The 144,179-nt window shown below is 37.3% G+C and overlaps 4 protein-coding genes and 1 long non-coding RNA gene across 10 annotated transcripts in view; 3 read left to right on the top strand and 2 right to left on the bottom strand.

Annotated features, from left to right (window-relative positions):
- Positions 1 to 30,872: 30,872 nt before the first annotated feature.
- GPR83 (G protein-coupled receptor 83) lies at positions 30,873 to 53,310 on the bottom strand. Its single transcript, XM_039882028.1, has 5 exons — positions 52,081 to 53,310; positions 42,952 to 43,896; positions 38,658 to 38,783; positions 36,267 to 36,400; positions 30,873 to 33,673 (listed from the first exon to the last, which is right to left on the bottom strand). Exons 2-5 carry the CDS (start codon positions 43,333 to 43,335, stop codon positions 33,046 to 33,048), a joined length of 1,272 nt encoding a protein of 423 aa, XP_039737962.1. The 5' UTR covers positions 43,336 to 43,896; positions 52,081 to 53,310; the 3' UTR covers positions 30,873 to 33,045.
- On the top strand, positions 43,966 to 47,293 carry LOC120618120 (uncharacterized). Its single transcript, XR_005657148.1, has 3 exons — positions 43,966 to 44,121; positions 44,224 to 44,387; positions 46,558 to 47,293. It is a non-coding gene; the product is annotated as an uncharacterized LOC120618120 (long non-coding RNA).
- Positions 53,311 to 55,489: 2,179 nt separating the features above from the next.
- Positions 55,490 to 112,572, bottom strand: MRE11 (MRE11 double strand break repair nuclease). Of its 3 annotated transcripts, none has more exons than XM_039882021.1 (20): positions 112,440 to 112,572; positions 111,584 to 111,699; positions 109,759 to 109,891; positions 105,275 to 105,435; positions 102,480 to 102,567; positions 101,578 to 101,719; positions 99,017 to 99,131; positions 96,660 to 96,845; positions 95,576 to 95,747; positions 94,120 to 94,200; positions 92,079 to 92,205; positions 89,573 to 89,673; positions 88,195 to 88,368; positions 84,465 to 84,527; positions 76,662 to 76,881; positions 75,675 to 75,758; positions 67,775 to 67,833; positions 67,444 to 67,511; positions 61,437 to 61,518; positions 55,490 to 59,059 (listed from the first exon to the last, which is right to left on the bottom strand). In XM_039882021.1, the coding sequence occupies exons 2-20, from the start codon at positions 111,601 to 111,603 to the stop codon at positions 59,003 to 59,005; spliced, it is 2,133 nt and encodes a 710-aa protein (XP_039737955.1). In that variant the 5' UTR covers positions 111,604 to 111,699; positions 112,440 to 112,572; the 3' UTR covers positions 55,490 to 59,002. The 3 variants fall into 3 exon arrangements, with proteins under 3 accessions (XP_039737955.1, XP_039737957.1, XP_039737956.1); XM_039882023.1 differs by having other exon boundaries at positions 75,675 to 75,755; XM_039882022.1 differs by lacking the exon at positions 112,440 to 112,572 and adding an exon at positions 112,235 to 112,393.
- Positions 112,573 to 112,618: 46 nt separating this feature from the next.
- On the top strand, positions 112,619 to 119,634 carry ANKRD49 (ankyrin repeat domain 49). 4 transcript variants are annotated; one of them, XM_039882024.1, is made up of 3 exons: positions 112,619 to 112,770; positions 115,472 to 115,826; positions 117,097 to 119,634. In XM_039882024.1, the coding sequence occupies exons 2-3, from the start codon at positions 115,569 to 115,571 to the stop codon at positions 117,556 to 117,558; spliced, it is 720 nt and encodes a 239-aa protein (XP_039737958.1). In that variant the 5' UTR covers positions 112,619 to 112,770; positions 115,472 to 115,568; the 3' UTR covers positions 117,559 to 119,634. The 4 variants fall into 4 exon arrangements, with proteins under 4 accessions (XP_039737958.1, XP_039737960.1, XP_039737959.1 ...); XM_039882026.1 differs by having other exon boundaries at positions 112,738 to 112,822; XM_039882025.1 differs by having other exon boundaries at positions 112,769 to 112,885.
- Positions 119,635 to 130,611: 10,977 nt separating this feature from the next.
- CUNH11orf97 (chromosome unknown C11orf97 homolog) overlaps positions 130,612 to 144,179 on the top strand; it is a 19,315-nt gene continuing 5,747 nt past the window's right edge. Inside the window, exons 1-3 of the mRNA XM_039882019.1 lie at positions 130,612 to 130,901; positions 135,658 to 135,762; positions 143,860 to 143,985. Coding sequence (XP_039737953.1) covers positions 130,676 to 130,901; positions 135,658 to 135,762; positions 143,860 to 143,985 — 457 coding nt within the window. The 5' untranslated portion in view covers positions 130,612 to 130,675. The remainder of the gene's footprint in view (positions 130,902 to 135,657; positions 135,763 to 143,859; positions 143,986 to 144,179) is intronic.

The raw sequence follows: 144,179 nt of genomic DNA, 5'->3' as shown, positions 1-144,179 counted from the left end.
TTGTTGAGTCTGACTTATGCATAGAAGGCTGGCTTTCTGGGTTGATTACTGCAAATAATGGGTTAGAACTCTATTTTTATGTACAACTGGACATTGTCAATTTGTATATACAGTCTCTCAAGACTGAGTTGGCAGTAAAGACCCTTCGCATGCTAGAATAAGGATGGTTCTCTCTGAGGTGCCAAAATCAGGTACTTCAATGTGTGTGAAACTTCAGCACTATCCAACATTATTTTTTTTTTTATCAAATATCTCTTCTAAGTTCCCCCTTCAAAGTTCCCCCTAAGCATGTGTAGACTTTCCCTCTCTGTCCCCCAGGACTGCCAACTCTGAGCCCAGAGCTCTCAGAGGTTCTGCCCAGCAGATCAGCTCTGACTTCCACTGCAGCTGCCTCCTCCACTTCCTCTGGCCACCTCTCTTCCCTGTGGTGTGCTTCTATGTGCTTTCCATCTTCTAAATATCTGTTGAAACCTCCTGGTCCCTGGTGGTTTCCTTCACATTATTTTAGTAAAGGAACGCTTAGAAATAAATATTTTAGTGGGATACCAGTTACTTCTTTTACTTTCTGTAACCAGCAGCTGCAGATTTTAAAAAGATCTCATTGTTTAAAGAGCAGATTAAACAATTGGGCCAAACTGAAGACACAGAGGCTGAGGACAACATGTAGAATGAATTTGGGGGAGAGAAATGACATAGAAATGCAGGTGATAGAAACCTAATTGCAAGTAATGCTATAGGAAGAATTAAGTCAGGTTACAAGAGAGACAGTGGACTAGAAAGGGGCAGATTCAGAAACTATTAGCAAGGTAGAACCCATAGAAATGTGGACCGTATTTTTTATACAGTGAAAATAACAGTAAGTTCTCACTTAACATCGTCAGTGGGTTCTTGGACACTGTGACTTTAAGAAAAATGGTGTATAAGGCCAGAAAAAGCCTAAGGGGTCCTCTGGTGAAGTCCAATCCACCCATTACACAGATGCGTGGAGTGAGATAAACTAAGGCTAAAGATAAAATGTCTTGGCCAAGGTAGAGCTAGAACTTGGAGGCTGTTCTCCAGATACACTAGAGGTCTAATTGATATAAATAAATCATTAGGCTAATTAATATAAAGAAAAGTTCCTATGGCATACTTCTGGTCACAAAAACTTAAGCAAACTTCTAAAGACCCCAAATACTTCTAATATTAAACATTGAAATAAATGTGAACTATGCATCCATTTAAGAAAGATTTAGAAGAACAAGTAAAATCATTATTTTCCAAATCAGTTATTCCAGGTCAGGCTCATGGATGGTCAGAGTCTGTTCTGGCAGTTCAGGGCATGAGGTGGGAACTCACCCTGCACAGGGCCACACACACTGAGACTGAGACAATGTAGAAACACCAACTCACATCATGTACATCTTTGGGATGTGGGAGGAAACCAGAGTCCCCAGAGAAAACTCATGCATGCACATGGGGAGAATGTGCAAGCTTTATACAGACAGTGGCTCTGGCAGGTATCGATTTTTTTTCTCATCGATGTTGTAAGCAAATGTTGAACAAAATGTTACTTGAAGACCTGCTGTAGGTATAAAATAAAATGTAGCAGGGAGAAAACTATAATAAAGGGAACAACCTTGGATGCCTCAACTCTGAAGCTCCCATTTGTAAGAGGAACTTTCCCCGGCTCACACTGTACTAGGTCTTGAGTGGGAGGGGATATGACAGAGGGCATTCCTTCTACAGGATGCAACCCAGTCACTTTTCCACTATGGAAACACCAAACCCTATTCAAGTCCTTCCTCAGAGAATGCTGGGAAGTCCTGGGTAGCAGGTGAAAAACAAAAACAAAATGGCTCTCTTTCGTATGCATCCCTTGCTTATGACCTCTTTCTGAGTCACTTTCCTCAGTAAGACCCCTTACCTGAGGGCAGAAGCCACGGGCAGCCTGCACTAGGATCTTGTTCTCAGACCACCTCGGCTCCCATTCCTCCTTCACCATGTCCCTGTCCACTCCTGTCCCCACCCCATCCCCACTGACCCCTTCCCCCAAAATGATTGCTTCCTGAGTTACTTCCCACAGTCCTATTGCTTTTGATGTAGGGGACCCAGTTTTGGAGATTATTCTGGTGTCCAGGGCTGGTGTCTTTCACATGGGATCTTACTCCCCAGCTCCCACCCTTGAAAGAGCTTGAATGTCTAGCCTCTGCTTGCATCTCAAGGGAGCAGTATTCCTCCCAACAAAACCAATCACTCATTTCTCATTTTCCATCCTTCCCTCTATTATGCTTATCCATCCTCAGATTTACCCTTCCACAGAATCAGAAATCGGAAACCACTTTTAGTAGTGCTTTTGCCACAAATTAACCAAACAGAAAAGCCTGGAGGAAGAAAGAGGACCTCTGAGGGAGGAGGAACTGATGACAGGCTTGGAGATGCTGGTGGGATGTCAGCATGGAGATGTCCATCAAATGACTGACTTGGGGCACATGAGAAAGGTCAGAGCTAGAAAAAAGAATTTTAGAATCACTTTCCTGGAAGTGTTATTTGGAGCTGTGGAAGTAGGTGAGTTTTCCAAGAAAAATGTGAAGAGGAAAATGGAAAGCTTACGAAGTCTTTAACTTACCTACAGTAAGGAGATAACAGGGGAAATAGAGTCGGTGAAGAGACAGAGAAGCAGAAGCTAGGGTAGAAAAGAAAAGAACTGTATCTCAGAGGGGCAATGTCGAATTCTGAGTCGCCATTTACATATTAATTAATTCATAAATAACTGTTGAGTTCTTACTCTATGCTAAACACTGCTGGTCCTGGGGACTGAAGAATTGAATATATAAATGAACAATGACTAGACTATATGTAAAAAATAGAAATCTGTCCCATAACCTATAACAACCAGCCCAGGAATCCAAACTACTATCTGCAGTAACCAGTTCAAGAAATCAAACTGCTATCTATATTAATCAGTACACAAAGGCAAACAACCCCTCTAACAATCGGCCTGAAATGGCCAGGACTTGATTAAATTACTGACAGCTTCTGTATTGTTGGCCTCTGTTTCCAGTTTAGGACCAAATGGAGAAAATAAAATATGCATCTCTAACAAATTTCATACAATGTCTCATTTCTAGTTATCCTGTCTACAGCTTCCACATGCTAACAGCCTCTTATCAGGGCATACCTGAGGCCTTCTCTTTTATCCACTCTTGTGCCTTCCTTTGAGTCTGCCAAAATTCAAGTGATGGTGGCTGACTCCCTTGCAAGTTCTGAATAAATAGCCTTTGCTTGTTCTCATTTGGTTGGTCTTCATTTATTTCCACAGATATGATAATGAGTGAAGCAAATATGGCTCCCATCCTCAGGGAGCTCTTATAGGAATAAGGGATACAGTAAAAATATGAGTAAACAATAAAAAAATAGCTACAAATGAGACAGTTCTTAGGAGGGAAATGGAAGGTGGCTAATTTAGATGAGATAAATATTTTCAAAAAGTAGGCAGTTCAAAGGACCATTTCAAGTATTGGGGAGCATGTTTCTGGATAAATGAAAAGTGCTAGTTCAGGTAAAATCAAAAGAGGGCAGAAGAGCTGAGGAATGAATTCAAGGTCAGTGGGTGATCTAGGGTATGAACACAAAGAGTAACCTTGGCAATGAAGTAGGATACTTTTTCCCTTGAGACAAGAGGAAAAGAAAGAAAATATGAAAAGGTCATTTTAAAATTAAAATACTTCAAATATAAACCATTGACTCAATTAACATTAAGCCTTTGCCACCTCCTGGGAGTTTGGGAGCCCAAGCCACTGGCCTAGTGGGAGCATTCTGCCCAAGTGTGGGTCCTGGACAGCTGCTCCTCATCCCTGCTTTTACAAATGCACTGCCCAGGCAGCTTGTCTGTCCTGAGCCATATGGTTAGTGTAAACTTTCCAAGGATCAAAACTCACCAAAGGGTGAGATTCAAAAAACTAAGACAGGATTATTTTCAGTGTCAGGAGAATTCATGAATAGATAGGCTAAGAGTTGGCACCAGCGATGAAAAAGCGAACATTTTAAATTCATCTTGGCTTCTTCTGAGCTCTGTATCCGTCTACAAAGACAGTGGCTTTGGATCCCAATCCCAGAACAGCCACTGATTGTGAAGTGGTAGGGTCAGGTCCTCTGACTCCAGCTTCACAGAACTTACCAGCCTCTGATTACTTCGATTCAAGCTCTGGAAGGAAGGAGCAATATTCCCTGGAATGGATCCTGGTGGCTTAGCATATAGCTCCAGGAAGGCAGATCACAGATGGGAACAAAGAAAGACAGCCAGACCAAGCCATTTCTTACCAATAGCTAAGTTTAGAGTTTATCTTCTGAGGACATAAGTCAAATGTGTTTTGTTTGTTTGTTTGTTTTTTGTTTGTTTGTTTTTTGCCTCCAGGAGCATCAAAATAACCAGAGTGAGACACTAAACTCTATATGCTGCTATGTTTTCATTATTAAGTAAGAAGTATAATGTCACCCAGTTCTTAACGCATTTTCTAGTCTTGATTCCTAAGGTGAAAGGAGTAAGAAGTACAATTGGTAGTTACAAAATAGTCACAAGGATGTAAAGTACAGCATAGGGAATATAGTCAATAATATTGTAATAATGATGTATGGTGCCAGGTGGGTATTAGACTAATCAGGGTGATCATTTTGTAAATTATATAAATATCTAACCACTATGCTGTACACCTGAAACTAGTGTAAAATAATACTGAATGTCAACTCTAATTGAAAAATAAAAATTAAAAAAATAAAAAATACATTAAGCAAAACTGATGGAACTTCAAGAAGCAGACAAATTTATACTCTTAGTCAGAGATGTCAATCCCTTGCCTCAATGATTGGTACAACATGTAGACAGAAAATCAATAAAGATATAAAAGACTTGAACAACCCAATTAATCAACTTAACCGAATTGACATTTCTAGAACACTCCACCCAGGAAAAGAAGAATATATACTTTTCAAGTCGACACAGAATATTTACCAATATAGACCATATTCTGGGCCACAAGTCAAGTCTTGATATATTTAAAAGGATTCAAGTCATACTAGGTTTATTCTTAAACTATAACAGAATTAAATTGGAAACCAATAAAAAATGATCTCTGAATATTTCCCAAATATTTGGAAACTAAATATAGCACTTTTAAATAATGGATAAAAGAATAAGTTAAAGGGAAATTAGATATTATTTTTAACTGAATGAATAAAACATAATATATCAAAAGTTCATGAGATACTGCTAAAGCTGTATATAGGGGGATATTCATAATACCAAATGCCTGTATTAGAAAAGAAGAAAAGTCTCAAATCAGTGACTTTAGCTTCCACTTTAAGAAATTGTTTTTTTTTTTAAGATAAAACTGAACCCAAAATAAGCAGAAAAAAGGAGGCAATAAAGATAAGGGGAGAGATCAATGAAATAGAAAACAGATAAACAATAAAGAAAATCAATGAAATTAAAAGCATTCTCTTTTAGATGATCAATAAAATTGTTAAATATCTAGTCAGATTGATCTGGAAAAGAATTAAGAAGATACAAATTGCCAATATCAGGAATGAGAGATGGAACATCACTCCGGAGTCTACAGATATTAAAAAGATACTGAAGGAATAATATAAGTGCCTTTATGCCAATAAATTCAACAACTTGATGACATGGACAAATTCCTTGAAAGACACAAACTGCCAAAACTCAAGAAGAAATAGATAATCTGAATAGCCCTATAACAAAGAAATAAATCTGCAATTAAAAAACATTCCCACAAAGAAAACTCTAGGTCCAAATGGTTTTACGGAAAAATTACACCAAACATTTAAAGCAGAAATAATGCCAACTCTACCCAAATTCTTTCAGAAACTTGAAGAAGGAATATTTTCAAACATATCCATTTTAATTTCATTTAATAATTTATCATGTATAATTTTAATCACTACCCTTTCATTAACACCTAACATGCATCAAAAAGATTACTTGGAGATAACAGAGCTCTGAAAGAAATAAAGAAAGTTTGGTTTTGATGAAGGAGAAAAACTGGAAATTAGATCCTGCTACAAAAGTGAGAAGAGGATGCTTGTAAGGGAGACCCAGTCTCTCTCCAGAGGCTCTCAGAGAGACGCAGTGGCAAGAAACATTTTATATGTTTCACTGAGGCTGTACTAACATATCCGGAGCACTACTGAAGAAAGATTATAGCCAATAGCCGTGTTTCATTTGACATCATAGTCTATCACAGAATCCATATGCTGGAAATTTCCGAGTATAATATTTCTTCTCAACCCTACAACCACCCTCTGTTTCAGAACACTGTCAAGTACAGTACATCTCTGCCCAGGCTCTACATTTTTTTCACCAGCCAGGAGTGGCAGGAGATGGGATAAGGGAAGGCAAAGAAAATATGAAAAGATTCAGATCAGATGCAGTCACTATTGTAATCCATGTAGCATGTCTCTGCTTTTTCTCTCCCGTAGATGATGTCTCTAATTGCCTTCCAGAAGAGACAAACAGGCAGAGAGGGGAACTCATCTTACTAATGTCTCTATCTGGGCCATCATCATTCTAAGGGTGTATCCTCATCACTTTGTGGTTTGTAATGAAGTTGTTTCATGTGCCTAGTGAATGAGCTCTGGTGATCACTCTATTCCTGTTTTCCTACCTTCTCTTTATTGGAATTTGATAAGGAGTTATGCCAGTCTCCACTGCCAAAAGCCTCATGAGGTTTGAGAGGAGTGATGAAAAAAATAAATTGTCTGCCCATGATCCAGCTTTGGTTCTTTGAACAATGAATTAAAGCCTTATCGTCTGGATCTTCAAAAAATATACCATTTCCTAACTCCTTTCCTTCTCTTTTCTTCTCATAGTCCTCTCTCTTTTAAGCCTCAAATACCCCTATCTGACCCCACTCTTCAGAATAATCAATCCCTAATACCCTTGTTGGACATTAGAATTCCATAGGTACAAGCATTTGATGACTGTCAATGGCTTCATCTGGTTCACCAGAATTGTCAGATGAACTCCAGTCTTATGATTTTCTGGCTCTGATAGGCAGTAGGGAGTGGGGAGAGGGAGCTTTGGGAGTGAAATGTTGGGAGGATAGAAGAAGAGTTGGGGAAGGGTAAGTTTTCTACTCTGACCTGTAGCAGTTTTTTTTTTTTTTTTTTTGCGGGGGGCGGGGGGTGGTGCCCTCAAAGGTATCTGAAATGGAATCTATTTTGCCACCATAAAGGAGTTATTTCCCTCTTCAGACTTTCCTATTTCCAACACGGGAAATTAGAGAAGTACAAATTCCTTCTTTTGGACTGTTTTCTCAGAAAACAGTAATCCAGGCTATAGACACCATCTTTCAACTCTTGTTACAATCTAGAGCTTCCTCTCACTGTCTGACGATGAGGGCTTCATAATTTCATTCTAAAGCCAAGTTTCTCTTTTGAGCACTCGAGTATGGAAGAAAGGGGAGTTTTAGTTCATTGCACCAACACTCCCCCATCTAATTTGAATAAATTAAAAGATCCATTCAACAAGCCCACAGTGAATGCTAATATATAGAGTGGAGAAGAGGAAGATGACAGGTTATTAGCCACTTAGGTCACTGCTCCTACTCTTTCTGCAGGGACATCTAGAACAGGTTGGCCTTACAGGTGTCCAGTAGGAGGCTTCAGAACACGTATAAGTGGAACAAAATGAACAAAGATCACCTAAATGAGAACAAACAGAAGCTATTTAAGAGCTTGCTATCAAAAGGGAATGAACCACCATCACTTGCCATTTGGCAGATTCGAAGGCAAGCAAGGAGTAAGAAAGCATTATAGTAAAAAAAAAAAAAAAAGAAGTGGAATAATTTCAGAATCTCAGAGATGCTCGGATTGAAGTTTATTGTCATGGGGAGGCTAGAAGCCAGATAATTGAAGTGGAACACCTTAGGTAATTGAAGTGGAACACCTTAGGTAATTAATTTAGGGAAGCATATTTGGCTTTTCAGGCTTGGTCCTGAGGTGAAAGTATGGGCAAAAAATAAAGAAGCTGTCAGTCATTGACCAAGTCCTGACCAGTCTGGGACAATTGCTGCAGAGGTTGTAATTGAGCTGGCGGGACTGGTTACTTCAGAGCTCTATTGTAATCAATGGTCTGGCCCTTGTCTGTGTGTGTATTCAGTCTCCCTGTGCTTAAGCACGATGCTTGGTCTGCCCCTTCTGCAGGCTTTGTGTTCCCAGGTCCCAAACCTCCATGGAAGATTCCTATCATCAAGTTTGTATTAGTTATCTATAGCTGCGTACCAAATTACCTCCAAAATTTAGTGACTTAAAACAACATTTATTATCACACAGTTTCTATGGGTCAGGTCAAATTTAACATTTGTCACTTTTACTGCCATCCCTCCCTGCTTCCAGCAAGAAATTGCTTCCATGGAGGCCAACTGCCTTTGCTTTGTCTCTGTGCTCCAGTTCTTTACTCATCTTGGGCTGCTGCAGATAGGATGAGGAGGAAAAGGGGAAAGGAAAGGAAAAATAAGGAGAAAATACTTATTGACCACTCACATATGTCAAGAGTGTCCTAAATGTTTTCTATGTGTTATCTCATAAATTTCCTCTCTAGCCTGCTTCTGGTTCGGCACCATCCCCCACCCCCAACCAGGCAGTGACCTCAAGTGGGCCCCACCTACTCTGAATCCATATGATGTGGGAGGTCTTTTGGAGTCTTATGGGGCCTGCACTGTGCTCACTCCCACTAGTGCAATACTATTACTTATAAATAACTTCTAGACTATGGGCTAGGTGACCTATGTACTTTTGCTAGTTCCTGGGCCTTCCTTTTTTAGCTGTAAAATCTGAGAGCAGAGAAGAGAACATTGTGTTGAGTTTATAGAATCTTGGATTTTCTACTTTTCAGATGGCCACAAACCACTTGGGAACAGGCTATGCAAAGTCTCAAGTTCATCTTAGGGAAGAGAACTTTCACAAAAATTGTACTTATCAGATCCTTCCCATTATTATAGAATCTTCTGCAACATTCTATCAAGAACACCCCTTCCCTGATCCCACCATGAACACAGCTCCCTTCTCATTGCAAACCCAGTGAATTTTGATGATTGGCTGCTTGAGGGTTTCCTTGCTCCTTTCCACAGCATTCTAGAACTTCTTGACATTCAGAAAACTCCTTTGCTTCTCCAACAATCCCAACTTCCAGGCACCTACCACAGTACATTAAATTCAACCTCTCCAACATAGAAACAATTTCCTATCAAAAGGGCCATAAAACACTGCAGATAAGAGGAAACGCAGATGTAGCAAATGAAGGTAATTACATAAACAACGTTAAGAGTTGTTTGGCCTTGGGAAAAATGTGACTCATCGGATTTACAAAATTACTTGTTAGAATACAGAACAGAGCGGAGAGTAAGCCTATTCTAAATCATTTAATTTTTTTAGGGCAGTATAAACCTATGTGCTAGGAAATAAACTTCTGTAAAGATTAACTCTCACCCTTCACAACATCAGTCTACATTAACAAATGCATTATCATTCCCCTTTTGTGAATGAGATTGCCAAGTCTGGGAGCTCAATCAAGGTTACAGCGGCGTAAATGGCAGAGCCTGGATTCCAACTATTCTGAGTGCAAAAAGGATAAATGTGCTTATGCACCTTGAGCTCTTCTCCTCTCCCAGTGCTGTGCGTTCCTGAAGGGCGTGACTATATTGAACAATTATTTGGGCACCTCACACAGTGTTTTATACATTATCAGTCTTCAATAAGAATTTAGAACTCTAGACCTGTAGGAACCTTGTATCAGTTAGGAGTGAGTTCAAATGCATATAACAGAAAATTCAACTAACATGGGCTCAGAGAAATAGGGGCTTGTTTTGCTCACATGGAGGTAGGTCACTGGCAGAGTGGGGAGAAATGATTCAGAAGCCAGGGTTAACAATGCCTCCTCAGCCATACAGAAAGTTGGTGACTCACTTGCACTGTCTACTGAACTTCTAATCAATCTTCCAAACCCGACTGTGCTATAAGAAAGACTATGTCTCATCTTTGTCCAGGATTCCTGGCATGGAGCTCCTAAAGGCCTTGGAATTTCCTGAGCCTTAGTAATGTTTTTTTATACTAATGAGGTGACTTAGGCTGGCCCCCTAGGATGGGGCTGAACACCAGAAACTCCAATTATATGATTAGAGTTGGAACTTTGGGCCAGCACAACCTCCTCCAGGAGGAGGGAGCTGGAGATTACACATGGTCTGATGTAATCAATCATGTCTACATAATGAAACCTCAATAAAAACTCTGAACCCCGAGGTTCAATGGAGCTTCACGGTTGGTGAACATATCAATATACTGGAAGGATGATACAGCCTGACTCCATGGAGAGGGCAAAGAAGCCCTGCACCCCTCCCATATCTCATCCTCTGTGTATCCTTTATATAAGGCTGTCACCATAAGTATAGTGCCCTCTTGACTTCAGTGAGTCCTTCTAGTGAATCATCTCACCTGAGTGAGTTGTGGGGCCCTTAAATTTGTTGCCAGTTAGATGTGCAGGAGCCTGGGGACTCCTAGGACTTGTGGCTGACATGTGAAGTGAGGGCAGTCTCATAGAGCAGGGATCCCCAACCTTTTTGGCACCAGGGACCAGTGCTCCTATGAGAATTTAATGCATGGTGATCTGAGGTGGAGCTGAGTCAGTGATGCTAGCGCTGAGGAGCGACTGAAAATACAGATGAAGCTTCACTCACTCACCCACCGCTCACCTCCTGCTGGTTCCTAACAGGCCACAGACTGGTTCTGGTCCGTGGCCTGGGGTTCCTAACAGGCCACAGACTGGTACTGGTCCATGGCCTGGGGTTCGGGGACCCCTATCATAGAGAAGTGTGCCCTGACCTATGGGGTCTGTGCTAACTTTGAGTAGTTAGTTTCAGAACTGAATCACAGTATACCCAGTTGGTGTTAGATAAGTGGAGTGGAAAACAACTCAGATTCACTCCCTCTTGGATGCCTTTCCTTCTCCAAATAAAATAAATCTTTCCTCCTTTGTACTACCTTAAAATATGCTGGATTTATCACACTGATTAATGATATATTTATTTATTTTTAAATTTCTTCTAAATAGATTATTAGCTCCTAGAAGAAAAAGATTCTAATCGATTTTACATGTGTTCCCACAGTACTTGGCAAATATAGGTGCGCAAATATAGGTGCCCAGTCCATATTTAACGAAATAAAGGGTAAATGGGTGAGTGTGTAACCCCTTTACATAGTGCTCACGTCTCTCCGCCCTTGGTTTCCAACCTCATGCCTTCTTTCTGCTTCACTTTTTCTTGCGCAGACCAGGGTAATTTCTCCATATAAATGCCACTGTACCACAGCTGCTCCTTGCTTTCTGCTGAAAAACAGAGGCTGCTCGCTGCACAGGAGTTTAATTTGTCTGTGTCTCTGAGCCCTGTGACCTAATGAGAAATGACTGGTAGTACGTGACTAGCTGAAGAGCAGAATGAATCTACAGGTTCTGAGCATCTCTCAAGCACTGTTCCCTGCTCAATTTTCCTGATGTTCCCTGACACCCTAAAAGTGGAATGACACTATTTATAATGAAATCTGGTAGCATAAGGAGTAAATGCCACAACTGAAACATCTGGGCACAATAAGAAATTATTAAAAAATTATTTCCTAATTATGCAGAAACCTCCTCACTCCATCTTTGGTGCTCTTCTGCTCACTTGCCATGTTTGATTTGGCACATATCTCTCCACGAAGCTCAGAGTCTCCTCCTTGACCCATATCACCGGGAGAAGGCAGAGCATGAGCCTAGATATTCCTCAGTCCCTTCCAAACCCTGTCTGGATGTTTCTACTTCAGCCTCTTCAAGGCTTTGGGAGGGAAGAATAGGTTGGAAGGATGCTAGTTCATTATCTCTCATTCTCTCTCTCTCTCTCTCCCCATCCTCCCTCCTTCCCTCCCTCCTTTCCATCTTCCCGGCACCATAGGGGTTTTCTTCTCCCTTTTTATGGGTGGAAGGAGTTCCCTTTTATGTCATATTTTCCTTCTTTCTTGCTCTGTGGTGTGGACTTCTTCTAGGTAGTGTTTATACCCCTTTCTCTGAGGCAGTAAGTCTCATGGCCTGATCTTAATGTCTTAAGTACTGTTGGGGACTGGGGACAGGTGCGAGGGTAAGATCTCTAAGATTAGAAACACAGGATAGATCTTTGGAAACATGGCAGAGTGAGGGATGTCCCCAGATCTCTCTTCTTGAAATAAGAATAAGCTGAACATCTAAAACTCAACAAAAAATACCCAAACTGCACACCAGCACATCTGAGCGTGGGATCTGCACATAAGAGCTACCACAGGTCAGAACCCCGGGTGTCGGGTGGTGGAGCAGGAGAAATAAAGAAGCTACCTCTCGCAGCCGCTAGAGCTCCCTGCAGGAGGAGGGGAAAGGGAGAAGGAATGGTGAGATCTGTAGCGAGTTCCCCAAACAGCCCTGCCTGCGAAAGCTTCAGGGCCCAGTCATCAGGGAAGAAAGCAGAGAAGTGAGACGGGACCGCAGAGGAACAACAGTTGACTTTTGCTGGCTTGGTTGCAAAACCAAGGCTGAGCTGCAGCCCCCAACCCCCAACCCAGAGGGCCCCTCCTCCCATACCCTCTGAGACCGATCACTGCGAAGCCCCAGAGGAATCTGAGCAAACACTGCTGAGACTGTCACTGACACTGACAGGGACTGAAACTGAGGGTAGTGAGCATGATTAAATATCTATAAGAAAATTTTTAAAGCGTTATTAAGATTTTATATAAAGCAAGGATTCAAGAGCCTTAGATGCCACCTACTTGAAATCAAAAGAAAAGCACCTTCTTTGCAACAGGCTGAAGAGAGACTTTTATATAATAAATCTTCTTTCTGGAAAAACAGTAGAATACACTTCCATTAATGCCCAGGCGGAGAAATAGTCCATTAAAAACCATGAACAACCAAGGTATCAAGGCATCTCAGAAATAAAGAGAAAAATCTCCAGAAAATAAGCTTACAGACATAGAAATATGCAATTTAAATGACAGAGAATTCAGGATGATACTTCTGAAAAAACTCTATGAGATCCAAAACAACTCAAATCAGCAATTTCAGGAATTGAAAAAACAACTAGATGAGCAGAGCAAGAAGACTGAACCAAAAAGAACCAAATGGAACTTCTGGAGATAAAGAACACACTGCAAGAGTTGAAAAATGTAATAGCAAGCTTGGGAAATAGAGTTAACCAAATGGAGGAAAGTATCAGTGATATCAAAGACAGAAATCTAGAAATAAATCAGGAGGAAGAGAGAAACCGAAGAATGAAAAACAATGAAAGAGAAATTCAAGAACTAGCTGATACCATCAGAAGAAGAAACATAAGAATAATGGGCATTATCAAAGGTGAGGAAAAGGAATAGGGATTAGAAAGCATTTTCAGACAAATAGTTGACGAGAATTTCCCAAATCTAAGGAATGAGCTGGAGCTTGGAATTCAAGAAGTCAACAGAACATTCAATTATCTCAACCCAAAAAGGCCTTCACCAAGTCACATTGTATTAAAATTATCAAAAATCAATGACAAAGACAGAATTCTCAAGGAAGCCAAGGAGAAAAAAAATGGTAACTTATAAAGGTAAACCCATTAGATTATCCTCGGACTTCTCAGTGCAAATCTTACAAGCCAGAAAGCAATAGAATCAAATATTTAAATTATTAAGTGAAAGGAACTACCAGCCTAGAATAATGTATACAGCTAAGCTCTCCTTTAGATATGAAGGAGAAGTTAAGACTTTTCCAGATTATAAAAATTGAGGGAATTCTCAACTACGAGGCCCACACTACAGGAAATACTGAAAGGAGTCAGTTCACCTAAAACAAAATGACCAAAAAAAAAAAACATAATTAGGAGTAAAGTAACTGTTAGGCAAATAGAAGCAGAGGAGTGCAACTCTTACAAAGAACAGGACATTATAAGCTTACATAATAAGAAGAGAATTGTTATAACAAGAGAGTAATGAACATTCAGCATACATAGGAACAGATTGAGATAACAATGACTGAAAAGGGGAGAATTCAAAGATCCAGATTCACAAAGGGGAATGGAGATAAGGCACATGCAGAAGAAAATGGACAACCATGTATATATAACTATCTTTTACTATTCATAATGGTAACCACATGCCAAAGATTCAGAACCATTGTATATAACATAAAACAAGAAGGACCAAAGGGAAAACCCACAAAAGCTAACCAAAATAAAGAAAAATAACACAAGGACAAGGAAGCAATGGAAACACTGAGGTACCAGAAAGCAAAAGATAAAATGGCTATAAGAAGACCTCATATTTCAATAATCACCCTAAATTTAAATGGACTGAACTCACCGATAAAAAGGCACGGAGTTGCAGATTGGATCAAAAAACAAAACCTGACCATATGCTGCCTCCAGGAGACACATCTCAGCTCCAAAGACAAATATAGACTCAGAGTGAAAGGGTGGAAAATGACATTTCAAGCAAATGGCATTCAGAGAAAAGCAAGAGTAGCGGTACTAATATGAGACGAAATAGACTTCAAAATAAAAAAGGTAAAGAAAGATACTGAGGGACATTTCATAATGATAAAGGAAATCATGCACCAAAAAGACATAACACTTATTGATGTCTATGCTCTCAGTCAGGGAGCCCTGAAATATGTAAAGCAATTACTAACAGAACTAAAGGGAGAAACAGACCAGAACACTATCACAGTACGAGACCTAAATACCCCACTGTCAGATATGGACAGGTTATTCAAACAGAAAATTAATAAGGAAATAACATCCTTAGATGAAACATTAGACGAACTGGACATAATTGACATTTACAGAGCCTTCCAACCCCAAACAGCTGCTTATGCATTCTTCTCTAGTGTATATGGAACATTCTCAAGAATTGACCACATACTGGGACACAGAGATAGCTTCAACAAATATAAGAGGATTGAAATCATACCAGCCATATTCTATGATCATAATGCTTTGAAATTAGAGATCAACTGCAGAAAGAAATCAGGAAGAACCAAAAATAAATGGAGATTAAACAACATGCTTCTGAAGAATAACTGGATCAGAAAAGAAATAAAAAGAGAGATCAAGAGATACATAGAAACGAATGATAATGATAATACAACATATCAAAACTTTTGGGACACAGCAAAAGCGGTCATAAGAGAAAAGTTCATATCATTACAAGCCTACCTCCAAAAACAAGAACGAGCCCAAATAAACAACCTAATGCTTCGACTTAAAAAATTAGAAAAGGAAGAACAAAGTCAACAGAAGGAAAAAAATAATCAAAATTAGAGCAGAAGTAAATGAAATTGAAAACTAAAAAAATCAATAGAAAAAATAAATGCAACAAAGAGCTGGTTCTTTGAGAACATTAATAAAATTGACAAACCCCTGGTTAGACTCACTAAAGGAAAAAGAGAAAGGACACAAATAAACAAAATCAGGGATGAAAGAGGGGAAATTATGACTGACATCACAGAAATAGAAAGGATCATACAAGAACACTATGAAAAAGTATATAACACCAAATTTAATAACCTAGAAGAAATGGACCAGTACTTAGAAAAATAGAACTTTCCTAAACTGAATCAAGAAGAACTGGAAAATCTAAATAGATGGATCAGCAGTATGGAAATTGAAACAATCATCAAAAACCTACCCAAAAGTCCAGGACCAGATGTCTTATCCAATGAATTCTACTAAACATTCAAAGAAGATTTAATACCTATTCTCCTCAAGCTCTTCCAAAAAATCAAAGAGGAGGCAATACTTCCCGACTCATTTTATGATACCAGAACCTGGTAAAGATAACACAAAAAAGAAAACTACAGACTAATATCTCTCATGAACACAGGTGCAAAAATCCTAAATAAGATACTAGCGAACCAAATACAGCAACATATTAAAAAGATTATACACCACAATCAAGTGGGCTTCATCCCAGAGGCACAGGGATGGTTCAACATGCACAAATCGGCTCATGTGATACACCACATAAATTAAAAAATAAGAATTATATGATCATATCAACAGATGCAGAAAAAGCCTTCGACAAGATACAACACCATTTATGATCAAAACACTTAACAAAATCGGTATAGAAGGAAAGTACCTTAACAGAATAAAGGCCATCTATGACAAACCCTCAGCCAACATTATACTTAATGGTGAAAAACTAAAAACCTTCCCTCTAAGATCAGGAACGAGGCAAGGCTGTCCACTATTGCCACTCTTATTCAACATAACATTGGAAGTCCTAGCGAAGTGCAGACAAGAGAAAGATATAAAAGGCATCCAAATAGGAAATGAAGAAGTCAGACTCTCACTATTTGCAGATAACATGATTCTCTATGTAGAAAACCCTACAGACTCCACAAGAACGCTACTAGAAACAATAGGCAAATACAGTAAAGTCTCTGGATACAAAACCAATGTTCAAAAATCCATAGTGTCCCTATACTCTAATAATGAAGTGTCAGAAAAAGAAATGGAAAAAATTATTCCTTTTGCAATTACAACAAAAAGAATAAAATACCTATGAATAAACCTAACGAAACATGTGAAGGACTTACATAATGAAAACTACAAGACCCTATTAAAAGAAATCGAAGAAGATACAAAGAAATGGAAAGATATTCCTTGTGCTTGGATTGGAAGAATCAACATAGTTAAAATGACCATATTACCTAAAGCATTGTACAGATTTAATGTAATCCCCATCAACATCTCATTGGCATTTTTTAAAGAAATAGAAAAAAAACCATCAGATTTGTATGGAAGCACAAAAGACCCCGAATTGCCAAAGCCATCCTGAGAAAAAAGAACGAGGCTAGTGGCATCACTCTGCCCAACTTCAAATTATACTACAAAGTGACAGTAATCAAAACGGCATGGTATTGGCAAAACAGATACGTGGACCAGTGAAACAGAATCAAGAGTCCAGAAGTAAACCAGTATTTATATGGGCAAATAATTTTCAACAAAGAAGCCAAAAACATACAGTGAAAAAAGGAAAGCCTCTTCAATAAGTGATGCTGGGAAAACTGGAAAGCCACCTGCAAAAGAATGAAACTAGACTGTTGTCTATCACCACACACCAAAATTAACTCAAAATGGATTAAGGACCTGAATATAAGACCTGAAACAATAAAATACATAGAAGAAAATATAAGAATGAAACTCAAGGACCTCGGATTTAAAGAGGATTTTATGAATTTGACCTCTAAAGCAAGGGAAGTAAAAGCTAAAATAAGTGAATGGGACTACATCAAACTAAAAAGCTTCTGTTCAGCAAAAGAAACCGTCAACAAAGTAAAGAAACGACCATCCGAATGAGAAAATATATTTGCAAGCAACACCTCTGATAAGGGTCTAATATCCAAAATATACAAAGAACTTATACGACGCAATAACAAAAAAACAAATGATCCAATCAAAAAATGGGCAGAGAACCTGAAGAGACACTTCTCCCTAGAGGACATACAAATGGCCAACAAATGTATGAAAAGATGCTCAACATCGCTAGCTATTAGGGAAATGCAAATCAAAACCACAATGAGATACCATCTCACATCTGTTAGAATAGCTATAATCAACAGGACCAGTAATAACAAATGTTGGAGAGAATGTGGAGAAAAAGGAACACTTATACACTGCTGGTACGACTGCAAATTGGTACAGCCACTATGGAAAACAGTATGGAGGTTCCTCAAAAAACTAAGAATTGATCTACCATGTGATCCAGCAACCCCTCTACTGAGTATTTATCCCAAAGACTTGAAAACCCATATCCGAAAAGATATGTGCACACCGATGTTCATAGCAGCACTATTCACAGTGGCCAGGACATGGAAGCAACCAAAGTTTCTTACGATAGGTGACTGGTTAAAGAAGCCATGGTACATATATACAATGGACTATTACTCAGTCATAAGAAGAGATGAAATACTGCCATTTGCAACAACATGGATGGACCTTGAGATGATTATGCTGAGCGAAATAAGCCAGACAGAAAAAGTTGAAAATCAGATAACATTACTTATATGTGGGATATAAGCCTAAAAGCAACAAATGAGCGGGACAAACAAACAGAGGCTCATGGACATGGACTATAGGCTAGTTGTTACCAGAGAACTGTAGACTAGTGGTTACTAGTGGGGTGGGGGAGGAGGGGAGAGGTAGATGGGGTAAAGGGGGTCAAATATAGGGTTTAGGGGGAAGGTGAAGTGGGTAAAGGGGATCGAATATATGGTAGCTGAAGGAAACTAGACTTTGGGTGGTAAAAATACAATAGAATATACAGATGTCAAATGATAATATACATGTGAAAATTATATAATTGTATTAACCAATGTTACCCCAATAAACTTAATTTAAAAAGAATAGAAAAAGAAACACAGCAGTATTTGTAAAATATTACCTGTGTTACACTGACAATTAACCAATACTTATTCCTAATTACTCTGTGCTAGGTACTTGAGAGAAGTATAACTAAAAGGTAAGACAACTTCTTCCCGCAGGCTGCAAAGAAGTTAATAGGAAAGACAAGCAAAAAAGCAATTACGATACAAAGAGCTGAGGGAAGATCAGGGTTTTTGTGCTTTCACAGAAGAGGGGCTCCTAACCCAGAGTTGTGCAAGTGTCTCCTTGAACTCTGTGACACCTCACTTGCCTCACCCTAAGTGAAAGCTCTGATTGAAGCTATGAACTCATGCATCGATAAACTGATTGTTTACGTGTTATCTGAGGTATTCGCTTTTGCAAAAAAACCCCTCAAGCTGGAGGCTTAACTACTAAAAATGAGACTGTATGAAATCCTTATGTGCCCAGCACACAACAGCATGCATAAATATGCCCATGAGCACGACACAAAAGGAGCCCCACTCCTTTCTCCTGTGGGCAACCAGGTAGCTTTGACTGGGCAGGATGAGGTTCTCAGGAGAGGGTTGTAACAATACAGGAGAGAAAGATGCTTTTTCTTCTGATATGAGAGCAAGTTTATCAAGACTCGGTGGCTCCTCAGTGTGGGAGTAGCTTAGTTTTAAGAGCCAAGATAATGCTGAGGAAGGCAGTGCCCATCTATGTCCAAGGCAGCCTTGGAACAGAGTCTAAGCCTCCTGGTAACCACATAGACTCCAAGGCAATGGCCTTCAAACACATTGTCTCAAACCAATCACAACCCAAAAGAAAAGCCTCAGGAATGAGGACAAATGAGGGTAAAGAATGGGAATAATCAAGCCTCACAGGGTAGTTGTAAGAACTAAGTGAGAGAGTGAATGGAAGTCTTAGTAGCACAGCACCAGCCACGGTCTTTGCTCCATTGATGTTCATTTTATCCTTCCTTTCTGAGCTATGTGGGGAATTTTATAGATAATAACAAAGTCGCCATTTACTAAATGATTACAAGGTGTAAGCACATCACATACATTATTTAATTATTACAACCACTCCATTGTATGGATAATAAAATCAAAGTTCAGAGAAGTTCATTTAGTTGCCCAAGAGCACACATGGCTGAGATGGATTCATGCCCATTTGTCTAACCCTAATAGAGCCTTGACATTACACCCTGCTGTCCCTTCTGGCTTCAAGGTCACAGGATGAGACACATACCCAGCAAAGGACCCTTTGTCGATCCCTAATTCCCAGACAAGCACATCCAAGAAGAGAAATTTCTCAGCCTTCCCGAGGAAACAGTTCCATGTCTTAAAGCCTCACACTGGGACTGCTCTGAGAGCTTCTCTCTCCTCTGTCAAAATCTAATTGCTCCTTGCTGTAATTTCAACTAATTGCCTCTTATTTAATTTAGTCGGAAAGACTTAGAATAATTTGAAATTAAAGTGTTATTTCAAAATGCTTACATCATCACCCTTCATCAAAAACAGCTCCATTTTTCTTTGGACTCAACAGCAGCAGTGACTCATTTCTTACTTTCAAGAACATGCTCCAGCTAGTAAAAATAAAATTGGAGTGAGGGGACAGCAAAATAAAATTATTTACCACAAGAGACTAAGGCTCAAAAATCATTTTTCCTTGAACAGAATTCATTCAAAAAAAAAAAAATCTAGCATGCTTTCCAAGCTATTGGTCCCTTCCTTTGACTTTGTTTTTTTAAACTGCTACACTTTTTCTCATGCTGATGTTTGATCTACATATCCTCAGATATGCCTATTTATAGCACCATATGGTTCCAATGACAAATATTCACCAAATAATATATACCAAAGTATCATTATTTTACCTTCAAAAGAAGAAAAAACAAGCTGCTCAGGTCTTGCTGACACAAGACAGCAGATCCTTGACATTTTCCAGAGGGTATTCCCAGACTTTGATGAATCTTTCAGAATGAGATATGTGAAAATGTTTATGCTGGTACTTAATTGCCCTTCAAATTACATTTTAGTTAAAAGTCATGTGTTTCCTATACATGACTTCACAAACTAAGTTAATTAAGTTTTCCTTTTACACTTTTTTTTTGTTATTCATTAGTTTTAAAAATTGTTTTTTACTTTTCAGTTGCAGTTGACATACAATATTATGTTAGTTTCAAGTGTACAACATTGTGATTAGATATTTCTATAACTTACAAAGTGACCACCCCGATAAATCTAGTACCCATCTGACACCCTACATGGTTATTACAATATTATTAACTATATTCTTTATGCTGTACTTTATATCCCCAAGCCTGTTTTGTAACTACCAATTTGTACTTCTTAATCCTTTCCCTTTTTTTCACCCATGCCCCCAACCCCTCTGTCATCTGGCAACTATCAAAAAAGTCTCTGTATCTACGAGTTTGTTTGTTTTCTTTGCTCATTTATTTCGTTTTTTAGATTCCACACATATGTGAAATCATGTAGTATTTGCCTTTCTGTATCTGATTTATTTCACTTGGCATAATACTCTTTCGATCCATCCATGTTGTTGAGATGGCAAGATTTCATTCTTTTTGTGTCTGAGTAATAGTCCATTGTATATATGTATCACTTCTTCTTTATCCATTTATCTACTGATGGACTCTTCAATTGCTTCCATATCTTGGCTATTGTAAATAATGCTGCAATGTACACATGGATGCACATGTCTTTTTGAATTAATGTTTTTGGTTTCTTTGGATAAATACCCGGAAATGAAATTACTAGGTCCTTCTTTGTCTCTTGTTACAGTCTTTGTTTTAAGGTCTATTTTGTCTAGTGTAAGTATTGCTACCCTAGCTTATCTTTCATTTCCATTTTCATGAAATACCCTTTTCCATACCTTTACTTTCAGTCTGTGTGTATTCAGTCTGAAGTGAGTCTCTTGTAGACAGCATATGTAAGAGTCTTGTTTGCTTACTCGGTAAACCTTATCTTTTGATTGAAGCATTTAATCCACTTACATTTAAAGTAATTGTTGATAGATATGTAGTTATTGCCTTTTATTATTCATATTTTTATCTTTTTTTTCCTTCTTAAAGAAGGCCCTCTAACATTTCTCATAATAGTGGTTTGGTGATGACAAACTTCTTTAGCTTTTTTTTGTCTGGGAAACTCTTTATCTGTCCTTCAATTCTAAATGATATCTTTGCTGGATAACCTTGGTTTTCATCACTTCAAATATTTTGTGCCAGTCCCTTCTGGCCTGCAAAGTTTCTGTTGAGAAATTAGCTGACAGTCTTATGGGAGTGCACTTGTAGGTAAGTAAGTGCTTTTCTCTTCCTGCTTTTAAGAATTGCTTTTTGTCTTTAAACTTCGGCATTTTAATTATAATGTGGCTTGGTGTGGGCTTCTTTGGGTTCATCTTGTTTTGGACTCTGTGTTTCCTGGGCTTATATGTCTATTTCCTTCGCCCGATTAGGAGAGTTTTCTGTCATTAATTCTTGAAACAGGTTTTCAATTCTTTGTTTTCTCTCTTTTCTTCCTGGGACCTCTATGATGCAAATGTAGTTATACCTGATGTTGCCCCAGAGGCCCTTTAAATGATCCTCATATTTTTGGATTCTTTTTCTTGTTGCAATTCTAATTAGGTGTTTTCTGTTACCTTATCTTCCAAATGGCTAGTTCAGTCCTCTACTTCAGCTAATCTACTGTTGATTCCTTCTAATGTATTCTTCATTTTAGTTACTGTATTCTTCATCACTGACTGGTTCTTTTTATGTTTTCTATCTCCATTTTTACATTTCCTATCTCTTCATCAAAGTTCTCCCTGAGATAGTTGAGCATTGTTATAACCAGCGTTTTGAACTGCAATGTCTCCTGGTCTTGGTAGAATGGCCTTATGTAGTTGTTGTCCTGTGGGGCCCAGTGACACACTCTCCCTGGTCATCTGAGCTGGGTGCTAGGGTGTGTCTCTTGTGCGTGTTGTGTGTGCCCACCTGTTGTAGTTGAGCCTTGATTGCTGTTTGCATGTCAGTGAGAGAGACTGACCCTCAGGCTGATTGGATGTGAGGACTGGTCGTGACTACTGTGACTATCGTGGAGGAGCTAATGTGCAGGGCCTGACCCTATGGAGCAGGATTTGCTTTAATGGGCTTTGATGCCTGCTGAGTCAGCCCTTAGCGTATATTGTTTGTGGAGGTGGTTGAGTGGTGCTCTGGTGTGGTCTGAACCTGGCCATCAGGTGTGTTGGTTCTATGGCCTCTTGGGAGAAGCTCTGGTGCAGGCTAAGATTAGCTGCTGTCTTTGTCCTGCCCAAGACCACTTGGTATGAGCTACAAAGTGATCTGCAGATGGTTGCTACTTGTGCTGGCCTTAGAGGTGCCTAGTAGAGGCTAAGCTGCAACCTGAGGCCAGCTGCCACTAGTGCCAGGCTTAGGACTGCTTAGCAAGAGGTATGTGGCACAATGAGGCCAGATGCTACTTGTTTGGGGTTTGTGAACCTTTGAGAGGTTTTAGAAAAGTCCACAGCATGAGCCAAGACAGGCTGTTGTATAGAAAAGCCACTGGAAGAAGCTTAGGTGGGCCCACGAGTTGGGTGGGGCAGGGTCTCAAAGAAGCACAAGGGCAGGCAAACACTGTTAGCCAGGTTGATAGAGACTCAGATATGCTGGCTGCCTGTGGCTGCATGCTGGGTCAGAGGAGGGTTCAACAAAGGAAAAATAGCTTCTGCCAGGACTTCTGTCTGAAAGAATGCTGCCCCTTCAATCCTTGCCCTGAAGCCAGACAATTCATTTCCTCCAGGTATGCCCCTGGTACCTTTCAAGTTGCTGCCCCAGAGCAGGAGCTCAGAATAAGTGAGTCTGTCAGCAAGTCAGTATGTGCATGGGCCCTCTAAGAGGAATGCATGGGACTCCAGCAGCCCTCCATTTCATTTAGCCATAATCTCTGTTGGTTTTCACAAACAGAAGTCATGGGGACTTTTCTTCCTGGCACTGGAACCTGGGCTCAATAGCCCAGTGTGGGGACAGGACCCCTCACTCCTCCAGGGGACCTCCACAGCCGAGATAGCCCTCCTGATTCTCGACTGCCACATGCGGATGTGGGACCAGGCCATTCTGCATCTCTACCCCTCATACCTACCAGTCTTGAGATGGCTTCTGCATGTCCTTAGTTATAGGACTTCTGTTCAGCTAAACTTCAGGTGATTCTCAATGATGGTTTTTATGGAGTTTAGTTGTAATTTTGATGTGGTTGTGAATAGAAGTGAGCACAGAATTTACCTGTACTTCTATCTTGACCAGATGATCCTGTTATTCATTCTTCACTCAAGTTTTATCTTCTACTTAATAAACAAATCAGGGCTGACTGTGTGATAGCCTGCTGAAATGTGAAAGGGTTAAAGGATAATTAAAACCCGAAACTGGACAAAGGAAGTCTATACCTTAGGCCTACTTTCTGGAACCCCTAACTGCATTCTGTTAATCATAAAACTTGTAACAATGAGTTCATACGCTAACTGCCACTTTTAGCCTGTGTAACCCTGCCTGCTTGCATGGCATGAAAAATAATCAATTGTATATAAGCTGAAAATTACTGTTTGGCCCATGAGAATACTGGCTATTGCCCATGGGAACATAGGCAATCACCCATAGGAACATAACATTCTAACAACAAGCCTCTGTACTCCCCGCTTGCACACCTGACCAGTGGGTTGACAGGTAGTGAATAGGAGAGAAATAGACCTTTATGTTTAAGATAGAATGAAGAATGGGATATAGGGCTTAAAAACCTTGTATCTTGGCATTTCGGGGCTGCTCCTTTGGAAGGACAGCCGCCGGCTAATAAACTGCCTCTATAATCAAAGCACTCAGGTTGAGTCTGGTTATTCCGGTCACAACAACTGGACATTCACTGAAAGTGCCAAAAATCCCTTTTATCTTTTTTTTTCCCTATATGGATTGTTCTCTTCACAATAAAGACTTGAGTCCTTCCTAACACGTCCCTTTAATGTAACCTGAACTTCTAATCTCTGGTCAGTCACAATTATGTCCCCTTAGAAGTAAGTGTAGGAAGCTACTTTGGTCATTTTTCATGGTAAGTAATCAAAATAAGTGGTATAAATATAACAGAACAAGAAAGAGAAGTTTAAGCAAATTATTTATAATGATACTTGTTACAAACTGAATTGTCTCTCTCCACTCCCAAATTCCTATGTTGAAGCCCTAATCCCCAATCTGACTATATATGAATACAGGGCCCTTAGGGAGGTAATGGAGATTAAATGAAATCATAAGGGTGGGGCATTAATCCAATAGAACTGGTGTCCTTATATGAAAGAAAGAGACATCAGAGAACTTGCTCTCTCTCTCCACCCTCCAGGCCCCACCTCAGGTATACAGAAGAATGGCCATGTGAAGACATAGCAGGAAGGGGGCTGTCTGCAAGGCAGGAAGAAAGGCCTGATGGCACTTTAATCTTGGACTTGTAGCCTGCAGACCTGTCAGAAAACAAACATCTTGTTGTTTAATCTACCCAGTCTGTGGTATTTTGTTATGGCAGCCCTAGCACATCAATCAACACAATACCACTATAAACAGATTTTAAATGATTATTTAACCAAAAGTAGGAAGTGGTGAGGGTCTGGGAAAGAGTCCAAAAGAATTAAGGAAATGGGGGATTTATAAGTGAGCTAATTACTCATATTTTTTGGCAGGGAATCAATAGATATTGGAAAGAATTGATAATTCCAGTAAGGGGAATTTTAAATACATTATTTTAAGTTAGAGAGGTAACCATTTAGAAATGCTTTAGTTTCAATTAGTAGAAAATCTGACCACTGTGGATTGAAGAAGCTGAGTTGTGTCATCTTCCTACCCCCAACCCTATAAGAAGCCATGCAAGGGTAAGCAGATGCTGGCATCAGTTCGGAAATACCTATTGTCAGAGCCAACATCACTGCAATTCTCTTGGTCTTTTCATGGTTACAAGTTGGATGTTGCAGCTCTTGTCTTTAAGCCCTAATTCCAGACAGAAATAAGAAGGGAGAAGGGACAGCACCAGCAGACTAACATATTTTTAACCAGAATTGTAACATGATCACCCTTATCTACAAGAGAGGAAGGGATCAGAGTATTATATTAATCCTACCTACATGTCTGTCACTGAAATGGTTAAAAGTGACTGCCTTTAAAGTGAGGCAATGGGTAAGGATGGTTGATCCAGAGACTTTTATTTTGATTTTGAAGTTTTCCGTGTTCAATAATCTTTAAAATTTTAAATATAATATTGAAAAGTTTTGAAAAGTGAAAAAAATTTCATGCCTCAGGTTTGTAAATTACTACATGTCGTGGACCTCTGGGGTCCTTAGTGAATTGTTAAAGCCACGTATTTAAATCGATAACTACCAAGAATCTACTTGATGTAGGGCTTCCTGGCATAGCCCAGGGAGACTCTAAATTCATTTAGCATCCCCAAGAGTCTCATAGCTAGGTATTTAAGCCAATCTTTAGGTCCGCCTCCTCCTTGAGCTATCTACTTCAGGCCTCAAAGATGGTTGCTAGATAATTCTTGGCAAGACTCACAGAATAGTGGACAAAAGTATTATTAGGACTAGAAAGACTTGGGTCTGACATCCAGTACAAACTTTTTACAAACTGTGTGAACCTGAAGAAGTCACTTCAGCCTCACCTTTCTGAGTCTTGAGTTTCCTCACTTATAAAATAGAGTAACACCTCATAGTACAGTGCTTGCAGTGAGAATCCACTACTGTATTTCCAGCACTTAGAATGCCTGGATCAATAAATATTTGTTAAATATTTTCTGAATGTTTTCACTTATCCATAAAATTGCAACTTCCCTTGGAGTTCTCATAATGTCTGAAATGTGCACATCATTTTCGGTTTATAGGGACGCTTAAGTAAGCTTTTAATAAGTTGACTAAATTGCATACCATATCTCAAGTAGTTAATGCATAATAGAAGCTAGATTTTAAAAAATACTTTAAGAAATCCTTAAGTAAAGTTAATTATTGGGCTTTTCTTCAAAATGCATGACTGGATTGATGCAGGATGCTCCATGACTACCAAGCACATAGAAACATTTAAAACTAAGAAATGGAAAAATCCAAATTCCATAAACAAGGAGTAAACTAACAGCTAAACTGGTGAGCAGGAGTTGATATCGGAACTGCCCAAGGGGATGTCAGAATTGAATATACATTTTTGATGCTGAGGTTATATTGCCTTTGTGAATATGAAGCCCACATTCATGGCGATGGGGGACGAGGGGAGGTGATTGGGGCTGGAACTTCCTGCCTAAAGCTAGAAACCTATAAGTGCCTGTTTTATCAGATTGAATGGTGGAAGTGGAAATAGAATACTGACTGGACAGAGGAAGCGATATGGAAGCTTACCACCCATCCTGGACCATGGGTGGAAAACAGAGTTATCCACAAGGAATGAGAAAACTACGCCAGTTCTATACTTGGATGTAGGGCCATATTCACACTATTCATGGTGTATGGAAAGCCTGAGCTGAGAACCAACCTTAAAAGTCCATTCAAAGTGGTAATGGCAGAATAGCTTGGTCAGATTAATCTTTCTGTAGTAACAACTAAAAATCTGGAAAAATACCTTAAAACAATGATATTAAGGCACTGGAGAGGGACAAAAAGCATGTAGAAACTGTATGAATCCACTCTTAAAATATAACAATTACAACTGGTGTAATTTGAGACCTTGAAGTTTTTTGTCTATAGATATTCCTCAATATGCATGAAGCTCAGGTTAGCCAAAAGCCAGAGCCTACTCCTTGAGACAGCACAAGACACAGTTCAGGGCTTGTGGAATGACTGGAAAGTTACTGAAGAAATTGTGCAGAAAGGGTGAACCACAAAATCTTACTATAAACTGGGCTAAAATCCTTGGCAGACCACTAGACTATGTATGTGCTGGCCCCAGAGAGCCCAGCTGACAAACAGCAGGTAGAAGTTGAGGGCACTGAGAAGAGAATTCAGATGCTGCCTACAACAGGCAACATCAAGGTAAATTACCTGCTAGACCAAAACAAGAAAAACAAAACTCTCAGAGAAACATAAAATTCAGAGCCTCTTCAACATACTATCATACTACCCAGTACACAATCAATCAAAAATCACTGGATATGCAAAGAAACAGAAAAACGTGGCCCATACTCTGGAGAAAAATCAGGCAGAAAAAAACCAATTCTGAGAAGACCTAGATGTTGCAACTGGCAAACAAGAGACATATTTTACAGGAAAATACACTCATACTGAATAAACAGTTTGATAATCTTAGCAAAGAAACAGAAATTTAAAAACTAATCACGTAGGAGAAGGCCTATTTGAAATGTCTTCTGTAATGGTGGCTTAAAAAGTTCAGGCAATTGCTCTTGAAGATAAAAATTATAAAAAGGGGTCAAAAATACTTAAAACAACTTCTGCTCCACAAAAGATAATGTCAAGAAAATGAGCAGACAAGCCACAGACTTGGAGAAAATATTTGAAAAAGACGTATCAGATAAAGGGCTGTTATAAAATAAAAAAAAAAAAGACTCTTAAAACTCAACAGTAAAAAAACAAACAACCCAATTAAAAAATGGGCCAATGACTTCAACATATACCTCACCAAAGAAGATATACAGATGGCAAATAAACATATGAAAAGATGCTCCCCATCATTTGTCATCAGGGAAATGCTGATTTAAACAATGAGTTACCATTACATATCTACTAAAATGGCCAAGCTCTGGAACCAGTTGAGAATTTGAAACTGAAAATTACAGCATTTAACATCTATGCTCACCACTTCTATTCCCTATTGTACAGGAAAATCTAGTTAGTACAGTAAGAAAAAGATACATGTCGTGTATATATTAGAATGAAATAAAACTGTATTTACAGATGATATCATCATGTACATAGACAATCCTAAAGAAGCGACAAAAATAAATCTACTAGAATAAATTCCTGATTTAGCATGGTTGCAGGATGAGTTCAATATTAAAAAAAAAAAAAAGTTTTCTGTATCTTGGATCTCGAAGAAGGAATGAGAAGTCCCAAAGTGATGCCCTAGCAAATGCTTTTAGGGTCTGACAGAGATAAAGATCTTTAATAAAACAGAAATTTAGGTGAGAAAAAGTGCTTCAGCAAAACTTCATATAATAAGAGAAGAGATTCCATCTTTCCGCAGAAGCATACCAAGCCTCTGGCTGACAAAATTATTTTGAGTGTATAGGACTAAGAATGCATACAGAACTTTGAGGTGCAAAGCTAGATAGCTCCTCCTTTGCAGTGACTGTCTGGGTTGACCACCTGGACTCTGTCAAGGATAGAAACCTCTGATCTCCAGAATCTAGGATTGTTATATAAGGAGACGTTAAAGTTGGACTCTTCTGATTTCAGTTTCACTGAGGGACCAATTCTTTGGCTATCGATGGATGCCAAAGTGACAGTGATTAGAAGTGTGAGGTTCCACATTTAAAGCCTAACTAAGGAGCTTTCTTCAGAGTCTGATATGTGTCCCCTGGAGCCTGGGGACACTGTGGACAGGTGTCTCATTTGGGTGTAGAGGAGCCAAAGGAGACATGATGACCAAATATAATGTGGTATCCTGGATGGGATTCTGTTAACATCAGCACTTTGTTTCTCTCCATAAAGCAGCAGATAGCTTGTTCTCAGCAAGAGAGGCTACAAAACTTCAGAAAGGAGACTGAACCTCAGGGCTTTCTCACATTAGATACCTGTGTTGCTTTGTTTTGTTTTCAAAATGCATCCAGCATTGCATGTGTCTTATTTCTTCCTCCACTAACTACTCTTTAAAATGAGAGAGAATGGAAGGGCGGTGTGAGCTGGTGGTATACAGACTTGCCAAAGCAAGATACTGACAACCTGGTCCCACAGCACTAGGAGCATCTTTTACCATCTTTAAGCAACACTCATATTTCCCCCAGTGGATGCTCAAGTCCCCTGGTCTTCCCAGATTCCCCCTTAGGCCCAGATACTCTGGCCTGGCCCCCATTACCCTAGAGCAGCAGTCCCCAAACTTTTTGGCACCGGGGACCTGTGCTCCTATGAGAATCTAATGCCTGATGCTCTGAGGTGGCACTGAGTTGGTGATGCTAGAGCTGGGGAGTGGCTGCAAATACAGATGAAGCTTCCATGGATCATGAGCCTGCCACTCACCTCCTGCTGTGCCGCCAGGTTCCTAACGGCCACAGACTGGTACTGGTCCATATTCTGGGGGTTGGGAATCCCTGCACTAGAACCTGGGGCTTTCACAGCTGCTCAGAGGCCCTGGAGGCACATCACAACCAGCTTGGAACTGCGAGAGTTTACCTGAGTTCTGCCTATGCTATTTGCGTGCCCTGAGGCCTGGGCTGGCTGAGGTGCTGTTTCTTTTGCCTTGGCAACCTGCCATAGCCAGTCAAGCAGGGCACCAGCAATCTGAGAGTCACTTAGGGCTGGTTTGGAAGTCATTTCTCACCAGAACTAAGCTCACAAGGCAGCATGAGATCCTGATTGTAGTAGAACCAGGGACTTAATGACCACAGTGCTGCAGGGGACTCGGGGTATACCTGGTCACGCATTTCCCAAAGTACATAACTTAAGCATTGACTTTTAGGACTGTTAACAGATTCTACCCCCAAAAAGTATCTCATAATAAGGGAAATGTGTAAAACATCGGATTCAAAACGTATTGACACTTCTCTCTCTACATGTCTTCTTGGAACCTAATTGCCAAGAAGTAGCATTTTCCCAATTTTGCTGTGTGACTGTTAGCTGAGAAATAATAATGCCCTTGGAGAATTGCTGTAAGGGTGAATGAGATCATGAGCGCAGAAGCTTTCAGCAAATCTCAGTCCCTTTCTCCTCCTTCTTCGTTTTATTCTTTCGAATTTTCTACTAGGCTCAATAAATTACCCCTATATACAACCTTTTCTGAAATTATTTGAAATTGATTTCTGGATGGCATCAGGGTAATTATGTATGCAATGAGACTCTTTCCCAGCTCACCTGGTACTACTACAGTCAGGATCTCATGCTGCCTTGTGACAGGGGACCCCAGGCCCAAAGAGGCAGAAATCCTGGTAAACACAGGAATGCAGTGCCCACAGCACATGGCGAGTGGGAGACCCACTCTTGAGGCTTGAGTGGCAGCTTCGTCTCCTTCTGAATCACCAGGGAACAGATGGAGTCCCAGGTTAAAATACACAGCACAGATTCATAATCGCAAGAGGGGGCTTGGCAGCCAGCTCAGCAGAAGAAACTACAGACTAAGAGTCAGAGGTTTTCAACTGGCTATTTACCCTTCTCAGTGTTTGCACTTCTTCAGCTGTAAAACGCAAGTGTGTGGGCACTTGATCTCCACGCTCTTGTCATCTAATCCATATGGATCCCCATTTTAACAGTTACCAACTGCAGCCTAATCGCAAGTCCCAGAAGCACAGTCCACACATCTAAAATTATTTTATTGAGACTGGAGCGATGTACAATAAAGTACTCATCACAGCACATTGGAAAGACTCAAGTTTTACAAATTTCACATTCACAAATACAAATCCATGTTTGCTCTGAGGCACGCTGGGAACACGGGGAGGGGGACAGACAAGGGACTAGTGGGAGGCACAGAACTAATGGGCCATCAGGCAGCCCTCCTCAAAGAAGAGCCTTCTCTTTAACTCAACGGTCTTTCTAGATGCCCTCACAGAGGGGCAAAGTAAAGCTTTCCCCATGATTCTAGAGCAGGACAGAGTTTTTGTAGCCTTCTACCTGTTTCCTTTCTGGTTGACAGAATTTCTACAGCAGCCTTAAGATGAAACCACTAGTTACTTCTCCATACCACAGAGACAATAGGCACACACTTGGCTGGAAAAATCCATCTGGAGATCCCTATGGGCTCAGAAGGCTCTCTCTGGCCCATGAAAGTCACTTTTTTACCCACTCACTGTTCAGAAGATGATTTTCAAACTTTACAACTTGAAAAACTTCAAACATCCTCATAAATAGGGAGAATAGTATAATGTCCCATGGTTCATTATAGGGAAGTAAATGATATGACCAAGTTCAGTTTCATTTAACAGCCAAGAGATCTAAGTGAACTTTGGACAAGCCCCTTCTCTCCGAACTTCAGTTTCCCACTCAGCTCCACATCCATGCTTTGCTTTCAGAATCTATCTGGTGCTAGAAAGAAACTTAAAACCAGAGTGAGAGTAGCAATTGTTTACTGCTGGTGAATTAAGCTCTATTCTACTTAATGCGTCTTTCTCCTGGGTGACACAGTAAGTCACTCAGGACCAGATGGAAGGTGATAAAAATACAGTCTCTGGAATGAGATTTCTCTGGCATGTTGAAGCCTTAAGGACTATCACAAGGCTACAGGGTTCTGTGACGTGTGAGCCACCAGGGTGATGCTGACAGTGCAGAAGCCTTATTATTCAGACTGAATGCAGAGAATGAATGGCCTGCCTAGACAGCCTGGGATGGTGAGGTGTCCAACACAATGATTTCCAGCACGCCGGAAAGCCTGCTCCCTTATCTTCTGTAAAAGCGGAGCAGTTTTTTAACACCTCTTGTCCTGTGTGATTGCAGCAGAGAAGGAATTATGTCTCTGGGATGAGTTTTGTTCCCTGGCTCATCACGATGGCCTCCATCTCAAGAGAGGAGGCCTTTCCCACCACTCCTACAAGGTGAAGGCAGTTTGTCGGCTCTGTGAGTCTTCTCCTTGAGTTCCTCTCCCATTGCTTCTTCCAACTCTTCTAGTAGACACTATTCCTGGAAGAGGGGCTCAGAAGTTCTCTGCTATGCCCCCAATTCTTGCTTATCTCTACATGGAAAAGTGTAATTGAGAATGAAAAGCACGCACGTGCGCGTGTGCACATACACACACAAAGTAAAAAGTTGCTAATAATCCACAGCAATGTTAACAAAACTTATCACAAGTTGGTGGGAGAAGGAGGTGATTTTCTTCTTTGTGCTTTTCTAAATTTTCTAAAGTTTTATTAATAATTTCTCTTTGTTTAAGGAAACTCAGTAATTGTTCTTTAAGGAATCAAATTGGTCCTTTCTTGTCATATATCGGACCAGGCCACCACAGAATTATAGTTCCCTGTGGTCCAATGACTTCAGAAAACGAGACATAAAAACCTTCGTGCCAGCTCTGGCTCGCTAACCTTTCCACTGGTGAGAGCTCTGTGCATCTCAGTCAGCCACACCCAAAATATGACTCAGGTGTCCTTTATGGATGCTCAGTGGTGGGGAGGATCATAAGGCGGATGCCTGATGGTTGGAAGTGGCTGACTGACTCAGCTCCTGTCTGGGCTGAAGTTGTCCTGTTCTCTGGCTCAGGGAACCAGGGTGATATGCTTCACGGCATTTCTTAGAGATTCACAAGTATGCGTCTAGCTGGTAGGGGCCTTTTAGCTTTCACATCAAATGCGGCTCAAAGGCTGGGCAGTTTCCTAGGAACTCAAGAGTCTTACGGCTTCTGCAGGAACTTGTTTCCAGCACGGTGAAGGTCATGTATGAATTGACAGGCCCTTTTCCAGGCTCCATCCTCAGGCCCTTTCTCAATCGTACCTAGGAACAGAGACCTCCCCCTGCCTCTTCCCACACTCCTCTAACTCATCACCACAATGGGCTCCACGGATGACAGGTCTGTCTTCCCAGACTGGAGTTGGGCGGAAGGCAGAAGGTTGTTGGTTAGTGGAGCCCTGCTGCAGCCATTGTCCTTCTCTGTCCAAGCCATCCGGAAGGAAGGGACTGGGGAGGGTGGCCGTTCCTCCTGAGGCTTGGGCGGCCTCTGGCACATGCTTAGTAATGCCTTCAGCTCGACCCTGAAGTTCTCATTAAGCCAGCAATAGATGAAGGGGTTGTAGCAGGTGCTGCTCATGGCAAACCAATGGAAGGCAAAGTAGAGGGCATTGCTGGTGTGGATGACCTTGCTGGAGAGAAGGAGGACATAGCAGTTGAGAGGAAACCAGCAGAGGGCAAAGAGGACCACGACCAACATCAGCATCTTGATGGTCTTCTTCTTCTTGCGCCGCAGGGCCAGGTACTGCTCCGTGGTCACGTCGCCAATTGTGTTGCACAACCACAGCTTTTTGGCCACACGCGCGTAGGCCACAGAGATAATGAGGAGGGGTAGGATGTAAAGCAGGATGAAGGTAGCCAAGTCCAGGTACTTCCAGAAGAGGTCAGCTGGCTCAGGGAAGTCTGGCAGGCATAGGGAGCGGACAACGTCCTCACTGGGGGCAAGTGAGAGAGACAGAGATACAGAGACAGAGAGAAGGAGGGTGTGCAATTAGTCTGGCAAGGCCTCACCTCAAGAAGCACTGGCCTCTCCCTCCACTGGGTTCATTGTCTGTGATAGCACTTTTGAAGCTGCAGCCTAATTATCTGATTACATTGCTGTTTCTCCTACTAGGGTGGGATTCTATAAAGATAAGGAATATACCTGGATCTCTCTGTGTCCTCTTAAACTTGTATTATTCCTAGTCCATAATAGAGACCTAACAAATATCTGTTCAATGAATAAACGCAACACTAGTGTTCTTGGCCTTATAATTAACTCTTCCTGGGAGCACAATGTATTCAGGAAAACCTGGAGAGGGGAACCAAGGAATGGGACAAAGATATGATGGCTCCTGAGAATGTGAGTGGCAACGCCTGAACTCACATACTTTCAGCCGTTTATAACAGGTATTTATTTTCTATGCAATGTACCCAGTCCTCTTCAAGCTTTTTAGGGATATCCATGTGTGTTGGAACCCCTCGAGTTGGTGTGCTGACTTAAAAATATGCAGATTACGACCTGCTGAACAAAGAGACATAAGCCACCCATACCTGGCTGGAAGGAGTATCCGGGCTTCCACTCCGGGCAAGTGAAAGCCCCAGGGGCCATTTTGAAAGTGCCAGTTCAAGACATTCCCATAAAGGAAGCAGAGATTTATTACTTATAAATCCCCGATCAGGGTCACAGCGAGCCCGTGAAGGGCAGTGAGCGAGCAAGAGACAGAGGGCAGGGAGGCAAGCACCTATTATTTGTAAGGTGGTTGGGGCATCGGTCACAGACTTTTCGCGGGCTCAACTCTAAGGGATCATTTTAAAAGATGCCCCAGGAAAAGCAAGGCAGAAACTTGTAGCAGGAATTGTAAACCCAGGCCCTTATTTATCTAAATGTCCAGACTCAGTGTGAGTAGGGTTGTCAGACCGTAAAATGCACAGATAGAACTCAAAATGGCAGTTTTCCCATCGCCATGTGGATTCTTGCTCTTTTTATATGTGCTGGTGGTCATCACTAGCAAAAGAGAGAACTCTCTGCTTTTGTCACAGAAAAAAAAAAAAAATAGCCCTAAATGTGTGAAGGCAGATAGGGAGTCTGAGATCTGCTGGATCTGCGATTATGATTCATTCCAATATCTTAGAAGTGGGGAGGGAGCCTTTAAAATGGGTTGAAATCAGCTGTCAGAGCTCGTTTTCTTGACAAGGAGTGTGTGTGTTTGTTTCGGATGGGGCAGCACATGGCTACCGCAGGACACACTAGCTGTACTGTACATCCCCTATGTCCTTTCTGACCCCCTTTGCAGATCTGGAGCACCAGGCCTCCAGTTTCTGCCTGCCCCAAAAGAAACAGCTGTAACATGACCTTATAGGACAACCCCTGGGGCTGCTAAAGACAATTCCTAGGAGCCTGCCAAGAGCCAGAAGTGGCTGAGAGGTTCCCTTTTCCCCAGGGAGCCTGGAATATGAAAGCCCAGCTCCCATCGCCTCAAGGCTTGCAAACTCTGTGTTATCAATTTGCTCCAGAGCGCCCCCACGTGGAGCACCCTGCAGCTTCTCCCCAAATCACACCCTCTCTTGGCCTCTTCCATTTGCTGTCCTGCCTCACCACTCCCTTACCCATTACTCCTGGGAGTGCTTTCTTAAAAATCACTGGCACCTGTACCTTCCTTTGTCTCGGGGCCTGTTTCTAAAGAACTTCACTTAAAACAACTATGAACTGATGAAAACCTCATTCATTCAGTAAACTGAACTGTGGGCTTGTTATGTGGAGACAGTAATTCAGGTGCAAGGGACACCAAGGTAGCAAAATCAAAAATGGGGCCAGCTCTCTCCAACCTTACAGTGTGGTGGGGGAGATCACCTTTATGAACTACTGGCATGCACAAGTGCTTAAATTTGAAAAAAAGAAAAACAAACAAAAACCTGAGTGCCTTGAAAGAAATTCTCATTCTGTGAGAGTCTAACAAAAAAATCTGAATGGGAGGTTGGGGGAAGTAGAGCATCCTACCTCAGACACATAGATACATGCATGCTCTGTTTGTAGGCTGTGTCAGAGAATTTAAAGAACACCGTTTTAAACAAGGCCTGGGTGATGGGAGACCACCTAGGAAGACCAGGTGCTATAGGCATAAAAAATTAAAAAATAAAAATAAAGGATTGTAAGCTGACAAGGTCCTTGGAATCTGTGAAGGGTTGCCTCACCTAAAAAAAATAAAAAATTAAAAAATAAAAATTAAGTAAACAAGGCCTGGTTGATTTGGAATCTCAGTCTGTGAGAGTACATGCCCTCAGTGACATAAAGTAATCAATGCTGCCTAAATCTTGCAGACAAACTGGACAGAGAATAAGGAAGAAGCTAAAGCTGTTGAAAAGAAGAGAAAAAGCAGGAAAAAAAAGCAGCAGATAGTCACAGACCTGAAAGCAACAGGATGGGGGAGAGGCACAGAAAATGGTTCAGTGCGGCAGATACTGCTCACTCTGAGATTCAGAGAGGACTCACATTCCTCTGTCAAGGTCCTCTGAGTCCCCACGCTGCTCCCCACTAGTTAATCTCACCTGTACTTGAAGGTAAATAGTTTCTGGCAGATAGCATGTGGGAGTGAGAAGAATGTAGCCATGGTCCAGATGACTGCGATGCAGATGACACCTTTTGTGATGGAGATCCGGGGTTTTAACGGATGCATAATGACCTAGAAAACAAGCAAACTTGACTTCTCTGGCTGAAGAAGTTTTGACGCAAATGAGAAATCCAGGCGATACAGCTCACTCATCACAATAAGACAGGTAGGTCCTATTTATAAAGTTAAGCACCCAGTAATCATCACTGAGCCCCTGAGATGCACCACCCCAAGACCACTCTCAGGGGTAGAAAGAAGGTGTCATCTGGACTCAGAGGCTCCAGGCAATTTAAATGCTTCTTGCAGGTCATACATTGCAGAACTAGGGTGCACTGAGAGGACAGCAAGGGGTGAAGGAGGAGGTCTGCTTCCTGACACCCACAGTGCACAGCAAGTCTGGCAGAGGAACAAGCCATGGCCAGCCTCCACCTTCGGATCTGATCTCAGGTCCTCATGATTCTAGACCCCTTAGGTTACAAAGGGCTCTGAGAGGGTCTGAGGATGACAGACATGGAGAGGAGACTCTCAACACTTATCACAGGAAGCTGTGCTCACATTTATTTGGGGGTTCATAACACTGTTCATGAAAGCCGTTACTAAAATTGCAATGGGGCCCAGCTTTCCTGTGCTTATGATAAAGCCACTGTTATGGATTTTGGGCTGAAAAGCATCTTGTATGCCAATCAATTCTGTTCTAAAGGTCTAAATACAGACTGAGGAATCTGACAGCATCCTCATTTTAAGATCAGAATCATTATTTCTCGAAAAAGGCAGTTTGGGATAGGTGAGTCCAAGGTCAGGGGAGAGGTCATAAATTGCTGCCATGGCATTAAGACACCATTCTAAGACACTGGACATTCTGGCTGTGTCCTCCCAAGTTCAGCTCCCAATGTTTTCAAGGTTTTCCAGGAGGAATGAATAGGTTTTAGAGGCTGCCCAGCACACCCCCACTCTGGACTTTACCTTCTTTGCCCCTCAGATTCCTTCACTGTTCAGATTGCTGAGGGGAGTGGAAGCCTGGGTCAGAGGCCCCAGACACCACTTAAAGACTCTGCTGGCTTTGGGTATATGTCACAGCAACATGGTAAATGTGGGCAAGACTTCTACCCTGTTCTTCAGACCCACATTTGGCCCAAGAGTCAACTCACAGTTAGCTGTGTTGAGTGGGGGTAAGCATAGGCCAGGTCAAAGTAATCCAGAGTCCCTGTTGTTAAATTAGAGGAGAAGGTTAAGAAAAAGCAGGAAATATTTTCATATCTTATGCCAAAGCATCTGCAATATGACTGCCAAAATGATGGCATTTCAGGGAAAAGAGATCTCAACGTTTGTCAAGTCCAATTCCCTATCAGATGCATTGATCTCCTCTAAAACATCCCTATCAGACCTTGCTTATATAAGGCTGGTGACACGAAACTCATTACCTTTCCTGGCAGCTTTGTGGTTCTATTAGATGCTTCTATTAGAAAATTCTTCCTCATACTGAGCTGCATCTTTGAAGCCTCCTATCCCTTGGTCTTTGTTGCTCATCTTGGAGCTACTCAGAATAAATTTTATCTCTCTTTATCTCAGTGGCTATTATGATATTAGCCTCGTAGGCACCCTCGAGTCTTCTCAGAGCAAGGTGGACTAGTGATCAGAGCATGTGCTTGGAGCCAGAGAGATCTTTGTCCAAATTCTAGCTCCATCATTACCAGGCATGTGATCTTGGGAAAGCTATGTATATACTTTTCTGAGCTTCCATTCCTTGATTCTGCACAGAACCAAGTCTACAACACAGATTCACTGAGTTAACATGAACAAGGTGCCTGCCATGGAGATGTCACCCTCAGGTCCTCTTCAGTTCCTTTCACCATATCCTCCTGTGTGCATCTGATGGTGCAGGACAGTGAATGAGGCCTTTCTGCCCCGCCCCAGTGCCTGCTCCTGCTACCTGGATGCCTTGGCTTTTTTTCCTCCTCAACAGCGTGGGCCAGGGAATACCCATCTCCCAGTCAGGAGCCTTGTCTTCGGCCTGTAACTATTTGCCACTCTCTTTTTACCTGTAATTTTCCAGGTTTGCTTTTCTACCCCTAAAACAAGCTCATTAGTTTCTGAGACAGAAAATGCTATCAGTGAGTCTTCACTGGGACGACAAACAGGGAATAATGTCTTATAGCACGTAGCACAAAGGGTTGAATAAGCCTAACCTACAGGTTCATACAGGTTCAACAAGAAGACAAATACACGCATTGAAAAATGGGCTAAAACACTGTCTTGAGGGCCCTCACAGCCCCTATGGAAAACAAAGCCAGAGAGGGAAAGACAGGGCTTTGGAAGTTGGTGCCCTCACCTGGTGGCGGTCCACAGCAATGGCTGTCAGCGTCAGCGCCGAGACATGCAGGGAGCAGTACTGGGCGAAGCGGCTGACGTGACACATGCCTTTCCCGAACACCCATGTGCTGTTCACAAAGCGGACCTGGAAACGAACCCACAGAGGTCACAAGACAGGCCTTGATCCTGACACCCCACCCCGACCCCCATTCTCTGAAGAGCCTCCCACAGAAGGCTTCTTCCAGCTCCTGCCTCCTTCCACTCTTCACTGCTGAATTGTGGGTCACACAGATTTTCTCTAGCATGACTCATTCTCAACCATTCAATTCAACAAAACCTGATTATGCTCCTGGAGCGAGGCTCTGTTAGGTGCCAGGAGAGCAAGGGAAGGACATGGGCTTTGAAGTTGGACTTTCCACCTCTACTAGCTTCTAGCCATGTGACCTTGGGCAAGGTATGTAACTTCTCTGAACCTGTTTCCTCATTTGCAAAAAAAAAAAAAAAGGGGGGGTGTATGCTTAAAAATCTCTACCTTGTAGGCTTATTGTAAGGATTGGGTGTTTAAATATCTCTAAAGGGTGGAACACAATGTCTGGCAGATTGCTAGAAAGATATTATTAGAAATAAATAGTAGCAATTTTTATAGTAATAGCAAAATTAATTCTTGGCCCATATGAGTTCAGAATAATGGAAGAGACACGTCTGAAAAGTCACAACATAGCATGTGGGCTGTGCTCACAAATGTTGGCTAAATAGGCCTTGCAATACATAGTCTGAGAAGGAGACCCCAGGGCCTGAAGAGGTGTAGGCAGAGGCAGGGGTGAGAGATGCAGTGGGGGAGAGAAGAAGACAAGCTTCTGGGACACTGTAGCCTTTAGGAGCAAGCCTAGGCCTCATCCCACATCATCAGGGCTATTTGCTTACTCAGTCAGTGCTTGAACAGCTCCTGTGAGTAATGTCCCATATCCGAGAAAGTTGAAGCATTGATTCTGATCAAGGTGCTTCCAGTTTGGGAAGAAGGGGATCAGGTATCTCGGATGCAAGGCAGACAGTATTCAGTGCCCTTCGGAAAGCCTAGACAAATGGCACTGGGGCCATGAGGTGGGGTGGGAGTGGGCAGAGGCAGAGAGAGATGACAGAGGAAAAATAGAGCAAGTCAGCCCAACAGAAAGAATATTGTGTAATGGTTTACAGTAGAGTATTTGCCACTTGTAGCTGTCACACCTTGGGCAAGGCACTTAGGCCCTATAAGCCTTACTTTCCTCATCTGTAAAATGGAGCTAATCTATTTCACATGGATTTTATGAAAATCAAACAAGAGATACCACAATTAAAGTAAGTACAACAGCGCCTAGTCCATAGCAAGTACTTATCATGGCTAACTACCATAATTACAACATATGAGACATCCGAGATGAGCTTTAGAGAACAGGTAGGATTTGCACATGTGAAGATAAGAACAAAGTACTTGGCAGTGAGTCAGAAATCTCAGGACCTGTTTGGGGAATAAGGACTGGAATGGTTTGGCTAGAGTATCTGGAAGAGTCATGAGGGACAAATCTGGCCAGATCATGAAACTGGGACAGAAGACCATGGACTTCATTCTCTTTGAAATAGGCAGGGAGGAGCCACATGAGGCTTCTGAGTAATCCAGTAACATTACAGAGCTGGCAGTCTTTAGCTACATCTACTTCTCACCTCTCATGCTCAGTGAATTACCAGAGCCAACCACTGGTACCTCTATATGGTTTTCAATATATTCCCTCTTCTTCAGTCTTAAGGCCATGGCCCTAGTGGAGTCTCCCATCATCTCTCACCTGGACCATTATAGCCTCCCGAAAGCGTTCCTTTACTCTTGTCCCCTTGTAACTCACAATGCTGACAGTATTTTTCTTAACCATATTGTCAACTTCATGGTGAGAATCATCATGGCCCTGAGGACAGAGCCAGATGCCTTATGAGTATCCAGGCCCATTCACAACGTGGCCCCAGCCTTCCTTCCCAGACCACCTCTGCTTCCCCTCTGCCTTGCCGGCTCCTTCCTGCTGCCACTCTTGCTTCCTCAACACACCATGAACTTTGATGCCCCTATCTTTGTTCTTCCAGGTCCCTCTGCCTGCATTGAGCATTCATCTCTACCTGGAAAATCCCCATGCATCCCGGCCCCTTTGAAATGTTAGGTTGTTTGTTAGGTCATGGGACTCTGGCAGGTCAGAATGAATAACTCCCTCCTCCAGGATCTACCACATTCTGTGTATGTCTCTGCCACGGGAACTGCAAATAATTGTTCACTTTTCTCTCAATGACCAGAGCCAGATTTTATGCTGATGGAGTGTGTAAAGAGGACAGCAAGGGAGACCAGGGAGGAAGGATATTGTCACCAACCAGCCTGAAGGTAGGAGGTCTTATCCAGTGGAGGAGCCTGGCTGAGGCCTTAGAAGACCCTCCCGCCAACGCTTTCACTCTCCCTGGTTAAACTGGAGCAGTTACATGGGTAAGGTTGAAGGCCAAGCTGCTCTGGAGCAACCTGGAAGGGGTGCTGGGTTCTCAGAACCTTGAAATCTCCTTTCTCACAGAAGAGCCTCCTTTCAGGGGAAGGGGCTGTCAGCTTTCAGTTGCAGCCTAGCCTGGGGTCCATGGCCTCCCTTCCCACACACCCTCATGTCTGTTGCAGGTCTATTCACGCACTCTGCTCTGGGCAGCAGCACAAGACCATGTGCTAGGACCCTCCAGTTCCCATCTTGGGTGGCTCAGGCCAACCCCAGCATTGTAGAATGGGAGAAGAGCCAGAGATGTACTCTCCTGTGCTTTGTGCAGCAGGGGGAAGAGTGTGTATGTGGTGTGGGTGGGGAGAGGGAGTTTTTAGAAGACCCTTTGTCCTTGGCTAGTGCCCAGAGGATCTTGAGTGGCCAGGATTCCTTTAGAGATAGGATGGAAGGGGGACAGGAAAAGCCCAAGGTTTGATGTAGTGGAAGCTTAACATGGGCCAAGAGTGCCCCCTGTCCATGGTTGGGTGGCTTTGTAGACAGACCTCTGGATTTGAGTCAGGAGGAGTAATTCTCATCCTGGCTCTGCCAATTACTAGCTAAGTGACCTTGGACAGGGATTGAATATCTCTGTGCCTTAGTTTCCTCATCTGCAAAATGTGAATAATGTTCTCATAAGTGAGGACAAGAGAAATAATATAATTTTAAGATAAAACAAAAACAAACAGAGAGACAATGAGAGCGAGAGATGACTAGATACTGCTTTGGAAATGACTCAGAAAACAATAAAGTTATTCCACAAATTGAAAAAATGTAATTCGTGCTAAAAAACATAAACTCTAGCTGTCATGCTTGCTCAGTCATAGCTCTCACGGTCTCAAATCATCCATGAGCAGCACACTCCCAAATCATGGAGGGACAGAAACGACACCACTAATGCCAAGTGGCCAGGGCTTCAGGGGTAGGCTCACCAGCTACCCGTATGCAAATGCCCCCAGCTTGCCCTAGCAAGGAGCCCAAGCCCACCTCACCTTCACCTCTCCCCCAACAAAGATTTCATGCACAGCCTCACTGTCAAAACACAGAAGAGAAATGCAGTTTAAATGAGTAGTCTAGGAAAATGCACTTAAGCTTCCATTAACATTTAGCAATTGGTACTTCCAGCTGTGGCACAAGGCAGCATCCCATGGCAGGGGAGGGTATTTAATGGGCTGCACTTTGGTGTGTGGGGAAGATGACCTAACAATCTCTGCTGACATTTCAAGCAGCTTTGATTTACTGCCCAATTATCATACTCAGTGACATTAAATAGGAAATGGTCATTCATTCACGACTGCTTGCAGACATTTGAATCATTGATCTCAATGCCACCAGCTACAGAACAAAAAATGAGATAGGAAGAAAGAGCCATAGGGAAAGGTAAGGAGAGAGATAGAGACGGGCAAACCAAGAGGCACAGAAAAACGGTCACAGAGAGGAAAAAAGATGAAGATGCACAGAGAGAGACAGAGAGAGACAGACTTCCAAAAGAGACACACAGAGAGAGACAAACAGAATGACAGAGAGACGGAGACTGACAAAAAGACTAAGAGCCAGAAAAACAGAGGAGAGTGTTGAGAAATAAGAAATGAGAGGGCAAGAGAGAAAAGAAACTAAGATGAAGACAGGAAGACAGGCAGAAAAGGAGACACAGAGACAGAAATGAGGAGGAGAGAAATAGTGGTGGTGGGAAGACAGAGAGGACAGAGAGGAGGACAGAGAGGAGAGAGAATTGAGAGCTAAGAGCCCGAGAAAGAGCAGGGAGCCGGCCCAGAGCCCCTTCCTTACCAAAGTGAATGGGGTGTTGAGCAGTGTGATCATTAGGTCTGCGACGGCCAGGTTGACGATGAAGAGGCTGGTGGCCGAGTGCATTCGCTGGTTCTTGAAGATGACATGACAGACCAGGACGTTGCCAAAGATCGAGAAGATGATGATGAAGGAGTAAGCCACGATGAGCAAGGCTTTCACCGTCGGGTTCTGGGACTCGGCCCCGTAGCGCCGCCGGCCCACAAAGTTCTGCCAGTCCGAGAAGGTGTAGTTGTTCCAGAAGAAGTGCGAGGCGTTGGGTGTGTCCAGGGCCGCCGCCAGGCCCCGCTCATCCTCCTGGCTCTCGGAGCGCTCCGCGGCTCGCACCAAGGGCAGGAGGACAAGCAGCACCCAGTGAGGGACCATAGTGCAGGAGCCACCGCGCCCGGGACCGTGCTGTCTGGACGTCCCCACCAGGTTGCGGGCGGGCGCGCGCGCGCGGGCGCGGAGAGGTGCGCGGGCTGTGCGGGGAGGGACCCCTGGGCCTCTCAGCGCCCCGGCCCGGCTCCCGCTCGCCGCCGGCCTCCCGCTTCGGATCCGCACGCTCGTGGCTCGTGCCGCACTTTTCTGTGCTTGCGCCCCCGGCTGCGAGCGAGCGCCTCCCCGGATTGGGCAGCGCGGCGTCTCTGGCGGCGACGGTGACGCGCCCCAGCTCCGCCAGCTCCGCGGCTGCTCCCCAACCCCCAGCGCGCTCCCACCCGAGGACTAAAACTCCTGCAGCGCGTCCAAGGCACGCTTGTCTGTTGGGTTCTGCTCAAGTCTCCTTGAAAAGGGAGCAGGAAGCCGCCTTGAGGGTGAGCCGGGATTGTGTGGGGGTGCACTGCCTGCTCCACGGGCTCCCTGGTCAGCGACTGGGATAAATTCCACTGGTTTCCGTCTGAGCTTCAGCCTGGGCATGGTTCCAGAATTGAGGTGGATCCCTGAGTCCTGACGGTTCCGGAATCAAGGTGAACAATGAAATAGATGTTAGTTTCTTCTAGCCCCTTTAGTGACCAGACTTCAGACGTGCTTCTTAAGTTTTCTTTTTTTTTTTTAATTATTATTATTTCTTTCCATTTATTCAGATTTAATGTGGGAAGCTTTGTTTTCCAAGGAAACTCTTAAAAGCAGGAAACTCTTCTGACAGGATCAAAGAATCCGAAGAGATAACTAGTATGTGCCCACTTTTCGGCTAACAGTTTTCCGCCATGGAAGTTTTTGAACCTGTAGTCAGAGACATTACCTACGTTTTTTGTCCCCTATTTTTTTTTCCAGGAAATCTTGATACAGCGCTCACCCCTTTCACTCCCAGTGTGAGGTCTCTCCCAGTTACCCCTGCCTGGCCACCCACCCACCTGATCCTGCGGAATCAAGATCGAATCCCAGCTTTATCATTTCCTGTGAAATCCCGGACACGTGGTTTAACTTTTTTGGCCTTGGTAAAGAGATTTCCTTTTTCTATATGTGGGGTTTTCAGAGACCCCTGTATGGATCTCCCACCACATTGCTCTCTGGTGCTGGGATGCAGTAATTGGTCGACTATATTAAATGCCCCATCATCCCTATTCTAATGGCAAACCCCATGTAGATTCTTTCTCTTGTCATCTTACCCTACAGAGCACTGCTGTTAGGTTGGGAATCTATCAAATGACTCAAGCCCAGCTACTGTCTGAGGTGTCCACTTGGCCCAGGGGAAAGCCGGCACATTTGTCACACCCAAACCCTGGAGAACAGGCACCTCCCACCAAAGTCTTCTTTTCCCCTGGGCCATAAGGGGAAACCCTAGCCACTTCTGACTTTGGAACTTTTCCAAAAAAGTTAGACATCCGCTTTTGTACGCTCTCAAACTCCAGGGACACAGGTCAGGCTCTACTATTAATCACCAGTTAGAAAATGGTTTAAGCGTCACCATAGTAAAATACAAGGTACAGTTATCCAGGTCAGAAGGAGTCAGGAAAGTCTTCTCAGAGGAAGTGACACTTCAGCTCAGTCCTAAAGGCCCAGCAAGAGACTGTTAGATTATGAAAGAGGAGACACGGGAAAGAAGATGGAGTACTCTGTAAGGAAGGAATCATGGTACATGCAAAGACATGAAGTGAGTATGACTATGGCACATTCAACAACTGCAGGAGTGTAAAGGATAGAGTGTGTTTTCCAAGACAATAAGTAGAGAGAGAGGCCTTGAGAGGTAGGCAGTGGCCTGAACAGCAAGGGCCCCACCAGTTTTGAAATCTTCATAAGGATTTGAATGATTTCCGGAGGGCAACAGGAATTCACAGAAGGGCTGTAAGTAGAGACTAACAAGATCAGATTTGCATTTGGGAAAGAATACTCTAGCAACTTAATGGAAAACAGGAGCTGGGGCTTGAGACAAGAGGTTTGAAGGCTGTTCAAGTGATGTAAGGGCAGAAGTGAGACCTGAATCAAGGTGCTGGCTATGGGAGGGCAGCCAGGTTGACAGATTGGAGGGAAGAATCAAGATTGCCAAGTTTGAAGTTTGAAGACACACACACACACACACACGTCGAAAGATCCTCCTTTGACCCCTCCTAGATATTTTGGCCTACTTCTCTCAGTTGTTTTATCAGCAAGTTCAAAAAAGTCCACTCTTGCCTCCAATTTTTCACCTTGCATTCCCTCTTTAAGCAGCTATGTCTAGGTAAAGAGGATGGTAAGCAAGTGCCCTTTACTTCTGCTAATGGACCTGGCAGATCTCACAGAATTATGTGATTAGAATAGGGGATTATGTGACTGATGCAAGGAGAAGGGACAGGGTGCCAGACAGCTTAAATAACAAATAGGTTTGTTGCTACGAGGGGGGCAGAAAGAAGATGCTATAAATATGTAACACGAGAGCTTAGATAGACTTGATGCTCCATCAAGATAACTTGGTGTCATCTGGGGGAGGCAAAGCTGGAATGTGATGCTAATTTAGAAAATAGAAAGCATGTACAGGCAGAAGAGGGCTAGTCAGCATCAAGCACAGAGGAAGATATCAAAGGTAAGTAGGTATAATCTAAACCATTTAACTAATGATTCGGCTTTGATTCCTTATTCACCATGCCCACCTGGCAAGTGTGAGGGCTAGGTGCCCGAAACTTTCTCTCTGAAAGATGAGGTTGTATTTTAGTTCTTAGCTTTCCAAAGAAGCAAATCCTGAGACTCTAGTGCAAGGGTTTATTTGGAGGTGAAGACACATACCAGGAGAGTGGAAAAGTGAGACAAAGAAGGGAAGGTGGCCAATAAAGAGTGTACTGTCAGGCCAGCTCCTACTGTAGGTGACGAGCTTAATCTTGCTGGGAAAGCCAGTGTAAAGCATACACAGTAGCTCTCCAAGCCAATGGGTGAGGGGGCTGGGATAGTTACACACTGTCTCCTGTCGATCACTGATTGAAGGCTGCTTCCCGGCGTATGATAATTCTCCTGCACTTCTGGCTTGCCAAGTAGGCAGCTTAAATGGGCTCCAGATGAAAGAGAAGCCACTTAGACAAAGAAAATACTGGTGCTGGCAGCTGAAAGTTGGATTGGTATGCTGAAGGGGTAGAGGGTACTGACAATATCCAAGATTAGACACAAAGTCTAGACTCATTTTCCCTTCCTCTTCCCCAGGCATTTGGCTCTCTGCTCAGCCAGGCCTAGGCCTCCTGGTTCCCAGCCCAACTACTGCCCCCAACTTATCCTGAACTGCTGGAACAACCCAGTGCTTAATGAAATAAGAACATCTCCTCTACTCCAAACTCCACACTAAGACTTTTAAAAGAAGTTATTAAAAGAAGATCTTTCCTCAGAGGCTTCACTGCTCCTGTAACATTACCATTGCTATGACTGAGGAGGTTTGGGAAGACTCCAAGATGCTCTCACAGAACGAAAAAGCTTCTTCTTTTGTGCGTTCTGAATAAAACCATGGACACTGTGTGTAGTCAGTATGTGCCAAATAGTAATTATATTTCTTTCTCTGATAAGTCACATGTAGTAAACATACCAGAGAGCAGAGTTCAGTGTTTAGCTCTTTCAAATGAACTTGAAACAAAAAGGAAAAATAGTAAACCACTTAACAAGTATTATAATAAAAATTAGACAAAGAATTGTAGAATAATAATATCAACACGGAGGTCTTAGAAAGAGGTGTTTCTGAGAGCCTCATCTTACCAATATTCCTGGTACCACAAGCGATTGCTCCTTTAACACCAATATTGTTTGCTGAAAAGGCCCTACTTGAGTTAAAGAACTCACCATACCCACAATCCTTTCTGGCACAGATCACAATGACAGACAGAGGGCAAGAAAGAGCAATCAGTACCATACCAGGCACACCACGTTAATTCAAAATTTATATTAATGGCAAAAGTTGGATGTCATCATACTTGAGTTAGAGATGAACCAAGTAGGCCTGAAATATAAAGTATGGCTGAAAATATTCCCCCAAAATAAAAACACAAAGTGTGTGGGGGCAGGTTATGCTAGGAATTGGTTTCCAAGTTCTAGTACACCAGAGCCATAGAGTAAAAAGATATATTTAGGATGAGTAAAAGAAAGTATGCCCAAGCTCCAACTTACAGTTTGTGGCTCTAAGGTGTTTTGCAATTTGTTTGAACTTACTCTACACTCTTACATAGAAAGTTTTATAAATGGTGGCTTGGTTCTTAGGCTAACTCATAACAGCCCATTTAACCCATAATATAGAAAAATGGTAGTGTTAGTTGTACCACAAGACTGTTAGTTAAGTGTTGGTGCTCTGGGGTATTATTCTCCATTATCTACTCCTTTTGAATTAAATGTCCCCCTGGAGGATCTTAGCCACTTCACTGGTTGAACTATCATTCGCCAATGATGCCAAGATCTGTATCTCTACTTACCACCTCTGTTGAACGCTCTAGATCAATATTATATATTCAACTGTTGATTAGACATTTTCATCTTATATCCTACTCTTCCCTCACTTTCTTACACTTGCTCCTTTTCTTGTTCATTTGTTCACGTAGTTCAAATTTTGGGGTTCTCTCATGGCCTCCCAACTTCATGATGCTATATATTTGAAGATGCTATTTCTCTGTCTAGAATCATCCTCTCTGTGGATGAAAACCTCTTCATTCTTTAAGACCCAGTTCGAGTGTTGTCTCTCCGGTAAAGACTTGCTCATCCCCTTGACTGCCACAACCCCAGAACAAGCAGTCACTGTCCCCAAATCTATTCATTTAAAAACACTCCCATAACGTGCAATCCATTCTCTGGGGTCGCACTTCCCTGTACTCTCACCGTTCATGACTTATCTATCTTTGTCACTAAATTGTCAGCTCTCCTAGGCCAGGAATGGTCTTATTCCTAATGTTACCTCCTGGAGTCCAGTACAGTACTCACACGGGAAATGGCAGTATTGTGGCTGAGACTTGGATTCAGACCACCCAGGGTACAAGTCTCGGTGCTGCTGAATACTCTTTTTTTCTATCTAGTAGGATCCTGGGACGTATCTAAGTTTTAATCACTTAAAATTACATAAACTTCCATCTTCTAAACTCAATGTAAAACCCACCTCTTGTGAAAACAACTATTTTCTGGTTCTGTTACTGGTTAAGCACTTAAAATGAGGAAAAACCAACCTTCTGTGAAAATAACTCTATTTTCCAGTTCCATTGCTGGTTAAGCACTTAAAATAAGGATTTTTTAATTAGATCTCTGAGGAAGCAAAGAAAAGAAGATACACTTGCTCTAGTGGGTAGGGCCATGGAATTAATGTTTCAAGGAGATTTTCTGTAATTCTTTAGGTTGAGTCATATTTCTTAGTACCAGCTCTAATTCTATGTTCTTAATTGCTATTGAGCTATTTTTTCCTACTTCTCTTTTATTTCTGCTGTGTGCTTTGTTTCAAATCAGACCCTCAGAAAGTGAAAGAGGGCAATTAAGCATGATGATATTTAAGCCATTTGATTAATACTGCATCTTATTGTGGGGGGAGGGGGAATGATGATCAGTGGTTTGTTTATTTATTTTTTTAATGATACCAAGTAAAAATTTTGTTAAAAAATATTTCTAGAAAGCATCACTGGATCTGCAACTCATTTTCATGGGATGTAAGCAATAGCGATCATTGATCTTATACTGTTTTGAAAAATGCTTAAGATTTTTTTTTTTAATTACCACTTGAGGCCATTAGTTTTGAGCGCCACACAAAAAGAGTTGTCTTTTCTCATATCAATTTTACATGGAATTCTATTTTATAAAGTTCATGTTCTGATAAAGACAAATTCTAGCAATTAGAGTTGAAATTTCAGTTGCAGGCAATGGAACAGAGGAAGCCTGTGGCGTGTGACATAGAATGATTATACCTCTCTGAGGAAAAAAACTACACAGTGCAGTAAACAAGTAGGACCTGATTGTAAAAGTCAGCTCTTGACCAAACTATTCCAAAAAATACCATTAAGGGCATCATAAAAGCCTGAAATTGAGGGCAGAGTAATAAAATCTAATTTAAATTCAGTGAGGAAAAAAACGGCACCATTTATAGTATACCTAGAAATTTAATTGCTAAATAAAAGATCTTAGCAGCCAGTGACTTCTGGCAAGCCTGTGGACTCCCAGCCAGGGTCTGATGGTTCGCCCTGAGCTGACCTCCAACACAGCCTTTTTAAAATATAACAACTATTTACATCAGCCTCTCTCATTGGACTGAACTTCTTTGAGTGCAGGCACTCTACTCTGTTTATCTTTTAAACCAAGCCTAGCATGATGTCTGGCACAGAGCAGGGTCTTACTAAATATTTAATGTATGACTTTGTGAAAACATAAAGTTTTTTTTAAAGACAAAAATTTCCAAAGCACCCACGGAACTAAAGCAGAGCAATTAATTTCACCATCGCTCCTTGACAATGGAACTCTCCCACACAGACACAACAGGCTGGTTCCTGTGGTTTAGACATATAGGGTATAAATCACAAAGCCAGCAGTTTCATTTCCTCTCTGCCAAATGATTTTCTCCTTACATGTAACCAAACTGTCACCTGGCTCAGCTGGCTAATCAGAACAGTGACCCATCTCTGACAGTGACAATAAAAGGGAACTGTTTCAGGTAAAGACTGACTATTCTCCTCTGTAAACAACTTTTTTTTTAAAGTATAAATAGTATTTGTAAAATAACAAAAAAGAACATAAATAGGAAAATAAAAATCACCACAATCCTGCTATTAACATTTTGGTGTGTTTCCTTTAAATCTGTTCACGAAATTGAAGTGAAATTTTATCAGTTTTGTGACCTACTTTATTCTGAGAACATTTTCCATGTTACTGCATTTTTCTCAAAAACATCCCATTTAATGGCTGCATATTTTGTCTCATGAAATACCATAGCATAACATATTCCTCAAATAATGCTTGTTAGAATCATATTTTTATATAAATATTTTCAGATTTTTTTCTTTGGACATATGATATAATTAACTTACACATATCCATTATCTAACTCCATTTCCCCTCCCCTGGTCCAGGTTATTTTGAAGCAAATTTTAGACACTGTATCATTATATCATTTAATCTTATATATATTTTTTATTTTTTGTCAAACATTCAGTCAGTTGTTCATAAATCTTTGACCATACTTCTGACTCTCTCCTTAGGACAGTGTCCAAAACATAGAATTCCAGGGAAAGGAGATGAAAATGTTTTAGGGCTGATAATAATTTTACCAGATCATTTGCAAAAAGGATATATCCATTTATACTCCCACTAGCAACCTGAGAGCACCTCTTTCACTGCACCCTAAACCACATCAAGTCATTTATTAGATTTTTTTGAAATGCATTGTAAAAGGTTTCTTTCGATGTATTTTAGGCTTTAAAAATTGCTTCACCCAGAAGCTAGTGGTGAGATCTTCAGAGTCAGCCAGAGCTAGGCTTCAATCTTCAGCCCATGAAGCCATGTGACTTGTAGAAGTCAGTCTCTGAACATCTGCTTCTTCATTCAGTACATAAAAATACCTACCTCAGAGAATTCTGTGGTGATTAGACGTAATAATGTTTATAATGTGCTTAGCACAATCCTGGCATACAAAAAGAGTTCAATAAATGGCATATTTCTTTCTTTTGGACTAAAAGTTCCATTAGGTGATATCTATTGTGCATGTTTTTTTTGTTTTGTTTTGTTTCGTTTGTGGCATTTGCTTAGTGCCTGATACATAACTGGTATTCAATATTGAATGAATGAAAATACTCCATTTTAATAGTTAAAAATGGTATGTCACTTAAAGTTTAATTCAATTGCTAAAAAAGTCCTAGGATTACTAGCTGTTTGCATTTTCTGTCTGTCATTTTTTCAATTCATGGCCACACAACAAGGCAGTTTGTAGGTTTTTACAAAGTCTTTAAATATGCCAACACTCTGTATTCAAAAAGTTCACATGCAGGAATTTATCTTAAAGAAACAAAGCAGATATACTCACATATATTTTTTCTTTATGTGTTTAGTACTTTTTTAGTTTCCTAGAATAATTTTTAAATCAGAAAAAAACTAATAAAGGTGATTTGGGGCCAAAAAACAAAAAAAAACAACCCCCAAACAGAAACACTTCCTGTAGAAAATCACCATTAAATAGGTTTTTGGTCGATGGACATATTAAATGTACTAAATCAATCCTGAGAATCCCAGCATAAGCCCATTCTCAGTCTATCATCTATTCCATTTACATTTTCAATATTCACAAGAACTCAGTCCATGGGTCACCCATATTTACTACTCATTATTTAATATGAACCCTTGAAGCATCTGAAACGTCTCTCACCAAGGGTAAGCCCTCCTCCTGGGTTTGCCCTGCCTGGGCCAGGCACCGACATTAGACCCAAATCACATTCTCCCTTGGATTCTGCCCTTCTTTTCTATATAGTCCCAATTCAAAGATGTGTTAGGATTTGAGGCTAATGTGTTTAGCTGTAAGTTAGGACATGCCTCAGTTACAGGAGGCAGCATGGTCATGAGAAAAGAATGAGATTTGGATTCAGAGAGAATTAGATTTATTTCTTAGTTCTATCATTTATTAGCTATGTGATCTTATGATTAAGCCTTACCTATTTTTAAAAAAAAGGGTAATAATGACTACTCTATTGTGTTGTCATGAGAATTAAATAATGATAATGTAGATATAGATACCTTGGCCTGGAATGGAATAGCAATTCAATAAACAGTTCTCTCCTTCGTTTTCCTCCTTTCTTCATTCCTTTCATAGCATCTGCTGCATTCATGAGAGGGGACCCCTGCAGAATACAAGAAAATGGCTGTGTCAGGGAACTGGAAGTGAAGGTAGAAGGAAAGCAGTGGGTGGAGAGACAGAAGGGGCTGGGTAGTGAGAATCAGAACTGGAAGAAAAGCCTGCATTGGTTGTTTTGTAGGCAAGGTCTCAACAGAGGAGGGAAAGACAGCACATGCTTTGAACAGGTTGGAGAAAGGGAAAGTGGGTGTGAGGCGGGGGCATAAAAAACAAACCTTATTACCCTTTCTTGATTGGGCTATGTCACTGATGGACAAAGGAATATTAAACCAAGTAAAGGAGGTCGATAACATTTCTGGTAGGAAAGATTCTAGCAAAGATAGGGTATCTTTCTAATCTCACAGAGCAAGATTTAGCTCTGGCATTCAAAATCAGTTTGTTCGACTATCAAAAGAAATATCTAGTCAAGCCTGGGAATAAAAATCAAGGTTTAAATGAAATCAACCGCAATTGACAATAATTAAGGATTATAACCAAACTGAAAGTAGAGAGTTATTTTTGTTAAAGCCTTGTATTAGGTCACATGCAGTATATATAAAATTTACTTGAGAATTTGCAGAGCCAAGAATTACCAAGACATTCTTGAAAAAGAAAAATAAAGAAGGAACACTTGTTCTGGTAGATAAAAAGGCTCATTATAAATCTACAGTAATTAATTCTAAATAAATAGAGCAAGTGAACAAAGAGCTCAGAAACAGGTGTGTGTGTGTGTGTGTGTGTGTGTGTAGTCTCTTAATAAATGACTATGATAGCTTTGCAAAGCAGGGGGAAAAGGACAGTCACTTCAACAAATGGTGCTGGGGCATGTTCATCTCCATATGGAAGAGAATGAAACAAACTTCCTATCTCACATGACACATAAAAATCAATTCCCAACTGGACTATAGAATTAAATGTGAAGGGCAAATCAGATAAGCTTTTGGAAGATAACACAGAAGAATTCTTTATGATTTTAGGATAGGGAATGGTTTTCTTAAACAAGACACAAAACATTAGCAATTAATCACCGATGAATTGGACTTCATTAAATTAAGAACTTCTGTTCAACAAGACACCGTTTACAGAATGAAAAGCAAGCCACAGACTGGAGATTTCACAGTACGTATATCCAATTGTATTTTATATATATGATATATATTACATGTTATACATTAATGTTACTTACCATATATAGTATATGATATGTAACATATATATCTATATATCTAGGATATATATATCTTCTAGAAACTATATATCCTAGATATATTCTAGATACTATATATCCACAAGAATGACTAAAATTAAAGAGACTGACAATACCAAGTATTGCAAAGATAGAGAGCACATAGGACTGTCTTATATTGCTGGTGGGAGCATAAATTGCTACAAGCAATGAAAAAGCATAAATTACAGATATATGCCACAACATAGATGTATCTCAGACATAATGTTGTGTGAAAGAAGTCATATACAAAAAGAGTATATAATAAAGTTGCTATTTGATTAATTTATAAAGCCTGAATGGAGAAGCGGAATTTTCAGAGCTATTTTTAGTTTTTTTTTTTAACTTCCATAACGTTACACCAAAGTATATAGAAAAAATTTTATGTTCTCTGTCTGCACTTTGCCACATTCTGATATATTAATATGGTAATGGAGGCCAGTGCACTTAGATAAGAAAAAAAAAATTAAAGGTGTAAGAATTAAAAAGAAGTAAAAATATTTATGCTGGTGGATCACATGAAATTACCTAGAAAATTCTAGAACATCAAAGATAAAATGAATTTAAACAATAGAATTCAGTAAGTTAGGATATAAAATTAATGCGCAAAAAGTTTTCATACATAAAAATAACAACCAGTTAAAAGATAAAATGGAAGAAAAAAATGCTAATCTCAATAGCAACGTATAAGACAAAAATACTTGATTTCATTTTAAGTGTTCAAAATCTCTACAAAGAACACATTAAAGCATTTCTGAAACACACAAAATAGATGAACAAATGTAAAGAAAACCCTTTGTTCTTGGATAGGACATTTCTTACAAGATGTCAGTTCTTCCTAATTTATAAACTTAATACGATCTCAATTAAAAATTCCAAAAAGCTTTTTCATTGCTGGAGCTAGGAAAGTGATACTGAAGTTCATTTGGAAAAACAAAAGAACAGCTAGGAAAACACTGAAAATGAAAAGCTATGAAGGGTGATTAGCCCTTCAGACATTAAAACATACTACACAGCCTCTATATTTAAACCTGGAGCTACAGGTCTACGAAAAGACAGACCAATGAAGAATAAAGGAGTGAAAGGGATAGGGGAGTAAAATTTGAGTATACATTTTTGAGTAGTTTAGATTTCTAGAAGCATGTTAATGTTCTATATATTTAAAAAACAAAATTAAATACTAGACAAGATGTAAAAATATGCTACGTAAAAAAAATTGGGACAACTGAAAAAATTGGAATATAAAGTATTAAATGTTAAATTTTCTGAAATTGATAACTGTACTGGTGTTATGAAAGAGAATATTGTTATACTTGGGGAATATACACTGAAGTATTAAAGGGTAAAGGAGCATTACCCTTTGGAACTTACTTCCAAAAGATTGAAAAAAATTATGTGTATATTCACATTCATATAGGAATATGTATGTAACATACATACAGAATAATTTTTTAAATAAAAAATCGGTAAATTCAACTAAAAGGTAAAAAGTTCTATATTATTCTTTCAATTTTCCATATATTAAATTCAATATTATTTCAAGTTTAAAAAACATGATCTGGTTTTAAAGCACTACTGTCAAACTCAGAAATCGAAATTGGGATGATAAACCATCGGGGGCAGTCAGGTACATCTATGATGGATGGATAGACTGGTTGATTTCAGTAATTACGGTAAGACATTTTAATGAATGTAAATGGATGCCTTCATTTCATGAGCCCTATTTCTCAACTATCATAGGACCAACAGAAATGAAGTTGGGTCTCTCATTCTATTAAGCAAATGGCCTTTTGCCTCCAGCAATTTTCTCAAAGTCAGTTCAAATGCATTAATAGGTAAACTGGAATTACCTTCATCAGCTTATAATGGAGAAAATATTGATTTTTAAATATAACGAACATGAAACCCTTGAAACAAAACAGGCAGTGTAATCAGGGTAATTAATGCACTGGTGTTGGGCAAACTGCACATGAATTATCAAGACTGCAAGTGGGTCTAGGAAACAGAGTGTGGCCTGGGCCAACCAGCCTAATATCCACTACATTTGTTTTGGCTAATCAAGTATTACGTGCAACCAATGGCCAAGAGAGCTTTGGAAATCACTTTATTACTTCTGACGTCAAGGCACAGAGATTAAATATTCTTTTGACACAGATTGAGTGCTAACATCTAAATCACACATTGAAAAGCAGTACAAGTATCCCTCACAGCAGACAATGACGGTTTAATTAAAACCAGGTATGGAAAAATCAGGATGTCAAGATAAATACCAAGATGACCACATACATTGATACAGAGATTATATGATTTGGGGTTCTAATTCAACAATTTTTGTTGGTAGTCACGCCAAAAGTAACTGGGAAAATATGTACCTAATTGTTAAGAGGTTATGTCTGGGGACAGGAGTAAAAAGAAATATATACATTTCGATAAATATTTCAATATCTGAATTTTGAAGATAGATTGCCTTTACAATTTAAAAACAAATCAGTTCTAGTGATTGGCCATGGTAAAAATATATAAATGTACATGGCAATAGCAAGCTATGTAAACTGGCTTCATAGTGATCAAACTAAAATTCTAGTATTTTCAGACCTAGCTAATAAATATTAAGTTTGAAAATATTAAAGAGGAATGAGATAAGCAAATAATGAAATATGGATATTTTTCATTCAAAAGAGAAGCTCTTTGGACTCAAAACATCAAACCTTTATTCTATAAAACATATAATAATCTTAATGGTAGTTAACTTTAAAAAGCCACAAATACTATGAATTAAATATATGATACAGAAAAAAAAAGACATCAGATTATGTTGGGGGAAAGATATTTTAAATACAGTACATTTCCACAGCAAAATTTTCAATGGGATACTTTTTTATTCGGTTCTTTTTTCTAATAAAGGGTTTTTCTCTTTGTTTACTAAAATATTTTCTAGTCGACCTTTATATGTAAAATTTATCAAACAGGCAATTCCCTTAAGAACAGGCTGAGCCAGATGAAATGTGTAAACCAATTTACATATAAAATTAGAAGGCTAATTTTGGTACTACTGCATAGGTTTAGCATTATTGCATAGGTTCCAAAGTTTTTGCAAAACAACACCAACTTCTTAATTTTAGATTTGTAGTTGCCTCATCCTATCTGCCACCTACTGATGGAAGCACCACCTTGTGGCAAAAGTAAGTTTCTGAATTACAGAAGTCAAGACGGTTACCCAGAAAGAACAACTGGTAGCCTTCCTGACACTAGTGATGTTCTATTTCCAATCTGTATAGAGATGCCATGAGTACTCACTTTGTAATTATTTGTTAAACCACATGACTTTTCTGATATTGTATTTTGCAATTTTAAAAGTTTAGCAAAAAAATATTTTATGTGTACCTGAACTAAAAATAATAGGCCTAAATGCTTAAATTTTCTAAGCACTGGTCATACTTCCCAGAACTACAATGTATCTGTAACCTTGTAAATGCACTACTGTATTTTTATGATAGGAGACAAAGCACCAGAAAGAGATACATTCTTTGGTAAGAGATGGAAGGATTTTTTCTCCAGAATGTTTTCATCACTGCTGTCAGCCTCCAAAACCGTAGGTACTCTGTAATCATGTGGAATAACCTCCACACACCTATACTAACATGTCTGAAACTGTCTAAAATACACTAGATTGTACTACATCAATACGGAATATCAAGGATATATGGCGTAATTAACTATGCAACAATTTTCAATCAAAAAGTTTTTTCTTTCATGTTTTATTTACCGCATTTCCAGGAAGTGACACATACTAACTAGTCACAGAATACTTGAATTAGTTGAAGGAAATTTCACCTATCTCTAACTGCCATTGAATCACTTTTCCTAGGAGCTAAGTGCACCACATTTAGAACCTCTTTCAATCTGTAATTTTTTTAAAAGGAAAAAGCCTATTCTTTTTTCTCAGGAAATCGGTCAGGATCCTTTAGTGGCCACCTCCCTCACTAAGACCCTTGCCCAAGCACATCTATTTCAGTGGCAGGTGAGAAGAGCCAGTAGCTGATGCTACCCTGTGGAGGGGAAGCACTGCATCCTCAGGGACTGCCACTGAACTATCTTCCATTAGACCATGGAAAGCAACTCTCACTCCTGATTTCATCTCTGCTTCATTCAAACACTGGGAATGTTAAAGATGTGGGCAGATGTGCCTGAGAATATTTCAAAGGACAATGCCTTCTGCTGAGTTAACGCTACCTGCTAAAATAATCCTTATGTTCAAGTTAGGTACAGAAAATATTTTTAAAGAAACTCGGAATGTTACATCACAATTGCTGACTTCAGCCATTTCATAGAGCTATATAACAAAAAGGGAGCCACTATGCAAATGTTCTTGACACATCCCAAGTATGAATATGCCAATAATCATAAATATGGCTCAGTCAAGCATTTGTCTCTATATATGAAAAAATGTCAGGCTGTTGTACCACCAAGATCTATAACTTCAATAGGGGTCTTCAAATACAGCTGCCTCATAGGTGAAAAGAAGGAATATTCTCAGGGGTCTTTTAAGAGAGTCTTAAAATGGAGAATAAAATTATTGAACTTCTTATGTCCCCGTGAATGCAAGTAAGAAAATATAAACTTAACATGAGCTGTTTCACTAAGATTTCTGGAATAGTCCAGGCCTAATGTTAAGATAAAATATTATTAGTGAGAAATCTTGGCATTGATATTCCAGAGAAGTTATAGTTCGATATTTTAATCAAATATAACCATTTAAAAACTAAAAAATTTCTTCAATATTTTAAGAAAAATATAGTTCCTTTTCCTCCTAGAAAGAGACATACAGAGAGAGAGAATCATGAATAATAATGGAGAAAATGACTACCACTCAATGGGAAACAATCTTTTAACTGAAATAAAAAACTCAATAATTCCAACAGACTTCTATTTTTTAATAAAAACATATATCTAATTACTCAAAGTATAAGGAACATCTTAATTATTCAAAGTCTCTGTGGCTAATACTATCACAAGCATTAGAAAAGAGAATGCACAGTAACAAAAAGCGAGCTTAGGCATAGCTTCACATAGATGGTTTACCTTCAGGAAATCAAGAATCTCTAGAAATTATTAAAATTATAAAAAGGTTAAATTTTATATGCCCTTTTTCTCAACTTTGATTAAATGTAACTACATTAAAATATTGTCAGTCTTTGCGAAGCAGAAATGTATAATGGTATATTTATTTTAATCCTTCTTTAAGAATGATATCTAAACAAAGCTCAGACTAAGACACACACTAATACATGTCAGGAAAATAACAGTATAAATTATATACCGCATTGTCAGGTAATGTTAACAACCAGATTCACAAAATAAGGAAAATCAATGCTATTTTACATGTCTTTGAGCCGGGAAGTTTCTCAAGTAATGGTGTTATATTCAGGAAATGATACTTAAAAATAGAAATTCTTATACATTAGTCTCTCTGTTAAATAAGTCTCTTTCAAATCCTTCGGTTAACAACAATACTTTAAAAATCTTCAACTGTAAACTCTTAGCTTGCAACGTTTTGATTTTTCCTGAATCTTGAAAACTTCAAAATGCCATTAAAAAGATCATCTTCTGTTTCTTCTTAAAGAACTAATGTTCATAAAAGGATCGTCATCATCATCCTGAAATGATATACAAACGTTATTTTAGTGATTGTTCCACACTTCACTGAGGCAAGACAGAAGTTCTTATGGGCAAAACAATACCAGTAATTTACTCCTATCACATGAGGTAGACTTTCATTTTTCTATTTCCTTTATAAACACAACTAGTTTGTCAATTTATGTTTTCTCTTCCTCCTTTCCTTAGTAGCTATTTCACTATTGAAGTAAATAAGTCCAATTAAATTCTTAGCAAACAACGAAAATAAAAATTTATCATGTTATATATGTGTGTATAACTACCTACAAAATTGACCAGATATATATCACTTATCTATTAACCTTAATAAAGGCAAGTAAGTGTGGGCAAGCCAGAAAAATACTCAAGTCATTTCTATTTGGTTTTTAAATAGGTTTTTTTAATTTACATTTCATTACTACAGTAGCTCATGTTCTCAAAACTCAGACAAAGAATTAATAAAGTCACATGACCTAACTCAGAAATAGCTGTAATTCTTCGTTCTCATTACTCCTTTAGTGCCAGAAATAGCTACTTTTAGACTGATGCAAGAAAAGAACTTAGCAATCTTTCAAATATTTTTTTTGGGAAAAGAAATAGATGGAGTATTTCATCAGAGTTCCCAGGCTGCTGGGCTGTGTTATATGCGTTGTAAAAACAGACAGGAATATCAGAAATTAACTAAGAAATTAAAAAGAATGAAAACTAATGAACCTCGGATATGCCCCAGTTATATAATTTGATAAAGATAACACTGAATTGATTCTTATGTATTTTACAACAAATACTCAAGAAAAAAAAGCAAATTTGTGATTTATGTTTCTTTTAAGACATCAATAAAAAGGAATAATTATTTGGTGTTAGGTTTTGTTGGTGGTATTAATACATTCAAATGTTAGCTAAGTTAGCTATTTCCGGTGAGAAATGGATATTCTGAGAATTCACTTTCATTTACTGATTCATTTTCTGCTACTATCAAAGGCAGAACTTGTTAATAAACTAGAGATATATCCAAAGTTTAACAGAGTATTTGCTAATAGTTCTTTGCAGTTAACATGAACTATATAAATTTTTAAACTCTAACGTATAATCACAGGTATGTCTACAGGCTTTGAAATTAATAAACCAGTCAATAACCTCTCGCTTCTCTCCTGGAGGCAACACATAAGTATTTAATTAGTGGACTGAGCTCATGCTGCCATTTTTCTCTGCAGCCTGAATTCTGGTGAGTCTTCTCCTCAAGCTGTTCCAAAACCACAGCTGGGATACAGGGAACATGACAACAACAGTTGAAGCTCAAAATAAAAGGGGTGAGTCACATGCTATAACAGGGATGAACCTGGGGGACATTATGCTCAGTCAAACACGCCAGTCACAAAAAGGCAAATACTGTGTTATTCTACTCATATAAGGTATCTAAAGTAGTCAAATTCATAGAGACAGAAAGTAGAAGGCTGGTTGCCAGGGGCTGGGAGGAAGGAGAAATGGGGAGTTGTTCAATAGGCAGAGATTTGCGGTTTGGGAATATGAAAAAGTTCTGGAGATCTGTTACACAACAGTGAATATCTTAACACTACTGAACTGCACACTTAAAAATGGCTAAGATGATAAAGCTTTATGTTAAGTGTTTTTACCACAATTAAATTTTTAAAAATAAATGAAAGGAGTGATAGGCTTAAGAGAAACACTTTCGAGCAATTCAAAAAAAACTGGCAAAGGCCACTCAAATGGCAGCCATGGAGAAAAAGGAGAGGCCACTACCCTTTAGTCATGTAGCTTTAATTCAACTTAGCTGAAATGACAAATGAATACAGGCAAGGGGCAAGTCCTGATTCTACCTCTTCTTACTCCTTCTTATTAAAGTTAGAGATTTTATAGTATTCTGGTCCAGACAACCATTTTGAATTCTAATTTCTTCTATGTATCTTACCATATGGCATTTCACTCAATATCTGAACGCTTCTGTGACAAGAAAATTATCACCATATACCATCTTATATAGGAAATGTTTGGACATATAGTGGGTAATTAATAAATATTCTATTAAAGTAACATTAAAAGCTTTTAAGATAGCATCACCATCATTTCTCCAACTATAAATGACAGAAGCTGAAAAAACTATTCTGATCCTACTGCTAAGTGGACAAGTTAGGGTTGAGTGAATATCCTATTTTAAAAATCTGCATCCCTTTCACATCTGTAGTATTTACATTGATGAGCGCTCAAAAGGGGCTACTTATGGACTCAACAGTAACTATAGTTTAAAGGAAGGTTATCAATGAAACTATTTTTAAAAATCATTTCAGTAGCTAGCTTAGCAGTCCCTACTTAAAATTTATAAGCAGTTAAAATTAAGCTTTAACAATTTTACTTTATTACCTCATCTGATTCAAAATTGACCCCTTTACTTTTTTGGCTCTGGGACATGCATTTGCTTGATGATGATGACGTGTTCGACCACCTGAGGTAAAAACAAGAAAAAAATAAAGAAAATGAACCAGAGAATTCAACAAAGGTGCCCTTCTAAGTTTTTCATTCTAATAGTAGCTATGAATAAAAATAACTAACATATTCCCTTCAATCTACATTAGAAGCAGCAAGAAGTTAATGGTGAGGAAAAAGACTCTGGGTCTGAATTCCAGTTTTGGTATTTACTAGCTGTGTGGCTTTAGGCAAGTTACTTGGCCCCTCTGTGCCTCAATTTTCTCTACTGTAAAATGAGGCTGAGAATAATTTTTTAAAGATTAAATGTGTCAATATATTTCAACACTTAGAGATCAGTACCTAACACATATATTAGCACTACACAGATGCTTACTTATATTATTATTATAGTGTCTACTACCGTCCCCCACTCCTACAAATTGTGGCAACACTGAAATGTTTTTCTATCCAAATCTCAGTTATGTTTCTGTAATAGACAAAAGTTATCTTCCGAAAGGCTCTCTCCACTTTCTAGGGTTGCCTCACTGTTTGCGTTATTCGTGTTCAATCCAAATCAAATAGCAAATATTTACGGAGTGCTCTGCTCCTTGCCCAAATACTATGATAGGCCCTGGAAAATATCAATGAACAAGAAAATTGTGATTCCTACCTGTGTGAAGCTTAACTTATGGAAATGGAACTGATATTCCTGTCTTTTTATTAATAAAAATTTTAAGTCTATCTTAGATCAGAGGCCAGCAAACTATGGCTAGGTGGACCAAATGCAACCTGCCTGTGTTTAAGGACCTGTGAGCTAAGAATGTTCATATTTTAAAATGGTTACATTTTAAATAGTTATATAAGTACACACATAATATCCTTGATTTTGCCTCTTGGTCTTCAAAGCCTAAATTATTTACCAATTGGCCATTTAAGAAAAAGTTTGCCAACTCTTATCTCAAACGAAAACAGTGTTTGTGAATTCTTGGCCAACTCTGGGATACTTCAGATGTTATTACAGCAAAAGAAATAGGTCTGGTCTTTTCTAGACAAAAAGGTTGAGAATCAAGAGGTATTATGTCAGAAGGAAACAAATGTCCACAGGTTCTTATATACAAAAGGAAGTGACAGGAGGATTTGTCAAGCAACATAGATTTAGAGGTAGAGGACCAAGGAATTTATCAATCGATCCATCTGGGGAGGTTCCATCTCTCTATACTTAACCTAAGCTGGAACTGGTCAATTGTTGACTTGTTTCCATCTGTGCCAACAAGAAGCAGATCATCAAAAGCAGAAAGCCACAGTACTAGGGTGGCAGTTAGGTTAATGCATTGTTGTTGGAGGTTTGGGGAAAGGTGGAGGGTTATGGAAAGAAATATATATTAAGACCTGACTCTGCTTTCTGATGTCTCCCCAGACAAATAACTGATGGGGCCTAGAAACTAGCCAGGCATCTATGATAAACACTGGCTCATTTGATCAAAGGAAAAGCACTAATTCTTCATCAGAAGACCCCACAGACCCAGAGATCTCATCTGTGACAGGTCTATCATCCTCAGAAATCAATGGTGGGAAGGAAAAAAAAAATGGTTATACTGTTTTGACGTCTGGGCTGAAGAAATGAGCTTTTGTCCAGGGTGTCAAAAAGTGTTTGGTTTGATTAGCCTACTATGGATGGCTCAAAATAAGGGGGTGGAGGATATCAAATTGAGAGCCAGGAGCTGTAAGTTTTCACAATTTTTGTTCAGATATAATTTAGAGCCATAAGTGAAAATTCCTATCTGGAGATATTCAGCGAATAAGTCAGCTGTAGCAGTGTTATAAGCATAAGAAAACATGTTAAATTGACCTTAGGCTGTGCCTGGCACAGAAAAGGTACCCCCAAAACGTTAGTTCCCCCCACTGCAAGGCGTGATAGAATGCTCTGTCTTTCCTCCTCCACCTGGCCAGACTGAGCCAGGCCTTCTCTCGCTTGCTGCTTTAGAGAGGTGATTATTATCTGTCAGCTCTATCAAATCTGGAAGGGTCCTCTTATTTCCAGTACAGCAAGGGTAGAGTTTGGAACAATTTTTCTAGGGAAAAATAGGCTTTCCATTGCCCATCTGGCAGAAGGAATTTTTACAGCTGGAAGTTTTTCCTTTTTAAACTTAACTGCCAGGAATATTAGTGCATATCATTCTCCCTTCCACTCTTGTTCTATTTCCCTAGCCTGTTATTTAATTTATTTAATAAGCACTTAAATAGCTGTTACTATGTGCCAGGCCCTATACTTAGCATTTTATAAACGTTACCTCATTTAAGCCTCACAACAACACTTTGAGGTAAATGTTACCTTTATTTTACAATGAGGGACACTAAAGAACAGAAAAATTAAAAAACTTGCATAAGGACCATACCTAGTAAGTGGCAGAGCTTAAGTACTTTAAATTTTAAGTGAAATAACCATAGAAATCATGCCATTACTAAATAATTCTTTAAAAAAAAAAAGAGCCTAATTTGCCTTATTCAGATGCTGTCATCAGAAACACAAATCTGCCAAGGCTGAATCAGATTTCTTGCCAAAATGTTAATTTCTAAATTGCCTCTCATCATTTAAATGATTCTTATTGCTTGCACAATGGTCCGAGAACTTAATCTATTATGTTAAGAAGCAACAGCAGAGACAGAGTGAAGCAGACTGCCTGGCTCTGTGACCAGTTAGGTGACCTTAAGTAAGTTACTTAGACCACCCTCCTCACTGTCTTCAAAGGCAAAATGGGGATAATATAGTTATATATACTATATTTACTTCGTGGGGTGGTTGTGAGCCCTAAACAAGCTAATTCATATGTAAAGCCTCAAAACACTACCTGACAGGTAAGAGTTTTAAACAATTTAGTTATTTTTATGACCTCATGAGTAAATAAGAAGTCAAAGGACATTTATTCTACTGAAAAGGAGATATCCCAAAATGCTAACAAAATCAAGATATATTTAAGGTTATTAAAGAAATATGTCAAACATACAAAAAATAGTATTCTCATTAGTTCTAATAACAAAAAATAAGGACCCAATTCAAGCTGAACTTCTATATTCCTCTCAACTATTGAGGCTCTACTAAAAAACAAAAACAAAAAGCTAGAACTGCTTCTGTTTGCGTGTTTTTTAATTTATAAAGACAAGAACAACCAAACAAGTACTTAGAAAGGGACTGTTTTCTATTGATGGATTGAGATATCCTGATATTCTTCCAATAAATCTTCTTTTCCCTAAGAAAATTTGAATTAAGTTTCTATCAGCTGGAACCAAAGGAGTCCTGTTTAATACATGGAACTCAAGCCTGTGATATTCAGGTAAATCTTCATATGAATTAATGGCCTCAAATATCTTCGACTACCTACCACAAATATACAAATTGATCTACACCTAAGCTCATCTTGGTATTTTTCACTCCTTTTACAAAGGCCAGCACTGGCTTCAGCAACTCTATACTCTCCCAGGTTTTTCTCTTGTCTTTCTTGTTGTCTTTTCTACTTCACCTAAGCTCTAAAGAATGAAACCCAAGGATCAGAACATAAGCCGTCTTTTCTCTCCACCTTCTCTTTCCAGGTGATTGATCCATTCCCATGGCTTTAAGTATCAGTTACATGCTGTTGAGAAGTAAATTTAGGCATCATTCAAATCTCTCATCTGAGCTCTAGACTCACCAATCACCTAAAACCTCCCTTCATGTAAATTTCACAGGCATCTCAAACATTTCACATTGAAAGTAGAACTTTTATCTGCCTATTATTCCCTACAAAAAAACGGTTTCTCTTCCTGTATGTCTTTCTCAGGGTACGGCACTATCTAAGTGCTCAAGCAGGAAACCTGACAATCAACAATGATCCTGCCCCCTCATTCTCCCTCACTTCAAATACTCAATCCATCCCCAACTTCTGCCACGTCTGCCTGAAAACATATCTTGAAACAGTCGATTCTCTCCATTTCCCAGCTACTACTCTGGTGTAAGTCTCCATCGTCTCTCTCACCTGGACTACCTATTTACAGTCCCTTTCGGGTCAGCCTGTCCCACTCCTGTCCTCCTGCACCACAGGGATCCTTATAAATATAAATCGAATGATGCCATTACTCTCTCAAAATCATTCCCTGGCTTCCCTCTGCGTTTATAATAAAGTCCAAATTCCTTGTTCTGCTAACCTGTCCCTGCTTCAAGATGTGCTCCGACCTCTCTTCTATTCTCATCTCAAACCACCCCCTTTCCCGCCTCACTTTATTCGCTGGCTCCTAAACTGCAGCAAGCTTGTTTCTTCCTCAGGAAACTCTGCAAGGGCTTTTCCCGGATTTGTGCAAGGTCGAGTCTGTCTTAATAACATTTCAGCTTAAATGTAATCTCCTCAGGGGCTTTCCCTGATCATCCTTTCAAAGCAGATATCCGTGGCCTGTGACCTTACTCTTTGTTGCTGCACTCTGATGTCCTTCGAGCATTCTTACACATCTGTTATCATCGGCTCAAATGTTACCTACTTTCTTTGTAAACCCTTCAATGACCTATCCTAGAAAACATTGGCACTTCCCTTAGATTTCACCACATTCAAATAAAACATTTATCTTGGTGGGTTATTAGTGCTGTGATCAGCATACCATTAAAGTGTAAATTTCTGGGAGGAAGGAGACATTTCTTTTATATTTCTATCCCTAGCTCCTACATAATGGTTACCTGAATATGGAACTATCCTTACCAATTCTTCTAACATAGACTCTTAATTCATATAAAGTATATATTCTCAATGGGGGGTCAATATCGTACCCGGGAAACAAAAAACAGGGGGTGGGATGGGTGAAAAATCTTAAGATATTACAATGGTTTTTGGCACTCCCAAGCTTGATCTTACCCAACAAAATTCCATTCTTTAGTATGTACTTTCTAAATTAAAGTCATTTAAATTAATTTAAATCAAATTTAATTTTTATCCTTGGGTAATGAAAAAGGTTGAGACCATAAAAAAAGTTTGAGAAACAACGAGATAGCGCTTTTCCCTCATTCTCACCCTTATTTCTCTAACTTCTGCTCATGTCATTTCTCTCAACTGTCACTCTCCACCTGCTAATCCAAATAATTCCTATCTTTAAAATCTCGGGTAAATTTTACTACAGTATAAAGCTTTTTCTTCTATGGGAGAGCCCATACTTCTTGCTCCTTTTTCTATGGGCCTATAAGCACGTAAACCTAGTTTGTATCACAAAATTTCACACATAATTATGTACTGACTCAATCATCCCTTAATGGATTGAAATGTGTTCATCTCTTCCATTATAATTTATGTTGCCTGAAGGCAGTAACCATTTTAAAACATTTATTATGTCCCCCATTAGACCTAATATAATGCTCACACAGAAAATAAGTATGAAAAAAAAGTGCTTGATTATTTTCTTAAGTAGAAATTTTCATTAACTGAGCTTTAGTTAAGCAGTATTCATCTAAAATGTTAATACAGAAAAGAAAATGGTAATAATGAATCAAGACAAGCCACAAAGTAATAGACAAAAACCAAAAAGGACAGAAAAAGCATGTAAGTACTTTGAAGGCAGAGAATGTCAATATGATCCTCTTTTTAGCACCCTGTATAATTTAGTATATAAAAATATGATGATCAAGAGAAGCTGAAATCAAGTATTAACAAACTACAAAACTATTTTCTGTTAATTGGAGAGAACATAGTACTCCATCAAGAAAATCATCAGGTAATAAAGACAAAAGGAAATGATTACAGGTTATTTAAATTTTCAAAGAAAATATTTGCAATTATGCTGTATTGATTCTATGAAGTAGTACTTGGTCTATTTTTCACTTCTCTACTTACTTGACGAGTTGAAAATAAGCCTCCTAACCATCTGAGGCATAGAAAGATGTTGAAGCAGAATTCTGGATAATTTTTAATTTTTTCAAATGTTTCTTTTTATAGGAAGTCACTGTACTTACCTTTGATCTGTTTTTGAAGTGGTAGGAAAAATGTCTTCTTCCACATCTGATTCATCTACCTCAATCACCTAAAGGAATAAAAAGACAAAACAGCAAATAGTTTTTACAGAAATAGAACATTTAAATAAAAATGAATTAAATAACTGAATCTGAGGTTTTTTTAATATACCAAAAAATAATAAATAAATAAAAGTCACAAAAAGGAGGCAGAAACCATGTAAGCAGCATCTATTTAAACTAAAGCTTCCTCTATTTACTTTCAGATCAATTAGATAATTCATAACGCAGAAAACATCAATTATTAAAACAACTATAAAACTTTTTTTCTTACCTCTGAATAACTCTTAGTAGTAACATTTTGAGAAGGCTGCTGTCTCGCAGATCCAAAGGCTATAATGAAAAAGATAAAATAGCCATTATTTTGTTCTTAAAATAACTTAGAAAAATTTGCACATTTCTTTAGCTGAAGATTTCCTAAGTCCTACCTGCAAAAACTCATGATGACTAATCATAAAACCATTTGTATTTTTTACAATCTAAAGTGAGGTGCCATTCTACGTTCAAATAAATCAAAGCCTATCTGCAAGTTTCATATGATTTCTTGGCTAATTCAAATATAGTTACAAGCCATGTTCATAAATACACTTATACAGAAGGATAAAATCTGATCACCTGAGGGACTGAACTCCTAATATACTGAGGGTAACCTTCCTACGGTGTTCCTTCTCTTACAGTGGGCAATTCCCTCCCTATGGCTATGTTAGGAGCCAATATGAGCTTTCTTATTTTCCCCTATTTTGTTAACCATATTCGGTACCTAAGAAATAGTCTAGAGGCAAATTCTGAAACGCGGCATATCTGATAAAATTTTTGAACCCTTACTTTTTAAATTTTACAGACTTGGTTAGGAACATGAAATTTAGTTAACCATTTATTTTTCCTGAGCCCAAAACTGTGATATTATGATTTTATAATAAGAAATAGATACTTGGTCTTTGTCTCAATTTCTGGCGCAGAGCTCCTAAAACTCTCTAAATTTCCGAAGTGATGAAATCCATAAAGGCATCTTTTGTTATGTTAATACAGTGACTTTAGGAAAGTAGGGGCAGATTACCAGGGGATCAGTCTCATTCTGATTTCTGGGGAGGGGAGAGGGACTGGAGGTTAAATCAATCACCAAAGTAAATGAACAAACAAAACAGAAACTGATTGATACAGAGAACAAATTGATGGTTGCCAGATGGGAAGGGGCTTGGGAGCCAGGTGAAAAAGGTGAAGGCATCAACAAGTACAAATTAATTGGTAGTTACAAAAATCACGAGGATATAAAGTACAGCATAGGGAATATAGTCAATAATACTGCAATAACTGTGTATGGTCAGGTGGATACCAGACTTATCAGGCGGATCACTTCACAAATTTTATAAATGTCTAACCACTATGCTGTATACCAGAAAGTAATATTGAATGTCAACTGTAATTGAAAAAAAAATTATTAGAATCTTCCCCACCAAATAAAGTACCCATGGCCAAAGATTTAATCAATTGTGTCTGTGTTATGAAGCCTCCATATAAACTCAAAAGGAAGAGGTTTGAGGAGCTTCCAGGTGGGGGAACCACAACACTTCCATCATGTCAGGCCCCAGACTCCTGAGGAGACAAGCTTCTTCTTTATGTATCTTTTCGTCTGGCTGTGGATTCGTATCCTTTAATATCCTTTGTAATAAACCAGTAATCTAGTTTTCCTGAGTTCCATGAGCTGCCCCAGCAAACTAATCTAAGCCAAGGAGGGGGTCGTGGGAACTTCTGATTTATAGCCAGTTGGTCAAAACCACTCACTCACTGGTCACAACCTGGATTCAGACTGGCATCTGAAGCAGAGGGGAGCAGTCTTGTGGGACTGAGACCTTAACCTGAGGAACCTGACACTGTCTCTGGGTGGAAAATGTTAAAACTAAGTTAAACTGTAGGGCTCTTGGCTGGTGTCCCAGAGAACTGCTTGGTGGTGTGGGGACCGCACACCGCCCCCCCCACCCCCCGCCGACCCCTGCCCTCCACACACACATACACACTTTGGAATTGGGTGCAGAATATTAAAAATCTGGAATAAATTTCAAACAGCCAATCAGAGGTTTATTTTCTCCCAAGCATTACCAGTTTCCTAACATTAAAAAATGTCTCCCCAAGACAACCCCCAACAGGGCAAGAGGAGAAAAAAGAGATAAGAGGACTTGAAAAGTTAAATACTCAAAGAATTTCATAAAGTTCAAAATTCTCCTAGTCAGAAAACTCAGAATCTTTCTACCTCGCCTAAATTTATGATCTGCTCATTTTTTCCTACTCCAGGTTCCACCCCCAATTTGTGATGTCCACCTGGGAAGACAAAGGGCAGAGGCAGAATTCTTGTCAATTAGTGGCCTCACATCCTACTCTACTTCCATTTAAAAGGCTGGACAGGGCAACTGGGTAACAAAGCCAGTCATCATGACTCTTTTTGAGGTGATATTTCCTGTGATTTTAATTTGCATTTCCCTGATGATTAATGATGCTGAGCATCTTTTCATGTATTTGTATTGGGGTACATTTTACACGCAGTGATAGTCACCCTTTGTAATCATACAATTTTATGAATTTTGGCAAAACTTTACAGTTGCATAACCGCTTGAAAATCGAGATAGGGAATATTCCTTTCATGCCAAAAAGTTCTCAAGTGCCCCTTTGTGGCCAATTCCCTCACCCACCTCTAATTCCTGGTAATGACTGGCATAATTTCTTTCTCTGTAGTTTGGCCTTTGTCATATAAATGGAATCATACAGTATGCTACCTTTTGAGTCTGGCTTCTCTTACTTGGCATAATACTTTTGAGAGTCATTCATTCATGTTGCTGCATGTATAAGTAGTTTGTTCCTTTTTACTGCTGAGTCCTATTCTATTTTATGAATGCACCAGAACTTGTTAACCAATTCACCAGTTGCTGGACAACATTTAGGTTGTTTCCTGTTTGGGAAAGAGTACATCATGACTCTTTAAAAAGAATATTTCTGCTTAATAGTTATTCACTAATTGACTCCTCAAACTTTAGATCCTTGAAAAGAAGAGCCCTCCTTTCTTTTTGTCCCTAGTGGATAGCAAACAATAAATAAATTCACATAATTAATGTTATCAGAAAATAAGCACTGAGTTTTGTTAGGAAGGCAATACAGTATGGTGGTTAAGAACTGTCTCGTAGAATGAGACTTATTTTGACTTACAAGCTGGGTGACTATAGCCAAGTTCTTTTGGCTTAAGTCTCGGTTTCCTCACCTGTAATATAGTGTTAATACTACTTCATGCAGAAATTCGTTCAAACGCTAAAGAGGTAGTTAATGTAAATTGCTTTGGCAAATGCACAGTCGTCGTAGCATTACTAACTACAAAACATGTAGCTAGTAATAGTAGGGGTAAATGTATTAGCAGCAGTGGTAACCACTATGGTAAAGTGTAAAGGCAAAGGCTTCAAAGCTATCTTTTATTTGTTTTAGTCATCATACTCTGCAGATGAACTTCAATGGAAAATTCCAGGCTGTCATCTTTTATATACAGCCTCTGCTAGCTTTAAACATAATACCTAGCTTTCCCAACAATATCCAGTACAATAATGAATCTCAATACTCCATGGAGCTTGTTATTACAGAATCTGACCATTATCTCCATTTACAGTAGGGATCTAGCAGTTATATTTTTAAAGTTGCTTTTGTCCCAAAGTCATGTTAACTATAGTTAATACCCCATGGTTATTCTGTCAGAGACTTAAACACCAAATCTAACCTGAGAAAAATGTACACATATGTATAAAAAGTCAATTTCATTTTTCAAAAAAAGGCCCAATGTTGGAGGTAATCAGTTAAACTGAAAAAACATTAGAGTGAATCAATTACATAAAAGACAAATTGAAACTATAAAACATCCATTTTCATAAGTTACTGTAAACATTGCCACTAACTCCAACAGCAGCAATCCTTTCTTTGATTCTTACTAAGTGCTATATTCAGTAACGTATGTTCATAAGTTCATTTAATACTTCTAACTGTTCTGTGAAGTAAGTACTACATTGCCAATTTTATAACTAAGGGATCTGAAGCTTACAGAATAATAATTTACATTTACTGGAGCTTAATATGTACAAATACTGTGCCAGGTATTTCACATGCATTTTCTCATTAATCCTCAAAATAACCCATAAAATGCAACCATTACCCCATCTGACAGACGAGGACACTAAAGCTTAGAGTTGGAAAGCTTAATTAATCTGTTAGGGAACACACAGCTAGTAAATCGAGGAATCAGAATTCAAACCAAGGTCTGTCTGACTTTAGAACCACATTCTTAACCTTTATGATACACGATCTCTAAGTAATTTTTATTCAGCCATTCTCAAGTACTTAATGAACATATACTGTGTGCCAGGCACTGTAGATACCATGATGATCAAAATAGTACAATCCCTTTCACCAGGTACTTACAGTGCAAGAGCACCAAGCCGGCGGGGAAAGAGCTGGCCGGCCACACCAGATGTGACTCATGACTCTAGAGCATGAGTTCTTAACCATCCATTGTAAAAAGTACTGCAATAAGATTTTTGCCTGGAACATAATTCAGGAAATCCTAAGTTTCATATTAATTCGGCTTACTTACATAGTCTCTTTTTACAAATGAATATAATTACTTAAAAAAATGTTTAGTCATGCCTATCTGTGAAAATTCTAAAGCACTACAACGGGTCTCTTGTTTTCTTCACACAAATAGAAGCTTTATTCCACATTATCAATGGGTAACAGAGCAGGAATCACTAAAGAATGTCTTTTAAAGTTTCACTGGCATAGTGGTTTCTGAAAGGACCTGATGTTAAAAAGTAAAAGAAATGTTCACAAAACCCCTATGAGACATAGAGTTCTAGTTGCAAAAAAGGCAACCACGGATGAATTTTAAATACAGAAAAAAAAACAACTCTGTACCTGTTCCTTGTAGGTTAGATTATTCAAACACTTCTGCTGAAAACAACCCAAATTACCAAACCAAACATTAAAAAGAAAATCTTAATGGCACTGAAGAGCTAATCACATAGTAAGGAACAAACAGACCAAAACCGAAGAAAAGCTAGAATTCAAAGAGGCTAGTATAGTAGAGGCATTTTCCCTAAGGATACCAGTTGACGTGGGCAAATGTTAACAATGGTTTTGACAGTTCTGTAGGAAGACACAGAGAGCTACCATAATCTGAGACTGTTCAAGGTGGGGAGCCTGATGCATTTCCACCCTACATTAAGTTGGGACCTCAAAGCTTAAGGGGAGAAGCAGACACAAACAGGATTTTACAAATACATATCACCTGACTGGCACACAGGTATAAATTTAAGGTGGCACACAGGTATAAATTTAAGGTGGTCTAAGACTAGTGTTGCCCCTAGAAGCCTGGGAAAACAAATGTGAATCTTCTCTGGAGGAAGATATCTTCATCCAAGATCTCAAATTATTCGTACTGCTGGTTTGGGGGGAGACAACAGATAACAGCATACAAGAAAACAAGTCACCATGCATGAGAAGCGACAGAATCAAAAACAGCAATAGAAAGAGGCCGAAGACATTCAGATACTGGGTTGTTAGATACAGAATACAAAAAGAAAAAAAATCCTTACTGTGCATTTAAAAAGAACCAAAAAGAATTTCAACCCTCCTTTCCCCACAAAAAAAGAAAATTAAAAATTTAACCGACAGTTTTAAGAACAGATGAGTGAACTGGAAGACTGATCAGAAATAATTACTCAGAACATAACACAGGGAAATAAAACAACAGAAAATACAAGAAAGGTTAAGAATCATAAAAAGAAAGAGTTAAAAGGTCATATATATTTATTTAACTGAAGACCCAAAAAGGAGAAAAAGAATAGTGTAGAGGTAATATCTAAGGGCATAACAGCTAAGGATTTTCTAGTAACGATGAAAGAACAATCCACAGTTCATGACACCTAATAAATCCTAAGCGGGATGGAAAAAAAAAAAAAATCCCATTATAGTGAAACTGCAGAACACCAAGACAGCCAGCTGGAAAAAAAACAGACTTAAAAAAAAGGCAACAAGTTTATCTGCTTTCTTAGCAATAGCAATGGAAACCAGAAGACTCATTTTAAATGATTAATTCTACCTACTGATATCAAAAGAAGTTTCACTAAAATAATTAAAACATGAGTGGGCTAAGGTAAAGGCGGGTAATTTATAACATCCATGCCTCTGTGTTGCATGCTAACCAACTTTTGGTGGTTTAACATGAAACTGTTCATATTTCATTCACTCTTCTAATTCCCTCTGCTTTCGCTTTTTTTATAATAGCAGTAACAGTTCATAAATGCCTACCACGTGCCAGGTTTTTTGCTTTTACTTTTCAGAATAACCCAATGTGGCAGGGATTATTACTCCCAATGTACATGTAAAACCAGAAGAGTGAGTGACCTGTCCAAAGTCACAAGGCTTTTATGTGGTGAACTCAGCCTAGGTATTTTCCCATCCTATCTCTTCTCTTTCTCCTTCACTGCTTTTATCTTAGACCTGCCAAGAAGAGAACAGATGCCATTTCCTCATTGGCAACAAAGACAATATGCTTCTAAAGTCAAAAGACCAGGATCTCAGCTAGCTCTCTTTAAGTACTGAATAATCCTTAAGTGAAAATACAGCAACAGAATTTCTGATAGGAAGGTTCCTTAATTGTCATTTAATGGATCTGTTGATTATATCCTTTTTCCAGGTTGTGCTATCATCCAACGAACGCTGAAAATTTCCTTTAATAGGGTCACAACTCACCTCCATCTGAGGCAGCTTGCTCCATCTTTATATTAAGAACCAGCAGCTAGGTCTCTAATCTTATCTTCCTCTAGCAACTAGTATAGTGGTTAACTACTGGTTCTGGAGTCTGGAAATGTTGGAATCAATCCACAAGCTCTAGAATTTACTAGTTGTGAGACCCTGAGTAAACTGCCTATCTTTTCAAAGCCTCAGGTCCCTTTTTAGTAAAACAGGGATCATTTAAATACCTACGCCACAGAGCTATTGAGAGGCATGCAGCAACCGTTCCAGAAATATTAGCTATTATTAGTACTATCAGTGGTTTTATCAACCTAGGGCAAATTGTTCAGCTCAATTCCCTCATCTACAAATGAGGGAGTAGGCAAAGCTGTTCTTTTATTTATGTATATATAAATAAAACGAATGATTATATATAATTTATGTCCTTCTTGAAACAGTTCCAAAGGTGAACACAGTATTCTTGGCATGATGCATCCAATTCAGTACAGAGAACTTCCTTGCTATAGAGATGCACAACCTCTATTAATAATACTTAAGACACCACTAGATTTGGACAGGTAGGTCAACCTGCACGACTCTTACTGACCTAAGTCTTTTTTACTTGGGTCGCTGCTATGTCACATGCCTCTCAGAACTCTTCTTGTAAAGCTGACCTTTTGGACATATATGCATTTTATATTTATCCTTGATAAATTTCATATTGTGAGATTTAGTCCATCTCTTTAATGTCAAAATTAATCCTAGCTATAAAAGTTACCTCAGATAATAAGATAATGTAAACAAAATACATATGTATGGATATCTGAATACTAGGTAAAAAAAATATCACTACTCATTTTAACATATATTTTCATAAATCTGACTAACAACTTTGGCTGTTCTCATAAACCATACTATTTAACATTGTTTATTAAATTTTTATATTAAATTATTATTACAGATCATTTATAAAAATAGATCCCCTTAGTTTGAGGACAATTTTTAGACCACAAAATTTTAACTCAAAGAACCCTAACCATAATTTCCCTTAAATACAGCTCACATGACTTCTCTATACTAACAGTAGGAGGAAAGAAAGTAAACAACACATTAAGAAGCAGTTCCTTATCTCGCGATCAGTGTTGATTTACTGACCAATTGCCTTTTCAATGTCTTAGTGATCTCTGTAAAAGAGAAATAGATTGGTCTAAAAGTTAATTTCTAAAGCTCAGTTTCTGTAAGAGCACCAATAAATGGCAAAAATCTTTTAAATCACAGCATAATTTATCCTGTGATTCTATAAATGCTTTTGATGGCAACACAAACCAATGAGGTTTATTAATGGGGTTTCCTAGGTCTTTTTGTGTTGGAATTTACAAATAACTGCTAGATAATCATTTGCAGTCTATACTCACCATCTATAATAGACATATTTCTAGATGTTGACATAGTGGCCTTTGAACTTCTGCTTCGAGTAGAAGTTTCCGCACCAGTGCCTGCTGTTAGAATAATGAGCGGTCAATATACAAATCCATTAGTAGCTAGGTTTTTTAAAAAATAACACCAAAATGAAATCTAAATAAAGTTATGTCAAAACATAGTTTATGTGTAAAAAGCCAAAGATATATATATAGAAAGAACTATCTAGTCTGATCAATCAATTAGGCTGCATTTGGTTCATACTGTTCCAATTAAAATTAAGGAAAAATTTCATAAATGTAAGGGTAATAAAAATAATTATCCTTAAAAAATGAGAATTACCCTCCATGGAGATTTTTAGCTAAGGTACTATCTATTTTACCATCTTAAAATTCCTATGGAAAAATATATAATAAAAATTATCTTAAAATGTTCCTACGGATTGATTTATATAATGCATCAGGAAGTCACCGGATGACTATTTTCTATTGTTTAGACTATTTAATAACAATAGTGTCACATTAAATACAATGATGGCAATTAATGTTACTAATTGTTTTAAGAAATCAAATTGTTTTGGGTGGCTTTTCTTTTCAAACAAATGTTATGAAGCCCCTTTATAAGAATGTGGGCATCTGTATGATAGTAACAAAACTAATTTTTATGATCTGGAGTTTTCTTCCTGCTGCCAGCGGATATTAGCTAGCCATTTTCCTCAAAAGCTCATATTTACCTCATTACTTTGTACATGTAAGAGTAAATAAGACATTAAACATACCCCAAAGGTACTGTGTGAAAAAAATACATATTAAGAGCAATTAAGACCCTATGTGCATGCAGCCATTCAAAATTCATGTACATATCAGAACTACATTAAAGACTGACTTTATGCATTATAAAAATAAAAGTTTAAAGAACAATTCTGTACTTCCCACTCAATGGCCAAGTCTGGATGTGTGCAAAAGACCATACTCAGTGCTGACCTCTTCCTCTTTGAGATCCTCCTCTGGACACTGAATTCTGCCCTCTTCCTCCTCTTCGGCCCCTTCCTCGGCCTCTTCCTTTGTTGTCTGCTGCTGAAATGCTACTATCCGAGTCATCAGCCATCTGTTCTGCCATATCTATACTCATAAGGTCATTAGCACTAAAGGCGGAAGCAGAGTCCTCTGACTGAGATCTCAGGGCTCTGGCCCTAGTCATGGCCTGAGAGGAATAACAAGAAGAAAGTACATACTAGTAGGTAATGCAACACCCTAAAAGTCATTAGTCTGGTCATTCAGATGAACATTTAATATTGTCAAACTGTCTAAACTGTTTTTTCACTAATTGTGCTATAAAAATGTAAAACAGGATAACCTCCCTCCTCCATCAAATTCAGTGCCTATGATTTGTGAGATCAATTTACAATACTACTTGCAAAATGAGACCTTCTGAAGAAGTTTACCGAGAAATATAAAATTTCACAGAATCAGAACTTTCAGAACTGGGAGAAATACTGGTAATTACTCCCAATTCAACACCGCCATTTCTAAGAGACTGTCACCATTTGAGCAACTTTGTACAATGGGCTCTTAATAAAGAAGAAAAATAAAACCTACAAAAAAAAACAGCTGTTATCTCTGGGGGATGAAATTTTAGGGCATTTTTGGTTTTTTCATTCTTAAATATTAAAAATTTTCTACAATATACTTTTTCAAAATATTACTTCTGTAATCAGAAAAACATGAGCAATAATCTCATAAATATATAATCAAAAGAATTAAGTAAAATACAGCAACTGAAGGCCAGGAATAAAAACCTTAGGATGAAGAGAATATGCCATAAATTTTATTTTGATAAGAAACTGACTACAAAAGACAAGTTGGAAATTTAATGAAATGTTTTGATTAACTCTGAAATGAATACAGATTTTCTGATTACAAACAGAATAAAAGCAATGCTGACCTCATCTCTTCCCATAAACCAATCAAAATGAAACACAGAGAACAAAAATGAAACACAATATCTTTTCAATTAAACTAGAAAACAGCGCAAACCCCCAAACACAAAATCTACGAAGAGTTACTGGATATAGTGCATCTTTGACATGGCTAAGGAAGAAAGTTGAGAAGATTTTCGGGCAGTGTAGAGCTACCCAAAATTAATCTATATCAAGTGGCCATGACAATAGTCTTTCTTGCTTGGAATGATAAATTCTGGGTCTTCTTAGATCATTTCTAAGCTCTCTGTGATGCCATGAGATAAGGTGATGAAATGAGGAGATGAGAAAAAAGCAGGCAGGGTAGAAATAGGAATGAAGTGGGTAATGAGAGGTGGGAAGTAATCTAGCTTCATAATGATGATCTGAGCTGAAGCAAAATACAGCTAAAACCATTAATGAAGGGCTCAACATGGCATTACAATGCAAAAACAAACAAACAAAAACCAAACACTAAGGAATACAACAAAAAAATATTTTTAAAATAGCAGAAAAAGATTTCAAGTCATCTTTCTTGTTCCAGATTAAGTACAATCAATCTTTATTATTCTTGGATTTCATATTTGCAAATTCACCTACTTGCCAAAATTTATTTGTAACTCCAAATACAACACTCCTGATACTCTCATGGTCATTCATGAACTTGTATAAAGTAGTGAAAATTCTGAGTCATCTGACACGCACATTACACATATAAAGTCAAACAATGCAATAAAGCCTTTTCATAGCATATTTTAGTGTCTCATTTTGGTTAGCGATTTTACATTTTAAATGCCCGCCCCCTGCCGGTGAACAGCTGAAATGCTGTCTGTGTGCCCAAGTGCAAGAAGGCTGTTATATGCCTTACAAAAAAAATAACATATTGTTAGATAAGTTACATCCAGGCATAAGTTACAGGGCTGTTGGCCAGAAGTTCAATGTTAACAAATCAAGAATGTATATCAAATAAGGTATCTTTAAACAGAAACACACATGAAAAAGGTTATATACTGATCAGGTGACAAAAATGTTATAAACATTGGCTGGCAGGAACCTAATCCTGTATTTCCCGAGAAGCAATGGTTCAGTGTTCACTAATTCAGTATTTACAGTGACTCTGTTGAACATAACTACCACGAGTAACGAGAACCAGCTGCTGTACATCAGGGGAAAAAAAAGTAGATTTAAAAGAAAAAAGGAGACCTAAATTACATAATTAATAAGCTAGATCTAACTGCTGCATGTTGAACTCCAAAAATAAGTAATATGGTCTTTTCAAGAACCCATGAAATGTTTTAAGTGATACAATGGGGAGCTTACTAAGAAAAATATTAATAAATTCTAAATAGTACAGAGTATTATACTACCTAATCATCACGTAATAAAATTAGAATAGTAAAACAAAAACTCTGACTCCAAACTATAAAATAAAATTAGAACTGTAGAATATCTAGAAAATGATAATAAAAATATTGCATATAGAACATAGAAAGCAAAGCAATGAATTAAATTAAAACAAAAAGTTAGAATGGAGAGGAAAAAAGATCCAAGGAAAATTAAAAGAATCATGATAAATATTCTGCTTAAGTCTAAGTAATTTGGAAAATAAATGACCTACACTGAGTCAAGAAAAGACAATCTCAACAGACTATCAAAGGAAATTTTGACAAAAATTGTTAAAAGAACTACACTCCCAAAAAGGACAACTAGAAAATCTCACAGGTAAATTCTACCAACTCTTCAAAAAAACAACTAATTCTACTGCTATTTCGATAGTACCAGAGCATAAAAAAGGTTTCCATTTTTTTCTTTATAAAGCCAGCAGAACATGGTACTAAAAACTGAAAAGGAATTATATGCACAAAAATAAAATTACAGTATCTTACTTATGAATATTAAAGCAAACAACGAATCCACGAGTATGTGAAAAGACCAGTATACCTGTAACCAGGAGATTCACAAAGTGATACTGAGGATGGGCCAATATTAAGATATGTGTTAATATTAATAATTCACCATATTAACAGAACATAGGAGGAAAAACCCCTCATGCTTATCTCCATAGATACTAAAAAGGCATTTAATTCGTCACCCATCTGGATTTAAACAAAAAACCCTTAGGAATAGGCAGATATTTCTTATATGACAAAAACTCTAAATATGCTACACACATAAACACAGTGTGTGCACACTTTCACATGAGTGTTCTTATAAATCAATTAGAAGAAGACCAATGCCTTAGCCAAAAAAGAAAAAAAAGAAAAAAATTTTCTGGGCAAAGAACATGACCAGGTGTTTCATGCAAATGATTTATAAACATAAAAACTGTTCAGACTCTAGAATAAAAGTAGTATGAATTAAAAACAACAACAAGAAATAATTTCTCACCCCTTAGATCAAAAGAGGTAGTAGTACATGATAACAGCAAAGATGTGGACACATGAGAGCTCCCAAATACTATTGGTTGAAACGTCAACTGGTTTGACACATCTTTTCATGTACTTTGGAACAATTTGGCAGAATCAAGCAAAGTTTTAAATGCATACACCGTTTTATGATTTTTTTTCTTGAGAAGAATTACCATCATTTCCAAATTTTATGCTTTCCCTTTGTCTAAATACTAAGTCTTCATGTTATCACCTCAAACATTACATTCAAATAGTATTTTAACTTCACCTTTTCTGTGCAATAGACTTTGGAGTTCAATGATGTCTTTGAAGTACATTTCTTGTAGGAATTTACCTCATGAGTGTAGGTCTAGAGCCGATGGCAAGATGTTTCCATATACTTTTTTGTGAGATTTGAAAATGCAGTATCCCAGTATTACACTTTTGAAAATTGTGGTAAAATATACGTAACATAAAAATATACCATTTTAACCATTTTTAAGTGTACCGTTCAGTGGCATTAAGTACATTCACCATGTTGTGCAACCAGTGCCATCATCCAGCTCCCTAACTTTTTCATCATCCCAAACTAAAACTCAATAGTCACTAAACAATAACTCTCCATTCCCTAGTGCTCTCAATCCCTGGTAATCACTACCATACTGTCTGTCTATGAATTTGACTACTCTAGGTATCTCAAATAAGTGAAATCATACATTATTGGTCCTTTTCTATCTGGCTTACCTCACTTAATATGTTTTCAAGGCTCATTTGTGTGGTAGTTATGTATCATAATTTCATTCCTTTTAAAGCTAAATAATATTCCAGTGAATGTGTATAACGTTTTGTTTACACATTCATTTTTTGATGGACATTTGGATTGTTACTATCTGTTGGCTATTGTGAATACTCCTATGAACTTTGGTATATAAATCTGTTCAAGTCCCTGCTTTCAATTCTTTTGGTCCACACATAGAAGTGGAATTGCTAGACTGTATAGTAATTCTATATTTAAGTTTTCGAGGAACTATCATACTGCTTTTTATAGTAGCTTTTATGCTACCACCAGCAATACACAGGGTTCCAATTTCTCCATATTCTTGCCAATACTAATATTCTAGTTTTTGGATAGTAGCCATCATAAGGGCTGTGAAGTGGTGTCTAGGGTTTGATTAGCATTTCCCTAATGATTAGTAATATTGAGCATCTTTTCATATGCTTATCGGTCACTTGTCTATCTTCTTTGGAAAAATGTTTGAGTCCTTTGTCCATTTTTAAATTGGGTTGTTTTGCTGTTAAATTTTAGAGGCTCTTTATATTCTGGATATTAATGCTTTATAAGATATATAGTATGATTTGCAAGTATCTGCTCCCATTTTGTGGGTTGCCTTTTCACTCTGTTGATAGTACTAAGTATTACAATTTGAAAGAGGATATCAATCCTGCCTCAAATTCAGACAGAACATAAGAAATAAGAAGCCAGATAAACTGTGGACTGTAGATCTGACTAAGAATAGTTTTTACATTTTTAAAGGATTGTGAAAAGTTTTTTTAAAAAGAACGTGACAGAGACCATACGTGGTCTGCAAAGTCTAAATATTTACTGTTTCACCTTCTATTTAAATGTGAGTTTATAATTAAAGAAAATACTTGAGAGTTTTTCTATGTGAACAAGAGTTCTTATAGCACATTTTTTTTTCTCTCTAAATAAAAGGGCTAATGCTTTTGTTTGTCTGTTTGCTTAAATAATTTAAGCAGGGTCCTGGGATTCATATTCTGAGTTAAATGATTCTGCAAAGCTGTGAATCACAGCTTGGGAAAGTCTCTAACTCCATTAGTCAAGTTCTAAATAGTATGCTGAGAATAAAAAATTTATAACACCCTATGGCATGTCAAAAAATTACCTAGGAAGGTCTCAAAAAATAGCCAAAAAATCAAAACACAAATTTCCATGTCCTCTCCTACCTTCCTTGAATAAAATGTTCACTCTTACTCTTTAAAAGATTAATGAAAAACTGAAGTTAGTGGCTTCAAACACAAAGGATCCATTGTAAAGAAATATTTCTGTAATCCATTCAATTAAAAGGGATAATCAAGTTTAAGCCAAATAATCTAAGAACAGGAATCATTTCTTTGTAGCATTCCTTCTTGTCACTCCTTTCTACTTTAAAGGCATTCTGTAAGATAAATAAAAATCTAAAAAAGGAACCCAAATCTATAGCTTCCTCCTTTTTAGCTTACAAAAATCATCTTATAAACAGTACAGTAGTTGCATGTGAGATTATTATAAACAGTGATTTTGATGTGCTGCTTGATAGTTATAGTAGTTTTAAATTTTTAGCCATTCATAGGCCATACACTGTATTAATGTTGGTTCAAATTCCAGTCCCACCATGTGAACCTCAGTCTGGTCTTAGTCTCATCTGCAAAATGGAAACTGAGATAGTGTGTAAGTAATGTACATAGCCAAAATTCAGTAAATTCCATTTCCCTTTTCCTCTTGAAAACAGTAATGAAAAAAGCCAAGTAGGTACCAGTTGTTTTTTCTAATAGATTTATATAGGAGAATGACTCTGACATTGGGAATGTTGATTGTAAAATTTAGTGGATGGTAATAGCTTTTGGTTTTGTAATCACTGAAGGCTACGAATGAAAGGCACAGGGAGGGAAAAACTGTAGTCAATACTGGCACTAATACCAGTAATATTAGTTTACGTTGCCAAATTTGCTATCTTACTCCATGGAGATAGTGTAAGTAGTACAAGGGAAAGATATCTGGGAAACTTACTAGTCATTTAGAAGATTATCCTAGCATATTCTTTTTAGAGAAAGGTTATTAACTGAGTTACTATACTGTTCATATTTCTACATATTCTAATAAACTGGGACACAATTTGGCAGGGGAGGGGAGGGAGTCACAGAATAACACACTTTTATAAGATAGAGAAAAGAAGAAAACACCACCAAAAATGTCACTTTCCCATTCCTTAAAATTCCAGGCAAGTAGCATTATTAGATCAATCTAAAATCCTAAATAACAATATGGAGTCACATGATAAGGTAAATCAGATTTAGACTTGGAAGTTTTATTTTAAAAAGACAAAAAAAAAAGGCTTAGAGTCTGTCTTATGGCCTCTAGAGATGGTGAAGAATTATTTGAGAACTGTTTTTTCTTATATCAGGGTCTAAAGCTGCTTTACATTTAAAGGCCGTGGTATAACCTAATAGTCATCAGTAGATCAGCTACTAAAAAATGGATTCCTTTGGAAGAGTTTAGGGAGAAAAAATGCAAACTGAGAGTCCTCATCTCCTTAAACAGGGTTCTTTTCCTCTTCCTCTTTAGTGTCTCAGGTATTGACTTTTACCAAAGGAATGTGCTTAAAATAAGGCAAAAAGTATTATTTAAAAAGGGGCAGAGGGGCAGAAATTCCTATTAATTTCTTTTTTATTGTAGCAGAGAAAATAGTGATATTTGTAAAAGTTAATTAGAGGATGTGTCAAGTGCTTCAACTCTTTCCAAGTCACCACCGGTCAGTTATTGTTCTAAAATATCTAGGAAACAAAAATGGACTACCAGGACAGTTGCGTGAATTCACAATGAGGATGAAACTTCGGGTCATAAGGTTTAATATTTTCTTTCTATATTATGTCTGTCTCATCTACGAAATTAAGAATCTCTGGTAGATGTAGACCATACATTTTTTCATATTTGTATTCCTAATATAAAGCCGAATGGCTACCTATAACAGGTCCTATACAAAATGCTGAATGAAAGCGATTAAGACACAATCCCAACAGTATATACATAAAATAACTTTTAATACTAGATAGTAATCATAAAACACTAAGGACAACAAGAAAGTAGGAGAATATATTTCAATCATGAATTCACCAAGTACCAGGTAGAAGCCCAAAATTTAAGCAAATGGTTGCTAACTTCAAGTTCCTTAACTCTAAGAAGACTGAGAAGACAGAGATGACAGTGATTTGGCTAATTTCAACATTTCAGAAAGGCCAGTGGACACTGTACATTTACCTATGATAACACTGGTAACCAAAACATTAAGTTTATTCCTTTTTGGCCAAAATAACATCAGCTCAGTAGGGTACAATTTTATCTTATACTGATAAGATGCTCTGATAACAATTAGGTGAATTCTGATTAATAAGAGCTCTTATATATGCTAGCCTTATCCCACTCCCAACACACACTATTAAATAAGTTTTAGACAAAAGCAAAGGAGAAAAAAGAGAATAATGGCAAGCAGAATATTTGTACATTGCATTGGAATAAGTCAAAGGCAGCTGTCCTTAGCTACCCACTGCTCAGTCCTATCCACCAAACTTAGGTCTTGTGGAGTGACTACTCTAAATAAACCTTCCAGTTATTCTAATTTAACAAAAGGACATCTAAGTATAGGAATTTACAGCAGAAAAATTACCTCTCGAACTTCATCATCTTCTTCATTAGTATTTTTTTGTCTGCTTTCTCTGAAACGACGTACCTGAATTATAACAGAGTAAATCATAAACATGTTGCTTATTTCTGTTGTATAAATTATAAAATAGTGGTCTACAATTAGTTAACAGATGCTTTCTATTACAACACAAAACTTGGAAATTTAAGTAAGTTTTGCCTCACAAAGGACAGATTTTTTTAAAAAAAATCTTATTTTCCCAGTGGTTTTCTAAAGTTTTAATGTAAGGAAAAGTACTTGTAAAAAAAAAAAAAATTGGACCTAATCAAATTTTATTACCTGCTGCCAAAATATTCCATGTCACTAAAAAAGTCTGTCAGACTACAGAGGAAAAAATTCTAATATCCTATGGGTGTTATACTCCAGTAAAATAGTTAAAAATGTTTCTCTCAAGAGGTTTGAATTATTATACTGCTCAAATCATTCTTGTGCATCTGACTGCAGACATCCAGGAGGCATCTGAGATGGCATCTAAAGTGGGTGGGTGCCTGAAGATCCATTTTATCAGTAGTCAAATACTGAATGTTTGCTGACCATGGTCCTGGTACCATGAGATACTAGAGATTCCTTTTATACTGGTTCCTACTTAAAAGGTTCTTAAAATATAGTTATGTAGTTATTGATAAACTTCATTTATTTAATAGTTTACTCAGCTCATATTTACTAAGCACCTACTGTTTAGTAAGCACAATTGTAGGAATCGAGAATACAATGAATAAAATAGTTAAAAATTCTGCTCTTGTGGAGCTAGTGTGTGTGTTTGTGTAAAAAAGGATAGTCAATAAAGAAAATAAAAAGTTATATTGCATTTTAGAAGGCATACAGGATCAAGTTAATTTATAGGTAGACTGGAAAATTTCTATCTTTATATCTGAGGAGCCTCTCGCATTCCCAGAGCTAGTTTATTTACTGATGATTTTCAACCTAAATAACCAGGTGCACAGCATGGCTTGATGATGTGACCAGAGGAGCATAAAAGACTCCCTGGAACTTCTGCACAAATCTTGGTGTTCAATCCAGGGTACACCATGTGCAAACAGGACATGGGGAACTTATGTCTGGTGTCTCTCAGATCCCTAATGCCTCCCTATACTTTTTCCTCCTATACTATATCCTTTGCCTTTAAATAAAGACCTTAAGTGAGTATGCCCAGTGGAGTCTTGTCTTTTCACACATCTGAACCTGTGAAATCTCTGCAAAAGGTGATAAGGGCTCAGAGAAAAATAAGGCAGGAAAGACAGGGTCACATCTGAATAAGATGATCATGAAAGGCCTCATTGAGGGTAATATATGAGCAAAAATTTTAAAAAGTAGGGGATAAGTCTTGCAAATAACTTAGGAAAATCATTCCATTTAAAAGAAAGAAACTGTGCAAATGCACTGGGGCAGAAGCATGCCTGGTATATTTAAGAAATAGGAAGGAGGTTGCTGTACCTAGAGCGGATATGAAGGTAAAGAAGTTAATTAACAGAAAGCCAGATTGAGTTAAGGCCTTGTAAGCAATTTTAAGGACCCTTTTTTAAGGCAGGAATGACTTCATCTGAAATATATTAGGATCAATGACAGCTGAACTGAGGAAAGAATGGAGGGTAGAAAAAAGGGCAACGGCAGAAACAGAGATGCCAGTTTGGAGGCTATCGGAATAATCTAGGTGAGAAATGGGGATGCCTTAGACCACTGGTAGTAATGAAGGTGGTGAGAAGTAGTCACATTCTGTATATATTCTGAAGGTAGAGCCAAAAGGATTTATAGAGAGGATGTAGGTACAGAAAGACAGGAGTCGAGGATGACTTCAAAGATTCTGGTCTGAGCAAATGCAAGAATGGTGCTTCCACTAGAACTCTACAGATGGAGCAGGAGATGAGAATTAGAATTCTGATGGGAATGTTAAAAGTTTGAGATATCTATTAACCATCCAGTGGAAATATCCAGCAGACTGTAGGAGACAGAAGTCTTAAGTTGAGAGGTTTGGGTTAGACTTTTGAAAGTCACCGCCAAACAGATGGTATTTTAAAGCCAGGAAGCTAGCTGGATGAGATTACAGTGGGACTGTGTAGACAAAGAAAGGGTCCAAAAACTAAGTTCTCAGGACTCCAATTTAAGAGGCTGGACAGAAGAGAGACTGAAAATATACAATGAAGCAGAAAGAAAACTAGAAGAGTGTGGAGTCCTAAAAGCCAATGAATAAAAGGTCTCAAGAAAATATCAAGTGAGATTTAAGATGAACTGCCAGTGGATTTTGCAATGGAGGTCACTAGTGACCTTCACAAGAGCAGTTTTGCTGGAATGATAGAGTCAAACCCCCTGAATAGATGGGTTTAAGAGAAAAAGGAGGGAGAAGTACCAGGTCAGCAGATACAGAAAACTCTTGAAGCAATTATGCTGTAAAAGAAAAAAAAAGAAAAGAAAGAAAGAAAGAAGAGTCGTAGCTAAAGGGAAATAGGATCCAGAGTTGTTTGATGAAAGAAATAACAGCATGTTTGTTCTGTAGAAGGAAAACACAGGAATAATTTTTTTAAAAGATGACTGCTTTTCAGTACAGCTGTTCCAATTTGATACTCCAACCAGCTGCATATTAAATGTTTCTCAAATTGTTACTGCTTTGACAAATAAAAAAAATGCAGTTGACTCTTGAACAAAAGTTTGAAGTGCATGGGTCCACTGATATGTGGCTTTTCTTCAATAAATATACAGTTGGCCCTCTCTATTCCTGGGTTTCGCATCTACAGATTCAACCAACTGCAGGCAAAAATAGCATTTTCAATACGAGGTTGGGAGTTTGTGGATGCGGAGGGCCGACTGTATGCACTGTTCTATTTTTTATATAAGGGGTTGTTTATATAAGGCTTTTCTAATGTAAGGGATTTGAGAATCTGTAAACATTGGTATCTGTGGGGAGTCCTGCAACCAATCCCTCACAGATACTGAGGAATGGCTGTAGTTAAGTTTTGGGGGAGTCCAAAATTATACATGGATTTTCAATTGCATAAAGGTTGGCACCCCTCATCCCCATGTTGTTCAAGGATCAAATATACATTTAGTTTTGAGTTTCTTTGATTATCCTAGGCAAAATACTATTTTTATGTGCTTATTAGCCACATTTCTTTTGTAAACCACCTATTCATGTCCTTTGTTTATTATTTTACTGAAAGGTTTAGTATTTTTAAGATTTATAAAAGTACTTTAATATTACATTAAGAATATTAACCCTTTTTCTGACCACATACAAATATTTTTCATGTCAACACCTTCTAATTGTTTTTTGACAATCTGACATGTGAACATTTAAAATTTTTTTATGTAGTAAAATATAAAGAGCTTCTTTACTCTGTGATTCTTCCACTATTTTTATGTTTAGAGAGAATGCATTTTCTAGATGAAATTGAAAATCTCAGTCAAAACTCTGAGCAGAACTTTTCATCCTACAAGGTTCATTTTAAAGCACTTTCATGATCTTCAAGAAGATCCTATCTACGGGAAACAAAACTAACATTTAGTGGGTATCAATCATTTTTAAGACACTTACTTGACATTTTCTAATTTAATCCTCATTTCATGATCTCAATTTTATAGATGAAGAAACTAAATAAATTAGAGAAATTAATTAGTAGTTTAACAGAAAGACACTCAGAGCTACTCTTAATAAGAGATTGACTGAACAGACTTATCCCCCTGCCCCAAATTAGTTACTCACCTCTTCATCAATTTTATCTTCTAGGGCATCAATATGACGTTCTTTAAGAAATCTCTGTGTTTTTTCCAACTGGTATTTCACTAATTCCTCTATGGCATCTTTCTCTTCCTTGTCCACAAATTCTTGTACTGCTTCACCCATTCCCCTTTCTGTTAGAAGTGAGAGCTGCACATTCTGTAAGAGAGATACAAATCAGTGGGTGTAGAAAATAGTTCCATTCCTTGCAAAACAATTCCATATGAGCAAGGAAAATTACAGAATAATGTTTCCAAGGAAAAGACAAAAAATATCTAGTTATTGAAGGAAAAACAAAACAAAACAATAGACACTAATTAAGCCAACTGATAAATATTAAGGGCCAGAAAAAGCAAAGCAGAAAACGAGAAACGGGAGTATAGGACAGGTGGAAATGCAGAGGCCTGAGTGACTGGGATTACAGAGACCAGAAGTGGCAGCTGATGATTAAGAGAGTTTAGGTTAACCAGTGTGGTAGGCAGAGTAATGGCCCCCAAAGATGTCCACATCCTAATCTCTGGGACCTGTGAACATGTTACATGGCAAAGGAAAACTAAGGTTATAGATCGACTTAAGGTTGCTAATCAGCCGGCGGTAAAACCAGATTATCAGGTACTATACAAGTGGGCCCAGTGTAATCATGAATATCCTTACAAGTGGAAGGCAGAAGAAGGTTGTTGTAGAGAGATATAACTAGGGAAAAATAACCAGAGATATAACATTGCTGGCTTTGAAGATGGAAGAAGGGGGCCATGAGCCACGAAATGTGGCACCTCTGGAAAAGATAAGGAAATGGATTCTACCCTAGAGCCTACAGAAAGGAACGCAGCCCTGCTGACACCTTGATTTTAGTCCAGTGAAACCAGTGTCAGATTTCTGACCTACAGAACTCTAAGATAATAATGTGTTGTTTTAAACCACTACATTTGTGGAAATTTGTATCAGCAACAATAGGATACGAATACAACCAGAGGATCTTAAAGTAGCATTTACTTGTGACAGACAATAAGAGTATCTTCATCATCCTGTGGCTATATTAATAAAGTAATTCTGAAATTACATCCAGATGCATAAAGAAAGTAAATCCTGGATTCAGACTTATGTAATGAAGATAAAAAGAAAGTAAGAGGGTAACAACATCAACAATAGCCACAACAATAATATTAATAACTAACATTATTTAAGCACATAATTTTTCTTGGTGTACGGTAGCTATAAAAAATGTAATTAATTACCACCCTACTTCATGAAAACATTTTGTGGATTCCTTTTATTTAAAATATCAATTATACATATCCTAAATTAAAATCTGTTATTATAAGATAGCCATTATTGAAAATGTAAACTGTAATTAAGTAATTACCTTCTCTGCAGTTTGAAAATACTGTTTTACAAGGTCTTCCACCCTTAGAGTCATTCCTTCTGAAGGTCTTGTAATGAATTTCCCAAAGTTGATCTCTTCTCCTGGAAAGAAGAAGTCCATGAAAAAACAGCAGCTTCTATTATAAAGTTAAATTGCCCAAACTCATTGCACGCTGCTGTCAGTGGAAGTGGTATGTCCAAACTTTATCAACAGTCAGCTTGCTCAGTGTGGTATAAATTTTGAGGCAAAAACATGACATTTTTGCAAACAGCCAGTCTTTTCTCCGAAGTTTGTATTGGTTTTGTATTATCACCAAATAGTATATTTCCTAGCAACTATTCTCACAGGATGGTCCACAGACTTCTGGGGGCGCTCAAGGTCAAAACTACTTTCATAATAATACAAGGATGTTATTTACCTTTTCCACTATGGTGACATATGCACTGCTAATACAAAAGCAATCGTGGGTAAAACTGCTGGTGCCTTGGGATGAGTCAAGGCAGTGGCTCGGAACTGTGCTAACAGTTACCACCACATGCTCACAATTCAAAACAAAACAAAACAGACTGTTTCATTAGAAAAAGCGATGATAAAAAGATGGGCTCCCTGCCCATAAGAACGAATGATTAAAATACAGGGTGATTAGTTCTACAACAGAAGTAAGAACAGAGCAGAAAAGAAATAAACTAATTCTTCTCAAAGAAGGTTGAAAATAATAAGCAGATATCCCATACAGCTATCATCTGAACTAAGACTTGCAGAATGAATAATATTCACTCAGTAAAAAGGAAAAAGAAAAAATATTTTAGGCAGAGAAAAAGTATATGCAACAGCCTATAGGTGAAGAGGTACAAAGTTCAGTGTGCCTCTTGCAAAGTGATGAGGACAAGTGAACAGAGATCTTTTTGAATTTCAAGACAATAGCATTAATATAAATTTATAATATGATTACATTTTACTATGCCAGACATTATCTTAAGACCATTTATGCACAGAATACCGACTAAGCCTCAATCATATAACTCGATAGCTCTAAGAAAAGCCTCCATATTTAACATAATATTTATGGATAAACACTACAGTTGGCACAATTATGCTGATTTTATAGACATCAGAAAGGTAATTTGCAAAATGTCACACATGTGGTTAAGTAGCAGAGGTCGTTTAAAACAACAAAAAACTTTAAACATGAGGGATCATTGTTTAATTCAGTAATTTAAGTTTAAACAAAAAAGGAATCATTAGAACAAAACTGACTATAGGTGACACTCAAGTAACATAGGGTACTAGTTTTATATTCTGTATTCTTATGAATGCTACACCCATAAAATCTCAAGTAATTGATAAGGATGGACAATGAAGTAAAGCACTATCAATAAGTACTTGCTTAAAATTTGAAGTATAAAAATATAATTCTCTGATACAGATTTCTCCCCCTACAACAGTATTCTATGAGCTCCATTTAAACATTTGAATGGCTGTTTCAGGTTGAGTTAACAGCATACACGATTTCATCACAATTTGACATTGAAAATAGGAGCCCATTAAATCCAAGTTAATAAAAACCTAGGTAGCTTACTCATAAAACAAGAGCCATTATTTTTCTATGGAAAGTCTCTGACTCAACAGCTCTAAGAAAAGCCTCTATATTTAACATAATATTTATGAATAAACACTATAGTTGGTCTTTGAACAACTTGAGGGTTACGGGTACCTATTCCCTGCACAGCTGAAAATCCATGTATCTTCTGAAGCCCCCAAACTCAACTAATTGCCTACTGTGGACTGGAAGCCTTACCAATAACATAGTCAATTAAACATATTTTGTATGTTATATGTATTATATACTGTATTCTTACAATAAAGAAAATGTTATTAAGAAAATCATAAGAGAAAACATAGTATTATACATACTTATTGGGGAAAAAAAATCAACATGTAGGTGGACCCATTCAGTTCAAACCTGTGTTGTTCAAGGTCAACTATTTCAGTCAGATGATCTTTTTTATAAGTGCTAAAATAAGGGCAATTAGTTCTTATGATTTTTAATTAGAAACTAATTTCCTGATCATCAGAAACATCAAACTATGGCATTTCATATTTCAAAAGACTAAAGTCTTCCTAAATCACTGTAACACTCTTAAACTGAAAAATTTAACAATGCAAAGTATATTCTCTGAACATTAATACTGTATAGTAAATAACATTTATTTTGAGCAATAAATCTCTAAAGTCTGTGTGTGTTGTCACTAAGCAGCACTATTAAAAAAACTACATCTGCAGAGAAAGCTTCCATTTCTTACTGATACCCACACAAGTTTAAAAATGATTGCTATCCAATTTTTAGAAGAGATTTTATTATTCCAACTATCAGTTTATTTGTGTAAGATATTAGAAAGAATCACAGTAAAACATTTTCCATTATTATTTTATATCTCTTTACAAAAGATTGAATTATATAAATCCTATAAGAACAGTTTTTAATTTGTAAAAATAACTAGCTTACCTGTGTTTTCCTTCTGTTCCCTACGCCTGAAAAAATGGATAACATCTTTTGGATTAGCTATTCGATCCACAAATTTCTGGTTAAAGCGAAGAACATTGAAAGGTTCAAAACCTCCACTATAGTCCACCTGGAAATACAGAATAAGCTATAAAGGCTAGAAAACAATTTACCACTTCAGTGTTTAGGTTTATGCTCAATACTTTTAAGTTAATAAATTAATGTTCTATAGTTCATTTTAAAGATCATGATGAAGCTATACCATTTATTCTACTGAGAAAATAAAGCTTCAAAAATTTATACACTTATGCAAAATACAGCAAGAATTCCCACAATGTAGAAATGATTACATTTCCTCAGAACACTAACAGTCTAGGCACCAGCAGTACCATCTGAAAAGGAGATGGAATTTTTCAACAGTTTCAAAACTGCAACAGTTCACTGGTCTATCATCTTAGGGATATGCTTTCACACTAGATAAGAATAAATGCTGGGAAAACCCATGTAGAAAAGGAATCAAATTTGTGAGCTCTGAGAAGTGATTACCTTCAAAACACAGGATCTATTTAGAACAATCGCTCTCAAGGCAGTCTCCAAAGAACTCTATAGTGGTATAAATAACTTTACAAAGAAAAATACCACATTTCTTTCTAAGAGATATACAGTTGAACAAAGTGAGGGCCAACCATCCACACAGTCAAAAATCCACATATCACTCTTAACTCCCCCAAAACCTTACTACTAATAGCCTACTGTTGAACAGAAGCCTTACAGATAATATAAAGTCAATTAACATATATTTTGTATGTTTATATATTATATACTTACTGTATTTGCAATAAAGTAAGCTGGAGAAAGGAAGATGTTATTTATAAAATGATAAGGAAGTATTTATTGGAAAAAATCCACTAATAAGTGGACCCACATAGTTCAAACCCATGTTGTTCAGGGGTCAACTGTAATCACTTTCCAAAACTAGCTGTTCTCAACATGATGCTCTAGGAACCAGCATTGTAGCATATCACCAGCCTATCCAGACTACTCTCTAACCTCCACCCACTTACACTGTTCATCACACTTAGCGCGAGCTGACATTTATTCATTTATTTGCTGTTTATTATGTCTTATACCTCTACCTCCCATAAGCTCCACAAGTTCAGAACCTCATTGTTTTATCATCACTATGTCACCCAGCATGCAGAACAGAAGCTATTCAATAAATATTCGTTCACTGAATCAATGAATTAAGATGGTAGTCTAGTCCATATAGTGTCCATACAGTATACTTTTGGAATATTACTTACATGGAAAATCTGTTCATTTCATAAATAAATTAATAATTTATTGTGTTTATGAAAAGGAATGCCAATTTTCTATATAAGTCTGATTGATTCTAATGGTATCAGGTAGACGTAAATGAAAAACATGGGATCTTCTACCCCGATAAGAATTATGTGGTCCCCCCAAGGCAATTATGTTTGTATTACCCAGACCATCACTACAGCTGCTGTGTCATAAAACAGAGAATGTGAAATGCTCAAGCTACTGGGTCTCCTCAAAACTCATCAAACGTTTTAACAATTATACTCCAGTTGAGCTTTATTTGCAATTTTCTGCTCCTGAGTCACAAAACGTGTTCATTAAGCAAACTTTATTGAGTGTCCACAATGTGCTATGCACTCTAAGGGCCAGATACAGCCACGAATAAAACACAATCTTGGTTGTCAAGAAATCCACAAGCTGACCAGGAAGACAATCACGTAAACAATAATTGTAAGCAGAATGTGAATGGCACTGTAAGAAGTATGTACAGAGTAGACTTCGGACACAAAAGAAAAGTATCAACTCTGAAGGGAGGTCAAGAAAGGTTTCTTTGAAGAGGGAAGCTTTACGTGGGTGCTGAAGGAACTATTATGGAAGGAGAGAAGAAGCACATTCCACACGGCAAGATCGACCTGGGCAAAGATGTGACAGAGTAAAATAAACTCTACAATATTATCCTCTGAAAATCAATAAAGTTAAATTTATCTAAAATAGGACTTACTCGCAGTCGTATAAGAGGCTTATCTGGCTGTCGAGGATTTCCCAGACGTTCCCGTTCAGCATTTTCAAGCAGCTCTTCAATCTCAAAATAAAAATATTGTCATGACTGAGGCTAGGGATACTACTGGCACCTAATGGGTGGAGGTCGAGAGGATATTCTTAACAACCTCCTACAACAAAGAATTACCCAGTCCAAAATGTCAATTGTGCCAAGCTTGAGAGACCCTGGGTTGCCTGGCCCAGGCCTGACCAATTAATTAATTTTCCATCTTCCTGGCTTTAGAGATTGAGTTTAGGGACAAGTACAAGACTTCAGTACAGAGAAACTTAATGCTAGATGTTTATCTAGAAGTACCAGGAAAAATGATTCTTTCAGCTCTAAGAATAATGTAAATCTATGGTGGCCACCATGTAAAAAATGCCCTCCTTGTAGTGAAGCTTAAGACAGACACCATCCGAGCAGGCGGCATGAGGCTAGCCACATGCACAGAGACAGAGAAATTCATGATCTTGAAATTTGAGCTTCTGGATCTAGTCATCTTGAAACCAGCATACTTTCAAACTTTTCATCACGTGAGTAACATGTTGCTAATAAAGCTGTGACGCTGCCTGAGTTGCTTTATCTAAAATTTAGTTCCTCTTTCTATAAAATGTGGACGGTAGAATCTATCTACCCATAGCATTGCTGAGTGAATTAAATGCAAAATTTTGTCAATGGTGTCCAGAATGTATAAGCAGGAATGAATATCAGCAATAATTTTTATTATCATTATTACTACCTCTTATGATTTTTTATGAGAATAAAATGTAAAGCAGAAGAATTACCAGAGAGTAAGAACTGAGCAAGTGTTAGCTATTAATGATTTAGGCTGTCAATTTATATGTTATCAAATGCATTTGTCTAACTTTAGTAAGTGGCTCTAGAATTTCTGCAGAGGTTTAAGAGTGACAATCTGCATGGAAAGGGAGGTATGGGACTTCTGCTGAAGCTACAAGGTGCATGGCAAACACATTTTAAGGTTTTATCTGGGATAGCTTTTAAAGTGAAAGGGATGCCTAATGGAGATTATTAGAGAGGCTGCAGCTTTCCTCATCTACCAAAACACCCTCCCATTCCCCAATCAAAGCCGCTGCCTGCTTTATAAATAAAATGAACAAATTATCAAATCAGGATTAAAAGAGAGAAAAGATTACATATATGTTTTGAGGAGGAAAAAAACTGGGAGAGGGGCTTCATTAAAATTTCATCTATACATAACATTCCTCAATCTGAAGACTTAAAAAAAGGATCTTTGCTACAACCAAACTCATTTATTAAACAACAGTGGCTCCCTTACAGGCTTCACAAGACTGTAACAAATATAACGTTTTCCTTCTATTCTATTGGAGTATTTAATTCAACGTAAATAATTTCTCAACTAAGGTAGATCTCATTGACCTTTATCTAGAAGAATTACCTTCTCCAAACAGAAGTTTTGTATGGCTTGGGTTACTCTAGGATTATCTGGGTTAAAAATATCTGGATGATCTGCCAGAATAACATCCTCCATAAAAAACTGCCGTACTGTGTGAAGAGGAATTTTCTGCATGTTCATCTTCCTTCCTTTAATACGCAGCAAACCAACATGTCTGAAATGAGGAGGGAAATGAAAGCCTAGTCACACTTAGTAAATTTCCTTTATAATAGAAATTGTGCACATCAAAACTCTATGTGTCTACAAAAATATTTCTTTATAAAGTCATACCCTTGAAAAGTATTTTTAGCAATTTAATCTTAATGTTACATCACAGGAAAAAATATTAAACCTTCTCCCTCAGAATAAAATGCACTCATCCATCATTTTTTCTGCCTAAACAAATATACAGTTTAGTAAAAAAAGATAGAAATAACAATAAGTATAATAAAATGTCATCGGGACAATGATAGTAGTATATATAGTATATACTATTACATACATATGTACTATGTGTGTGCATGTATGTACACATACATAAAAGATTAACAGAACTAAAAAAAAAAAAACCATCAAATTTACATCGTATTACCATAGTCTTAAACCTATTATTATCATCTTAACAATGAGAACTTGAGTGGATTATAGGGTAAAACCTGTTCTAAAAAGTGAGTTTAATCACTATTAACTATTATATCACATAATTCCTTCAAAGAATTCAAAGGAATGAGATATGTTATAATTGCATTTATAACCAGAATTTTATTAGATTTTTAGGCAAATTTGTTTATAAATGGACATGTGAAATTAGTAATCATTCTGTAGCACTATAATTTGAAATTTAATAAATAAAAATTGTTTCGAATTTGCTTAATGAGCAGCAAAATCATTAACGCCACTGAGACACTTTCATGTTGAAAATAGCTTAAAATCTGAAAAAATAGTAAGACTATATTAATTGATCGATCTTTATAAATAAATCTATCATATAAATAATAACACCACCAGTACCTTGAACCTATGGGATGATCAGAACATTATAGAAGGTATTTTTTAAATTGATTTAGAAAATATAACAATTACTCACTTCTTTACAGCTTCTCCTGGAGAAAGAGAAGTAACCACTGAACTTCCAGGTTGTGATACGTAAAAGAGTTGTTGTTCATTTTTGGTTGGGGCTATTTTACACTCATGTTCATGGCCCCAGATAACAAGATCAATGAATTCATCCAAAAATTGTTCTGGAATGAAGTTAGTACTTCCATGTCTACTCCTATACCAGGACATTAAAAATTAAATAATATAAATGTTCAGAGATATAGAAAAATTTCATATTAAGTAATTCTACACAGATATTTTTTTCTTTCATTAAAGATTACATCCCTTATATGTGCAAAACTGTTTAAGAGATTGAAAATAAAAATATATTATCTAATTTCTGCCTTCAAAGGGCTTACAGATTTGCAGGACACAGACAAGTAGGAGACCAAAAAGAGAAAGCACTTAATTCTACATTTAGAGGCAGATCATGGAAGGCTTTACAGAGGAATAAACTGCTTTGGGCAAGTCAGAAAAGCATGAGCTTTATCAATAGTAAAAACCTGTAAATTGGTCTGATTACACACACACTCACACACACATACATACACACAAAGAATACGGAAACTGAAAAATGGAAGTGAGTTAAGCCTAAACTTTGTAGAATAAAAACAAATCTCTAAATATGTCTAGTTATTTTTTAATATCCTGTTTCTTTTACTGATTATAAAAATAATGGCAGTAAGAGTACCAATCTTACATAAAAGATGAGTTCTCCATTAAATAAAATATCACATGAATAAATGAATTGCAAATTATGATTTTTACACCTAGATTACTTGTTGTTACTGAAAAATATGTAAAAACTCAAGTTAAGTAAAGACAAGGAGGAAGTTTTTCCTAACACTGATTTACATCATTGGGATTTTAAGGAAAAGTGTTCAAACACTTTGACCTAGCATTCGTTTAATACAAACCAATATTCACTCCCTCAAAAAATAGTTTCTGAGTGTCTACTGCTTGCAAGATGTCCCAGGCCTCTTCTAGATACTGAAGACACAGCAGTGAACAAAGTTCTTTGTTCTAGTGGAGGAAACAAACAACGATACAAGATGTATATGTATATGCATATGTGTGTATATGTATATGCATGCATATGTGTGTATATACATATTTGTCAGGTAGTGACAGACACCATAAAGAAAAATAAAAAGTGACATGGGAGGGCAATGTTACTATATATAGTGTGGTCAGGAAATGCCTCTCTGACAGGTGGCACATGAGCAAAGAACTGAGATGAGGATCAGCATGCAAGGGAAGAAGGACCTAGGCAGAGAGACAAGCAGATAGAATAGATGGCATAGGTATATAGGTAGTAATGTGTTCAGCAATTTCAAAAACAGCAAAGGGACTGGTGTGGCTGAGCAAAATGAATGCAGAGAAGAGCAGGAAGTGAAATCACAAAAGCAGCAGGATCAGGATCAGCTATTAAGAAATATTTTTATGTAGAAAACATATATCTAGGGTATGAACATTAAACCCAAATCCCTTTGGATTCTTCCTTAATAACTTCTCAGCTTTATCCCTTAAATATCATTCTCACTGCTATCAGTTACCATCTCACATTTTTCACTATAATGGTCACATAATAAATCTTGTTCTTCAAGTCTCTATTCCTTCCATCAATCCTGCACCTATCAAAAAGTTAAACTTCTTAAAACTACTAACAAAAGAAAGTTGATCTGGCTATATTTAAAATCTGGAAAAACACTTGCACTTATGCATCAAGAAACATTTACAAGAATGTTCATAACAAAAAGTTTTTAAAAAGCAAAAATCTGGAAATAACACAAAACATTCACTAACAGGAGAAAATTCTATGTATCAATGAAAACATACTTTTAAGCATCAAAATGGATAAATCTTAATAACGTAATGTTGAACATAATAAGCCAGCTGCAAAATATACCGCATGGTTCCAGTCATACCAAAACTAAATAAAATACTTATTATGGATATACACATGATTAAACAAGAGAAGAACAACAGACTAAGTAAATAAAAATTGAAGATGTGCTTCTCTCTGGGGTATGTTGAAAGAGATGAGGTCAAAGAAGGGCATGAGATAATGCACTAGTAATGCTCCATTTCTTTGCTGAATGTAGGAATATTCATTTTATGGTTATCCCTATACCGTATCCATATGCCATAAGTATTTTTATAGGTATGAATATATATTGAAAACAATTCAAAATGCAGTCACACAAAGCATATCTAAGTTCTGCCTGACCCTGCACTAACAACTTTCAAAGAATGAGGAGCATTTTACTCAGATAGGTAAGCTTATAAACAGAGATTTAGGGAACCTCAACACTTGACTCAAAAACTTCCAGAAAACACTTTTACCTGTTCTGATGAATCACAAATAAGTTAAACCAAGAGTTCTCATCTTCTTTTGGTCTCAGCATTGTTACTTTTTTGTTGAGGAACATTCGATAGAGTCGTTCGTCTGGAATGGATCCTGAAATGGACATTACATTATTCTAAAACTGGTTTCCTACTAGGTTTTAAAAAATGAGTATATTTTGCTTCTAAATTACATGCTTCTCTAAGTACTTCATTTTCTTATTAGAGATATATTTGAAATCTGGAATCATTATTTATAAATGAGTATGTTCCAGGTAATTGCATGAAAACAGCTAAGCAGCTACATGCATTCAAAGAATGTTTTCCATGTCGAGCATATATACCTTCAAAATGTGAAAAATGTAGAATAAAACTTGTAGTTTTCTATGCTTAATTCTTATTAAAATTTCTATTTAAAATATTGTTTTTCACTATCGTTTTATTTATTCTAAGTATGTATGCACTTTTGATCTAACATATACATTATTAAATAGATATTAAAAGGGATGAGATAGAAAATAAATGTGTTTAAAAATAAGTCTTTATATATTGTTTCCAAGTAAAAACACTGTTTTGAATAATTTAATAACTTTTAAATAATTCTTCCTGTACCCCAAAGGATTAGTTTAGTCTAGTGGAGGCCAACAAAAACAAATAAACACATACAAATCATGTGTTAAACACTGTAAAAGGGAAAGAAGTCAGGAAAAGGAACACCAGTGCTAGAACAAGGGTACCACTTTAGACAGTGATTAGGGAAGGCCTTTGAAAAAAGCCAATAATGCAGAAGTGTAAGAGCTAGAGGAGGTCTAGCTTCTAAAGAGAATTCCTAGAGTGTGGCCAATGGAATAGATGGTGGAATGCAGAACATATAACTGGAGACAAAAAAGTCACGACATACAAAGTCCAGGGAAGGTCGGTCTATTTAAGTCTTGAAGCACTGAGAACACCCGCAGAACCTATAGGTAGGTAAAACATTTGAGGGAAAGGAGAAGGCAATTTAGCCAGTTGGCAGTTAGCTTCAAGGGGGCAGGGTGTTTGCAGGTAGGAAAAGAAGTGGCAGCAGGGAACGAGAACAGTGATCAACCCTTCTCTTCTGCCCTAAGACCTGTAAAAGGCTGAGAGAACTATGTGGGACACAGTAACTTCTGGGGCCAGTCAGTTTCACTGAAGGTCAAAGAGTACAGGTAACATTCAGAAGCAACTAATGATATGAGGGAATTTGTTAACTATACAAAGAGTTCTAGAGTGTACAGAAAAGGGTTGGGATAACAGTAGGGATGGAGGACAGAGATAGAATCCAGTTAAGGAAAACGAAACTGGATGAGATGAGAGTTTGAGAGAAAACAGATGACTTGAAGTACTATGCTTCTGACGGTGACTGAGGCATAACGCGATCTCTTTAGTGTGAGAAGTGAGAGGATGAAATAGTTTCTGCAATTATGATCCCTAACACTACAGTAATTAAAATATCTGTTAGCAGCTTTTTTTGAGAAGTGTGTTTTATTTCCTGCTCTATCACTTGCAAAATCAGACATAACAGCTCAATCTCACTTTCCATATCTCTAAAATATAATCATGATGTTCTTCAACTTGTTAGAGAAATTAAAAGCTAGACAAAAACTATAAGTGTATAAGGTCCCTAGAAAAAGTATTCAAATAAGCCATCTATCATAATTAATCTTTTAAAAATATATACAAAGACACAGAAGTAAATATGATCTTCTAAGGCTTTTATTATACTAAAATCACTCAAGAAATAATAAAACCTATATTGAGGCTACAGTTTGAAATTTTTCCCCAATTTCTCTCACAGTACTTTGAGGTTGATTTAACATAGAATGTAATTTTTACAATACTCTATATACAATAAAAATAAAGCTATTGCAACCATAAAACAAATAAAATATCAAGCTAAACGTAATCCAAAGAAGATACGATAGACTCTGCACTCTAAAAAGTCTTTGATCTTTCATTTATATAGAATAAAGCCCAGCAAATAAGCTTTTACCTACTGGACACTAAATAAACTGAAGACAGTAAAGTTGATAAAGCAAATTTTCTGAGCATTATAGATGACTAGCACTATCTAAGAAAAATATGTGAGCCACTAATGCAGGCCAAATATATTATTTAAAATTTTCTGGTAGCCACATTAAAACAAGTAAAAAGAAAGAGGTAAAATTAATTTTAACATCCTTTATTAACTCAATGTTAATAAGGTATTTTACATTTTTCTAAGTCTTTGAAATCTAATGTATATTTTACACTTCTAGCATATCTCAATTCAGATGGGCCAGATTTCTAGTACTCATACTCAACATGAGGTTAGTGATTATTGCATTGGACAGTGAAGCTTTAGACCTTTCAAAGACTTCCAAGATATCAAAATGCAGTTTTTTTACTCCATAATTCTAAAAGTCTATATCTGAGTCTAAAAGAAAGAAAAAATAAACAATAAATAGACACCAAAGAAAATTTTTTACTAAAACTGCTAATTTCCCAGTTGCTTACGTAATTAAATAGTTATTGTCATAAATAGTAAAATAAAACAATCTTACCTAAGCCATATAGAGCAATTTTTGTGTTTCCTTTTTGAAGCAAAACCGGACTAATGTCTATCTTCTCCACAGACATTGAACGCCCAAAGTGATTTATAAATCCAGCACAACTTAAAATATCCAGAGCGCAAAGTGCATCTGCCTATGCAAAATATTTTCAAAAAAATAAGTAATCTGTATGTCATATTTTACCTATTAAAGTATATTCTATATACTAGTTACAAAAACATAGATTAGCATAGTGTCTTCCCAAAACAAAATTACAATTCTAAAAGTATTTGCTACCTTTCTTCTATTACAAATGACCTACTGCGGTTGGAACCACATGCTAAATGCAAAGTTAACATTTCATCAAAACTTATGTGTTGGCCACATAAAATAAAAACTAGCCATGAAATACGTACTTTGCAATATTAAGCAGACTTATTAAGACGTGAGGAAAAAAGGACTAGATAATTAGTGATTTATAACATTAATGACCAGATAAAACAAAGATATTTTCCATTTAGGACCTCTATTATTACTTCTATATTAAATAGGTAATAAGATGATCTAATTTAGATTTAAAACTTTTATGAAACAATCATTTCCTACAGGTAAGATTTTATGAGATAAGAGATAAAAGAACACTTGGTAAACTGTAAAGCATTATATAAATGTTAGGTGTTTAGTCCTACTCCTGATTACTTATTGTTAACCCCAGCACTAATCAAATAAAAGCATAGCTCACACACCAATTATTATTCCAGATTTTTAAAAATTATCTGAAAAGTATTATAAAAATTTATATGAATGTTAAAAAGTCAATTTGACTTTTTGACTCAATTTGACTAAAAATTGCTTTCTATGACTAAACCAATCATTTCTAAAATTTCAACAAACTGTAAGAACCCAATAATTACCCCTGTAGGATCATCATGATTGCCATGAATACTGAATATTGGAATCGAAATGTTCAGATTGCAATCTTGGTAGTTCACCCATGGAAACCTTAAAAAAAAAAAAAAAGTATTTAAAGCTTCTGTAAGAAACAAAAGTTACTTCCTCCAGTATCTTCCTCCAAAAAATTAATGTAAATAATAGGAAAGCTGGATGATCTATGTTGGCAAATGATCACTAGTTTGGAGCTTAAAAAAAAAAAATCATAGGCAACAATTAATTTCAAGTTGGAAATTATGTCAAAATACACTTTAATAAAGAAAACTACAATAAATAATGCTTGTGAATTATATAAAAGAGTGGTAGATCTCATTAATGGGAACTTGATAGGTTTCTGAAATTTTAAAAGCTCTGTATAGTTTTTTATTTGTGGAAGGGGGAGGACAAGAAACACATCCATTTTGGAATCTCGTAGACTTAGAATAAAAATTCCAGCTCTGTCACTTACTACTTGTGCAATTTAATGTCTCACATCCACTACTGTACCTAGTCATTCGCCTAGCTTCTATTCTGAGGCAAATGACATTAGCAGTTTCTAGTCTACCTTTGCAAAATTCTTATACCTGTACAAGCAAATAAACACATCTTCTTATTATACAAACGACAGCACAATACAGATTACTACACCCTGCTGTTACCATTTAACATATTTTAGAAATCATTCCATATCAGTACATAAAGAGCTTCCTTGTGCTTTTTTTTGGGCTGGACAGTACTCCACTGTATTATTATGTGTTTAAGTAGTTACCTACCAATGGACATTTAGACCATTTCCAATCTTTTGTTTTACAAATAATGCTCTAGTGAGTAACCTTGTACAAAGTTTCCCTTGTAAGAGGATAAGGAAATTTGTAGAAGGGAATTGTTGGGTCAAAGGATATATGTGCATTTATAAATCTGATAGCTACGGCCAATTTCCCTCTATAGAGGTGTATACATTTATACATAATCAATGGCAATGCATGAGAAAGACAGCTTCCCGTTACTCCACACACATAATACTTTATCAAGCTTTTAAATCTAAGCCAGTGGTAATGCCCATGACACACTTAAAAGAAATTAACTGGCCTGGAAACTGGGCATAAGCATTTTAAGATTCCTAGGTAACAACAGTGTCACCTATGCCAATCTGATAAGAGAAAAATATTTCAGTAAATCAAATTTTGTATCTTTCTTGAATGAGCTTCCCTTTATATCTTTCATATTCTTTTAATATATGTTTAAATGCCATTTTATTTCTTTTCCTGTGAACTATGTCTACATTCTTTATCAATTTTTTTTTATTAACTCATGGGTTTTTTTATTGACTTGAAAGAACGATTAATTTATTGGAGAAATTAGATCTTAACTTGAGATTAGCTGCAAATATTCTTCATGGCTGACCTCTGACTTTTGACTTTGCTTCAGGAAGTTTTTGTATGGCAAAACCTTACAAAGACAAAAGTACCCATCTTTTCTTTTAAGGCTCCTAGGTCTATGTCATACTGAGAAAAGCCTTTGCCACATCTAAATGTTCAAAAATGTATAAGTTTCTTCTAGTATTTTTGTTGAACAATCTGTATTTTTTCATGGAGATATGAGATGCCACCTTCACCAAATACTAAATTCCTGCATATATTAAAGCTACTTCTGGAATTCGGGTATCTCAAAAGGACACAGGAGCAGATCTGAAAGAGTGCCCAATGGCTAAAGCTGGTACAATTTATTTGAACAACAAAATAGATTACAATAGTATTAAATTCTAACCCAAAGGGGAAAAAATGAGTTCATACTGATATAAACAATTTAATTAGTTCTTAATGACATAGACAAATAAATAAACAAACAAATGTGGAACAAGGAACAAATCTTCCTCACAGAATTCCAATCAATAAATGTAGAAAGAATGTGGAAAACAGAAAATCACCATTAGAACACCACAGTTATAACTGCTGTAGGCAAGAGTCACTAATGAATGCTAAAATTAGTGAACAAACTGTAAGGAGAAAGAGAAGAACTACGTATCCTCAAAATATCTCCTCCAAAATATTTACTAGTTACAGCGGTGGTTTTAACCACGGTCATAAATCCTTTGACACTACTTCCTCTCTCTTGGAAGTGGAACTTAATTCCCTGTCTTTCAGTGCAGGCTAGACGTAAGGACTGCCTCTGACAAACAATGCCTGGAAAGGGGAAAACCTGACAGCAGAAAAACCCGGCAGATACCACCTAACCAAGTGATGGCACTTAACCTCACCAGCGATAAGCCATGTTGACAGCATGTATTTCCAATATGCTATGAGAAGGGCACTTAACCCCTGTGGAATAGTCTTCCCTCAAAACCCACAATCCTACCCTAATCATGAGAAAAACCCAAACTGAAGGACATTTTATAAAATACTTCAAAAATATCAGGGTCATGAAAAACAAGGAAAAACCAAGAAACTGGCACAGGTTGCAGAAGCCTAACAGAACATTTCGACTAAATGCAATGTGGTATCCTAATACGATGTTTAAGGAAAAACATGAGAGTATCTTTATGACATGGGGTTCTTGATGGATATCGTAAACAAGTCCCAAAAGCATAAATCTTAAAAAAAAAATCCCAATATTATTTGGAAATGCAAATATATAATGACAGAAAATTTAAAGAACTAAATTTATTATGAAAATAGCTTATAACAAAGGTGAAATGGCTAATTGTTAATGCATTTATGTGTCTTTTACAGAAAATATTATACATAAGGAAATGTACACATAAGTACTTAAATATACTTACTTACTAAAACCAAAGTTGACTGACTGATCGCTGATAATTTCAAACTGTACAGGACGATCACCCATGCAATATTTTCTTAATAACTCAAGGCAGGAATGTAATGTTTTTCTTGAGGGTTTATTTTCATGAAAAAGGTCACCACCGAACAAAATTAAGTCCACCTAAATCAACAGAAAATAGTGTTAACATTAGTATGTTTTATAGTTAAAAAATCTTAAACTATAGATGAAAGAGGTAGAAAAAAATCATATGCGATACCATTATATATGGAGGTTTAAAATTTTATATTTTAATCATTCAAAGGACCTTCTAATCTGGTGATTAATTTGACTCCAATTCAAGTTCCTAGGCCACCTTCAAATTACTACACTAAGTCTCTGATTCATGCAACCCAAAGTGACCATATCTCTTTTTTGGTTATTCGAACCAAACATAAACTTAGCACTTCAATGAACCTATGAAAGAGATAGCCAATTCAATCCAAATTATTCGTTCAGTTCATTCAACAATTATTTAGAGTTTCTATGGGCACTGGCAGCTAAGGAAGCAACAATCTACAAAAAAAAAAGATGATACCCTTGCCCTCATTAAATACTGACAATGTGCAATGTCCTGTACTATGCCCTGAGGATACAATGATCAATAAAATACAAGTGTTCAAAATCTAATGGAAGAGACAAACTGTTACTCATCTAAAGATAAGTCAGATGCCCACTAGAATGGATATGTAAACAAACCAGGAGCAGAGGTGACATAACAATTAATTCTAACTGAGGAGTAAAAATTTGAGGACATTAAGTCCAGGACGGATGCACTAATACCGTGTAATATGAGTTGCATTATTAAGGATAAATGAGATTTTGAAGAGGAGCATTCTAAGAACCACTAGAGAAAAGGAGAGAAATCCTAACACATTCACACTTTCAAGAAGTGTACAATCTACCTTAAGAAACTTGATGTAGGCTACAGTAGTGAGGGGGAGCAGAATACTCCAACGCAAAAGGTGCCTTTGCGTTGCGGATGGTTTTGAGCTGAAGACAATTAAAGCCCAGCAGATTCAGGAAAAACTTTTTTACCTCTCCCCTGATAGGGAGCTCATATCAGGAAGAGAGCTATCACCAGAGGTAACTTTTCATCTGCATGGCATGGCAAACGTTTGTTTACCAAACACACCTCTTCTCATCTTCCTATCTTCCTGTGAATTACCTTCCTCCCCTCTGAAGCCCCTATACACCTAGCCCCTTCTCCTTAGCTCAGGATGGTGAGCTTTAATTACCTGACTACTAGGAAGCCTTGTATTTTAATGGAGTTCTTACATGTATGAATTTTTTTCCTGTTAATCTGTCAATTTAATTTTCAGACCAGCCAAAAAGAACCTAGATAGGAAGGGAAAAGTTTTCTACCCCTACTGTAGTCAGGGAAGCTGATGTGGGATTTAAGCTAGGTCTTCAAAAACGAACGTGATTTGAGTAAAGGGAAAAAATGATCATAATCAAAGGCTTAGAAGAAACAAAATAAATAAAATAAAATAACAATTTTAGAGGGGATGGAGAAAGGAGAGTAGTTGTTTAAATGGTATAGTTTCACTTTTGCAAGATGAAAAGAGTTCTAAAGACTGATTACACAACAATGTGAATGTGTTTAATGCTACTGAAGTGTACAGTTAAATTGGTTACTTTTGTAATGAGTATTTTTATCACAAGTAAAACATTTTTTAAAAATTATTTTTAGAAACCGCTTTGTGACTCCAGAGAACACTGAGAAGGACACAACTTGCTTCTGTGGTATTCTGGCCAAAAGTGAGTCTAATCATGAGGAAATGACAGAAATACCTAACTGAGGAATATTCTACAAAATAACTGGCCTGTACTCTTCAACAACATCAGTCATTAAAGACAAAGGCAGACTGAGGAAAGGTACCAGATTACAAGAGACTGAAGAGACATGACAACTAAATGCAACCTTGGATTGGAACTTGGATACCACTGACCTGCCCCAGACTGCTGTAGCAGACATTACCGAGACAACTGTTAACATCTTAAAATTAATAATTATATTGAATCAATATTAATTTCCTGGTTTTGATAAGCGCACTATTGTTATATATGCAATTTACTCTCAAATGGTTCAGAAAATATGTGTGTGTGTGTGTGTGTAAAGAGAGAAGATAAAGCAAATGTGGTAAAATACAGGAAAATCTGGGTGAGGGGTATTATTCTTGTAACATCTTTGTAAGACTGATATTGTTTCAAAAGCAAAGTTAAAAGAAAGGTTTCAAGTAAGTAGGAAGTAGAAATAAGGCTGGTAGATGGCACAGGCCCACAAAATAGAGGATTTATGAGTCAGGAAGAAGGCAAAAAGTAAATATAATATGTATCTGGAAGCACCAGCATGGGGCTGTGAGGGGAGGGGTCAGTTAAAATTAAGGGATGGCAGAAAGAGAAACAAGAGGAAATAGAAGTATGTGTTGGGGGGGCAAGGGGTGGCAGGAAGCTTACGCTAAGGGAAAGAAATATTTTAGCACCTAAATTAGAAAAAAAAAGACACAGGATTCTCTGGCAGGAAACAGACCTCCTTCAGCTACAAGTTTCTCTACCCTCAGGGAATGAGGAACCCGTTTTAAAAGGAGATATACCAGACATTCCTTCATTCATTATCAAATATATAAGAGTAACCCACTACTTGCTAGATCCCTTCTAGGTAGCAGGATACAGCATGAGCGAACAAAAGATTTTTCACTCTCATGGAGTTCACCTTCTAGTGGAGAAGACAGATAATAAATAAGTAAACAAGTCAATAAATTATTACAGATGACGCTATGAAAAAAATTAAGAGTAATGTCATAAAAGAGTGTTTGGAGATATCGGGAAAGATCTCTCCAAAATGGTTAAAACTTGAACTGACACATCAACTCTGCCAAGATTAAGATGCTATAAGCAGAGAACCAAGTCTCGGTAGAACATACCAGTGTGGACAGAGCTCACTGAACTAGGCAGAGAGTTGTAAGGTAATGAAGTCTCCTGGCAAGGGCCAGATCAAGTTGAGTCTTGCAGTCTCAATTTTTTTCTAGGTTCAAATGGAAGGCCACTTGGAAGATTTTAAACAGCAGAGTGACATGATCTGATAAAGTAATGAAGTTCACTTTAGCTGCTATGCTGAATAGATGTAGGGGTAAAGAATGGAAGTAGAGAGACCAATGAGGAAATACTGCAGTCCGGAAAAATTTGTTAAAAGTTTGGGAATAAGTTTATAGGCATGAAAATCAAGATTAGTGGGAAGGTTCCACGTATTTTCAGGAGAAAGAACCAAAGGACTTGCAATTAATCCAAACAGAAGTCTGAGGAAAAGTCAAGGTTGGAGATATTAATTTGCAAGTCACCAGCATTTACATTTATTCCCCAGCTCTCTCTCAGGCTATAAACTAACACTTCAACTGCCTGCTGGAATGCTTCTTTGAATATCCAACTGGAATATCTCAAATCAAATGGTCTAAATCGCAATTCATCACCTTCCCACATAAAGAAGTACCGCTTCCTTATTTAAAACCTATTTCTATTATGGGTACCACCAATTTCAGAGTCATTGTCATCCCTTTTCCCTCATTTCCATCTCTACAACGAACCAATCAAAGTATGCAAATCATATCTTTGGAATAGTTTTTGCATTCACTTCCTCTTTTCCATCCCATGCCACCACTTTCAAAAAGCCTCACACTGGTCTCCAATTCATGCTATACACTGTTAGCATAAGACTTTCTATTGAATTGGATACAAACTCTTCAATCTGGCACTCGAAGCTCTTATTAATGCAGCTCTAGCCACATTTCTATTCTTTCAGCATACTTTCTAACATATGGTCTCCCAGTGAGCCAAACAGAGCTGCTGTTCCCCGTGTTAAGATGTTCACGTACCTATTGTCTCACTTCTGAGCCCTTTCTCCTGCTTCCTGTGAAATGTACATTCTCTATGCTCTTCACCTGCCAAAAACCTACCCAACCTTCAAAGCTCAAGTTAAATGCCACCTCCTGCATTAAACTCATCTTGCTATCCTCATCTAAATATAATTTCTTCTATCTCTAAACTCCCGTGAAAGGCTGTTTATAATTTTCTTATGGCTCTTATCACAAATGACCTTGCATCGGAGCATTTTGGACATTTGTCTTATCTCGCATACTGGTCTATGTTCTTTGAAAGTAGAAACTACACAGTCATCTTTACATTTCAAACAGAAACTGCCACAGGATGCTGTACTCAGAAAACACCCCATAAATACTTGTAAAATTTTACAGACTCTTTGCAAAAGTAGCTCCTACTTGAATTAAGGGCACAAAGCACATAAAACTTGCTTTGGGTTTTTAGTACATTGATATTTAAGCAGGCAATGTGAGCACATGAGTCTATAAGACAAACCAACTTTAAGAAGGGAAAAGAGACTGCTAAGTACGGGAGCACTGTAGAAACTGCAAAACTGTAAACCAAACTCACTTCATTTTCCTGGGCAAGTCTTAAAATTTCATCAAATGTGACAAAGGTATCATTTCCTCTGACTGCATCTTTCTCCATAAATCCCAAATGAATGTCCGTTGCAACTAAGATTTTAAATGTATTTTCATCATCACTGTATTAAAAAAGAAGAAATTGTTCAATATAATAAATTAAAAGAATGTTCCAGCAAATTGAAACTTAAATTTATAAAAGAAATAAAGCAGTTATGGAGTAAAATCACTTTTTCTAGTCTTAACTGTAAATTTGAAGTATTCAACAGATCTTTAACATCACATAGTTTGCCTACCACGAATTCAATACAGACCAAATGTACATGAAATTTTAAAAGGTCTGTGACTACTTCAAAAATTTACAGCCTCTTTACAACCAGTTTTGTACCCTTGAAAGCTTGATTTGTTTTCCTATTCTATGTCACAGCAACAACCCAAGAGGATTTGACCCCATATTTAAAATTGCTACTTGTCTATTTTGTACTCTTCCAGGAATAGAGTTAACCAGTTAATTTAAAAAGAGCTTTCTCTAAATTTATAAGTAGAGTTTATCCTAATCATCTAGCAACTTACATTCAAGCCTTTACAAGAAGCTTGCTTACCTCTACTCTTTGTACAAAGTTAGTTTTTTGTTAAATTTGGCCAACTAACAAAACAGAATTATTTACAGTTCCATTTAAATCTGGTAGTATTCAGAGGTACTTTTCATGTAAAGTGACAATGTAATGTTATTAATACTCTTAAACTTAATGTAACTTTTAATGTTCTTTAAAATATTTTTGTAACTATGATGTCATCTCAACTTACATGTAGAAGTAGGTTTTGTTATTTCTGAAAAATGAGAAGGCCAGACAGATAAATTAACTGATTTGTTGCACGATTAAGTAGAAACAGGACTAAAACCCAAGATTAAAACTCAAGCTACTTCCACAAAACCATAATGAACTTAAAAATAAAACGTTTATATATATATATATACACACACACACACATATATGTATATGCATATGTATGCATATGTATATGTATAGGTGTGTACATATGTAACTACAAAATTCACATCTTTATATATGAGACTTTCAGAAAAGATTTCTCTTCAGAAACTTTAAAAATGATGTGCACACATCTGATTCCTATATCCACACAGGTAGAATACTTTCAGATCAAATGACTACCCTATGTTTCCATAGCAACTACAAAGTATTTTCATGATTCTCTTATTTACACATCAAAATTAATCTGAGAAAGGCATCTGTATTCCAATTATACAAATGAAGAAACTGAAGCAAAGTTTAAAGATTGCTAACTTGCCCAAGGTCACACGGTATTAACCAAGGAATTAAAACCAGAATGAAAGACTCCAAGTCTAAAGCTTTTTCCACATAACTGTTTCTAGTCCTTTTATTTTTCATTTTACACAAATTCATTTCCAATTCATTCAAAACTAGAGCACTTAACTCCTCTAAAAATCAACTTCAATAGACTTGCCTTGACTAGTAAGACTGTCATGAAAGTTCAAGAATATTTAGTAGCTTCAACATTTTAAGACAAAATCTTAAGAACATAAACTTATATATACTATGCCAACATATACCAAATTACTACAAGACCCATCTATAGATGCATATTATCTTTCAGTTAAAAAACATATAGTATGAATTTTTAAATATTCTTTTTGATGACTATCACTTCTGTTCATAGTTAAGCTCTTTATTTACTGCCAATTTATTAAATGTTTTCTTTCAGAGTGATCATAGCTGATGAGCTTTAGAAACTCAAAGCAACAAACAAGATTTCAGAAGACAAGTGCTTACGGGGCATCTGTAGAAGTCATTTCTGTGGTCAGTGCAGCTCCTCCAGGGCCAGTTTTCTCCCGAACTACCGCTGGGTACTGTGCTCAAATGTCAGAAAACTCACTCGATTCCAAATTCTAAAAACGAAATTATATTATTGTAAAACATGCATTTAAAAAAAGCTGGCTGGCAATTTTGGAAGTTTCATTTTCATCTAAGCCCTTACTCTTAGAGCTAAGAACTGAAAACAGCACATCTCCAGTGCCATTCCAGTATCACTATTACGATAAAGCTCATTTTCCTATTTCCCTTTTCCATGCCCTATGGGAAACTAATGTTTGTTAAATAAATGAGCAAAAAGGGTCACAGGGTCACAACAGTGTAGTTGTGGTTTAGCACATGAACAATTCTGCAGAAATGTTTAAGGTGCTTGAATAAGCTACTCTGAAGCATGGAGGCGATCTCGTACTTTTCTACTCAAACACAAAATTTTCTTTAAAAAAAAAAAAAGGCTTGTTTTTGGAAAGAAAAGGGCCCCCACGTCCAAAGCTAGTGTAAATAAACAGAAACACGTGGTCTGCGGAGAAACACCGTCAGCAGCCCGCAGAACAAAAGAAAATGGCCAGCATACTTGGGGAGGAGCGGCTACTATCGCGAAATAACCCCTCCAACGTACAGATTCCCAGTTCCGTGGGAATTCCAAGCCTCAGCATGCTCCCATCCCCGGACTCCTTAAAGCCACAACGCAGGATCCTGCAGGACTCCTCCGCATCCCACTCGGCCCATTCTTCTCAGAGGGTCAATCCATTCTGGACTTCCGCATAGGATCCTGCACATATAGGAGGTGGGTACGATTCCTAAATTACCCGACACTCACCAAAGCCCCTGCATCGGAACTGGAGGCTGTCTTTTATCCGGGAAGAAGGACCGAGATTCCTGAACAGCAGCACGGCGTGAGATCGCCTCTGCGAACCCGCTTAGCCATAAACCTGAATTAGGGCGGGAGGGAAGCAGCTCTTTCTCTCGCGATACCTCATTGATTACGTAGACTCTTCATGTCCTCTCCGGCTCTCATTGGCTGCCGAACGCCTTGAGGGAGCGTGGAAAGTAGCAGCGAGGCCCCGCCCCCGTACAGGAACCAATCCTGAGCAGCCGAGGGGACGAACCCCGGAAGCGAGGTTTGCGGTGGCGATTGTCCCCTCTATAAGGTGGGTAACTCTTCTTTGCCTAGGACCACGCTTCCTGGACGCCTTAAGCCACGTAAGGACTCTTGGGCCCTTGGCGTCGGGTCGCCTGTCTACGCCGGCAGCGTCGTGGTCCTAGGTAGGGCTGGAGCCGCTTGTAAGGCCGCAGGAGCGACTCCCAGGCCTGTGAAGTGACCCGCCGGTGCCGGAGGGCCGGGACTGGTGGCCTTCTTCCTTACTCCCACTCCCCAGAAGTAGAGCATTCGGATCATCAGTTTTTCAAGCCTTCCCCCTTAGCCCTGGATCCCGAGTTCAGCACATCTGTATTGCTTCGTGCTGGCAACAGTAACATATAGTGCAGTAAAAAATAATGTGAGACTTGATTTTAGAAAATCTGGAATTTCAGTTCCACTGGAGTTCCTCGATCTAGAGCAAGCTGTTTTAATCTATCCGAACTTCAGCGCCTTCATCTGTAAAATGGGGTTTATGGTCTCACCCGTCACTGAGAGGTTTGTGAGGAGTAGACAAATTTAGATCTCTCTCAAAATGGAAATGTGTCCTTGAAGTAAAGAAACGTACCTAATTTCTTCCCGGTGGAAGATAGTCAAGTAAGAATCCTGACTGACTTTTTAAATCCAGAATCAGGGAGATGCACCTGGGTTTAACTTTTTAAATAAAATCCACTAAGAAAATTTTATATGTAATTTATCGTATCTGGAGCAGTACATTCAAAATTTATAAAAAGAGGCTTTATAAAAAGGAAAGGAAAATGTAATATGTTTGCTGTAATTTGGTGTAATTAACAAGTGAACTTTATGTTATTTACCAGCATTTATTGTTTCATGAAATAATGTATGATCACTTTTGTGTTGCAAGGTTCAGGGAATAGTTTGAGAATAAAGAAGAAAGTGAGAACTATTAAAACATAAAACAATTTTGGTAGCTTCTGTCATAGACTGAAAAGCTGGACAGGCTTTGGAAATTTTTTAGTAAAATCCATACATTTTACAGTGAAGTAACAAGCCCAGAGAAGGTACTAGTCACGAGTGGTAGATTTAAACTCGAGTTTAATGCCATTGGCATTAGTAACAAGATCTAATTCTGCATAAAGATTGTATACTCTTAAACTTGTCAAATTAAGTAGATAGAAATATCTTAGGGGTATGACTAACTTATCAGGGCAGAATCCATTCCAGTCAAAATCAATTGATGGGCCTTGAATTAAATTTAATTCTACAATATTTCTTAATGCCTGCTGTATGTAAGTGAGACATAAATATAACTTAAACATAGTCCCTATTCTTAAACTTACAATCTTTTAAGAGGCTAAAACAAGAACAATATTAGTGGTGAAATAAGATAACATGTAACACAAAAAAGTAAAAACTAGAAAAATCTAATTTGACGGATCAAGAAAGACTTAATGAAAGACAACATCTGAGAAGAACCTTGAAAGACTGATAAGCAACAAATATAGTTGGGAGGCTGAATGGTATTTTTTAAAGTGTATTTTTCGATTACAGTTGACATACAAAATTATATTTCAAGTGTACAACAGTGATTAGATATATATATATATATCTTAAAGTGATCACTCCAATATATATCACTCCAATAATTCTTATTCTTTTTGACTGATTAAAGTTTAATATGCTATGTAACTCTTTAAGCTGATGTTTATTTATAAATATGGCAGCCTAGCAGAATAAGCATAACTTCCTTTGGGAAGCCTTCTTTAATCCCTTAGGACTGGGTTAATTATGACTCTCTAGCAGACACATTGTATCTGCACATGGTCCTATCATAACACTTATTCCACTGTCTTTGTCAATCACCCCAACTAGACAGTAAGCTTCTTGAGGTTAAGACATGGATCTTGTTCATTATTGAATCCCAGTACCCAGAGACTGGCACGTACCAGGTATTCTATTCATGCTTATTGAATGAAGGAGCAAATAACAGCCAAAATTCAGTTTCAAAACAAGAAGTTAAGAACTATAGTTGTCTATCAAAGAAGAGGACTACTTTTAAAGCAGTTCATTTTCCCAATACTGAAACTATTAAAGTAGGAAAAGGATAATTACAGATGTCACGATAAAGATATCTGCACTGATGAGAGATTGGGACAGATGTCCTTTGGGGGCTATTCCAACTCTAAGGATCCCTGATTCTTTCAAGTAATTTTTTAGGAACTAAGAGGTTTTGTTTCTGCTCTGTAGTGTCTGTCTACTTTATAAAAATTATGAATGTTCCTGTATCTGTTGTATTAGTTATAATTTAAAAGTTTCAAGCATTTATCACTCTTAGCATAATGCAATAATATCTAAAGAACTACATTCAAAATAAATAAAAGTATACCTTGGAGTTTGGTTCCAGACCACCATATAAAGTGAATCATGATCTTTTTGCTGGTGGAGGATCATGCCTTCAATTTGCAAAACACAATGTCTATGAAGTACAATAAAGTGAAGTGCAATAAAATGGGGTATACCTGTACAGTTACAGCCACTAAGTAGAAGAAAAAACAAGTAATAAGAAAGATTAGGCCATTAAAAATACAGATAACTGAAATCAATCAGCTCCAATATTTAGTAAATGTAAAGGATATCAGTCAACACCAAAGAGTTTAGACAGGATTTATTTGTGTGTATTTGCAAGACTTATCTGTGCTGTTGATAAATCCTCAATTACTGTTTTGCTAATAATTTTTTGTTTGTATTTTCAGACCTTGATGAATAAATAAAGCAGACATAATTCATCTCTAAAAAATTATTTATACTCTGGCATTAGAAATGCTTTGTATTTAGAATAGTAATTAAAAAATGGAAAAAGAGAAAGTAAATGATGATGGACAACCAGACCCAGAGAATTCCTTGGACTTTTCTGAACACTTTAACCAACTCGAATTGTTGGAAACACATGGACACCTTATTCCCACTGGTACTGAAAGTCTCTGGGTAGGGAATTCTGATGAAGATGAAGAACAAGATGAAAAACCTGAAGAGTGGTATCAGTTGCAAGAAAAAAAAATGGAAAAAGATCCAAGCAAATTGCTGCTTTGGGCTGCGGAAAATAATCGGGTAAAAAAAAAACAAAACAGTTAAAGAAGAAACCATAACATAGTAGAAAAAGTATTAAATTCAGAGCCAGAAGACCTGTCCCTGAACCTCTATTTGGTCTGTAACTTTGGACAAATCGTACTATTTCTCAACCTCTATTTTTCTATCAGTAAAAGTGGCCACCATAATACCTGCCTCTTTGATATAGGGTTTTGAGGATCAAATGAATCAATGTACATGAAAGCACATGATAAGCTACAAAAAGAGTCTTTTAGGTATTTGGGTGGGGAGAGGGGCTTTAGGGATAATTAACTATAAATATAACAAGCAGTCATCTGTATTTTTAAATCATTTATATTACATCATTAGGATCATCCTAGAAACAAGTATTATTTAGGAAAGTGATGGGAACTAACATTTATTGAATAACAACTATACCATGTACTTATTACATTCAATTTAATCTTCTTATATCTCTATAAGACAGGTAATATTCTTTCCTTTTACAGATTGGGAAGTTGAGATTCAGGAATATTAATTTGCCCAGGATCATCCAAGTGGGATGACCCTACTTAACATGAAGTCTATTATTCCCACTCAGCCACTTCTACCTCATTTTACTAAGTTCCTCCATTAGTCTCTGTTAGTATACTAATAACTAAAAAGGTCTTGCATTTTTGGATAACTTTTTTACGCAAGAGCACATTATATCCCGCCAGAGGTCCGTAGACCAAACTGAAAATCTCTTCCTGAAAACGTGTCTGAGGTTGCTTTAGTTAGAAGAACTTCAGCACTTTAATCTGTAGATTCCCATAGTATTCCAGTAAAGGAGTTTATAAGTTTTAGACGTGCGTTGGTATGATACATTCCTGTTACAGGAAAATCAATCTGTTACTATATTTTCTTCACAGATGACATATAAAATGTTAAATACAATTATAGCTTGTATTAGTCATCTAGGACTAAAGCTTTTGTCCAGTAAGCCTTAATTGGACCACGAGTAGACATATGGTTGACATTCAAGGAACCACATTCTTAGAATCAATAGTTACGGTTAACGCTTACTCATTCATTCTTAAAATCATTTGCCCACTCCCCTCAAAAATGAAATTTTCATTTTAAAGTCATCTGCTAAGAAGTAATTTTTTATTTAACTTAATTAAATCTAACACCACTAGACCATTTAATTTTCTTGGTTTACTGTTGAGTTTGAGTTGGATTTTTATTCATTTATTTTTTACGTATTTATTTTTTTGTTGGATTTTTGAAAGCTCTCTTTTTCTCTGCTCAGCTGACTACAGTGCGGAGACTACTTTCTGAAAAGGCCACTCATGTGAACACTAGAGATGAAGATGAATATACCCCTCTTCATCGAGCAGCCTACAGTGGACACTTAGATGTTGTCCGTGAGCTGATTGCACAAGGAGCAGATGTTCATGCAGTGACCGTGGATGGTTGGACACCCCTACACAGTGCTTGTAAGTGGAATCATACTAGAGTAGCTTCTTTCTTACTTCAACATGACGCAGATATCAATGCCCAAACAAAAGGCCTCTTGACCCCCTTACATCTTGCTGCTGGGAACAGAGACAGCAGAGATACCCTAGAGCTCCTCCTGATGAACCGCTACATCAAACCAGATCTGAAAAACAACTTGGAAGAAACTGCACTTGACATCGCCAGGAGGTCAAGTATCTATCACTACCTCTTTGAAATTGTGGAAGGCTGCACAAATTCTTCACCTCGGTCTTAAAGGTTCTAATCATTTTTTTAAGTTTCTAAGTACCAGTGCCTCCTTTGTGTGAGATGTGAAAAATCCTCGTAATATAAAATTGATGTCTAAAGTCTTACAACAGAAATTCAGTGGTACTCATGATATCCTTCCAAGTGAATTGCCTGACCTTGATGTCAAAATCTATTTGAAAGTTGTTTGTATATATCTTTAATGATTTCTGCAGAGTGTGTGATTTTTTTATCAGAAATAATTTTAACTATACTTAAAAACTTATCACGGGTTGTAGAGAAAACTGATATTTTTGGTGCTGATCCAAGAAAAATGTATTTTTAAATATTCCCCATCCTGGATCTTTGTTGAGTATTTAGTATACTGACATATTTTTGTAAAGTAAGATAACTCAGAATTTAAAAGTCTTCAACATACTGGTGCAGTCAGCTGTCTTCTCTGTGTTACAATAGCCATTTGCTTTCATTTTAAACTGTAAGAACTAACGTATTATAGTGACTTGAATATTCATAAGTTAAAAACCATCAATAAACTAGATCTTTGTCTTGTAGAACCTAAACCATTTTCAGGAAAGTAGCTAACTTTCCTGTTTAGTTTGTGTTTAGTCCATGAATGTTATATACTGCCTCCCCTACCACAATTCTCACAATCCTGTGGATAGTCCTACCTCACCCTGGTCCACCAACATAATCCTTATTCTACTGGTGAGTCAGCATGACCTTTTAAACATGCACGCAACTGTACCTTGGTCCTAGAGATCATAATACATCTGCTGTACAGCTCCCTAATCCTCCTGATTTGGGCACTGCTCATAAAGTCTTCAAGTTCACAGGAAGTGTTGGTTTTCCAGGGTCCTCATTTTACATAAACCATACAAAGGCAAAGTGACAAGGGAGAAGGAATTCTAAGAGTGAGGAGATGTTTATTATATTAGGGCTAGAACCACAAAGTGGCTCAGGCTTTTTTAAAAATCAACAGTAGATAGTGACAAAAGCATAACTACAAATATCAAAAAAATAAAAGTTTCGAACAATGAAAAAAAGGCATGAATTTTTTTTTACCTGTATGTATTTTCTTTGCATCCATAGTATATTTATTCATTCAGCATACATTTATTTATCATCTATTCTCTCAGTCTCTCCAGCAGTGGTTTTCTATTGACTGGTTCCTCTGTGACTATTCCCAAAGAGTTTTCTCTTCTCAGCACCAGAACTATATCACATTAGAAAAGGAGAACCAAACCAGTGGCTCTTCTCTTCAGTTATATTTTTAAAATGTCCACCAAGGTTTGTCTCTTTTGAACCAGCCCTTGTGACCCAATTACCCTAGACTAAGGAATGTTATTTCATCAAATATGTGTGGAGATTTTTAGGTTAGAACAAAATCGGATCATCTCAGAAAGGTTATAGATGATATATGCACTGAATCATTGTGACAAACAGGATCTCAAGAGTTAGGAGAGCTTTATTTATTTTTGATCTCTGTCTAGGAGATGCCTGGGTTTCAGAGTATCAATATATGATACAAGGGTTTTGGCAGAAAGTGAGAGGTTGCTTTCTGTTTGACCCGGCCCAATTTAGTGATACCAAATGAAAGGTACAGCTGATAGACAGTGATGGTAGAATAGGACCCCATCTACCCCAGTAGACTGCTGAACAAGGCTGCCTAGTTATCTGAAAGTCACAGAGCCCATGGCTCCTTTCTTAATTGGTAATGAGTTACATCCATGATTTTATGTAAGCCTTCCACTTAAGTATGAAGCCAAAGGAGCCACCTTATTTCTGATCAGGAACTGAGATGTGATTACTCTCTTATTTTCAGGCCTCAACGCTCAACCAGTGCATGGAAATCCCTTCCATCCCTGAGGGCAGAATTTATATTGTTTGGTTCTTTTATACTTTCCTTAGTATTTATTAAACTTCTCTACAGAAGGCATTGACTAATCATACTTTTGACTATATTACTTATCTGTACTTTCTTGTTTGCTTAAGAAGGCAAAATAGCTCAGTTTTGCAAACAAAATTTTCTCTAATCTTAGAGTTTATTCACAGACTTCTTAAAAAATAAAATCTATGTTTTTCATAACTAATGGCTTAATTGTGATTAACTTATATGCTTGAAGAAGAGGTGACTTTTTGTCATTGTTCAAAGAATACATTGTTAATTCATAAGGCCCAGAGTGAAATTAGTTGGCTTTGTTTTTTTTAATCTTAAATACACTTCTCCTGGGACCCTCCTAGCCTACAGCCTACCACAATGATGGGATTTAGAGTCTTTATACTATGGATGTGAAAGCATCTATTTATTTCGATTCATTGTCTTCTATTATCACATCTGTGACTATGCTAAAAGATCATGGTCAAAAGAGGCACAGAGAAGTAACACTTGCTCTGAGACGTATGTCCCATACCAAAATGAAACCTCTGGATCAGTTCTTGATTCCTGATCCACACATGTACTATAATCACCCTGAAATGGCTCTAGGAATTTATAGAACTGCTTTGGCTCAGGTAGGTACAAAAACAGTGATTATGCTTTTCCTGTAATTAGTTTATCATGGGATGCTCTAGTCTCTCTGTAGGATTATCAGGTGACCATTCAACTTGTACAATATGACATGCTTCCTCTAAAGGAAATTTAAGGTCTCTGTTTATTAAGTTCAGAAGTCAGTAAACTAAGAAGGATTGAGTGTAACCTACTGATGTTTAAATTCCTGAAAATTTCCCTTTAAACCCCTAAAATTTCACTTCAGGAACCTAAGTAGAAATTATCTAAATCAGTGCTATCACGAAACATAATGCAAGCCACATGTCTAATCTCTAGCCTTTTCTAGTAGCCACATTAAAACAAAAACAGGTGAAATTAATTTTAATAATACAAATTATTTAACCTACAAATCCAAAATATTCATTTTAATATGAGATAAGTGTTTAAAAATTATTGAGATATTTTACTCTTTTTGATAGTATTAGTCTTCAAAATACAGTATGTATTTTATGGCACACCTCAATGCTGTTGGCTGCTTTATTGAACAGCACAGGTCCAGGTGCCTGAAACATTCCCTGGAGGCATAGCACAATAAATACTTAGGAGGAAGAGTGTTAAACTTTGAGCCAGACACATTTGGGTTCAAATCTTGATGGCCACCCTTGTGCCCCTTTTGGCAAATAATCTTGGTTTTCTCATGTATAAAGTGGAGATAAGATCAACCTTGTTATAGTTTTGTAAGGAATGAGCCATAATGTGTATACATGTACTCAAAACAAAATGATATTCTTTACCCAGCATTTCAGCAGAAATGCCCTTCTTGTTTTAGGTAGTTAGATCCTTGCAGATGACCAAAGTCATCCCTTTTATATTCCTGTACATAGTTCCCTTTCATGACTTTTCAGTAAACTATGCAACATAGAGCTGCTTTCAAGAATCCAAACACCTCTGTGCCTAGAAAAAATACCTACTACATCTTCAAAAGTCCCTCCCAGGTGGCAAAGGTCTCCAACAGAAAAAAAAAAAAGTAAAACAAAGTAAAAGAATTTCAGCAAATGATTACATGAATTTAAAGGATATGAGATTCCAAGAGAAAATGTATTTCCAGAATGGATCCAGGACCTTGCAGCTGACTTATCGCTCATTCTACGTGTGGCTTCTCAATACCTATCAAAAAGTTGCTCTTTAAAATCATACCTAATTTTCTCCCCTTTTCAGAATGGGTCTCATTAACACTGAGCAAATGGAATAAAAACACAAAAACATTCATTTTTGGCTTATCACTTTAATTATCCAATCAAATTCAAGTAAATCTAATAGTTCTTGCAATGAATTTAATGACATTTCTATGACCATGACCACCAGAGGATCTCAGAGTAGCAGGGTTTGTAGGCCAGAAAATCTGCTTAATGACTTACATAGCTTATAAAAATCTAAAAGCAAGCTGTTACTTAATTTGTTTTCTTCCTTTCCTTTCTATTATAATACCTTCAGCATTTCAGCTCTACTAGATATATAGTACTTGAAAATCAGAAAAACATCATTGGAGAATTAATGTGAGTTTATAAGGAGCACTGTCTCCTGAGCAGTCATTTAGAGTTTCACTTTCAGATACAGCTGCCTTAAACAGGCAATTTTTAGCAATCCAAAAAATGAGAAAGTAAGCCCGCCATTATTTAAAAAATCAGTTGCCTATCAGGTTTTTCCAGAATTTAATAATTAAAATAAAAAACATATCCTGATTGAAAGGATCAACTCTAGGACCAAGACGTAACTGCACTGTGGGAATAATACTAAGACCTAATACGAATATCAAATCTTTCAGGGCACATACCAGGAAAAACAAGCACTAGAGTTCATATTTGCTTTCATGTGTTTTTGCATATTTCTTATTTCAAGATATGCAAAGCTTGTTAAGAGAATCCATTATTTGGCAATGAAGAGGTTTTTGAGTCCATTTAGTAAGGTAATCGTATGTCAGGGTTTCTCACACTATTGACATTGGAGCCAAACAGTTCTTTGTTGTGGGGGCATCCTTGGCAGCACTCCAGGCCTCTACTCACTAGATGCCACCAGCACCTCTCGCTCTACCTCCCCACTTATGACAACCAAAAATAGCTCCAGACATTGCCAAATGTTCCCTGCTCTATGTCATCAAAATCTCTAAGGCAGGAGATTTCATAATTTGGCTAGCCCCGAAATTGTTATATTACCATGCAATTAAGTTTCATTTAAAGCACTCCTTTGAGTCCAAATATTCATCAGTGTACATTCAAAAGTTAGATAATCATTGTTTTAAAATTTTAATATTTTATTGAGAACATTTAAACATTTAAAAATTGGGCTAAAACATACAGTTAGAAAAAGAAAAGTCTTCAATATTGAGTATCATTTGTAAGAAAAACCCACTCCCTACTTCCAGGTTTGGCCTCTAGGAAATTTAGCCCTTAGGTCAGATGAGTTTAGAGAAATTCGAACTTCTGGGTATTAATGGAGATCGTAATTATATACTGATTTTTAATAGATTGCTCCATTATAAATGTAAATGTTTTATTTCATTGTTGAATAAAATGCTATTAAGTTGATACACATGCTTTTTACTTCTAGAAAAAAGGCATAAATGAAGCCAACAGCCCTTTGCAGAGAAGAGTGAAATGGGGAGGGAGTAATGGGTTCCAGGCATAAAACAACTGCGAAAATAGGTGATAATCTCTAAATGTCATTACAGATCTAAAATTCTTAGAATTTTAGAATTTTTGTTATTAAAAATAAAAATAACATAATTTATTTTAGCAATTTCAGTTTAAAAATTAATTCCAAGATGAAATATATCAAAATCATAATGTAAAACTATTCTACATTTGTTTATCAGCCTTCCCCAATCATCTTTTATGTAATGCATGAATTACGTCTCATCTGAACTTATTTATGATAGTTCTTATATATCCAAGATGTGACACACCAACCACTGTCATGATCTTAACAGCTAACGATTGAGTGCTTAATGTGTGCCAACTGTGCTGTAGATGCTCACGTACATTATCTCATGTGAGCCTTACAATAACCCCATGAGGTAGATGCCATTGTACAAATGAGGAAATCGGGCTTATGGAGGTTAAGTAAATCATTGTCATGAACAAGTTTCCAGAAAGCTCATGTTCAAATATTATAGCTCTTCATCTGTGGTGTTCTCAAGTGTTAATGTCCAAGTACCACCAGATAGTCTATCAAATAATCATAACAAAAATTCCATTTTCTTTATAATTTTATGTAGCTTATTTATGATAGTGTTTGAGGGCATAAAAATTACCGCTATTGAGAGAAAATTACATTTTATGTCATAAAACATAAATAAAAATTTCATTAAATCATAAGAGCCAAAGCGATTTTTAAAAAGAAAAAGTTGGGTCATTTATACAACCTGATTTCAAAACTAACTGTGAAACAGCAACATCGAAACAGTGTGGCACTGATAAATAGACATAGATCAATAGAACAGAATAGAGTCTAGAAATCCAGATATAGTCAATTCGTTTTTGACAAAAGTGCTAAGAATTTCAATGAGATGTTCTGTTAAAGATATACTGCTGGAACAACTGAATATCCATTTGGGGGGAAAATTTCACTCATTTATAGACCGCAGAGCAGTGGTTGCCTGGTGACAGGGACAGAAGTTGGACTACAAAAAGGAAGGAAGGATTTTTTGGAGGTGCTAGAAATGTTCTGTATCTTGATTGTGGTGGTAGTTTTGCAAGTGTATATACCTGCCCAAGTCTTTAAATTCTATGCAGTAAATGGAATGCAGTTTTTATACCTAAGTTATTCAATAAAGTTGATTTTTTTGAATGTAAGTATCCAGTGATAACTAATTTCATCCTTTCATTATTTTCTGTAGCAAGTAGGAACATATTAGGACCTCGTCACTAAATTCTAGGAGTGTATCTTCCTGGGGACTGCAGAGTCCAAAAAAATAGATTTCACCAATTTACTAGAATTTTAAAATTTCAAGTAAAAAAGCCCCGTGTAATTGGACGGAATAGTTTCTCCATTAAATGATAGAGCAGGAAATGAAATAATTGCCCTAAAATAGTCCGTTTGACAACATTTAACAAATTTAAAAGGGTGGCTTCATTACTATAAGAAGGATTTGTTGGCTTTTAAAATAAGTCAGGAATGTTAGAATCTGTGAATTTGAGACAGAATATAACTGATAACACATAATAATTAGAAATAGAAAATCAAAAGCCACTTAGGAGAAAGAAGGAAATAAACCACCTAAATTAATTATAACCTAAATGGTTATAGCATCTACTTCTCTGAAGAAAAATCAGAAGCATTAAACATCCATTGCTAATTCAATTGTCGTTACTTAGCCGAAGGAAGATTGAGATGGCTTTTGGAGGTGTGTTCAAAATCTATGATTAAATACAAAATGTAAAACTTATTCCACCTAGTTTTTATGAATATGCCATTAAGTAATACAAAATAATATATTAACTCTGGTAATATATTAAATTTTGATTTCTTTGATAAAGACTTCTTTTTTTACGTTAAACATAATTTTTAACTTTTTATAAAATAAGATTTAGTCTTGGATTTTGCCTCCATCTAGTGGACATATGCATCTTTTACATTTAATTAATATGAAAAAAGGATAAGCCGTCCTGTTTTTATTGTTCGTTTTTAGTTTTTTGGAATTAAAAAATAATAATAACCACAGTTTCTAGATAAAACAGTAAATTTTATAATAATTTTTATCAATAATTTATCCACCCCAAAATTTGAGATGGTGTATAATTGAAAACACATATAATAATTAGAAATAGAAAATCAAAAGCCATTTAGGAGAAAGAAAAAAATAAACCACCTAAATTAATACAGTTACTGCATTAACAAGTTATCTCCAAGCTTTTTGATTTTGGTGACAAAAAGAAAAAACAACAACTGCATAATTCTTTATTATTTGATCAAAGTAAACCACATTTTTTCAAATGAGTAAAACAATTTCAGACTAATTTTTTCTAACTGAAATATGCTTAATTTTGTAGAGGTATAGAAAACACAGTAAAGTTCAGAAATCTTGATGAATTCTGCAGAGTGAACACATCCATGTCACTATGACCCAGATGTAGACATAGGACACAACCAGTGCCCTCTCTATGCTCCCTCTCAGTGCTTCTTCAAAGGTAACCCCTATTCTAATTTCTATCACCATTGTTTCATTTCACCTACATAAATGGAACTATTTATTATGTATATTTTTGTGTTTGCTTCTTTCACTCAATATTACATCTATGAGATTCATCCATATTTTTGCATTGGGCAGAGGTTTGTTTTCTCATTGCTGTGGAATATTCAGTGATATGAACATATAATACTTTGTACATATGTATGTACACACCATTGTTGATTTTTGAGGACTTTCGAATTCAGTTTGGGGCTTTTATGAATAGCGCTGGCATGAACATTCTACAATATGGTTTTGGTATACACATGATACACTGTTGTATATACTTAGTGTTAGAACTACTAGACCATAGGGTATATTTATATTCATCTTTAGTAAAAATTGTCAAAACAGTTCTCCAAAGTAGTTGTACCCATTTATACTCTTAGCAGCAATGAATAAGAGTTCCAATTGCTCCATATTCTTTCAATCATTCTTACTGCCACCTTGTTGATGTTTTTTAAATAGCCATTCTAGTAAGTGTGTAGTAATATTTCATTATACATTTAATTTGCAATTTCCTTATGACTAATGATATGGAGCAATGTTTAAAGTGCTAATTGGCCATCTGGATCTCCTCATTTGTGAAGTGTTTGTTCATCTTTCTCTATTTTCTTATTGGGTTGTGTGCCCTTTTCTTATTGATTTGTAGGAGTTCTTTGTATATTCTGGATACTAGCCATTTCTTGGATATATAGATTGCAAACATGTTCTCCCAGTCTGTGGCTTGCCTTTTTACTCTCTTAATAGTGATTCTAATGAAGAGAATATCTTAATTTTAATGACCACTAATTTATCAATTTTCATTATGGTTAGTGCTTTTAGTTCTCTGTTTAAGAAATGCTTGCCTACCCCAACCTGATGAGAGGCATCTATAAAAACCCAAAACTAACATTGTACTTAATGGTGAAAAGCTGAATGCTTTTTCCTTGAGATCAAGAACAATACTAGATGTTGCTTCTCACCACTTCTATTAAACATTGTACTGGAAATTCTAGCCAGGACAGTTAGGCAAGAAAATAAAATAAAATGCATCCAGATTGGAAAAGAAGTAAAAGTACACCTATTTGCAGATGATATGATCCTGTATATAGAAAAGCATAAGGAATCCACTGAAAAAACTACTAGAGCTAGTAAATGTATTCAGCAATGCTCTAGAATACAAGATTAATATTCAAAAATCAACTTTATTTCTAAACATTACAGATGAGCAAAATGAAAATTAAATTAAGAAAACAATTTCATTTGCAAAACCATCAAAAAGAATAAAGATTAAAATACCTAGGAATAAATTCAACGAAAGGCACACAAAACTTTTGCTCTTAGAACTACAAAACATTAATGAAAGCAATTAAGAAGCACTAAATGTTGTTACTGAGCACCAAAGTTGGAGGCCTCACACTCCTTGATTTAAAAACTTACTGGAAAACTATGTTAATCAAGACATTGTGATACTGGCATAAGGATAGATATATAGATCAATGGAATAGAATTGAGAGTCCAAAGATGAATCCTCACATTTATGGACCAATTTAGAAAATCATAGCCTTTTCAACAGATGGTGCTGGGAAAGCTGGATATCCATATGCAAAACAATAAAGTTGGACTCCTACATCACACTATAATGTTAATACAAAAATTAACTCCAAATGGTCAAAGATTTAAATGTAAAAATTAAAACTTTAGAACTCTTAGAAGAAAGTACAGAGGAAAAGTCTTCATGGTGTTGAATTTAGCAAAGATTTCTTAGATATGGCACCAAAAGCATAGGTATGAAACAAAAAGATAAATGGACTACATTAAAATTAAAACATTTTAAAATCAAAGACACTATCAGCAAAGTGAAAAGGCAACCCATAGAATGGGAGAAAAATATTTATAAACACAATTCAAAAATGGGCAAAATACTTAACTAGACATTTCCCTAAGGAAGATATACAAATAGCCTGTAAGCACATGAAAAGATACTCAACAACACTAGTCATTAGAGAAATGCAAATGAAAACAACAAAGAGATACACTTCACACTAATTAGGATAGCTAGCTATTATGAAAGAAAGGGAGGGAAGGAGGAAAGAAGGAAGGAAGGAAAATAAAGGAAAGGAAAGGAACTAATGATAGCAAGGATGTAGAGAAATTGAAAGCCTTGTGCATTGCTGGTGGGAATGTAAAATGTGCAACCACTTGAAAAAGTCTGATTGTTCTTCAAAAAGTTAAACATAGAATTACCATATCCAGCAATTCCATTTCTGGGTATATTTTCAAAAGAATTGAAAGCAGGAACTCAAACAAATAACTTGTACACCAATATTCATTGCAGCATTATTGTCAATTGGCAAAAGGTGGAAACAATCCAAAAGTCCAACAACGGATAGACAAAATGTGGTATATACATACAATGCAATATTATTTGACCTTTAAAAAGAATGCAATTCTGACACGTGCTACAACATAGATGAACTTTAAAAACATTATGCTATGTGAAATAAGCTAGACACAAAAGTGAAAACACTCTAAGAGTCCACTTATAAGACGTACCTAAAGTCAAATTTGTAGAGGCAGAAAGTGGAATAGAGATTACCATGGGTTGAGAGAGAGAGAAATGGAGAATTTGGGTTTAATGGATACAGAGTATCTGGGATAATGAAAAGCGTTTGGAAATGGATAATGGTGATGGCTATACAACATTGCGGATATATTTAATGTCATTGAATTGTATACTTAAAAATGGTTAAAATAGGAAATTTTGTTATCTATATTTTATCACAATAAATATAAAGCAGTTAGACCTCCAGTTCCCTCATTCTGAGCAACTATATAGATGCTCCCCACCCCAGATGATGACTGGAAGTAATTATCTGGAGGAAGTCCAAAAGGCTCTCTAGACTGGAAGGTACAAAGCACAATTGAGGGCAAGACCACCATATTGAAATGGGGGAATTTCATGAATACTTATATACTTCATGTTGACTCTTCAGTTCTCCCACTCATTTCCCAGGGTGCTGGCACCATACTGATACCCTCCAGCAGGAGGACTGGAGTTACCCCATGGGGAATCAGAGCAGTTAAAGAGATAAGATTTTAAAGTACTGATATCAGGGGTTCCTCAACTAAACAGCCCAAACAGATTACCCACCAGTAAGTCTCACCTGTATGCCTAGATTCTTATTCTTCAGTACTAGATAGGGCAAGAAAGTCAAGGATCACATGAAGATTGAGGAAAGCTAAGAGACCAAAACAAACAGGAACAGGTAAATTTTAGGAAGCAGCATTATACAAGGAGAAAATTAAGTTGGAAATGAAAAATATCACTAATATCCTCAGAGAGATATTACATCCATGATATAAGGCCAAGGTGTTATATGAAAGAGAATATTTAGAGAGCTCTGAGAAGTTAAAAACATGATATCAGAAATGAAAAATAGAACGTTTAAAAAATAGTTTTGAGGAATTCTCCCAGAAAATAGTGCAAAAATACAGATATAAAATAGGAAAAAAAATATTTCTCCTGATCAGAGAAATCAGGATAGTTAGCATACCAATAACAGGAGTCCCAGAGAGAACAGAGAAAACAAAGAAATTGCAATAATTCAAGAAAAATTCTCTAAAATGAAGGACATGAGTTTCTAGGTTGAAATGATCTGATGTCTGTCTAGTAAAATGGTTGAAAATTTGGCCCATATCAAGTTGTAACATCATGAAATTTCAGAACACAGAGGACAAAGAAAAGATCCTCCAAGTTACTAGAAAGAAAAAAAACTGGTCCTAGACCAGGGGTCTGGAATAGAATGGCAGCAGAATTCTGTGGCAGCAGTGAATGCCAGAAGACAAAAGGTGCAATGACTTTAAAATTCTGAAGAAGAATGATTTTCTATATCCAGAGTTCCTTATACAGTTAGAGCTCCACTTTAGTAGACAGTAAAATAAAGACTCTTGGAAACCTGTAAGGATTTAGACATTTTATCTCCCATAAATCATTTCTTAAAGGGCTACTGGAGACATGCTCTACCAAATGAGTAAATAAACTAAGAAAGAAAAAGATGAGTTCCATAAATAAGGGATCCAACACAAGAGAGAGGCATGATGGTGAAGCGAAATCCTTATACAACAGCTGTGCAACTACTGTTCTAGAGAGCATCCAGTGCAGACTGGAGCAGATCAGAAGTCTCTCTAGAAGGGCCTTTTTAGAAAAAATGATAGAATTCCTCATATGTTCGAACATAGTAAGAGATTTACACAAGGATAAAAAGAGTTTGGAAATTAATTTGTGATAAGGACATTAACAATCAAGCAAATTAGAAAAACAAGGAAATTATTAACTCCAGGTAATTCTGAGGTCATGAAGAGAGAATAAGTGACCATATATTACATAACTCAGCTATGACTAGAGTTTACACAGTCATAGCAATGTAAATGCTCCAGTCAAAATTTTATCTTATCATTATTAGTTTGAAAGGGTAATAAGTAGATGTGAGGTGATAAGCATGAGAGTTAAATTATCATCTTCCACAGTAGGAAATCAACATATAATACCTAAAATAGAAAAATATAAAAAGCAGCAAAATCAGCATTTGATTATATGGTTGTAAATAGTGAATTATCAGCCAAAAGAGGTGAAAGTGGTTGCCTCTGGCATGAAATGAAGGCAGATAGGGTCCCCTGAATTTGATAATGAGTCTTGTAGAATTATTTAACTCTGAAAAATAATGCACAATTAGCTTTCATAAATTAACACAACATAATTCACTTTTTTAAATGGCTGCAAAAACGAAACAAAAGCAACCTCGTAATCCAAATCAAACTCTAGATTTTCCCATTTGCTATTCAAATCAAATTTTTCTGAATTTAATTTCCTCATGAAATTTATTATACGGATTGAAATAGATTGTGAATACAAACGTGCTTGAAAACTACAAGAATTGTTTAATAATCAATAATAATAACTTACAATCCGAAGGCTGAGAATCCTCAACATTCCTGTGTTCGATCACGTTGTGTGTGTAGCAAAGAACAGGACACAACAAGCGGAACACGGCGTGAAACCAGCGACCTTACCTTGAACTCACCTTTTCAGTTCCTGCTCCCCGCCCCTACCTGTTCCAGGTGGTGATCTATTCTTTGGGCTTTAGTGTCAGACTTTTCTGAATTCGGATTCCGGCTTGCGCCACTTCCTAGCTGTATGACCTCAGACAATTTCCTTAGCTTTTGTGAATCGCATTTTTCCTAGAATAGTAAAGTCTCTCTTGCGAAATTGGTCTGAGGAACAAAATAGAGATAATGGCAGGTCCTTTGCTTTGGTCAGTTACTAATAGCAGCTTCCTCACTTCAGCGCCTTCTTGGGCGCGCGGGACACCTGAGGCAGGCGAGAAGCCGGCTGAGAGCTGCTGGGGGCGGGGAGGATCCATAGTCACCATGGCGACCGGAGACGCCTCGCATTCTCTGGCCGCGGCCAGTGGAGCAGAGAAGGCCAGCAGCGAAGACCGCTCCGGAATGAGAGGGGAGGACGCGATAGTGGTGACTACCGTGGCTGCTCCCGAGGCGGGCCGCGACGCGGAGCAGCCTCGGCAACTGACCCAGCTGGGGTGCGGGACGCGCGTAGAGCCGGGCGTCGGCAGCCCCCAGGAGTCCCGCAAACAGTGTGAGTTCCCCTCGAATCTGCGCAGAGGGAGGTGCGATGTGGAGAACGGGTGAAAGGGGAATCGAGGGAGAACCGGTAGAAGAGGAAACTTGGGGAAACCGGAAACTTAAGCCGCAAAGGTTTTGGAGGGAGGGGTTGAAGCTGCCGTATTGGCAGAGGCAGAGGTGATGGCATGGTGGCAGAAAGAATCCGGTCCATTTTCCCAAGCTTTCCTTCACTAAACGCTACCTGAGCCCAGGTAGCCTCCGACTTAATTGGTAGTGGCGTCGGCCTAGAAGGTATTGAAACAAATTGTATATATGAAGATATAAAAATTTATAAAAATACGAAATTATAAAAAGGTATATATAATATAAATTTAAATTTCATATACAATTAAATATACATTATAAATTTTATTATAATATTTTTTGTTTTATTACATATTATGTTTTTATATATTAAAATGTTGTATTACATATTTTATTACATATTACATGTACTATAATACATATTATATATTTTGTTATCTATGAATTTATAATATATATAAATTTTATACACATGGAAGCATGTAGATCATTTTTGCCAGTTCCTTCATTTTACAGACCAGGAAACTGAGATCTAGACTGGAGGAAAGGAATTGACTTACCCACGGTCACTCAGTGCTGGAGAAATATGTAAAATACTTAAACTCCCATCTCTTGAACTCTCAGTCCATAAATTATTACCGGATCCATTTAGACTCTCACAATTATGGGCCACATTTTAACACCTCTGTTTCCTCCCTGCCCTGCCAAACGCACAAATAATATTTAAATAAGTAAAGGCAGTTCTGGTCCACAGCCACAACCGACGTGGTTGTAACTTGAGCCTGCGCCAGGTCGCAGCGCTCATCCATTATCGTTCCATGAATTTACAGATATGTCACAGCCCCTGGCGCAGCACAGGTTTTCAGCAAGTGCTAAGGAATGATGATGGTGAAAATAATAGGCCAAAGAGGAATGCGAGCTGTTTCCAGGCCTTCTGCAGCGCCTCCTTGATTGCCTCTCTAGAGAGCATTCTCCGTTCTGGATGCTCCAGTGTGCACTGCAGGCCCCAGCAGGGAGGGTTGGGCTGAAGCGGCTCACCTCTGGAGCCTCGGGACCACACATCCTCCTCCTGCCAGACCTCGTCAAGGAGAGGCAGGACGGCTGCCTTCTAATGAAAGGAGCTCTTCCCTCAGCATCAGTCCCAATATTACTGCTTATGATACCTCATTCCTTTTATTATTATCAACAGCATGCAGAGGCCTTACTTAGAACAACTAAATTCAGTATATTTAAGTATTCGGTGTATTTAAGTAATTCCTCATTCCGACTTAAAATTCTATCTGGGAATTTTCTCATTAAAGATGCTAGAATTTAAAAGGTTCCTTAATAACGTGACTGTAGGAGTAAAAGATGGAATTAATCATTCACTCAACGAATCATTCATCAACTCAACGAATATTGAGTCCTTATTGCATGCCGAGCATTGGGCAAGTTGCAGGGAAATAAATAATGAATTCAGGCAGGTGTCCCAGCTTTCTGGAGCTCACAAAGTCAGGGTCCCAGCCTACAAAGAGTTCCTGCGACAGCCTCCCTGAAAACCTCCTTTTAGGGCCTCAGACGAAGTAGAGACAGGCTGTTCACACCCACACGAAGCACTTGTTCAATTTTCAAATGTTTTTTGAAGAGTGTTCAGTCTCTATTTTTTAGAAAGATCTTCAGTCTCTCTATAGCTTCTACTTCCTAATCACAGATCTGTTCTCAAATATACACAGAAAAAGTGTGGTTTTTTTCCCATTGAAGTTATATAATTTCATCCTTGAATTACATAAAGGTGGCTATTTGAGCACCCACCACAGCTTTCATAGACTTCAATATTACCTTTCAAATAATTTGCTGGCTGACTTCTTCCAACATTCTCCAGTTTATTAAATCACTGAATCCAGTATTCTAGGTATGATCAGATTAGAATAGTGTAGTGGGACTATAACCTCCTTTGATCTAAACATTATACTTCTATTAAATGGATCCAAAATTAGATTAGCTGTTTTGGCAGACACTTTATATTATTAAAACATATAACAAATGCAGTCTGTGCCATCCATAACTTCTCTTTCCTTCTTCGTTCAACTGAAAATATTTGAACCAGGCCTTTTCTATCCTATACTTACGCATTTATTTTATCCTCAGCACAAGTTGTTACAGTTATCTCTATCAATACCATCCTACAGATTTCAGCAGTGCATTCCAGGTATAGAAGTAGCCCTTTGAGTCCTGTGTTTGCCATTCACCAAGTTTGTGCCATTCTCATATTGGATGAGTTTGCTGGCAGTTCCTATATCCAAATTAGCAAATTAGATGCTGATCCCAACAGTTCCAAGTAGTTTCTAGGAGCCCTTGATCTGTCAACCAGCTTCTTTTGCATGGACATTCTGCCTCCTACAAACACACTTTATCAAATGCCTTGCTGAAATCCAGATGCATTGTGGCTACATCTCTCTAATCTAGCTAGTTTGGTAATTTGGGTGTCAGAAAGTCAGGTAGACATGGTTTTTAATTTTTATTATGAGTTTTGTGACTTCTTGGAGTTTCTTTTTCACCTATAATATAAGAATAATTATATCTGCCCAAAGGGTGATTGTGAGAAAGAAAGATAATATATATAACATGCCTAGGGCATGGTAGCATTCAATAAATTGTGCCAATTGTTATTAACTCTTAACAGAAGAAAGCAGTTTAGTCTGGAATAATATTTTCAGCAGTCCTTTACACTTAAAGGTCATAGCTCCTCATGGTCTATACTCACAATCAATTTGTTGACCAATCCATTAAAAATATTGGTGAAGATCAACATTAAGCTGCTATGTTAACTTATAAAAATTTTTTCTTTATTTTTCTCTCCCTTCCTCTCTCCCACCTTTCTGCTCTCCCATTCTTTTTTTCTTCTTCTTCTGCTTCTTCTCGGCCCCAGGTGTTTTTGAGGGGAGGAGCAGATTAGGGAATATTTGCCTATACTAACTCTTTTCTACTCTCATTTTTGACAGTTCCTCAAAACCTTCAGTGATTTCCTCTGTAAATTCTTATAGCAGCAGGGCTGAAATTTGCTTAGAAGTGATCTCTTTCTCTTTACTGACCTCTTATAGGGTTTTCTTTCCTCTTAGCCACATTTCTTAAACCCTTTTCTGCCTGCAGATCATGATTTAACCAAAAAAGTTTAAATCAGAGTTAAGCTGGAGTAATGCTAACCCCATCTCTCATTCATATGACTCCTAACTTCTGGGAAACGAATGAGACCCAATAACTATCTAGTTCTACCTTGTCTGTGGATAAGAGTGTCCTTGGGTCTTCATGACCAGGAGTGACCCAGGACCACGCCAGATATCTTGCCCCATTTGGCCCAATCTGCCCACAAGCCAAATTTATTCACTTGTGTCCTTTATTGGTTAGTCTGGAAAAGATGAGACACCTGTCATATCCTTCTGAGTATAATGTCAAATCTTAAATAGCTGAAGTATTTGGTGGTTTAGGTTTTCCACAGTTCTTTGAATTGAGCTTTTGAGTAGTGAGACTAGAACTACTGGTTCCCTGACATCCACCAGTCTGAACGGGTAGTCCTGTGCACAGAAGTCTTTCAGCTCAGTCAAATTTAACAATACTTATTTCTATTTGAACACACACTTACTGAGTGCCTATTATTGCACCAAGCTCTGTTTTAGGACTCTGATGAACAGAACAGACAACATCCCAGCTCTTAGGATATTTATGGTCTGGTAAGGAAGACATATATTACACTAATAGTTATGCAAGTAGTTATATATAAAGTAAATGAAATTATATCTAAATTTCAATAAATTAAATGAAAGAAAAGAGGAGAGTACTATGAGAAGAAGTAACCAGGGGCATTTTGAGATTTGTGGAGTTAGGGCAAGTTTTCCTAAAGAATTTAAATTTAAGGCTACGCCTGAAATTTGAGAAGTTACCCAGCCCTCCCCCCGCCCCCCAAAAAAATTAGGAGAAAGGCGGTTCAGGCAGAGAAAATAAAATATACAAAGGCTTCAATGTGAGAATGGGCAGAAAGGCCATGTGGGAACTCAGAGAGCAATAGAGAAAGGCTGAGAGGAGAGACTGCAGAGATAGGCAGGGTGAGATAGCACAGAGCAGAAGAAATATAGCTAAGGTATTCAGAATGTATAATACAGTCCTCCACGTAGCACTGGTGTCCTATAGGGCCAGATTTAGGGGCCAGGATAAAGTCATACACCCATAAGTGGTTCACTACTACAATTCAGATTCAGTCTTTTAAAATGATGATTAAATAATGCTGAGGCTGTTCTGTTATATATCTGGATTGCAGACTCCATGCTCACATCTGAATTATTCATTGTTCTGTCCTCTGCTCCTACTCAAATGCCTGATATAGAGTAGATCTTTAATAAGAGTTTATTGAATAAATGAAAGTTTTCTTGAAGCTAATGAAGAAAACACCATGTATTTCTTTATAATACCTTAAAAAAGTATCTTAAACTTACCCACAAAGTTCAGGAATTATATGAAAGTCTGAAGTCCCAAAAGAACAGAAACTACAATGACTGAGATTTTCCCAAAATAGAGTTTACAGAGTAAATCTTTTGCATTTGTATAGAAGGATATGTCTTTTTTAAAAAAAAATAGTTATTCGTATAGGTGTAATGGCTAGAAGGTTGGGAATAATTTATGATATGTAACCAATTTTGTTAATGTCTTTATAGGGAAGAAATTTTTATATTGTGAGCCACATAAGAGAATTAAGGAAGTACTGGAAGAAGAACTTTATATTAAGAGAGATGAATGCCACATTAAAAATCCACCTGCAGGTAATCTCAGTGACAAATGAACTATATTTGTGAATGAATATGAAATTGCCTATTTGATGGCAGAGAGATTATTTATTACAAAACTGTGACTACCAAAAGAAAAATGGGTCTTTTGGGAAATTCTTGGGTGAATTTTATAATTATTTTGCCTATGCCTAAATAAACTCTTATATTTAAGAAAAAAATGAGCTAGGTATCAGTATCTATATTGCTGTCCTACATTTTTGGTGGGGTTATTTTATTTAACGATAAGCAGAATTTTTTCCAAGTGCCTGTAAAGCACGATAACATGTTAAATCTTTATCAATATAGGTATGACCAATAATAGTGGTTCCCAAAGTTTAGATGTTATCAGAATTACCTGGGAGCCTGTTAAAAGTAGATTGCTGGGCCCCATCCCTAGAGTAGTAACTGGCTTAGTAGCTCTGGAGTCAGGGTTCAAGAATTTGCATTTCTACCAAGTTCCCAGATGATGTCGATGCTACTGGTCCAGGAACACCACTTTGCAAATCACTGACCCAGAACAATAAGTCATTTAAATAGGTCAACTCATCTAAGGATTTTATTGTATATACACATGGTATATGAGTTATACAGTCTGGGCATTGATGGCTCTCATTGATGGTTCATTGAAAAAAGGATATACTCTAGAAACTCCACAATCCCTTGCAGATGTTATTTTGAAATTGCACAAGACCTTCATTTTCACAGTTCTTTCTCGATGATTACTAGGTTCATACTTCATGCTCTTCAAATCATCAGGTTTTTATTGAAACCCTCATGGGTACCAGATGAAATAAAAGAACTGTGAGACATGACTCCAATGTCAGAGAACTTGACATTTTCTTAGGATTATTGAACATCTGGCAGGTAAGGCCCACATTCTCTAAGGATTCCCAAGAGGCTGCGGGCCCAGAGTGCATCATTTCAGACTCCATGACATGTTTTCCCTCTTTATATTTCAAAACCAACCATAAAGACACCTTTTAGGCCTTCTGTATCACTCATTCTTACAAAAGGAAAGAGCAGCAAAATGGCCAATTTTGTTCTTATGATATCTTGAAGGGAAGTTTAAAGTCTAGTTTGAACTCTATGAATGGATGCAGAACGACTACTAAATTGTTTTTCTGAAACCCAGCCTACATGTCCCATTTCCCTGCTGGTTAAAGATAGATATATTTTTTAAGTATATACTATTATATTTTGGGCTTACTTTCATTTATACATTTATAAATGTGAAAGTCATATACTAGTTGCATGTTGTATTGTTCTTTTGGGATATATTTGATTATAAGACAGTCTAAATGATTAGGAAATATCATTTGGTTTATAAAAATTTATTTTTCTAAGTAATCTTTTAAAATACTTTCACATAAAAGGAGAATGCTTGGGCTGCATTTTTATAACATCCACTAGAGGTTACACAGAGGTGCTATTTTAGGCTAGAAAAATCTTTCAAAGCCGATAATAATGGTTTCTGTAAAGGTAAGTTTTAAAAGGACTGTACTTATGGAAAACAGAAACTGCTATTTATTTTCTTCTTTTTTTAAATGACTGGAAGGTGCATGTTCACAACAGGGAACTAGTGGCTAGAAAGGGTGCCATGCCCTTCCAGCTTAATCTCAGAGTGTTGGCAGTTCTGGGCCAGCCACTGGACCTGCTGGTGCAGGGTTTCAGGAACATGCTCCTTTAAATATATGATGAAAGCTATGGCTTCTCTTCCTAGAAAACATGGCTTGTCATGTACACCCAGAATTCTGCATAAAACTTGTAGGGACTTGTATTGCTCCTATATATATTAAGACTTGACCCATCGTCTCCACTTCTTAATGTTTGCTCTTTTACTCATTCCAGTTAGACTGTTCTTTTCCAGTTTGCAAATGACTTTCCTCTTGAAGGACAAATCCAATGACCTTGACGGTCAAATACAATCCACACACTCATCAAATTCATCTTCTCTGTAGCATCTGTCACAACAGTTTACTCCTTCCTTTTAAAAATACTTTCTCTGGATGTGGTTTCATAGTGTAGCAATTAGCACATCTGCTTCACACGCAGAAGGTCCTGGGTTTGTGCCCCAATGGAGCCACATTTCAGGGTCTATGGCCATGTCATCCTTAACAAGCTCAATGTCTGATCTTGGAAGCTAAGCAGGATCCGGCCCGGTTAGTACTTGGATGGGAGACCACCTAGGAAGACCAGGTGCTGTAAGTATAAATAACAATAAAAATAAATAAAAAATAAAAATACTTTCTTAAATTAGCCTTCAGGTCCCCATGCTCCAATCTCCAGGTTTTGCTCACACCACTCATTCTTATCTTTGCCAACTGTCCTTCCTCCTAGCCTCTAAACTTTGGAGAAGTCAGACACAAGCCCTTTTCCCTATGTATACTCACTCTCTGGGTGATTACTCCCTATTGAGCTAATGACTTCAAAATTAGTATCCTAGCCTCTGCTTTTCTCCTGAAATCCCAAAAGCCTACTTAACTTTCCACTTGGATGTCTAATAGGCCTCTAAAACTTAACATGTCTAGAATAAGACTCTTATTCTATGTCTCAGCTTTTAAAATCCTGCTCTTCAACAGGTTTGCTCCATCTCAACAATGGGTACCACCATTCACTCAGTTGATTAAACCAAACACCCAGAAGTCAAATATTTTAACTTCATATCCAGTCCATCAGCTAATCCTATTGAATCTACATTTGAAATATGTCCTTAATCTCCCCAACTGCAACTTTGTCCAAGCCTCCATCATCTCTTGCAGGCTCAGCAGTAACATCCTATATCAGCTTCTACTGTTGTCCCCAACAGTCTATTCTCTACACATCACCTCTATGCTCAACACTCTCCAATGCCTTCTTATTATTCTTTGTCTACATTTTAATCTCCCTGTATGGCCAGCTCATCCCTCTGAACTCATCTCTTATTCTTTCCCACTCCACTTCAGCCACCTAGGCTTACTTGGTGATATTCTGGAACATACCAAAACCATTTCCACCTCAGGACCTTGACACTTCACAAACAAATGTCTTCCTCCCTCTTCATTCAAATATCAGTTTAAATGTCACCTTCTCAGAGGTAACCTCTCCACGAGGTCAAAATAGAAACTACCCACCTTCCCAAGTTACTCTCTAATCCTTTGTACTGCTTTCTTTTTTCTCCTTTTTCTATCACTCCTTGAAATTATATATTTATTTGTATACTTCTTTATTAACTATCCTTCCCCCTAGAACATAAGCTACCTGATGACAGGGGCTTTATCTTGCTTACCGCAAGTCCTCATAAAAGCCATGTGATGTGGGTATTATGATTACCATTTTATGAGTGGGTAAACTGAGATTTTGAGAGGTTTTTACTGTCCAAGATTATATATTAAGTAAGTGGCAAAACTGGATTCCAAATTCAGTTCTGACCCCAAATGCCATTGACTTTCTACTCACTATAGTGTCTCTGGTGTCATATTATGGCTAAATCCAGTGGATACTGTTCCACCCTTGACTGGCTTGAGATTGCTGCAACATATGACATAGTTGATGGCTCGCTCTTTAAACCTTATTTCTTCCTCAAATTTCTTGATATTAAAATAAAATGACCTCATTCTTCTCTTACTTTCTGGATATACATATATATATGTATGTATGTATATATGTATGTATATATATACACACACACATATACATACACGCACAAATATATGTATATATACTTGAATTTGTGACTTTGTGATTTTGTACATACTATTTCTTAGATATACCCAAGTCTATCTAAATTCTGAGGACCCAAGATGTATGCATGTATCCAAGCATATTTGTGTAGCTATGTATGTATTGGTTGGGTTTGTTCGAATTTTTCAACAATCCAATTGCTTTTATAATAATATGGTTGGTGAAGGTGAGATTCCAAAAAATGTCCAGACTGAACTTTCTTTCAACCATTGATAAAGCACCAAAACATGACCATATAGCAAAGTATGTGGGTGAATGTCCTGAAGAACTTATACATTCTATTACGAGGGGGATCTTGAAGTTAGTCGACTTAATTATAGTATGTTTTATTTGTGACTGAGCTAAGGATGAGAATTATGGAAGTTTCCAGAAGTAATGGACTCAAATTATTTCTATGCTGCTTTTCCTTTTCCTTTGGTTGAATGAAACTGGTAAAAGATCAAATGTTTCTTCTCTTTGGGTTGAATAAAATTGGTCAAAAATGAAAAGATTCAGAAGTTAGGTTTATGGACATTTAATAGAGTGAATATAACATTTCTTTTGGAATATTATTGTTTGGGTAATAACAGGGGACTAAAGAAAAAGAACTGTTCAGTCTTCTGGACCCTCCGCTGAAGGAGCTATCCCATCTGTTCTTGTGGTTGTATTGTAACAACAGTTAACGAGAGGTGGAGACACTGAAATGGCCACGTTGTCCTAGATGGTTATTACTGTGCATCCCATACTTGGGTCTAAGGAATGGCATCGGTGACCACAGAAAAAAAACGGGCTGCCAGGCCTCTAAAGCAGGCTCCTGATGCAGAGGCATGTGGGCTCAGAAAGAAGCACTGAATGCTGGGGTGAGGAGTGCAGTGGGTGAATGGTGTCTGTATCATGATGACAGTGATAATGGTAATAATAATTATTATTATAAGAGCTATCATTGAAGTGTGTCTTCTAGACATGAGAGTTTTTACAAAGTATCTCTCTTAATTCCTGCAACCATTCTGTGCCCTTATTCCCACTTTGCAGATCTGGAAGCTGAGGTTCAGGAAGGTACAGTGACTTGCCCATTGTCACAGTGAAATAGCTGATATTTGAATACAGGCCTGTCAGAAGCTGATGTTTCTGCTCTTCACCATTGAGTTATACTGGCTCTCTTTAAAATATGGGAAATGATTTAAAGTTGTAGTGGTAGCAAATAGTACTCTCTTTATTAAAAAAAAAAAAAAAAGTTGACATCGACACAATTTTCTCCAGTTTCAGCCTCAGTTTAGTTCCACATCTGAGGCAGAACAGAGGTTTCAAAGGTATTACACGTTCCTGTCACATAAGAACATAGGCCAAGGTCTACACGAAAGGTTCTCATTACCCTGAAAAAAGGAAATGCAATTTTCTGATCTGATTTTCTGTCAAATGAAAATGGAATTTGGGGCAACTTATAGAACTTTCTGGATAAGGAAAAAATTAACAAACGTCATCATTCACATGTTCTTAATGATTCCCGAAAGATTTTCTCTTCCTTACAACTTTTTAAAAAGTAGAGGTAAGATTGTGAGACACGCATTATAGAACAATAACATTGATTTTTACCATTTATCTTTAAACTATTTCTACATTTCTAAGAACCTCTATAAAGGACTTTGTAAAAATAAATTAAAGTTCTAATTTAATGCTTTCAAATTGCAAAGAGCTTTTGTATTTTTCTGGCTAAAACCTGCAGAGGTTGAGGAGTCATGAAAAATCTGATTAATGAAGTTTACTGGTTTTCTTTTACACAACATATCCTTTCTCGATGAATTTCAGTAGTGTCCTGCCAAATCCATTAATTTGTATCTACATGTGCCTTAATGTAATTTTGAGTCTGGCTTATTAATTATGTTTAGTACTAACTCAGAAAATATAAAATGTTGCTCAGTGAGTGTGGATATGTTTGTTACTCATAATTCTGTCAAAAAAAATGTTTTACGTACCTACAATATGCAAGGAATTTACTAGACAGCAAAGGCATGTCAAGATAATTACAGAGCCTAGAAGTCACCAAAGAAATTTAAATTACTTAAATTTTTCTTCCTCTGGTTAAATCTCTACCTTGTTAACACAAAGGATATGGCTCTAAACTGGCTTTTAAGCTCTGATGTTCATTATTCACATTCCCGAGACAGCCAAAGGGAACAAAAATATTTTTATAGGGTGAGCTGACCTTCCCTGAAAGACCAGGCCAGGTCTCACTGACTAAACTTTCCAGCATAAAGGCATAGTGTAGTAACTTTAAAATTCAGGATAAAAACACACCTAAAAAAGTTTATGAGTAGAAGGGGTTGGGGCCATGAGAAAAGAAGAAAGAAGAATCTCTAGAAGATTCTGAGATTCAAGAAAGGATTTAATTCCTGCTCTTCTGCTTGCTGCTTTTCCCTTTTCAGGGTAAGTGTGCCAACACTGAAGTCACTCGGGCCCTGCTTCCCCCTCTGTCTTCCTTCCTCCTCTAGGCGTGTACAGAGCAGAGGGAGTTGGATTTCTCTTTAAAGAAGCATCTGCTTCAAAGGGATTTGTGCTTTTTTTCAGACCCTTTTCTCTGATCATATCACCTTTCGTAACTTCTTCGTTCAAACATCATATCAGATCAAAGTAGTGCTATTTTTTTCCAGCAGTCTCTATCTCTGAGAACAGTAAATATTTATGCATCACTATATTTTGCTTTGACTTTTTTTTTCATGCATTTCTGAGCATCTTCATTTACATTTCAGGTATTTTCCCAGTAAGTTGTAAACTTCCAGCTATACTTGTGATTGCATCTGAAAGAGCACAACTAAATTAGACCAGTACAATTCTTTTATCTGATTTGATATCGTTTTACTACATAGTTCTGCCTCCTGATTTTAAACTGTTTTCCACTTACCAGAACTTGCCACAATTCAGAACAAATCTAAACCCATTTTCTTGGTCTCTTACAGGGTGTGGTGCACAGGGGATATTTAATAAACATTTGTGGACTCCTAAATATGACAGTTTACTGCCCAGAGGCTGGGGAGCAACCCTCTTCTATCTTTAAATGGGACAGAAGAAGAGGAAACTGGTTTGAATGGTGGGGGAAGATTTAGGTTAGATATAAAGAACAGCTTAAACTTTCTTAAGTCAACAGAAGATTGTGGTATTTTCCTTGAAGGTCTTTGAAAAAGAGGGAAGAAACTAATCTTGACAGATAGCTTCAGCTGCTCCATTCAGGAAGGAGAAGGACAGGCGAATATTGACATTCAAGTCAGTGAGTCAGCTCAGTGACCATGCCTGAGGCCATACTTGAACAGGAAAATTGTTGTCCCTGTAAAAATAATAGCTACTATTTATTGAGTGCAAAGGACTTTTTATTTATTTCATCTAAATTCTATAATCCTTTAAGATAGATATTATTATCCCCATTTCAAAGATGAGGAAACTGAGACATAGTAGGTTAAATAACTTGCTCAACACCATACAAGCGGTAGGTGGTGGAGCAGAAACCGAAACCTCGATTTCCTCTAAACTCGAAGGCCATGCCCCTAATTGTTACATGGTACAGAATATTTTAGGGAGAGATCAAATGTCAATGTGGATGCTAGTGGGCAACCTTGGATCTGTGGAAAACATTTGACATCAAATTTTGCAGCTTCAGAAATGGGAAAAACAATTTATGGCACTAACCCAAATTCACTGCCTTACTTGACTTGAGTCACAGTTTTCTACACAGCAAATGTATGTTGACTAACTCTGAAATCAAACTAAGTAATTGGTTTTAAGATATGGAGAAAAGCCCAGTACTAAACCCATACTTATGGAATGGTATCAGGATTTAAGACTATAATTTGCTTTTGCAAATGTATAGACATCACATTCCAAATATTTTGTTATGGTATCTTCCAGTGAGTTTATTTTTTCTTGCAAGGGAAGATTCAATAGCACCTAGTTCATGGCTTTTAAAAGAGTGTTGGACCTACTGGATAAATTAATGTGATAACTTTGGGTTTTATTATCTTTTGAAATATTTGCACTTCTAGGTATCAGAATCAGATAAGGTTGACTGAATGAAGTCTATATATAAACCGTTATTTATTCTTGGTGTTTTTATGTTTTGTTATTTATATTTCTATATTGGCTTTTTGTCTACTTCTTTAAGGTCAAGTTGAATTATCTAATTAAGCACTGTAGAGTTTTAATTGCATAGAGAATAATTGAATGAATGAACTAGAATAAAAGATTAAAGAAATAATAAAAACCTTGGGTGGTTTGATTAATCAAACCAAGTAAACCTCCATTCAAATGACTGAAAAAATAATCACCAAGTAAATATTTTAAATATTTTGTGCTATAAAAAGAATAAACTAATAATCAATATCTTACTTTTGAAAATATTAACAGTGGCCTTGGAAGGGATTTGGAGCATTAAAAGGAATCTCCCCGTGGGAGGCTTGAAGCCAGGACTGCAGAGCAGAAACACTTTACTGCCACAAGCCAAGTACTATTCGAGGCATGGAGGGCTGAGAAGTAAGACACGCCCCCACCACTACCACCGATTCCCCTGACTTCCACTAAAGCCCCTGAGAATGCTAAACAGTTTACAAAATAGTGATGTGTACTTTATTCAAAGTTCTCAATCGAGATTCAGTCTTCTTTTGACTTACTTCTCTCAGGTTACCTTGAGTTTAGCCACATTGCCTCATCATAGAACAGTAACAGTT

Source organism: Pteropus medius, unplaced genomic scaffold (assembly GCF_902729225.1).
Source record: "Pteropus medius unplaced genomic scaffold, Ma_sr-lr_union100, whole genome shotgun sequence".
Classification (NCBI taxonomy): domain Eukaryota; kingdom Metazoa; phylum Chordata; class Mammalia; order Chiroptera; family Pteropodidae; genus Pteropus; species Pteropus medius.
This window is presented reverse-complemented; position numbering and strand designations above follow the sequence as displayed.

Bases quoted from the DNA above. Each gene is read 5' to 3' on its own strand.
- ANKRD49 (XM_039882024.1), top strand. From the start codon at position 115,569: ATGGAAAAAGAGAAAGTAAATGATGATGGACAACCAGACCCAGAGAAT. The intron at 115,827-117,096 runs GTAAAAAAAAAA...TTCTCTGCTCAG, and splicing joins GGGCTGCGGAAAATAATCGG to CTGACTACAGTGCGGAGACT.
- GPR83 (XM_039882028.1), bottom strand. From the start codon at position 43,335: ATGGTCCCTCACTGGGTGCTGCTTGTCCTCCTGCCCTTGGTGCGAGCC. The intron at 38,784-42,951 runs GTAAGGAAGGGG...GTTCGTTTCCAG, and splicing joins TCAACACCCCATTCACTTTG to GTCCGCTTTGTGAACAGCAC. The intron at 36,401-38,657 runs GTGAGGGCACCA...CTTGTTTTCTAG, and splicing joins TTGCTGTGGACCGCCACCAG to GTCATTATGCATCCGTTAAA.
- MRE11 (XM_039882021.1), bottom strand. From the start codon at position 111,603: ATGACTTCTACAGATGCCCC. The intron at 89,674-92,078 runs GTAAGCTAGTTA...TCTTCTTTCCAG, and splicing joins GGAACAGAAGGAAAACACAG to GAGAAGAGATCAACTTTGGG. The intron at 75,759-76,661 runs GTCAGCACTGAG...TTATTCTAACAG, and splicing joins AGGATCTCAAAGAGGAAGAG to CAGGCACTGGTGCGGAAACT.